Below are 131,788 nucleotides of genomic sequence, written 5' to 3'. Positions count from 1 at the left end.
TGTTTTATTAATAGTCTACATTTAATATTTATAATTAGTGTCCAAACATCCGATGTGATAGAGACTTAAAAGTTTTAGTCCCATCTAAACAAGGTCATAATGTGTGTAGGAAAGTCTTGATGTGATGGAAAAGTTGGAAGTTTGAAGAAAAGTTTGGAACTAAACAAGGCCAATGTTACATACTCTATTAATACCTGATTCTACCTATCATACACACACTATTTTTTTTGAAGTCCGTGTTATAGCTGGCTACAAATCTGTACCCTACTGTTCTTCTCTCTTCTCTTTTATCTCCTTAAAATATGTTTATATCCGACTTATAGTTATTGTACCTTCTCTAATGGAATGGTGGTAGACCGGGTAGGAGTACTTCTTAGAGTAAATTTGGTAAAACTATAGGTACTAAATTACATAAATACTTATTTTGGTCCTCTTCGTTTCCACTACAAGGAGTGGATTAAATTTTGGATTTTCATGGCACGCTTTTCAAACTGCTAAACGATGTGTTTCGTGCAAAAACGTTTTATGTGAAAGTTGTTCTAAAATATCATATTAATCCATTTTTTAAGTTTATAATAATTAAAACTCAATTAATCACACGTTATTACCACCTCATTTTTGCGTGAAACACTTAATCTTTATCTTTATCTTCAGGAGATTCAAACACCAACTTAAAGTGATGTACCACAAAACTGTAGATTTAACAATAAATTTATCACAAAACTACATGCTTCAAACTAAGTACCGCAAAACTACAGATTTAATCACAAAATTATCCTAAAACTACATATTTTAATGTTTGAATATGTAGTACTAATGTTATGTTTGATTTATAAACATCCCAATTTTGTGACTAATTTAACATTAGACTTGTAGTTCGGTGATACGATGCTTATTTGTACTTATGTGATAAATTCAGTACTAAATATATAATTTGTGATAAATCATTTTAAATATGTAGTTTTGAGATAATTTAATTAAAGTACTTGTAGGCCCTCTTTGTTTAGACTTATAAGTCAAAAAGTCTAAGCCTAAACAAACATGCAGCTTTTCCGTTTGTCTTTTTTGAAGCCATAAGCCACTCTAACACTATTAAGCCAAAAGCTAAGTTGGAGAAGCTTTTTTTGGCTTATGTGAGGTAGATGTATGGCTCAACCACTAAACTTAGGACATTAAATCCACCGGCTTATAAATTATATAAGCCAATAAGCTGACTTAAAAGTCTAGGCCAATAAGCCTAAGCCTAAACAAAGAGGGCCGTAGTCTTGTGAAATTTACTCTACCTGTTATACTAAAAATATAAAAGGGTTAGGTAAGGTTACGAAAGTATTGAGTTGCATGCACCGATCAACCAAAAGATTAAGTTAACGAGATGCACCAAACATAATTTAAACTCTAAAACTTCTGGCTCTGATACCATATATTGAAGGAAAAAGTACGAATTACACCCGAACTATCGCAGTCGACCGAATTACCCCCCTCCTAAACTAAAAAACCAGACATCGTTCATCCTGAACTTTCAATGCCAGACAAATTACCTCCCTCGATCCAATCCAGAGCGGTTTTATCCTACATGGCGTACGCGTGGCAATCTAATCAGCATTTACTTTTTTTAAATGGTGGGCCCACCTGTCACTCTCTCTCACCTCCTATTTCCCCTCCTCCTCCTCTCTCTCTCACTCTTCCTCTCTCTCTCTTGCGCGGCAGCATGCGGGCGATGGGCGGCAGCAAGCAGTGGCGCGGGACGCGGAGGCAGCGGTGACACGGAGGCGGCGGTCTCTCCGTGAGAGAGAGTGAGTCAGTGAAGAGGGAGAGGAAGGGGATGTATGATAGGTGGGTCCCATAATTTTCTTAAAAAAGAAAATGCTAACTGGATTGCCCGCGTACGCCATGAAGAACAAAACCACTCTGGATTGGGTCGAGGGGGGTAATTCGTCTGGTATTGAAAGTTCAGGGTGAGCAATGTTTGGTTTTTGGGTTAGGGGGGTAATTCGGTCGACCGCGACAGTTTAGGGGTAATTCGTCCTTTTCCTATATTAAATTATATGAACTGGTCAATTCAAACATAAAAGCCTAAAGTGATATAAAATGATGGACAATTCATTTTATATTCTAACATATTAGTGTCCCTGTGGCTTGCTAGGAAATGATAGTCAAACAAACGATAAAGAACAATAAATCAATCACAGAAGACACGAGATTTAACTGGAAAACCTTCCTAAAGCAGGAGAGAAAAACCACGGGCGCCAGTCAGCAAAATATCTTCACTATATCGGGGTGAGGTTACAATATATATATATATATATATATATATATATATATATATATATATATATATATATATATATATAGGGGTAAATTAACTGGTGCTACATGGAGTATGGGCTCCAAGATTCAAATTGAGTATATACCCAATTTGAATGAGTATGAAATTTTTTTAAATGTTTAGATATGAACATTAACTTCTTTACTAACAAGTTCAAACAAGTTTGAACTTCTTTTTTTGTTAGATTTTGGTTCTAGGTATATAACATTCAAACATATAATTCGTTAGGTACGTAATAATGAATTGTGAAATAAAGTTGAGTTTAAGTTGTTTTGTTGTTAGGTATATGTATGAATCAAATTCATATACCTAGGTATATACTCACAATTTGAAAATTTTAAAAATTTAAGAGAATTTGTGTGTTTTATACCTTGGAGCCCGGGCACCATGGAGTCCCATATGGGTGTATGTATATGTATGTGTGTGTGTATGCGCGCGCGTGTGTGTATATATATATATATATATATATGGTGGAACCTAAAAGAGATGATGATCCGCTACGCTCCGGCCCAAGCCTACCGGCGACGGGCCTCCGCTCCACTATGGTAGAAGTTGGCCTTTATTAAGTGTAAATGAATTTGGATCACAACTCAATATGGCTGACACATACTCTACGTCTATTTTCTAACTCTGAATTATCTGATCCAAAACCATACTCCCTCCGTCCTAAAATAAGGGCAGTTTTTACACTATTTATGTTCAACGTTTGACTATTCGTCTTATTTGAATAAAGATTATGATTAGTATTTTTATTGTTATTAGATGATAAAACATGAATAATACTTTATGTGTGACTAATTTTTTAAATATTTTTCATAAATATTTTAAATAAGATAAATGGTTAAAGCGCTAAACACGGATATTTATGGCTGCGCTTGTTTTGGGACGGAGATAGTACATATTAGTACTGTTAATTTTCATGACAGAACATCGATCGTCGAAACATAATTATTTGACAGCTTAATTTAACATGACCCTTGCGCATGGACAGCTAGCGTAGCAGTACTTAAGCCAGTAGTACTAACCCCTTCACATTCGTTGCCACTGTACGCCTGCCCCAAAATATGTGCGTGCGTGCGTGCGTGCGTACGTGCGTTGTTCCAATCAATACGCGATGTACTACGCTGGTATACACAGGACCACTACGATCTGGCTAGCTAGATAAACCTCAGTTGGATCGATCTGTTGTTTCGATTTATAATTAGGACCACTCTCTGCTACCTACTGTGTGTCTACGCGTACGGCCATGCAGGCACAACAAGCAGTATATACCTGATCCAAATGCATTTTGGCATACATGTATGGTCGAGTGCACATCCAACACCAATATACCTTCTCTATCCAAAAAAAAATAAACTAACTTCAGAATTTAAATTTGAACATACCGTAGGTTTAGATTCAAACTTAAACACGTCTTTTTAGGACGGACAAAGTACATGCTAGAACGACCAATCCAGGCTCGTCTCGAGACAATTCTTTTTTTTCTTTTCATTCCCTTGCTCTCTCAATTCCAAAGATGTGGCTAGAGTAGAGTTTGGTGTCAGGTGCAAGGGTTAGGTTTTGGGCCATCTTGGTTGTATTTCATTTGTGTGCCTAGCTGTGACTAAGTCACGCTTAGCGGCAGCTGGTTTGGTGCTAGCTTTTTCTTGGGTCGGTGTGTGGGAAGTGGTTATTTTTTCTTCGTTTTCCTGGTTATGACCTCCCACCCTTGGAATCTTGTAATTTTTTTATGCTCTATCAATATGAACTTCGCACTGTTTGTTGTGAGTCAAAAAAAAAGTACTTTGATAGTGTTCGGCTTGTTACTAAAATAATATTAACATAATACATAAGTTGTCCAAATAAAAGGCACTACCAAATTAAACTTGTCGAGATTTTGGCATTGCTAGCATTTTGAAAGGCAGTAAACCAAACAAAGCTATTAACCGATTTTTTTTTCTAATATCAATCATCTTTATAAATTTGATTGCTCCAAGATTCGTGCAAAGTTATATAACCCTAACACCACTCTCTCCCTCATTTCCAACGCCTGAGCTATTGCCATCTTTGCCCCTCCATCTCGCATTTCCAACCTAGCGTATCGTCACTGTTGATGTGACACTTTGACTTTAGCTTTGAATAGTGCATGATTTACTAAATTTGATCGTCAACAGTCGCCCTCTAACGCACCAGCACCGGCGTGATCAACCGGCCAGCCACACCCTCACCTCCACTTCCTCGTCCCTAAATCTACCATCGTGTCATCGTACGTCTTCCCGACTTCCATGGCCCCATGGTCCACGCGTTGTATCCACGTCACGCCCCTCCTTATCCTCCTGAAGTCGAGAGGTGGCGAGATGCCCTCACCCTGCCATATAAACCACCATGGCTAGGGCTAGATGACTAAAAATTCCTTAAATTCGAATCACCTGACCATGAATGTTAAAGGTTGTATATATTCATTCAGGCACCGGGTTTAGTTCCCAAACAAAAACTTTTCATCCTGTCACATCGAATGTTTGAACACATGTATAGAGTATTAAATATAGATAAAAAAACTAATTACACAGATTGCGTGTAAATTACGAGACGAATCTTTTAAGCATAATTGCTCAATTAGACAATATGGCGCTACAATAAATATTTATTAATGGCTGATTAATTAGGCTTAATAAATTCGTCTTGTAGTTTATAGGCAGAATCTGTAATTTATTTTGTTATTAGTTATTTATTTTGTTATTAGTTTACGTTTAATACTTTAAATGTGTAGGAGTATATGTATATACTAAACAGGGCCTCAACCAATCAATCAATCAACCACCCATTCAAATGCAAATCCCATTGACTGTGCACAACAATAACAAAGGGTACACTTCACTATGCGTTGTGCAAGTCCATCGGCACAAAAGCAAAAGGAGCAAAGCACTGTTGCAGATGAGATCAACAGACACACACACACTGACTCCCATGGCTGATCAATGGCTGTTCCATCACCGGCCACACAGAGGCTACTCACTCCCATGGTCTATGGTCTATGGGCAACCTTTCAACAAGCCATGTCTATCGATCGATCGATCGATTGACTAACCTCATTCTTTTCATCTTCAGTTTCGTCAGTGACGACAGGAATGGTCGTCGCAATGCTGGTGCTGTTCTTTTCTCCAATAAAAACTGGATAAACTTTTAGAAGAGTGGCACGCTTTTCTAATTGCTAAACAGAGCGTGAAAATTTTTTATATGAAAGTTGTTTTCTATATGAAAGTTGTTTTAAATATAAGATTAACCTTTTTTTATATTTATAATAATTAAAACTCAATTAATCACAGTTATTACCATAATAATCTTCATCTTCAAACATCACGCGCTGTGTACACTGTACACACGCACACCACACAACGTCCATCGTCGGTCTAGTCTCGATCAAACTTCTCTTTCTCATCGCATCTCATCAAGGTGCTCTATGCTGATCCATCAGTCGTTGATCTGATTGCTCGATGGAGGCATAGTGAGAAATGCTTGACTTTAGGTGGTCTGTACTTTGCCTAATCTTTCCTGGATTTCTCCTGCTTTTATGACCAAGCTCTAGCTAGCTACCAGTACAGCTGGTTTGGTGCTGGAGGTCAATGCATGCAGTGGCAAGTACTACCTTCCTTCTAAAATAAGTGCAGCCGTAAATATCCGTGCCCAACGTTTGACCGTTCGTCTTATTAAAAAAATTTGTAAAAAATTTAAAAACTACTATTCATATTTTATCATCTAATAGCAATAAAAATATTAATCATAATTTTTTTTTAAATAAGACGAACAGTCAAACGTTGAACGTGAATAGTACAAAACTGCACTTATTTTGGGACGGAGAGAGTACTGAAAATGAAGCTCACTTGGATGGGATAAGTAAAATACATGCACTACTAATGTTTTTCATGGTAATTAATTATGGATGTGTTTGATATGAGAAGAAACAAGAAAATTGAGTAAATTTTGATTTATATAATTTTTAAAGTGATTTTCTTATAGATTTTTTTTAAAAAAATATTGTTTAGTAGCTTGTGAAGCTTGCACGTGAAGAACGAGAGATTTCTTCTCTCTATCTGTTTGCAACGATCACATCCTAATTAAGAAAATTTATGAAATTAAATGAAGGATTGATTGTTGCGTGATTGGTTGAGCTAGTAGTAAATTATGCAAGCCAAATCGTTATATTTTGAGACAGTGACGGAGGTATACAGCAGTACTTCTCTGTTCCCAAGAACTTGTCACCATATAGAGAATTTTAAAATAAATGAGTAACATGGGATAATTTTTGGTATTTATAATGTTTGCAAGAAAGTATAATAGGTCTAAATTTAAATATCAATTGTGTTGAGGGAAAAGAGGGAGTAAAATTGTGTAACGGAAAAAAATGAGTAAGGTTATTAATGATGCAACACCCATCAATTTAAGTTGAAGACAACTAGTAAAAGTTACGAAATTGCAGTTCTTGAAATGCATACAATACATACAAACTTGTACGTGTGGGATCAACGCTGGATATATAAGATTTAATTGATTAATTTACATTGGCATTTCGTTGACCAGTCCTTAATTAATTAAAAGTCACTTCAAAGCCATGAAGATAATTAACATGCGCCCCAACAGCTGACCATCTTGCCGCTAGCTTAGTGACAGTTTATAACTAAATTAACCTAAAATTTTACTACAAACATTTCGTACAAAAAAAAAACCATGCAAATTACGTGCGTGTGCATGCACTAGCTAATTATATATGAAACCTCCGAATTAATCCCAAAGCAAATGCAAATCACCACGCATCCATGCAAATTTGCATTTGCGAGCAATTTGATATGATCAAATGGCGATGAGGGTAGCCCATCGCCATAATGCATTTGCAAAAGCTGCGTAAGCTTAAGGATTAATGGAGATCGATGGAGGAGCTAGTTGAACACCGACAGTGGCATCATGCAGCCGGCGGCGTGCGCCTCGGCGGCCGCCGCCGCCGCCGCCATGGCCAGCACCAGGTCCTCCCCGCCGCCGCCGCTGGGAGCACCGGCCGCGCCGCCCGTCGACGCCGCGACGTCGCCGCCGCCGGGCTGCTCGCCGGCCGGTGCCAGGAAGTAGTGGCCGTGGAGGAAGTGCGCCGGGAACAAGAAGTGCGGCACCGTGGTCGTCGTCGTCGTCGTCTCCATGTCCGGCAGCGCCGCGGCGGCGGCGGGCGGCGCCACCGCCTGTTCCACCAGCTGCTGCTGCTGCTTCTGCTTGGTGTGGGAGGCGGCGGCGCGCTTGCGGCGCTTCTTCTCGTAGGCGATGCCGCGGGCCTTGGACTGCGTGTCGCGGATGTCGCGGAGGTAGAGGCGGACGGCGCGGGCGCCGAAGGGGTTGGACTCGGGGCGGCCGCCGTGCTCCTCGAAGGCGGCGCGGAGGCGGCCGACGAGGGCGTCGAGGCTGCCCCACGCCTGGCGGAGCGGGCAGGGGCACGGCGCCGGCGGCGAGGGGTGGCCGAAGAAGGGGCAGCCATGGGCGTGCACCTTCGTCTTCCCGAACTGGTCCAGGTACCGGAGGAACTCCAGCACGTGCGCGCCGCTGCACCGGGAGAGCTCCAGCGGCGGCCGGTGGTTGCGCAGATACTGCCCGAACGTCTGCCAGTCCCGCCGCTTCTGCGACTCGTACCTGCTCGGCCTCGCCGCGCCGCCGCCGCCGCCGCCGCCGGGGCTTTCCGCCGGCGACGCCATGCCGATCATGTCCATCTCCTCAATCTCTCACCTGCCAAACATGAACCATTAATTGCTGCGTGTCAGTTCGTCAACCCCATGACCAATGGTCAAACCAAGCAGCTAATGCTATTGAGAATTTGACATACTGTGGATGATTCAGAATGAGAAAGAACTAGGGTTTCAGCTAATCTGGAAGTTATCTCAATGCTTCTTCTAATATGTTTGACGTGCAAAGCTTTGTGAGTTTTGGAAAAAAATTAAAAAAAGGCAGATAACTGGGTGGTCCAAGAAAAACAAAACACAGTAGCAAGATTGGGGTTTTGAAGATCTGGCGTGAACTTAGCTCAGCCAAGCAAGAACTGACACAAATTAACTGTAATACATGCAGGGACAGAGAGAGCAGATCAGCAGAAGGGGAAGCATAGTACTGTATCACTCAAAGAGCAAATGATGCTTATTTGAAGATGCACTGTGCCGGCCGGTGATCTAACCCTAATTAACGAGATCGATCGATGCAGAAAGTAGAGCTAGATCATCAGCTTTAGAGATATCTGGAGTTGTTCTAATACTATAATTCTTGCTTGGTTCAGGCTGCAGAGATCGAAGTGTGTGGTACAGTGAGAAGAAAGAAAGAGGATGTTATAATAATGGTGATCAATCAATCAAGGGGAACACTGTTCATCAACTACTCGATCGAGAAGGCGAATTGTATATTTGATCTGCAGATCGAGAGAGAGAGAGAGTTAGGCATTGATTGAAAGGAACTCATGGTAGGTGTGGTGTGCAACAGGAAAAGCTTTGATACGCTGCAGATAGCCGTGTCTACCGAATCAAAACACAAGCTATATTAATTAATTAATCAGTGCAACTGATACTACTAGAAAAGAACCAAAACAAGAACAACAACACACTCTCGATCGATCGCATGGTGCAAAACTGAAAATCAAATCAAACTCAGATCAACACAAGAAACACACTCTAGTAGCAACTAAACTAGCTAATCCCCCAGCAATTAAGCAGCAACAATACACAAGATCATCAATCGTTGCAGGGTGCAGGCAGGCAAGCTGGCTGATCTACAGACAAATCAAGTGGCAGATCGATCGAGAGAGCTTACCAAGAAGCCAAGAAGAAGAAGATACAGGAGCCAGCAGAAGGGAGGAATGAGGAGGAAGACGATGAAGAAGAGAAGGGAGAGGAGAAGAGAAGAGAAGATATGGAGGGAGGGATCGCGCTCCTCTGACCGACGTGGGTCACTGACGTGTGGATCTAATCTTTGTGGATCTTACATGTTACTGACAAAGTCTCTCTGATTTTACGTTAGAGGAGATTCATGCTGGAGGAAGATCGCGCTCCTCTGACTTTTAAGTCAGAGGGACGTGGGTCACTGACGTGTGGGCCTAATCTTTATGGGTTCTAAGTCCATCTGACTTTACGTCAGAGGAGATTCATCCTAGAGGGAGATCGCGCTCCTCTGACTAAGTCAGAGGAGCGTGGGTCACTGACGTGTGGACCTAATCTTTATGGGTTCTATATGTAAGTGACAATGTCCCTCTGACTTTCCTTCAAAGGTAGGAGAAGGGGGGAGACAAGGTGAGGGACCCAGTGGCGCAGATATCGTCAAGGCTTTCCACATTACTATACGCAAAAAGGTTGTCACCTCACTAGTCACCTCACTCTCTCTCAGCTGCTGCTGTCCTTTCTCTCTCTGAATTGCCATTGCTGGCTGCTCTCTCAACGACGACGACGACGACGAGAGGAAGCTGGCGCGCATTGAATGTGGAGGAGGGGGAGTGGGGGAGGTATGGAGCTGTCACCTCAGCTCAACAATGGATGATCATGGACGGATCATTTGGGATTTTTCTCACAAGAGAACAAAGGTCACAGACACTTGCAGGAGTACTCCTACTACTTCGTGTGTGTGTGCGTGGATGGTGGTGCGACTCCGATCGATCGATCCATATTTGTCTCAAGGCTCGACTCGAGAGGTCATCGCATTGTACGTCTCGGGTTGCCTACACTCCTACTCCCCGTTTTTTTTATAGATTGATACTTTTCAAAAACTTATTTTGAAACTAGTCCCTGCAAAAAACTTTAACCAAAAATAGGTAAGGGACTCAGCGCCATCGACATTGGCGCTAAACTATAATCTGAGATGGCATGAATTCGCTGAGTCATCAGATCTTAGCGTCAAAGGTATTTGGTGCTGAGATCTAGACATTTAAATAGCCGCGCAAGCAACATATAGAACCAAGACTGCGATAGCGTGGTGGTTGGTGGCTTGGGCTGTCATCCATAGGGTGCTAGGGTTCGAATCCTGGTTTCTCTCGTGTATTTTACAAAATAAGTTTTGTTCTCTTCACTACTCACTCTCTTTACAAAATGACTGTTCCGTTTGTAAATTTGTTTTATTTTGAATTTGATTTGAAATTTCAGTTTAAGTTCTCATTTGCCATATAATATAGCACTTTAATATTTTTTTAAATTAAAAAAGGTTCCATATTAAACATATATTTTGAAGATAGTATTACAAGAAAAAAAAAGAAAATAAATAAAGATAGAAAAAGAAAACGAGATAAAAAAAGAAAAAACATATTAATACTCACTCTTATTCTTTACAAAATGACTGTTCCGTTTGTAAATTTGTTTTATTTTGAATTTGATTTGAAATTTCAGTTTAAGTTCTCATTTGCCATATAATATAGCACTTTAATATTTTTTTAAATTAAAAAAGGTTCCATATTAAACATATATTTTGAAGATAGTATTACAAGACAAAAAAAAAAGAAAATAAATAAATAAAGATAGAAAAATAAAACGAGGTAAAAAAGGAAAAAAATAATAAAGAGTGAGGGAGAGAAGAAAATTATTTTGAATTAGAAAAACATATTAATAAAGAGTGAGGGAGAGAAGAAAAAGGGAAAACTAAAAGGAAAAAAAGAAAAAGAAAACGAGATAAAAAAAGGAAAAAATATTAATAAAGAGTGAGGGAGAGAAGAAAAATATTTTGAATTTGCTTTGAAATTTCAGTTTAAATTCTCATTTGCCATATAATATAGCACTTTAATATTTTTTTCAAATTCAAAAAAAGTTGCATATTAAACATATATTTTGAAGATAGTATTACAAGAAAAAAAAGAAAATAAATAAATAAAGATAGAAAAATAAAACGAGATAAAAAAAAGAAAAAACATATTAATAAAGAGTGAGGGAGAGAAGAAAAAGGGAAAGCTAAAAGGAAAAAAAAGAAAAAGAAAACGAGATAAAAAAAGAAAAAAATATTAATAATGAGTGAGGGAGAGAAGAAAAAAGGGAAACTAAAAGGAAAGAGTGAGGGAGAGAAGAAAAAGGGAAAACTAAAAGGAAAAAAAAGAAAAAGCAAACGAGATAAAAAAAGAAAAATATATTAATAATGAGTGAGGGAGAGAAGAAAAAGGGAAAGCTAAAAGGAAAAAAAAGAAAAAGAAAACGAGATAAAAAAAAGAAAAAAAATATTAATAATGAGTGAGGGAGAGAAGAAAAAAGGGAAACTAAAAGGAAAGAGTGAGGGAGAGAAGAAAAAGGGAAAACTAAAAGGAAAAAAAAAGAAAAAGCAAACGAGATAAAAAAAGAAAGAAATATTAATAATGAGTGAGGGAGAGAAGAAAAAGGGAAACTAAAAGGAAAGAAAAAAAAGGGAAAAAAAGAAAAAGAAAACGAGATAAAAAAAGAAAAAATATATTAATAATGAGTGAGGGAGAGAAGAAAAAAGGGAAACTAAAAGGAAAGAGTGAGGGAGAGAAGAAAAGGGGGAAACTAAAAGGAAAAAAAAGAAAAAGAAAACGAGATAAAAAAAGAAAAAATATATATTAATAATGAGTGAGGGAGAGAAGAAAAAGGGAAACTAAAAGGAAAGAAAAAAAAGGAGAGATGGGAGTCAAACCCTGCTCTTCAAGGATAGAGTAGAACTCTACCACCATTATGCTATCAATGGGGTGTTGCTAAAAATGCCTTTGCATTTATTTAAATCGTCTGAACCTTAGCGCCAAATACTTTGGCGCTGAGATCTGATGACTCAGCGAATTCATGCCACCTCGGATTAGAGTCGTTGGCGCTGATTCGTTATAGCTTAGTGCCAATGTCCATGGCGCTGAGTCCGCAGCCTATTTTTGGTTGAAGTTTTTTGCAGGGACTAGTTTCGAAATAAGTTTTCGAAAAGGATCAATTTGTTAAAAAAAGGCCTACTCCCTCCGTCCAAAAAAAAAACCTGATTTCCGTGTCCAACGTTTGACCGTCCGTCTTATTTGAAAAAATTATAAAAAAAATTAAAAAGATAAGTCACGCATAAAGTATTAATCATGTTTTATCATCTAACAACAATGCAAATACTAATTATAAAAAAATTTCATATAAGACGGACAGTTAAACGTTGGCACGGAAACCCAGGGTTTGCCTTTTTTTTTTTGGACGGAGGGAGTATGCTGCTGTCGTAGCGATGGCTGATGTGAGGTGTGTGTACCGTGTACCACCACGCGCTTTTAGAGCAGTATGTCTGTCGGTTTAGATTATGTGCTTTAAATAATCCTCCCTTTATAACTCGTTTTGACTTTTTTCTTAATCAGACTTATCTGTATTTGGGCTGTGTTTAGTTTTTTTCAAACTTTCAACTTTTCCGTCACATCAAATGTTTGGACACATGCAAAGAGCATTAAATGTGGACGAAAAAAAATAATTACACAGTTTGCATGTCAAATGCGAGACGAATCTTTTGAGCCTAATTACGCCATGATTTGATAATGCGGTGCTACAGTAAACATTGCTAATGAAGGATTAATTAGGCTTAATAGATTCGTCTCGCTGTTTACATGCAGAATCTGTAATTTGTTTTGTTATTAGTCTACGTTTAATATTTCAAATGTGTGTCCGTATACATCAATTTCTTTTTTTTTTTTGCTAAAACAACTAAACACGGCCTTGATCGAATTTGTAGAAAAATATACTAATATTTTCAATGCGAAGCAAGCCAAGATGTATGCAATGTTAAAATTTAATTAAACAAATTTGGTATTATAGATCTTTCTTTTTTTTTTATAAATTTGGTCAAACCTATAAAAGTTTGACTAAGAGGAAATTAAATGACTTATAATATGAAACGGATTGAGTGGTATATTTTTGGAAAAAAAAAACCTTTATTACTAACTCCCTTAGGAGTTAGGAGTGCTCGTAGTAGACCATTTGTACGATAGAAGTGCTGCACCAAGTTACTCGGAGTAGTACTGTATTTGTTAAGTTTAATTTTATAAAATATTAAATTTATCATATAATCAAGTAGATAAATCTGCACCAGTAATTCTCTAAATAGTTTAAGGATGGGTTCGATTGTGGGGTTGCGGTTGAGCTGATTTTGGCACGTGAAACCCAACGGATCATTAGCGTGTGATTAATCGAGTCTTAACTATTATAAGCTTAAAAACATATTCATGTGACCCTTTTGAAGAAACTTCTATACATAGAAAGTTTTTATATGAAGCATGTTGTTTAGCAGTTCAGAAAGCGAGCTTATGAAAAACGAGAGAGTAGTTCAACTAATAATAAAGATAGCTAATAATTTCAATTTTCACAATCTTATTTGTCCCTAAATAATTTTATCTTTCAATAAGCAATCATTTTATTGGAGCTTGTCAAAATAGCAGGTAAATGTATTAGGATTAGATAAAGTGGAGAACAATGACATATACTAGTATGTCAAGGGTATTCTAGTACTCTTTTGGCCTTTCTATAATTCTATTGGTAGCTGTGACATAGGTGAAAACTAAAATTATTTTGTGACGGTTCTGAATTATGTAACCACTAGTCACAAAATTTAGGGTAAGAATTTAAATTGTTTGGAGGGGCTGGATATTCATAGAATAGCTATATTATGAGCAACATTTAGGCCCTTTGAAATAGAGGATTTGTGAAAGAATTTAATTGGTAAGATTCAAATCACACATAAACTTTTCCTATTTGGCCTTTTGAAATAAAGGATAGGAGCTTTTCAAATCTAGAAAAGATGACTAGATAATGGCTCAAGTCTATCCGTCTTGTTCAATTCATACTTTTTTCTACGGTTTATTAAAATAGACGTTGCTACGTTTTTTCTATGTTTGCAATAATCTGTTTTACGCTTGTTTTCTGGTCAAATCCTGTGTTTCTTATATTAATTCCTTCTCAACCCCACGTTTTAAAGGAGCAACTATCCATAAATATAGGGGATTTTGTAAGCACTACTTGTTCTATCAATCACCCGTCCACTCTCTAACCATTGAGTAGAAGTATATAAACGTATTCTCCATTTATATCCTTAATATCTCTAAAAAATATATAATCTTTTCTCTTTATAGGCCAAGGGAGAACATCTGAACATGTGTGAGGGACGAAAAACAAGCAGGCAAACTTCTGGTGAGATGGTATTGATCACCTGTTAGTTTGTTCTAGATATGACCCTACAGTAGAATCGATCTGATTATGCATACAAGAGTACTTTGAAATGACATCACTGTATCCCTGCTACGTACAGACTCTAAATTCGATCGTTTGGTAAAATAGTAGTGGTAATACATTTTCCAGCCTAGCAAGCCATAATATACTGTAAAGTAAATCAGGGCTAGTTTTAAAAAATTGAAAAAAGAGAGGGATAATAAAAACATATTATTTTAACAAGAATAGTAAGTGCAAAATAAATGACTGTAAAGCATTGGAAAAAAAATAGGACTAATCGTTTCATTAGGCCGCATGAAAAACATCGAAATTGGATGAGAGAGGTAGTGTCGGAATTTTTTTTCCAAGAGATTTGAGCTTTTACTAACTTTTCTCCAAAATATATATAAGATTGCCCATTGCATAGAAATTTCAAAGAAAATAATAGGATACAATCCTTTGTTTCATGCCTTCCTAGGGATTTTTTATATTATTAAAATCCTCCAAATTTTCTATATTTCTCCTATACAAATCATAGTGGGCCTTATTGAATAAGGAAGACTCATTTTTTGGGGAAAAAAAGAATCAGTCACGGGTAAATTTTGAATTTAATTTTAGAGTTAACTTTAAGATATTTTTAACATTGTTTTTTTAATATTAGGTTTTTAAGTACTACTCCCTCCGTCCCACAGTATAAGAGATTTTCAGTTTTTGCTTACAATGTTTGACCACTCGTCTTATTTAAATTTTTCTGTAAATATAAAAAACAAAAAGTTGTGCTTAAAGTACTGTAGATAATAAATTAAGTCACAAATAAAATAATTAAGAATTTCAAAATTTTTTGAATAAGACGAGTGATCAAACGTTGCAAATAAAAACTCAAAATCCCTTATATTATGGGACGGAGAGAGTAGCTAAACACGCACACAATCATCTGTTGGCAATTCGACAATGCAAATCTGTGTGCTGGAGTGGACGGGGGTTTTGGTGCACACGTGTGAGTAGTAGTATTCGTGTGCATGCAAATGCAGATCGAGATGCAAGGAAAGGAAATCAGGCACACGTGAGCATGCGGCAGTAGGAGCAGTGGTACATGAGGTGATGGGACAATGGCATGGCGAAGCTGCAGGCAGAGGAGAAGAGCAGCAGCAGCAGCAGCAAAGACAATCTGATCAGCTCATCGCAGCATTGCATGCATACAAAGATTTCAGGGTGACAGGACGTACCCATGCTACCCTGCCCTGCAATGCAAGCAGATCAGACTACTACAGACTTTTCTCTTCGCCACTTGATCAGAATTCAGAACTTGAGATCAGATCAGACACCTTGGGGATTGTGCGTCTGTCTGACCGCTGTTTTGTCGTTGCTTCCGGCTCGAAACTTTTGTTCTACTCCCAGTATCGATCAGCGGCAAGTCGTCGATGTAGGATTTGGATTTCCTATATTATTTCCTATATTAAGATGCGTATTTGCAGTGCTGTAGAGTCTTGTTTGGTTTATATCAGCATGCTTTTTAAACATACTAAATAGTGTATTCCTTAAAGAACTTTCTATATAAAATTACATTAAGGAAATCTAAATTTTAAATTTATAATAATAGAAACTTAATCAATTATGTGCTAATATTTTTTTTACACATCTTGCCTTCATTTTTATTTGAATCTATCTCAAAGAGCACCTAAGACTTTTCCGAAGAAGATGAAAAATTATTAGTGCACGTGACCAGCTATGATACACACTGATATTTTTAATTTTAGTAAGAATCTATATAAACTGAAAATATCACTGAAAGTAAAAATGTTTTTTTTTGGTATTTGCGCAATGCATGGAGTAGTGTTGACAAACGATATTTTAAAACAAAATTAGCACGGCAGTAAGAATGATTAATTGTTTCTATCACAAAGATGGAACACTTAAGACTTACTCCCTCCATATTTTAATGTATGACGCCATTGACTTTTTATCTAATGTTTGACCATTCGTCTTATTTAAAAAAATTATGTAATTATCATTTATTTTATTGTGACTTGATTCATTATCAAATGTTCATTAAGCATAATGTAAATATTTTTATATTTGTATAAAAAATTTGAATAAACAAATGGTCAAACGTTGATTAAAAAGTCAACGGCGTCATACATTAAAATACGGAGGGAGTACTTTATATGAATTCACCTTGCCCATTCTGTCTCTATCTCTATCACGTAATATGTGTCACGCATGTTTGGAGCTGGCTGGGTAGTGTACTAAGGCTGTGTTTACTTTCTGAAAAGTTGAAAGTTTAGGGAAAGTTGAAAGTTTGAAAAAAAGTTAGAAATTTGGAAAAAAAAGTTGAAAGTTTACGTGTGTGTAGAAAAGTTTTGAATGTGATGTGATGGAAAGTTGAAAGTTGGGGGTGAACTAAACACGACCTAATTAGGTGTAGCTACTGGTTGCTGGTCCATTTAGCTACGAATGAATTATATGATATAGAGAAGTGGAGTTAGGTTTATACCGCTCCACAAATCCACTCTACATCTAACTTATAGAGTTAAATTTAAAAGGGATACCTCTAGATTCTCCATCAGTTTATCGGCTAGTGCCTGGTTTATGTGGAGAAGGGGTGTGTGTGTATATAATCTAGGAAACTAATCCAAATATATTACGTACAAAAGATTCAAATCACAAACTCAACAAGAGACACAAAACAGAACATGTGATTTACTTCCTGTGTCTTCTAACAGAAGAGATTTTGACTATGCAGAGGGAATAATACACTAGGTGTCAAGTAATGTAATTACAAATTAAGCCATGCGAAGTGGTATGCATGGTGCCAATTAGTGGTATAATTTAACTTACTTTCTCTGTTTCTAAATATATGTATATATAAGTATATTTAACAATGAATTAAATGATAGGAAAAGAATCAATAATTACTTATTTTCTTAAATAAGACGAATGGTAAAACATATTTATAAAAAGTTAACGGTGCCAAATATTTAGAAACGAAAATATTTAGAAACGAAAAGAGTACTAGGTAACCAGTACCTATCTGGCTATCACACAGCATAAGAATTGATCAATACTAGTACAGAAAGTATTTTTACAAACGAATCAAAAGGCATCTTCTTCGTGCGGAAGGAGAAGGAGATGCAACAGGTCGGTTAGCGCGATGCGAGCTGCTGGGACAGTCGCGAGGCACCTGCGTCCAGCGGCGGCGGTCCAAGACGATGGTGACCGGGCCGCAGGTGTAACCGGGCCCCGGCCCAGCGAGCGTGAAGTTGATGGCCACTCCACAAACAAACACATACATGCATGATTAGTTAACACACAATAATTAATCAGCAGCAGATTAACTGACCAACGCAAGAACAATCTGGAAAGCAATGGAACAAACCTTCAACGTACGCAAGGTGAGTTCTAGCTCTGGAGAGAGTAATGCGCACTGGCTGGCCGAGAAGAGGGAGAAGGTAGAAGAAGAAGAAGAAGCCATGGAGCTGCGAGATGGCCGGCGCGTCACACCGCCAACTTACGGGCGGTGCACTTCCAGCGGCCCAACCGCCATTGCGTCCCGACGCGGCACCGGCAGGGCCATGCCGTCAAATTTGTAGGCCCCGTATAAGGCTCTAAGTGAGGCCTAAATCAAGTACCAAATATAGCCAAAATAATGTATATACTGCAGAGCAAATGCGATATAACAAGAATAGTATATTTTTTAACTCTTGTTTTGCATAATCAGAAACTGTCAAACTGAAAACAGAGAATGTTCGTTGTTGTTGCTAGATTGCTGCCTAGTGCCTTGCTTGTTGGTTGCTTGCTAAGTTGCTATTCGTTGGTTGAATGAAAATGTGAAATTGGATGAGCCGGCTGGTGGCCTGGTGCTCGGAGGAGACGAGACGTCGAGACTCAAGACGAATTGAATAAGTCACAGATACGAAAACGAAAGAGAATACAAAACGCCGTGGGGCCTCGGGGTTCGGAGTTGAGAATACGAAGTGCCACGCACGCGAAGTCGCCACGCGGAGATACGCGCGGACTTGAACGGGGTTTTGGCGCTCTGGCCTCACACGAATACATGGGCCTTCTTCGGTTGGACTGATTTTTTGAGGCCCTAGAAATTTGGAGGCTCTGTACGGTCGCACGGGCCGCACGCCCTTGTGCACGGCCCTGGGCACCGGTGGCATGCTATACCAGGTATGCATGACAGAGGGAGGTGAGGGAGAGGGAGAGGGAGAACAGGGGGAGGAGGGAGAAGAGCTGCCCGCTGGCCGCTGACATGTGAGGCTCATATAGGTTTCACTCGTTGCATCAGCTAAAACGGGATGCTATACTGTCAAGCTAGGGATATCTAAGTTGACACGGTATTATAAGTTGGGGGATGCGTTATATCTGATATTTCGGTTTAGGGATGAATTTCAAACCTGGCGACAGAGGGACGTAAAGTGAACTTATTCTGCCATATGTAAGGCACGGCCCAAACAGGAAGAAGGCAAAATAGACTTATTTCGAGGATGAGCTCAATAGGCTGGTCGTGCCTTCGGACCGGGCCGACTCGTATTGGGCCGTTCCTGGGCATAGGCTGGCCCAACCGTTTGACGGGTCGTGCCTTGACTGTGCCCAGGCCAAACCGAGCCAGGCAACCCATTTGACCATCCATAGTTGAGCCCGACCACCTTGAGTTTTTCCAGGCATGCATTAAACTCTTAAGCTTATACTGAGTATTACTCTAATCATTTGCCTAATTATGCTAGCTAGGTTCTAATAAAGATTAATTAATTATGACAGTCCCAACCCATAGTGTCTATAAGTAGTGTCTATAGTGCCATGTCAATAAAACATCACAATAAAAACTACGCTCTACAACCTATAGTTTCTTAAAGTAGGCCATTAATAAATGAATCATCTCTCTTATCTACCAATCATATTTATTCTTCATCTATTATGAAGACACTATTCTCTCCCAATGCAAAACTTGATAGTGTCTAGTGCATAGGTTCTCGTGTTGAAGCTGTGTCTTGCATGAGACCCAATTTCTTCCTCTATTCACTCTCTCTCTTAATTAATATTGTGCCACATAAACTAAAAGTCCTACATGGCAATGTAGTTAATGTCTTAAATATCATCCTAAGTGGATAGTTGGGACTGCCCTTACATGATCGGTTAGCAAACGAGCAAAGCAAGGGCCAAACCTACCGTATTGCGCTGTGGCCATAAGGGCCAATACAGTAACAAGTCGCTAGCATTCATTTCAAGATTATATTATACCCTTATAATCTAACCTATTGACGATAATATAAGGCTTGCCTAGGCTTAAAAAAAATTCCTTTGCTATAATTGTTCGTGTTATGTTTTATAATGTTAGCACTATTTCATTTTATTTTTTGTTGTTGTTTTAGGTAAACTCTCGAAAGGTGTTGTTTAAATTGGTGCTAACAGCTGTGGTTGACTCTCGAAAAAATGTATACTATGTATTGACTCTAAAATTTTTAAAAGATTGACTTTGTGCTCACATTTCTGTAAGCTAGTGAGGTTGGTTAGTCCTAATTGTTCTCCTTTCCTTGAGTTGTTCAAGGGAATCAAGTACAATAAACTCTTCCATTCTTTAACCTCATCATGTCGACATGATTTCCCATGTTAATTTCAGAGGCAACTTCTTCAACTTTGTGAGCAGGTGACAATGCAGGTGAGCAATGCGAGATGGGCATAAGCTGTAGACACACACACACACTGGCATGTGGGGCCAGTACTCAAACCGACCATTGGCCATTTGGCCGGTCGCTCTGTGTTTGTCTCCAAAAAACAAGCGGATGAGATCGAGATTGGACCTCCACGACGGAGGCAAAATTGGCTTTTGTTTGCTGCTCTCCTGCCAATAGACTTTTGGGTTTGACAAATTTGGTGAACATTCTAGTGCGGTCTTTGCTTCGTTGATACGGCAAGCCGGTGATCTGATAGGATACGAGTAAGGTTCCTTTTTCCCTGCACTTTTATTCTACTCCCACGCGTTGCTCAACCGATTAATTCATTCAAACTCCGCTGGATTGGATTCTTCTTTTACTTATATTAAAATTAATTTATAAGTAAAACTTTTGTAGATTTGTTCGTAGCGACTTAAAAGCCAACATTAAAAAAATTACGTTAAAAGCATTTCAAAATTAACTTCAAAATTAAGTTCAAAAATTCAAATTTTGGTTTATTCTTTGGCTGTTTAGGCCGTTGGCGCTATTAGTAAATTATCCATGCTATATCATTTCATAACAAAATAAAACCTCTTTACAGTGTTATTGGTACATCGTGTTTGGACCCCCTATATTTTGGTTATTTTTCCTAATTGACGGTTTTGTGGAGGAACTGTTTGTTTGGTTTTTTCTAGATGGTGGGACGCATGATCGGCTAGGTGAATAGGAGGAGGACGACTCCTCTTTTACTGCAGTAAGTTTCTTTCGTATTTCACGATATCTCATATATATGGCTTCTTTGAAAAGGCATATCGTGGAGTACGAGTATTTCTACGCAGCACTTTGGAACATATTCATAGAATTTATATGCTAGCGATTTAGTTACGTCTCAATACAAATCCTACTATCAAATTTGTACTTTCGTGTGAATGGCTGGCTAAGGGCTAAGGCAGACATTTGTTTTGTGTTTAGCTGCTTAATTAATTTTCTCTTTTACCATTGCCATCCGTTCATTCGTCCAACTTTCTACAACAACCTTTCATTATTGCGTTATCATATACTCTCTCTGTTTCACAATATAAGACTTTCTAGCATTTCCTATATAGATATAGATGTTAATAAATTTAAACACAAACATATGTGTAGATTCATTAACATCTAAATAAATGTGGACAATGCTAGAAACTTTTACATTGTGAAATGGAGGAATATGACTTCTGGTATATTTTTGGGATTGAACATACTAACTTAACCACATCACGGCCGCCTTTGCATAGGGATTATGAGTGGAAGATGATGCTGGGTCAATCTTTTTTTTTCTTAGATCAACTGAACTAATTTGTTTGGTTCAATTAAATAGCTGATCGAACAAACATACCAGCACAAGGCAACAAACGTACAGAAAGCAACAACTTTATTAGTATCTAAGATACCTGTGCTAGCTCTGCCCTATTAATACAAAAGTGACAAACCTTCAGCCCTTTCTTAAAAAAAGAATAAAAAGATGCATGTGCCATATTTCTTAAAAAAAACCACAATAGCCAATTAACTCAAAAACAATACAACAATTTCTATTGAAAAAAAACATTAACCGCAAGCAATCATAATTCATCAATCCACAAATAATTAACCATGCCAAATGTACTGTACATAAATATTTTTTTATCCACTCTTATAAGATGCCGAGATAATCACAACAACCAAATTTACATACATATAACATTCTAAGATAATAAATCTCCCCTTTTCGATTTTTCAGGCAGTCATGCATGCAGACGTATGAATTTAACTATGATCCACCAGCACCTCCACTTTGATCGAAAAGACGAGACGACCGTCGATCTCCTGACGAAGAACTCGCAATATTTTCACCACATATAACACATCATCTTAATATATATTGACCTGCAGCATTAGTAATCATGCCAAATGAATATATATAATGGTTATCGATCGATCGACCGGCCGGCTGCCGCGCGCCGCTTTTGGTGGATCCCTTTGCCTGCATCAGGAGAGATTTATGAGGTAATATATATAACCATCTGCAAGCAGTAACGCATCATTTGCAGGATGATTATTATTATGTATATGTGCCTAGGTACGTAGGAGAAATTTCCTCGGGGAAATTTGGCAGCAGATCGATCCATTGATCTATCGACTGAACGCCTATGAAATCGAAGAAATCAATTTCGTTAAAGAATAAAATAAAATCAATTTTCAGAGAGAGAGAGAAGAGGAGTTCCCTTCCCTTGGAGCCATTCAGGCGAACGCCGAGATCGAGCGATCAAGGCGGCGGATGGAGCTAGCAGATTGAGATATTAGTAGCTGGGTACATCTCCGTCCAAAAAAAAAATCCGATTCTAACTATATGTTCAGGTACGTAGTTAGAATTTGATTTTTTTTTTTGAACGGAGCAGTAGGTAGGAAGCGAAGGGCAAGAATAACTGACTGGATATCGAACCGAGTTGAGTTGGCCGGCCGGAGTTGGTGAGGGTGTGTGTTCACGCGGCGGGGCGGCGGACGAACAGGGCGACGGCGGCGGAGGCGACGACCCAGAAGAGGTAGGCGGCGAAGGCCGCCGCTGGCCATGGCGGCGCCGGCGCCGTCGTCGCGGCCGTGCCGATCACGAAGGAGAAGGCCGCGACGAGGACGAACACCAGCAGCGTCAGCTCCATGGCTTGCCGGGCCGGTGTGCTGCTTTGACCGATCCGATCGAGCAGCAAAACTCGGCGGAGGCGACGATCGAACAGGTTGGGATGAGATCGATCGAAATAAGCAACAAAATACACTGATAACTACTCGAGATGATTTGGGAGAGGAAATTGGAGGATCGAGCGAAGAACAGGAGAGAGCGGAGGACGGTTGGTGGATTTGGGAGAGGAAATCACGTGGTGTGTAGTGGATTAGTCGACGCTGGGTTGTTCTTTTATATTGACGAAGTGCTGATGATTAAGGATCTGTTTAGCTCCCAAATAAAATTTTTCGCACTGTCATATTGAATATTTAGACACATGCATAAAGTATTAAATATAGAAAAAAAATAATTATATAGTTCACCAGTAAATTGCAAGACGAATCTTTTAAGCCTAATTGCGTCATTATTTGACAAAAAAAAATATGGTGCTACAGTAAACATTTACTAATGACAAATTAATTAGGCTTAATAAATTCGTCTCGTAGTTTATATGCGAAATTTTATTATTACACTACGTTTAATATTTTAAATGTGTGTTTATATATCCGATACGATATGTAGGGGTAATTTTTGTTTGCCATCTAAACATGCCCTAAGACTTGCTGATTACGTATTAATAACGCGTTGATTCATATGGTGCAGCTTCCTCGAACGTATTGGAAAGTGTGTGCAAGGTTACATATATCTAGGTCACAGATCCCCTGGCAAAAATTTTCACCTTGCACATCGAATGTTTGGATACATGCATGAATATTAAATATAAACGAAAAAATAACTAATTACACAGATTGTGTGTAAATTGCGAGACAAATCTTTTAAGTCTAATTGCTCCATGATCTGACAATGTGGTGCTACAGTAACATTTGCTAATGATTGATTATTTAGGCTTAATAAATTCGTCTCATAGTTTACAGGCGGATTCTACAATTTGTTTTATTATTAGTCTATGTTCCAAAGTTTTTCTTCAAACTTCCAACTTTTCAATCACATCAAAATTTTTCTACACACATAAACTTCCAACTTTTCCGTCATATCATTCCAATTTCAACCAAACTTCTAATTTTGGTGTGAACTAAACACAGCCTTTACAAACTTTACACCCTTAGATCTAAACACAACTTTATTATTTTTCTTTTACATGTCCAAGGCCATAAAACGAGAACGAATGGTTTTTCTTTCTTAAAAGAACACAACACAAACGATACACCCATGAGGCCATGACAAGTTATTACTCTCTTCGTTTCATTTTATAGATCATCTTAACTTTGGTAAAAACTTTAAGTTTAACTAAGTTTATAGGTAAATATAATAACATTTACAATACCAAATTAGTTTCATTAACTCAATAATTGAATATATTTTCATAATAACTGTCTTGGATTGAAAATGTTACTATTTTTTCTATAAATTTGATCAAATTTGAAGCAGTTTGATTTAGATAAAAGTCAAAATGTATTGTAACCTGGAACAGAGGGAGTAAGTTTCATTTCAATATATAGTAACTTGGGATCGAATTTAATATATCCTAATACTACAAATTCAAACATGCTTCTATCTAGATTTGTGGGACTTAGATATGTCAAATTCAGTCCAATGCTTCTATATATTCATCCAATGATAAAAACCAACTTTCTGGCTAACATAGCCTATGTATGCATGCAACATCCACTTTACAAAAGCACGCATGCGATGGATATAGGAGTATATGTCACATACCAGTGGAAATACAGACGTCTTACATCCATCGTGTATTCGTGTCGAGTTTATAGCTTGAACATCTCAGCTTGTAAAATGAACGATACTATACTATCACAGTAGCATTTGCTACATATAGAAAATGTATAAGCATATGGTGTAAATGTATACAAAATGTGTATAAGTTTAGAGATTGCCTGTTAAATTGATTTAATTTTGTTGGTAGATGACGACCAAAACATTGGATATCGGAATGTCACATGGGTGACGTACGTGTACAGAAAAAAGGACTCGATCGGCCGCCGGTGGGTATCAGACATTTCCATCTGTTCACATTGCTAGTGGGCCGGCTAGTGACCACCTGTTCATCCCTCTCGTTTTTCTGTTCGACTTGTTTACTCGATCGCATCCATTGATGCGAAATTTTGTCAAACTCGTTATTCGCCGTGTTTAGTTCCAAAATATTTCTTTAAATTTTTAACTTTTCCATCACATCAAAACTTTTCTATACACGTAAATTTTCAACTTTTCCGTTACATCGTTCCAATTTCAATTAAACTTTTAATTTTAGCGTGATCTAAACACAGCCATTATTTTAGGAATTTGCGTTTGGTGAAGTTATTATGTATCAGTTCCCCTTTGGGGTGTTGCAGAATAGGCTAATAATGGACACCGTTGAAGTTTATTCATATTATTCATATTAATAATGGACACCTGTAGCCTACCGACTTTCTCCATTTTCATTAACTTTTAAGACCCCAAGAATTTAAAGCGTGTCAGGATATACTTTGAAAATGATGATTAATTGGATTTTAATTCTATTATCTAAAAAAATATCACTATAAATTCTCCTGTTTATAATGTGCCATTATCATATATTTGTAACAACCCAATTACAATTTTATAGCTATTCGAGATATGCCACTACTTAGATACAATAACAAAATTCTCTGACTAAATCGCACCTTTATTCTCCCTCTTCTTTGAACAAAATTTTATACTTTGGCGTTTATGTTTGGAATAAGTTCATCTGAGGTCTCTTAACTTGTCAACGAATCCGATTTTTGTCCCTCAACTGAAAAACCAGACACAACAGGTCCCTCAACTATCAAAACCGGTACAGATAAGGTCCCTCGGCGGTTTTGAGGGCGGTTTTGGCTGACGTGGCGCCTACGTGTCTAATTTGACTCGGTCTTCATCTGACGTGGCAATTCGAGCTGAAAAAATAATAAAACCCGTGGGACCCACATGTCAGTTCCACACACAAAATAATAAAAAAAATGGTGGGACCCGCGTGGCCCCACATGTCATCCTCACTCCTCCTCCCTCTCTCTATCCTCTCTCTCCCCTCTCCTCGGCGCCGACGCTTCCCATCCACGCATTACTCAACGCGGTGGCCGCCGACGCCGACCCACCTCGCGTCGTCCTCGTCTTCGGCGGCGGGCCCATCCACGTCGGCGCCGAGCTCCTCGACGCCGTCCCGACACTCCGCTGCATCATCACCATCAGCGCGAGGATCAACCACATCGACCTCCGCGAGTGCGCGCGTCGCGGCGTACACGTCATCAACACCGGCGGGGTCTACTCCACCGATGTCGCCGACTATACTGTCGGCCCTGTTCGACGTGCTCATCGTGGCGTGCGCGCTGACGGCGGAGACACAGCACATCGTGGACTGGGGCGTGCTGGACACGCCGTGTGCGTGGTCGTGAACGTGGTGCGCGGCGCCAACATCGATGAGGCGGAGCTGGTGCATGCGCTGGCGGAGGGAAGGGTCGCCGACGCGGGGTTGGAAGTGTTCAAGGACGAGCCCAACGTGCCACCGGAGCTGAGGGCCATGGACAACGTGGTGCTCCGCCGGCTAGCCGCTCCGCTCCGCCCCGCCCGTCGCCTACTCTGCCGGCTGCGACTCGCCCCGCTCCATCGGCCGGAGAGAGGAAAGGGATAGAGAGAAGAGGGGAGAGAGAGGATAGACAGAGGGAGGGAGGAGTGAGGATGACAGGTGGGGCCCACGTGGGTCCCACCATTTTTTTTATTATTTTGTGCGTGGAACTGACATGTGGGTCCCACAGGTTTTATTATTTTTCCGGATGGATTGCCACGTAAGCGCCACGTCAGATGAAGACCGAGTCAAATTAGCCATATAGGCGCCACGTCAGCCAAAACCACCCTCAAAACTGCCGAGGGACCTTATCTGCACCGGTTTTGATAGTTGAGGGACCCATTATGTCTGGTTTTCCGGTTGAGGGACGAAAATCAGATTTATTGACAAGTTAAGGGACCTCAGATGAACTTATTCCTTTATGTTTTCATGGGTTGAGTAGGGGCGAAACATGGTTGTGTGTAGGTTCGCATGTGAACCTATAATGGGCCACGGCCCACGAGGGGATTCCATCATGACCTTATTGGCCCAGTACGACTCGTTGGCCCACGCTGCAATTCGAAATGTGCAAATAAGAGGGCCCGGTGCGACTTGTTTGGTCTACACTGCGATCAGAATGTGCAAACTTGAAGACCAACCTGACTTTACTAATGGTACAAAATGTACGTAGCTTGTGACTTCCTAAAGGAACGATAACGATAATATCTTTATATACGATTTGAGGGTCAAGAATCAAGCCTCCAATTGGGCCACGTGGCGCCATAAAAATTTAAGTTAGACACCTCCAAAATTCTGCCACGTGTCCATCTAGCTCCTTCCATCTGAAGCCCAGGTTGCTGGCAGTGCTTCCCAGATGAGTATGCATCAGACCATCAGTGCTTCCACAACATTGCTAATACTACCTGAGATTTCTCTTCGACGCCTCGAGATTTCAAAATTTGTTGTCGCCGGCAGCGACGACATCAGATGACGACGTCCCCTCTCCCCTCAAGCTCGGTGGCGGCATGGCCACGGGGCTCCTTGAGCAGAAGCGGCGCAGATCCAGCTCGCCGCCGCCCCCTCCTCGTCGCTGTGGATGGGGATGATAAGCTCGATGGCGGCGCATGGGGATGGGGAAGGAGGGCAGCAGTGAGGAGCTCCGACGACGGCGAGGCCCTCTCCTCCCACGCGCGGGCGTCGGGGCCGGGCGTGACGCCATCTCCGTAGCCGTCCCTTCACTTGCCTGATATCGGCGGACGAGATCAGCGCGAGCACGAATCCCCTCGGTTCACCGCCCATGCGCGTGGCGACAATGGCGCCTGCAGCTGCTTGGCGACTGAACCAGCTGCCGCGGTGACGGACAGCGTCGTTGTCAGGCGGCCTGTTGCCGGCCCGCGAGCTGATGAATATTCTCCTCCAAGCTTCAGCAGCGTCGGGCAGTCTCTCTGTATTGATGAATGCCTTCTGTAATGAACTGGTAATAGAGGAGGGCGTGGTTGTGTATTTGTGAAGGGAGATCGACTGATCGACATGGGGAGAATCGAGAGGAAGACAAGCCAAGCCGTCAGGTGACATCCGGCAAGCATAGGAACGGTCTGCTGAATAAGGCCTAAGAGCTCGCCATACTCTGCGAAGCTGAGATCGGACTGATCATCTTCTGAACTGGTATGTACATGCATCTGCATGAATACACCACTTCATTTAATTTGCTAACAGCTTGGAAATTAATAACTGGCACCATATTTGACTCAATTGATTAAGTTGTTACTGATCATCATGTGTGATCGAGCTATTGTAGTTTGTCACAGTTAGCAGATGCTTAATTACAAGGTTAATTTCTTCCTCAGAACATATGCCTGCTATGAAAATGAACTCAGTAGGAGTTTAATCCTTCAGTGATAATAAAAGTTTTGGTTTTAGGAAATTCAATATTTAAAAACTCTAACTAATAATTGAACTAAAATTTAATGTTGGATGTAGTATCATTATACTTCCTTCCCTTCGAGCTGGTAATACTTGTTCTTTTGGATAAAGCTAGGGTCAAATTTTAAAAACTTTATCTATAAATAGCATCTAAAATATTTATCTTAGAAAGTATGGAGAGCATACGTATGGATTAGTCTTAAAAGGAGTTTAATAAAATCATATATTTATTGATATTTCTATATATATTATATTGTAATAAAAATTAGTAGTTAAAGTTATTTTTTGGATAGTGTCATTGTCCAAAACGACAAGTATTACCAACCCAAAAGGAATATTTATATTTAAATATATTTTCAAATGACATTAACTTTATAGTTGTTGATAATGTATTATGAAAAGAAAATCAAAGGTCTAAAATAATTATTATGAATGAAATCAATGGAAAAAAAATCAATAGTACTACAACCACAACAACTAAAATATCATAAAGATGCTCTACAGAAGTACGAATTTTACATATGCTATACGGGCTAATTGACGGGCGTGCCAATTGGCACGCCGATTTTCTAGTTTGACCTAGTACTGGGCTGGTTAATAGACTAACTTAGCGTTATGGTATTACGAAAAATTCCTAGATCCAGAAACCATGTACTGATACTTTAATTTACAACAGGATACTAATATGGAATGCCTTCGAAGTGTACAGATCGCAACTTATGATGAGACGTGTCCAAGTCGCACTCACTCCAAATGGCGATAGTAGTATGAAATAAGATATTACCTCCATCCCAAAATAAGTACAGTCATAGATATCTTAGCGCTTTAACCATCCGTTTTATTTGAAAAATTTATGAAAAATATTAAAAAAATTAGTCACATAAAGTATTATTCATGTTTTATCATTTAATAACAATAAAAATACTAATCATAATCTTTTTTCAAATAAGACGAACAATCAAATATTGAACATGAATAGTGCTAAAACTACACTTATTTTGGGACGGAGGGAGTAAGCAATAAGGTAGTATTTCCTTCGTAGCACTTATTTTGGGACGGAGGGAGAAAGGAATAAGGTAGTATTTCCTTCGTCCTAAGATTGTTCTAGCTGGTGTCCCATCTCCATCTAGATTGTTTTTTTTTTTTTTTGAACGGAGGCATCTCGACCTAGATTGGTTTTTTTTTGAAAAGGAGGGAGTATATTTTAGTACTAGGACATATTCATAGCACTAGAATATAGCACTAGAATATGTCGCAGGCTCTTGCATATTCCGGTGTTAGGTTGGTTTTTTATGGTACCGAGGGAGTAGGCTCTTGCTATCAAAGGAGGAAATCAAGTTTTATCAATACTTAATATGCTGCTGAAGTGAGAGAAAAAAGAAAAATATGGATCGCCGATACGCATCAGATTGACCAATACACGGATCGGGACGCGTAATCTTAACGCGAGCATGAGAGGATCTGTCGCCGATCGAGGCAGAGATGCTTCCCTCCCCCACGACACAGACGGCCTTCGCCGGAGCGCGGCGAACGTACAACCCCCCGAGCTCGGCACCTTCTGAGGCCGGCGGGTGGACACGGAGGCGAGGCTTAGGGCTCGACGGCTCGCAGCGGCGGTGAGGCAACGCGACGCTAGGGTTCGCGGCGGTGGCGAGGCTAGGGTTCGCCGCGGCGGCGGCGGCTTGAGCGATTGAGGAATTGGGGATTTGCGAGGAGAAAAGCGCGTGCACCTTGGTTTGATTCCTCCTCTCCATCTCGTGGCTGAGGAGGCTGCCACTGCACATGGGCCAGACTGGGCCCAGCCCATCCGAAGTCAAAAGTCCAAACGCCCAAGACAAATTTGACATGTTGCCAATGCATTTTATAATTTGACATATCATTATATACCCTTACAAAAATGGCAATGGTGAAAAAAAAAATTACATTACCAAGAAGACTATTCAACGCTACTAGTAGTGATCAATGATACTCCTAATAAGCAAGTCGTATTATTACAAGAGTAGTGCCGTTAATCTTCAGGTTTCCAACATAAATTCAGGTAACCCGATTACACTTCTTGTTTCCCAAACTAAAATCGGAAACAGGCACGCACAAATTAACTCCAAAAAAAAAATAACTCAAAAAAAAGAGAGGAAGAAACCAAACAAACATACTCCATTGTAGTAGTATACGTGACGTAGTCAAGGCCTCCTTTGAAACAGCGGAATTTCGTGAGAATCTTTCCAAAACTAAATTCTCTCAAAATTCGCGCGTTTCAAAGAAGATTTCACCCCAACGATCTCTCTTCTTCTACCCCAGGAATGCGAAGAAGATGGCGCATCCCAGCAGCCACATGGCGTGGTAAAAACCCATGATGGCCAGCACGTGAGAGTTCATCACCGGCGCGGTGGAGTTCAGGATGAGGATCCCGCCGGCGGCGTACAGCATCAGCAGCACGCCGGAAGGTCGACGGCCGCCGCCGCCGCCGGCGACTCGCGCACCTGCTGGCTCCATCCTAAGGTACACCTGCCGGCCACCTTTTGCAGTAATTAACAACTTGATTAATTACAGAGCAACAGAAGTAATTAAGATTCAGAAGAACAGATGAGAGAATGATCTATGGATTCTTTTGAAGAAAATAATTAAGCGAATTAATGAAGTGTTTACCTAGTGCTGAGATGAAGTGATGAGGGTCTGAATAGTTTGAGCACAGGGTGAGTAGTGAGTGAGGAGGAAAATTAACCATGCATGCACATTATTTTATAGGCGATGGAGGTCAACACGTACCAGTGTCGCTATTACGTGGTGCCATGTTGGTCGGGTCCCAGCTGGATTGATGTGAATTCTACCATTCATACTTCGTCTTCGTTGCAAGTTAGTGATAACCTGTACGTCAGGTAAGTTTGGAATTGGAATTCATACTTAACTCTGATTAATTAGTACCCGTAATCAGATCATATATTTACCATCCATGTGAGATTTACGGGGTCATCGACTTAATTAGTTAATTAATCTAGTTAGTTAGCCTTGTGAAATGCATGCGACGTGCCCTGCTCGTCGTCGTCGTCCACGGTCGTCGCCGGCGCCGGAATCCAACTCCAACCTGCAGTGACCTGGTCGTGATTAAGCATAATTAACTATGAGTGACCTGAACGGGGAGAGCTTAGAGCAAGGATAATAGTGGGCTATAGCAAGCTATATACTTATGTCAAAGAGAGAGATAAACAAAAGTAGGGAGTGTTAGCTTTCATTTAAGAGCTAACTACACACAAGCTTTAAGAAATATGTATTAAATTCACAGTGAGAGAAAGAGAGAGGATGAAGAAAATAAAGATAATCTTATAGCCAACCTACTATACATGTTAGCTTTAACATTGACTAATACTCCGTAGTAAGTAGTGAGCTCTACTATTAAACTTGCTCTTAGAGCAGATACAATAGCAGGCTATAAGTCAGCTATAAATATATTTTAAAGAGATAAAGGAAGAGAGAGAAGAGCAGCGGGCTATTGATCTGTAGCTAGCTGTAGCACGAACTCCAAGACGTAATGTGTATATGACAGGTGGGACTAGGTATAATAGTACAGTAAGCAACTATTGTATGAATTAGCTATTATATTGGCTGTAGATGATTTAGAGCTAGTAGTGGGATATACTATTAAACTTGCTCTTAGAGCAGGTACAATAGCAAACTATAAGCCAGCTATAAACACATTTCGAGAAGATAAAATAGGAGAGAGAAAAGCAACGGGCTATAGATTTGTAGCCAGTTGCAGTACGGACTCCAAGATGTCATAGCCAATGTCATAGCCAATGTATACCATAGTTGCTTACTATACTATTAATACCTGGTCCTACCTGTCATACACACAGTATGTCTTGGAGTCCGTGCTGCAGCTGGCTATAGATCTGTAGCCCGCTGTTCTTCTCTCTCTTCATTTATCTCTTTAAAATATGTTTATAGCTGGCTTATAGCCTGTTATTGTACCTGTTCTTATAGGCAACTATTGTATGAATCGGCTATTAAGTTGACTATAGATGATTTGAAGCCGGTAGTTGGGTGTACTATTAAACTTGCTCTTAGCGAGAAGGCGTTTATATGTCGTTTTCGAGGCGTGCAGTGCCGTGCCGACCAGCGCCACCTTGGGCGGCGGACTCCGGCGAAGTCCACGCCGGGACACGCACTTCGCCGTTATCTCCAGTGGAAAAGTGCGCCCCCCTGAGCTTTCCCTTTTTCCAACTCGCTCTTGTTCTTGTCGCAACGTCATTGTATGGATTACACTACTACTGATGTCCTCTTGACTTGATGGTAACAAAAAAGGGTTGTTTGTTTGCAAGGAAATTGCATACTACAAAACAAACAACAACATAATGTGTGCCCAGGTCTTAGTTCGACATCAACACACAAAAGCAATATGTTGGTTGGAAAGATTACACAATTAAATGGGCCGTGTAGACATGCAATCGTTTTTAACCAATTTTGTCGGGCCTTAATTAGGAGCTTGTTTATGAAACGGTGATGCACATATTGCTTCTTTGCTAATTGTGTTTGTACCATCATGGTGACAGCAAAATCTTAGGGTTTTCATATTTGTTGCAAATTGGTGGTATAAAGCTTACTCCTATCAATACTGCTTCAAAAAACTTTAGTGATGATGGTAATACTACCACCGTTACACTAACTTACCACTTTAACACCAGCATGTCTTTTTTTTTTTCCTTTTTAAGATGAAGAATCTTGTTCGAACCAGATTGAGATTTCTTTTCTCAACTAGGGCTAGGAAAATATTTTTTTTCTATTTTATATAATCCGTTGTAACGTATGGGTATTTGGTTAGTATGAAAAATGAGCATAGGTCAATTGCCTAGTAATTTGCACATGTTAAAACATTTGCACTTTTCGAGTCCAAAGCCTCCAGCCACAATACATGCAAGTTAAGGGGACATTTTAAAATGGGAGCGACATTTTTAGTATAGTTTGCACGAGTTTTATGCATTTCTGTTGCTCCCTTCTTCCTGCCCGCTGTAAACATTTTTTTTGAAAAAAGAAAATCCTCCTCTAATGCAATTGAGAGCTCCTACCATTCATGTAGAAAACAATGTGTTGACTGTTTCCCTGAGAAAAATATGTTGACTGACCAGTGACCACTACAGTATTAAGGATGAGTTAATCATTCTCCCCCAAAAAGGTTGAATTAATTATGGTAAATTTCCTTGGCTGGCATTTAATAAAATGGGTTCTGGGCTTGTTTTGTGTAACTGCGGCCTGCAATTTGGCCCTTGGATAGGTGGGCTCTTGTTGGGTTCGACAGGTGAAATGTGAAATTGAGTGCAGCGTGTGCCCAGATTCCATTTTTTGTTTTCTAGAGATCAAATAATAGGTGAAATATTTTTTGTTTAATTCTAATTGGCCTCTCCAATTAGTAGACACCCACGTGCTAGTACTTTAGAAGTTTTGAATGCTATTAGTATATCCAATAGTGCATATCTTGTTTTCTTCTTATAGAATTTTCTCTTAAATTAGTTATCTAATCTACAATCTGATTACACCATTACGTTCGTTGCAATTAAATCTTTACAACAAGATCTTACATTATTATATTACGATGAAAAAAATATTTATATTTATAAATTACTTTTATTATATACGTAAGTTACTTTTATCATATATATATATATATATATATATATATATATATATATATATATATATATATATATATATATATATATATATATATATATATAAGTTACTTTTATATTTGACTAAATTACTTCTATACATTCATAATGCTCTAAGTTGATTAATTTTATTATTGTTTTTAGTTAATTTTATATTTTGTGGACTTTATAAATTTTCTCTACACTTTACTTGTGAATTTGCTCTACATAGTATCTTACTTCAGCTCACTCACAATATAATTATTTCTACTAAAGAGAGTTACTCCCTCTGTTTTATAACGTAAGTCATTTTAGCATTACACACGTTCATATAAATGTTAACGAATCTAGACATAGTTCTAAATTAAAGTTACTTTTTTTTTGTTATAAGTTACTTCTATAATATATGTAAATTACTTTTAAGCTTTACTGAATTTACTTTTATATATCTAAGAAGTAACTTAGTGAAATCTAAAAATAATTTAGACATATCATAAAAGTAATTTATGATTTTTCATCAAAATATAATCATGTGAGATCTTGTTGTAAAGATTTAATTGTTACGAACACGACGGTGTAATCGGATTATAAATCGGATGAGTAATTTAAGAGAAACTTCGCTAAGAAGAAAAAAATACATAGATATTGAGTGTACTAGTAGCTTTTCTTAGAAAGAAGGGTGTTTCTCTTAATCACTATCCAGCTAGTATTTTTGGTGTAGTTGTGTCCTTCATAGAAACTATAACAAATTATTACTTAGGTAATAGGTCAAATAACCGTGAATTACAAAATCATACCTTAATTAAGAAAAAAATATTTAGAATATCCCCTTAAGACAAAGATAACACTTACCGCTAAACTTCTATATATAACTAGCGAGAATCTCATAGCCATTGTTTTCCACAGCAGCTTATAAGTTCTATATAGTTTTTTTTTTTTGAACGACTCGTATGAGACGGTGCGAAGTTCTATTGATAGAGCAGGAAAAAATTACAAGATTACAACCCTGGAGGGTCGTAACCAGGAAAAATGAAAAAATATACCACCATCCATACATCGACAGCGTCAATACACAAGCCACACGTGTTCTATATAGTTATATAGTTATAGTCTTACTCAAATGAGAAAACTTCATCTTCGAAATCAGTGGCAGATCATTGTGCTTATTGAATTTCGCTCACGCCATCATCTGCGACTTACGTCGATCCAAAACGAAAGATAAACATCAGAGAGTAACTAAGCTCTAAATCAGGGATCTTGTCACCACGCACCAAAGCCGCTGAAGCCGATCCGATGAGGACGTCGTTGCCACAGACTCCACACCCTGTTGTCGTTCCCGTCGTCGCTATCGACGCCTACACGCACGAATTAAGGTCACCACCAAATGTGCCGTGCGACCTCCCTCTCAAGCAAACACCACTCCATGCATGCTTCGTTCACCTTTAATTGGTGGCCACGAACCGATCGACAGGTCTTCGTATCTGCTTTCCCAACAAATTTCACCAAATCCATCTTGTAAAAAGACAACTCCGAGGTGAGTGAATTTTGTAGGCTATTAATAACATCATTGTTGCTCATGTACAGCGGTAATAGATGAGATGCATTTACTAGTGCAGTGGTAATTGGGCGTATGGTATCAACCCTAAGCTCACGTGTTCAATCTCTAACACGATAATAATTTCCGCTTAAAAAAAATATTTGGAGAGACGTTAATTTGTTAATTTCTCTCTCTTCATTAATAACATCATTGTTGTTCATGTACAATGGCAATAGATGAGATGCACTTACTAGTGCAGTGGTAATTGGGTGTGTGGTATCAAATCTGAGCTCACGTGTTTAATCTCTAACACGATCGTAATTTCTGCTTAAAAAATGTTTGGAGAGACATTAATTTGTTAATTTCTCCCTCCAAATCTTTTTTTTAGCGGCAACAGATTAGTACATGACAGTTTGATAATCGTTCAGCAGCAAGACGACGGTGCCGAGCGACGCGAGGAAGAGCGCCGCCGTGGAAGCAACCAGGACGGCCGTGCTGCACGCCGGAGAGACGATCCGGTGGTGCCCACCAAGATCACCGGCCGCGTGCCGGAGGAGCAGGAGGCCGGCGGCCGAAAGGAAGGCGGCGAGAGCCAAGATCACGGTGGCCGCCTCAACAAGCTCCACAGGAGCGACGCCCATCTCGCAGCACCGCCGCCGCCCTCGCCGCCGCGGTGCCACTGCCCGGCCGTCGCCGGCGCCGTGGAGGAAGAAGAAGAGGTTGGTCAGCTCGACGGCCGCCGCGGCGGCGACGGCGAGCGCTGCCGTCGACGACGTCGTCCCCACGGCACCCTCCTTCTTCTCCTCCTCTTCGGCCGGCGGCGGCGGTGGCGCCACCGCGACGCAACTCCGGCCGACCTCCACGTCGTCGACCTCGACTCCATGGCCATCACCAGCCAAGGCAGCCATGGCGGTCGACATTGCCATAGGAAACTGAATCGAATCGAAGGCAGTAAAGCTCACGAGCTGAGATCCACCAGCTCGATCGATCACATTGCCATTTTAATCTAAAGGAAGCAAGCTGAAGCAAACTGAACAAATATAGGAGATGACTGACTTAGCTTAGGCAGTGAGTCGATTTAATGGTTGACGAACACGTGCGTCAACTCGGTGGTCAATGGTCAACGCTGTAGGCCTAGCTTATTTTGTGCTTCTTTCACCACCTCAGTCATCCCAGTGGTGTTCTTCAAATCATTTTGTCTGTTGCCCTTGTAGACACGGTAATGATTATCTGGGAAAACTACTCTATCCGTCCCATAATATAGCAATCTAGGATTGGACGAGATATTTCATCGTTGTCCTATGAAATGTCTCGTCCGGTCCTAGATTGCTATATTATGGGACGGAGGGAGTAGACCAGTAGCTATTTTACATTTTTATTAAGAAACACAGTACGGACGTAAATGTTCACAACGTACGATGCTATCCCTATGAACACACGTATATGTTATCCTTATGAACACATTCAAAAGACTAAACCGATATATCTTAAAATTAACAAAGTCACTACGGGTATCTCGCTATTGATGGATACGTCGCATATCACTAAAATAATAATTAATCATAAATGTGAGCACCCATATCTTAAAACTCATGTGGGCTAGTTTTACTACAAGAAACCTAATCGGTCGAGTTACGGTTACTTTGCAACTATTTTACATTTAGGGTTACGACACCTTACAGCTCGCAATTTCGCAACTTAGCTTTTGTATACACACCGCATCTAAAATCTACACCATCAGTTCTAGAATAAATTTATTTTTAGCCTCTTTCGTTTGCCCAAAATAAGTTCATTTATGAGTAATTATTGTATTGGACTTTATGAAAATAAGGAATGATTTTATTGAGAATAGATAAAGTGAGAAATAGTCGTATTGAGATTTAATAAAATGAGGATATTATAGTCTTATTGATTTCGTATTGCTATGTTTGGAATGGGTGAAACATGAACTTATTTGGACCGAGGGAGTATGATGCACGTGCGGGCCGCACGTATTGGGCCGGAATGGGATCGTGACAGACGTGCGGCCCAACTAGTTGGGCTGGAACGTGATGGCGACAGGCAGTGGGCTGTGTGGCCCAGTTAGTACGTAGGCTGGGCCTGGGCAGGAAATGTCGTACTTCATACCTTAAGTAATGCAAAATTAATCTATTGCCAATTTTACCTCGAGCTGTCCGTTTCTAACCACCGTTTACATTCTATATCTTCGGTAACAACCGCCGCCGTTGGATCAAGATCCAACGCCCAGGAACAACAGCAGAATTTATCTCCCCATATCTGTAATAAGAAATTTTAAACCGAGAGATAATTACCCTAAACCCTTCTATAAAATCTCACCAGAAACAAAGTAAAAAAAATACAAACCATTGGAGAAGCGTGCGAAGCTAGCGATGGCCGAGGCCCAGAACGGCGCCGCGGCGGCGCCGCCGCCCGCCGACCACGCCATCGCCGCCGCCGTTCCTGCGCCGCCGCCGACTGATCCGCGAGACCAGATGGTGATCATGCTGCAGCAGCTGGGCATGGGGAACCTCGTGTGCAAGCTCCGGAAGCAGGTGGACGCGTCGGACGCGAAGCCGAACCAGTCGCGGCTGCAGCTGACGTACCAGCTCGCGCGCGGCCTCCTCGAGAGCGGCGACCTCACCGACGGCGAGAAGCGGCTCATCCACGGCGGCGGCGGCGACAACGACCTCTCCAAGAAGAAGAAGAAGAGCTCCGGCCTGAAGCTCGACGGGTACGACCGCCATGGCCGGAGGTACGGGCCGATGAGGTTCGGCAGGGTGGGCAGCGTGGACGGCAAGAACGGCAACGGCCTGTACCGGCTCAAGAGCTTCGGCAGGTTCGTCGCCGCCAATGGCCTCAGGGCCGGCCACACGGTGGTCGCCTGGGTGTTCCGGCTGCCGCCGCCGCCGCCGCCGGAGGAGGAGGAGGAGGAGGAGGAGGATGCTCCGGCGAGGTTGGCGGTGATGCTGCTCGACTACCCTTCGTGCGATCCGGAGATGGTGGAGGCGATGGTGGAGTGGGAAGACGAGGCGAGCAAGAAGTTTGGCGCCGCGAGTGGTATTGTCAAGATATCTAATGCAGGCAACTAACATACACACACAACAACAAAAGTGTGTTAGATTATTATTGTTAGAGATTTTGAAATTTTCCAAGCGAAATAGTAATTAGGAGTATAAAATAGATTTTCGATCTGTTTGTTCCCGAATTTTCGTTGCGTCATATTGATTGCTACAACCTACAATATATCCCATCTTCTTTGTGTACATGATAGCTCGAAATTAAAGAAAACCAGTATATCCATCTTCTAGAAGATGTTATCACAATAATTGAAGAAAACGAATAAAATCTAGATTGTTTGATCAAGATATGCAATCAAATTTATATTAACTAATAGTTGTTGTACTATAAAAGTTATTATTATATTTGTACTATCTATAGGAACAAAAGTTATGAGCTATATATCAAATCAATCATACTCTCCAAAATGCGTATATATAGGAAAAAATATACATAGAAATAGGAGACAATAGTTGTCTATAAAAAAATCTATGTCAACAAGCCCTGTGCAAAATTGTACGGGAAAATTGTCTACTTGTTACAAAGTAGTGCTACAATTATAAATATATTTTCGCCTCTGCATCATCGATCGCTGCCAGCCCAACGTACACCTTTGTGTTGGAACCCCTCATGGATGATGCTGGCATATAGGTCCAACCTCTAAGAGATTAGATGTAGGTTCTATAGATTTTTAACACTATTTATTTTATTATTGTAATGTCACGTAAGCGTTAGTATTCTCCATGTTATATGAGTGCCACAAAAAATTATAAATTATTTGGAGGGAGTAACCTATAGATGATTAGTATCTGTATCCCTCTTTGTTGGATAAACGCTCAACCACAACACCATTCTGCTGCTCAGCCTAATTGTTCCTCGCTTCACCGTCTTGAAGCTGTTTCTTTATTAAGACAAACGTTGGGTATGAGAGGATGGCTCTCACATCGAATTTTATTAGGAAGGATGGAACCTAGGCCGGCTAGCCAACTACTCATGTGGTGCTAGTCGGAAGACTCCTGAACGTTTCTTGAAGCTGTTTATTTATAGACTCTAGCTCATTGTTCTTATGAGAAAATTTCCAAGAACCACCTTTTTGATGGTTTGGTCCTATATAACACGTCGACCAGGAGAGAAAATTTATCATAAGAACGATGAGAGAGAGGACCAAACCACCATTGTCCAAATCGGTTAGAGAGGCAAGGTGATTTCATAGATAAGGAAGTCTTTATACTCCCTCATTCCTTAAATGTTTGACGCCGTTGACTTTATTAAACATATTTGACCGTTAGTCTTATTCAAAAACTTTTGTGAAATATGTAAAACTATATGTATACATAAAAATATATTTAACAATAAATCAAATGATAGGAAAAGAATTAATAATTACTTAAATTTTTTGAATAAGACGAACGGTCAAATATTTTTAAAAAAGTTAACGGTGTTAAACATTTTGGGATGGAGGGAGTATTTTGTTTTGTTCATGAGGATTACGAATCAGGCATTACTGGAGGGACTCAAAGTGAACTTTTCCATTAAAAGGCCAAATAGAATCTCACCGTTTTTACTGGCCGGCCCAACTAAACTACCCAGATCGAGCCCGCTAGATTGGAGAAAAATTGGAGATCACTGTCCAAAAAGGAAAACGGAAAGGCTCGATCAGATCGATCTATATATGCCCAAAGAAATATTTGCAGGAAACTAACGCGGCAAATTAGCGCTCCTATTGTATTTTTACCGGTCCAAAGACTCCAAGGTAACTATAATAAGTTGTTCTCCAATAAAATGGTGAAAGTAACAGCAACGGAGTCGACGATATAACCTAAGAATGTTTTTAATTTGTGGTTTTCAATAAATATTTACATTTCATGCATCGGTATATCTTGCTACGTTTGTTATTAGGAACAACCTTCTCACATTCCAGATAGGCAACGGAGCTGAGGCACACTAGCTACTTCTGCCATTCATAATTAAAACGTCGACAGATTAGTTAACAACACCGAATACATTGGCGCCTAAAATGCATATATACATACATAGGCAAACAATCTTTTCCTATGCTCATTTGCAGGTTCCGTGTATCAGCAGTAACAACAACAACGTACAGTACAGCCGATTTAACACACTCATCCGATCCAAAATCCACAGCAACAATTACTGATTAATTATATGCATGGTCTGATTTGGCAATAATAGGTAGGAGTACCAAAATTTATTCATAAACACGGTGGTAGATCCATGAAAAAATAACAAGGAATCTGAACAAACTAATTAAATAAAATTATAACCCTCTTCTCATATACGTATGGCAAAATAAAAAATTTAGTGGAGGTTTCGTAGAACTCTCATAGTCCTGGTACTAACAGTAGAGGCTTGAGCCCCCGCCACCCCCAAAGTAGATCTGCCCCTGCATACATATACACGGTAATTCTTCACAGTACATATGTATAAGCAGCCATTCAATCCATAGTACATACTTGAAAAAAACTTCCTGAAAGTTGTTAAGCAGATTAGCGAAGAGTAGCTTAGTATAGCTAGACGGATCGTAGGTTAATTAATGATCATAAGCTTCAAGCTAGCCTTATTAATTGTTTTAAGAGGGAGATCATGAATGACTCCCTTCCGGTCTTCCGGATCATGGCTCGGTCCGACTGACCAGCAGTATAGTGGCAGGACTCTCGCCGTGAGAAGGAAGTAGAGCATAAGACAATACAATTAATATGTAAATTTATACTGTTCAATTGCAAATGAATCCATTTTAAGATGGCTGGTTAGCAAAAACCATCTTTTCATGCGCTAAAATGGTATCGGAGTAATTTGTTCCATCGTAATTAATAACATGCATGAAGCCCTCTGGCTGTGTGTGTCATGCGCGCTTTGCTTGCAACGTTTGCACCTAACAGTTAACAATATCAACTTCTGGGGAATGGGAATGACATGCATAGCGGCCGCAGAAACCATTTTGCACCAGCTAGCTTATTTGAAAATTTTCTACTATCACTAGGATTGAAATCTGTCATGCATTTCATAAAGTGTAAAACTCTAAAATGATGGTTTTCATGCATTCAGTAAGAAACTAATTAAGAACGTGGTCATGAAATAAGTTGTGTGCTAGCTGTTGTTCCTCAATTGATGTGTGTATTGCCTGATGATCTATTTGTTTCAGATAGAAAAACAATAATATTAATCCGTAGCATCATTTTAGCTGTTGCTAGACCATCCATAAACTGAGCATTTGCAACACACACACACAAGCATTCCATAAACTGTAAAACTCTAAAATGATAATTTTCGTGCATCTAGTAAGAACGTGGTCACACACATAAAAACCATAAAAGAGAGATGGATTATTGTACACATAAACGTTCTGTGTTAGCTAGTGAAAATTGAGGCATGAATGACAAATCTTCAAGTGAAGCACGGGCTATATATCTGCCTATGCGTTCGTCCTTTTTTTAATGTGGTTTCATAAATGTTGCTAAGAAATCTTAATGATCAGGGAGTATCATGCAAAATAAACTTGATGAAAAAAATCACCTCAAAAGACAACATTGTGCTACAGCCACTGGACTAAACTGACACCTCCCAACTGTGTAACCAAAGTAATTAATGTCCTAGTATAAGCATAGCAGTTCAGTACTATTGCAAAGGAATAGTGGGATATATAGTGGATACCCTATATATGTTACAAAAACTAGCCTTATACTTCTTACTCCCTCCGTCTAAATGTTTAACGCCGTTGACTTTTTAAAACATATTTGACCGTTCGTCTTATTCAAAAACTTTTATGAAATATGTAAAACTATATGTATACATAAAAGTATATTTAACAATAAATCAAATGATAGAAAAGAAATTAATAATTACTTAAATTTTTTGAATAAGATGAAAGGTCAAATATGTTTAAAAAAGTCAACGGCGTCAAATATTTAGGGACGGAGGGAGTATCTTATTAATGGTAAGATAGACACACTACAACAATATAGTAATAACCGGGTGCAAATTATATAGTGAAACAATTAAAGTAGGGTACTGATCAGGCAAAACTGGATAAAATTAAGTAGAAATTAATTAACCAAAGTAACAAATAAGGGGCATTAAAACATTACTCACCAGCATCGTGCATTTTACATACCATATGCTGCATTTTCTTGCATTCCCTGCTCTTGATCTGCATGGTGCACAATTAAGCAAGCCAGCTTTTCATACTCCCTCCTTCATCCCATGAAAAACAAACTGCTCATGTTCAGATTCGTAGTATTATGATGTATATCTCATAATAGGTTTGTTTTTTATAAGCCAATGGAGAGAGTATATATCTCTGATGAGTATGCATGTAGGAACCATGCTTCTGTTTACATATATACTCCCTCCTTCCCTAAATGTTTGACACCGTTGACTTTTTTAAACATGTTTGACCGTTCATTTTATTCAAAAACTTTTGTGATATGTGTAAAACTATATGTATACATAAAAGTATATTTAACAATAAATCAAATGATAGAAAAAGAATTAACAATTACTTAAATTTTTTGAATAAGACAAATGGTCAAACATTTTTAAAAAAGTCAACGGCGTCAAATATTTTGGGATGGAGGTAGTATATCCAGACGGCCGGTACACGACCGGACATATGCTCCTATATGTTTGCTTTTGCATATTCTCATCGATCTCATAGAAAATTCAATTGCAAATATCAGCTCATGCTTGTTTCATGTTGTTTGTACTATATCTGATAACCATATATAATAGGCTTGGCATAGTATCTTCGTTTCCCCCATGAAATTAATGTGGCATATATGCCTGAACAATGCCTGTTTCCACTGCAAATAATTGAATCGATATCAATAATTCTTAAAAAAAATACTGAAAATAAGTTGACATGAGGTATAGACAGTACTCATCAAGCTTAATTTATACACCACAAAATGGTACATACATTTCAAAACAGATGCATTAAGCAGCGGCATAGCACATTTAGAACAGAAAGTTTTTTTAAAAAATGCATGCATCTCTCTAATTACAATTAGATAACACATATAACAACAACAATAATAATTTACCACTACACACAGTACAGAAAAACGCAAGACTCATATAGGCTATTCGAATTGGTCGACGACGAGCGAGCGAGATGCATGGCCAGTAGGCTAGCTGCTGATCAGATCTGATTGGATCGGATCCAAGTACGAGCCCATCCGATCCGTACGTAGAGGGGCTAGATAATCGCCGTGATCCAGGTCTCCAGCGTCGCCGCCGCCGGGCTTCCCGGCGCCGCCATGGCTAGGGTAAGCATGGCGACACCGGCGATGAGGAAAGCGAAGGATAGCATCACGTGGGCGGTGGGGATGGAGAGGTCGGGAACGGCGCCGACAATGAAGGAGGCGGCTCCCCACGTGAGGAGGATGACGGCGGCGCGGATGCTGCGGCTGCGGGAGATGGGGATCGGATCCACGGCCGCCGCGGCGGCGTATTCGGCGGCCGCATCGCCGCCGCGCTCCAGTTCGACCAGGGGTGCGCCGCCGTAGGCGTTGCCGCGGCCGTCCATGGCAGCGCTAGATAGCTTCTGAGGCTTGGTGTGGGCAGACGGCGGCGGCGGCGGCGACTGGCAGTGTGCTAGGGTTTGCAAGGGCTTTTGGTTATTTGACGAATTTTGTGCTCGTATATTATTCTTTCCCGCGATTAAATAAGGGAAAACTAAATTAAATACTACCTCCGTCCCATAATAAGTGCAGCCGTGGATATCCGTGTCCAACGTTTGACTGTCCGTCTTATTTGAAAAATTTATGAAAAAAATTAAAAAATTTAGTCATACATAAAGCACTATTCATATTTTATCATCTAATAGCAATAAAAATACTAATCATAAAAAATTCAAATAAGACGAATGGTCAAACGTTAAACGTAAATAGTGTAAAACTACACTTATTTTGGGACGGAGGGAGTAAGGTAAAGGAGCAACGAAAGCACGACGAAATTTCTCAAATTATTACAGCTGATTATGATGCGTTGTTATTATGTAACGGTAAGTAGTAAAATTAAATGGATGAAAGGGTGAAGAATTAAAAGGCTCCCCATATCCTAATGCACACGCTGTCGTACTGTAGCATAAGGCCCATTTGCAACTTTGGGTCCATATTTTGCTGGACCAGGCTCCGGCCCTACAAAAGCCCACACTCAAAACATGACCATATGGGCTGAAATATGGGCCTCTATTTACAAGAGGCTTTCTAATATCATGGGCCATTTTAGAGGGGACACTGCAGTTTGCAATGGCCTCTATTAGATTTGAGTAGGTGGGAGCAGTGGTCAGAACTCAAATACAGTAAATAACAGCAATCTTAGATCGTGGGAGATCAAATAATCATCCATCAAGAACAAAAAAAAAATAAATAAAAAGCGTCGAAAAGAGAGAGCCAAAAGAAGGTCAGGAGGGGCTTATATTAACTAATTAACCACTCACCAATTAAGCACCTACTGTGATGAGGATCAAACTGAGCGAAATCCCATTCAGTTGGCTCTCTAATCAACCATGCACCGATCGATCTTCACCAAAGTATATATACCCTTTGAGAATTAAGCTGAAATAAATATAGCTGGCCGCCTGCTGTTCTTCATGCCCAGCTCTCGCTAGCTATCTGGGAGAAGCAAGAAAATCAAACAAAGTACTTCAGATTAAAACAAGAACCATATTAGTTATCTCCTGTAAGCTCTAGATCAGCTCATCCTAATGAAGAAGGCATAGTCCTACACACATAGAGCTTACAGAGAATGAATTAATTGAGCAAATTAAGCTCTGCTATAGCTGTCGATCTGATAGGCGAACGAGAAGATAAATACCTACAGTACGTAGCTGCTCTGCCTGCAGCAAGCTCTGCTAGCTGCTCACCGTAGCATATGCCATATATACGGACATCATCGCAGATTCGCCGGCGGCAAGTCGGCCGGCGCCGGACGACCACCGGACGACAGTTGCAGGGTATAGATCCCGGTAGCTAAGACCATATAGGAGATTAGCTCTCTTGCAGGTTAGACACGTTGACCCGGATAGAGGCCAGTATATATAGCACAAACTGTAGGCAAACTGTAGTAACATGTCTGCCTCAAGCAAGGTCCTACTCCCTCCCTCCGTTTCATAATGCAAGTCATTCTAACATTTCTTATATTCATATTGATGTTAAGAATATAGACATATATATCTATTTAGATTCATTGACATTAATATAAATGTGAAAAATGTTAGAATGACTTATATTATGAAACGGAGGAAGTAGCATATAAGGATTGGAAAAACTAGCTTGAAACCAATATAAACAGACGACTTGGTTTTGTTTTACAACACGGATTTCTAGCTAGACCGTTCAATCAGATCATCGATCGTGCTCCAGCTGGAGCATCAAACATTATTTAATAGGTGGTTGCTTTTATTTAATTGATACTATTACTAGTACATGAGAGGTACAGATTATTTTTTTTCTTAGAGTTATATATCGAAGAGAACGTAGTGACGGGTGAACGCTCCAACACCACCCAGGTCTGTATATTGAATGGCTCGTCGCGATGACGCGATCTGAAACGACCAATAGGGTGAGGGAGCGCGACGACGAAGAACAGGACAGTTTTAATTTGGTGAATGCAAGGTAGACTACGGCAACTTCAAATCGAAGACAAATTGTTTGAACGGTACGGGTGAAAATGTTGGTTTTTATACTGTGATTTTTGTCCTGAGACTAGAGGACAATGACATGTTCCTAATTTAATTTGTACTGATCTTGGCTGGCCCGGCCAGCTAGCTACACTGATCTACGGGGCAGCTAAGAGGCCGGCCCAACGTACTTCGGATGGTCCGTATTTTAATCTTGAAAATTCTAGCCTAAAACAGTTTATTTTGGTACTCCCTCCTTCCCTAAATATTTGATGCCGTTGACTTTTTTAAACATGTTTGACCGTTCGTCTTATTCAAAAACTTTTATGAAATATGTAAAACTATATGTATATATAAAATTATATTTAACAAAAAATCAAATGATAGAAAAAGAATTAATAATTACTTAAATTTTTTGAATAAGACAAGCGGTCAAACATTTAAAAAAAGTCAACGGCGTCAAACGTTTTGGGATGGAGGGAGTATATCACTGACAAATTATTTTGGAGTTTCCTTTGTACATTTAGCAAATAAAGTAAAATTTCAAATGGTCATATAGCAATTTGGCGGTCTCGCCATGTATTTAATTTGCGGTGTCACGATCACTAATTACTGCACTAAGATCAACCCTTTCCTCAACGAACAACAACTAACCGAGACCACGCAAACAACACAACCACGAGACCGGCCGGAACACTGGTAGTAGCTATGTTGATTGCATTCATGCATGCATGCGTCGATCGATATGATCCGTCACATGATCACACAAACTTCACAAGTCTCCTGCCAAAACCATCGACACTACTTCCTGTCTGCAACTGCAAACTGTGGTGGTGTGTGTATCTATATAATACGTTCAGACTATCAGAGAGATCCAAGCAAACCAAATCTTGCAACACAATACCGACGACGTTCAGTATATACACAGATGGCGCGCAAGGGCACGGCGCCGGCAGCAGCAGCAGCAACGTTGCTGCTCCTCTCATGCGCCGTCGCGGCGAGCCACACCGCCGCTGCTGCAGCGGCCGAGGGATCGTCATCGCCGCCGGCCGCGCCGCAGCCGGGGATGCCGAGGACGGCGACGGCCGGTGGTGGGATGGGGACGGTTAGAGTACATGATAGTTAGAGTCATATTAGAATAGGATTGATTTATGTGGACTCCTTTCATATCTGTAATCCTTCCTTATCTCCTCTCCATGTATTCCTATATATACCGGCCCCCGAGGCTCAATACAATGTGTCCCACGTTACGTAGTATACATCTCTTATACTATCCAATATGGTATCAGAGCGGACGACCTAGGGCCGCCGCCGCTCACGCTTCCGCTCGTCGCCCCCGGGAGGGGATCGATCTCCCGGGGGCGGCCACCGTTTTCGGTTTTTCGTTTCGTTGTTTCACCGTTGCTGTGGAGAATTCAATCTCCTAGCGTCGGGTCGTCGTTCATCTGCGTCGTCGTTTGTCGCCGAGACGGATCGATCTCGGTCTCCTCGGCGGCCGCGTTCTTCATCGTGTCGTCGTCATCGACAAGGGTCAAGCAGCAGCAGTCAGCACTCGCCGCTGATCTGGTCGCGCCGTTCCTCGTCGTCCTCTACCACCGCCGGCGCCATCCCCGGGTCCCCAGGTCGTCGCCAACACGCCGCCGTCCCCGACCTCCACTACGCCGCCAGCCACCGTCGACGCCGCCGCCGCCGACGTCGACCATGGTCGTTGCGGCGTCATCGGCGCGGCACAGGGTACGGGGGACCCGTCCCTGCCGGCTCCTCCTGCCTACGCCCGCAGGCCGCTGGTTCACCATCGGCGCCCCCTCCATCATCCACGATGCCGCTGTGTCTCCTCACGGGATTTGGAGGTCGTCGTCGTTGCGGTCGATCCCATCTAGCCGAGCGCCGGCCTCGCCTTTGTCGCCTCCACCGCCCCTGACGCCGGGCTTCCTCGACTCCGGATCGGCACCGGCATCGGCATCCTGCTACCTCTGCTTCACGACAACAGGAGGCTGGACTCTGTTCTCTGCTCAGTTTGTTTCCCTCTCCTGTCAACTTGTGCCTCTGCTGCTTTGCATCTACACGGGAGGAGGGGGACAGAAAGGTGCAGAGAAACTATGCCTGTTGACTTGGTCATGGATGCATGCGATGAAGGCATGTGGCGATCTTGTGCTACTGTGCAGTTGCTGCATGTAGCGATCACGTGCGACTGTGGTGCGGAGTGCTAGTGCATTGCTTGCTGCTGCTGTATTTTTTTTCCCGTTTAGAAAATGGGTTTGCGTCGCCCACCGCCTCGTCGACATTCGCACGTCTCCAACATCGGCATCTACTCTGCTTCGACTTCATCATTCTACCTCGTGCATATTTGGCTTGATCACCCGTTCCAGTGCCAGGCTACAACGACTTCTACAACCAATCATCATCGAGCATGCGTCTATGCCATCAAGCTTCAGGTTGCCGTTGCGTCGCCGTCCTCGGGCCGTAGTGCCGCTGCCCGTGGTCCACCTGCACTGGTTGTTGGAACGCTTAGAGATTCCCTCCTCAGCGTGGCCTTACTACCGGTGGAGTTCTTGCCGCTGCATCGACATGGAGTTGCAATTGTGTTCTCCTCTCGGACCGCAGTTTCGCCGCTTTCATTGTCTTCCTCACCGTTCGTGCATCGACAACCTCGTCGTCCGCACTGGTCATCGTTAGCCGCTCAGAGTCTTCTTCCTCTACTTCGAGCATCGCCGCCGCGTCTCCAAGTTGCCACCGTCGCTGCTCTAGGCCGGTGGTCCAGCTATCTCTACATGGCTACTGGCGTTGCCGTCCAGGCCGTTGGTCCCGCTAATTCACCTTCTTCTTCGTCCAACATGGTTCATCGCCAGCGTCGTCGTATCTTCCTCAATTACACTTCACTCTTCTCCGGCAACTGCGTGCTGCTCCGGCAATTCTCCCTTTACATCGTTCTCACGCCACGACCCTCTCGGAAGCCTTCTCTGCTAGTCTTCTCCGACATTGGTGTATGATTAATGGTGGTCCCCTATCTCGCCCGCGCGGTATTGGCAACACAGTTGCGCGCGTTCGTCCTGAGTTGTCCCCGGGTCTGGCAAACCCGGCGTGACGTCTCGTCCTTCACGGTTCGACTACATCGGCTCTTTGGTGTCATCTACCTCAACAACTGCCGCGATCGCGTCACCGTCATCGTCCTGCGTGTTCTCGCGTACCTTGGTCCACGACACCCTCCCGTGCATCCACGACCACTCTACGGCGCCCCCTGCGCAACTCAGCGGCTCAGCTACCTCGACATCGACTCCCGACTACGGCTACATCGACCACGGCTACTCTACGCACGGCTATCTCGACCACGGCTCCCTCGTACCCTTCGCTTTGGCTACATCGACTACGGCATAAAGGGCTATCATCCGTATTGAGTACTCTTGTCGGTTTCTTCTCCAATCCAAGTGTCCGTGCTGCTCACGCTTGGACTGCGGGGGGATGTTAGAGTATATAGTAGTTAAAGTCATATTAGGATAGGATTGATTTATGTGGACTCTTTCCATATCTGTAATCCTTCCTTATCTCCTCTCCATGTACTCCTATATATACCGGCCCCCGAGGCTCAATACAATTTGTCCCACGTTACGTAGTATACATCTCTTACACTACCTCCATCCCAAAATGTTTGACGCCGTTGACTTTTTAAAAAATGTTTGACCGTTCGTCTTATAAAAAATTTAAGTAATTGTTAATTCTTTTCTATCATTTGATTTATTGTTAAATATACTTTTATGTATACATATAGTTTTACACATATCACAAAAGTTTTTGAATAAAACGAACGGTCAAACATGTTTAAAAAAATCAACGGTGTCAAACATTTAGGGAAGGAGGGAGTACTATCCAACAGGGACGCTACCGAGCTTCCAGCTGCCGCCGATCCCGGTACAGTTCCCGACTCTGCCGGTGCCGGTGCCGGGGATGGCCGCCGGCTGGAACTTCCCCAACCTGCCGCTGCTGCAGCCGCCCAACCCGCCGTCGCCGCCGTCCGGCCGGGACTAATTAATTACCCATGAAACCGGATCAATTCGCCGTCTCTATGATTCTATGCTGCTAACTACTCCGATTACGAACAGAGTTTAGTACTCTAGTTAATTTGGTTTGCGTTAATTCGATGGTTTGAGCTAACTTCTCAGTGTAATCCTGTGTAATTAGGCCTAGCGCTAAGCTTCAATAAACGCCAATTGGACCCGGTCCAACTAAAGACCAATTGGGCCCGGCCCAACTAAAAACCAATTGGGCCCTCTAGCTGAGGAGGTCTAGATGTACGTGGGCCTCCGTTGCTGGGCTGGATCAGATCGAAGTCAATTGTATGCATGATTATTAATTGTATGCATGGTCTGATCTGGCCATATATACTAGGTAGGAGCACCAAAATGTATTCATGCACACGGTGGTAGATACATGAAAAAATAACACGGATATCTAAACAAGCTGGAGAAAACTATAACCCCTCTTCTCATATATGTATGGCAAAAAAAAAGTTTTAGTGAAGCCTTCGTGTGGTACTTCTCATGATCCTAGCGCTAACAGTAGAGGCTCGAGCCCCGCCATCTCATGGTAGATCCGCACCTGCATACACATTGTCACATCCTGATTTTCGTCTTAGAATTTATAAATTATTTAATAAATTATTATTGGAATTTATATTAAATGTTTATTAATTTACAAGTGAAGTTAAATGTGGGAAATAAAATTTCCTAAATATAAAGTATGGATGGATTTAATTTTTATTAAATTCTCCATGGTTAATTATACTCTCTGGAATTTTCTCGGATTTTTCGGAGCTCAATTCCTAATTTTAATCATACAAAGAGCAGTTCAGCAATTATTTAAATAATAAATTAATCCTTAAATGGTCTGATTATAATCTTGTTAAGTACTTTGAGTGTCCAATTAGTTTCAGGATTTTTTCCTGAAATTATTTGAGCATTGGAAGTAATTTTAACAATTCAAAGATCATTTTGGTGATTGATTTATTTGGAAAAGTAATAAAAATCCTCCTCCTCAGCTTGGGCCCTTTTCGGCCCATTCCTTCCTCCTTCTCTCTATTCCTCAGCCCAGCGTAAAGTCTAATCCTTCTCCCTCTCACTACAGTGCTTCTCCTACCTCCAGCTGGCTGGACGGAGGCCGTGTTCATCCCGATACCGGCGCCAATCTCCGCCGAATCCGGTCGCTTCGTTGCTTCCCTTCCAACATTGATTGCAAAAACGGAGTCCTCTCTATCTCCTCTATCTTATCCACAAGAAACCCCCATCAAATTCGTTATCTATCTCACGAATTTTGGCCTTTTTATTCGGGTGAACTCGAGATAAATCCTAATTTCCTTCACCAAATCCATCTGTTCCCGAGGCGATCTCTCCCTCTTCCGGCTATAAATAGCATCCCCTCGGCCTCCTCTTCGGTTTCCCCCTATTTCCCGAAGTTTTCCCTAACCCTAGCCGCCTCCCCACGCTCGTCTTCTCTCTCCGTCGCCGGCAGTCGCTCCAACCGCCGTTTGCCGTCGCCTCGGCCATCGCCCTCCTGCGCCACCACCTCCCTTGGCTCCGAAAGGTCGAGCTATACCCCGTCCACTTGTTCCCCTCCGCCAAATCCCGCCGGAAGCCGTTGTCACCGTGAAGGCCGAGTTCGCCACCCCTGTTTGATCTCCAGCCGCGCCGTTCGTCGTCGTCTATGGTCGCCTTCGGTCGCCGTCGCCTCCATTGGATTCGAAGCACCGAGGAGAAGCCCGTCCACCCCTCCGTTGCCGCCGCTCGTCGCTGGAAAGCCATCGCCATCGTCAACCCAAGGTCGCCGCCCTGCGGAGCTCGTCGCCGGCCATCTCCCTCGCCGTCTGTCGTCGTGGAAGTGGTGGTAAGGGTCGCCTTGATCTCCTCTCTCTCCCGGTGCCCTCCGTTTGCATCATTGTACCGTGGTTCGCTGGTAACCACCGTTACTGTGCTCGCCGGCGTCGATCCCGCGTGGCAGCCATGTCATCGCTGACATCAGCGCCATCTCGGCCATCAAAATCAATATAAATCCTGTTATCCCTTTTCAATGGCGTATTAGTTCTTTTTACTATATGTCGTCTACTAAATTCATTGCAATAATTTCCGGAGGATGCTTTAGTCTTTTATCTCAGATATAAATTATTTATAAATTATTTAATTAATTTGGAATAGTCTTTTCTTTAATAGGTTGTAATTGGAATTAATCTTCTAAAATTCATAACTAATTCATATGAAATCGGAATTAAGTGGTTCAAGTCTCTAAATTCATCTAAAATCATGATCTACATGTTTGTCTACTTTTTATGTACTATTTATTTGGTTTTTATTAGTCTTTTTCTTTGTTTTGCGTGTTAGCTTGTCGTATCCGTTGTTGCGAAGGTTCGTGAGTGCGTCGGAAGTGTTCAAGAAGACTAATTGAAGACCGATTATTGCAAGGCAAGTCACACATATCCCAAACAACCATTTGAGCATGTTGAACACGTTTAAAGCTAATGTTTTATTTCAACTTATGCATTATTTTTGAATGTCATCGGGTGGTGAGCCTTTCTCAATTAATTAATGGCCGAAGATGACTTTATTTTCCTATGGGTTATAATTTGATTAGCTAGAACCTTATATATTGGTTTGGTTCAGCTAAATGCTACATATGTAATTGCTTAGCCATGCTTAGAAAGATAAGCTCATTAATGGGATGAATCATATATACTACATTATTATTTATGGTTATATTTAATGGTAGCTCACGATGGTTAATCATGTTATGATAATTAATTGATAATTAAAACTTGTCAATGGTGAGTTGTGAGCACATGGTTTTGAAGGTCGTGCTCATGACAATTAAGGACCGGTTCACGAGCTACTGTTGTGAGACATTAACCGTGTCAACCACAAGCCAGCGTGGGCAACGGCTTTACCTTTTGTATAGCATGGTTCATTACGGGGTGCCAGAATGAGAAGCGGCGAGAAGTCCGTGGGGGTCGCTGGGGAGTCCATGCCTCTGGTTTTTGAGGGGGTGATTATGATCCAGGAATGGTGCACTGTGGTGAGTTGTGTTGTGCGAAGGGTATTGTCACGATTTTCCCCTTTGCAGTGCCGTGGTGGTACTTCGGGGCATGGTAACATGTGTGGAATCGTGTCTTGTGGGTACAGTGGTACATTTCTGGCCAGTGTAAAACTATTCGAATAGCCGTGCCCGCAGTCATGGGCGGGTTGAGCAATGTTTTTCGTGATTAGTCTCACACCTCTCACAATAATTTTTGATGCTATAATTAGTAATAATTTGCTTAGCTCCTGGTTTAGAATTAGATCTGTGCAGCCAGGTTTGGTTGTTCAGGATGGTTGGGCCTGAGCAGCATGGGTGTGTTGTTCAGTGTTGATTAAAATTGATGATTACTCTACTGTTTTACTATTCTTAAGTGTTTGCGGCTGCTTTTGCAAATGAGAATATGTTATGCTATCCTTTGGTATCCTTGTACACTTGCATATTTGTTGTGTAGCTTGTTGAGTATGTCATATGCTCACCTTGCAATAATCAATCAACCTCAGTTGAAGAAAAAGGATCCAGAAGGAGAAGTCGTTTGGCTTATACCCCAGTTGAGCTGCCTGTGGGAGTGGAGCTGAAGCCATCGCTAGACCGTTATTCCGCTGCTGTTTTTCTTTTGGTTCGTAAGTATGTAACGTTATTATTACGATGGATTTGTATATTAAATTGTCAGTTTGTGTACCTCGGCTGATTCCTGGATGAAGATTTTATGCACAAATTAGTTCGGAAATTACTAGTGAATTTCTGGGCGTGACACACATACACAATAATTCTTCACAATACACATATGTAGTATAAGGAGAAACCATTAAATCCATGGTACGTGCTAAAAAAACTTCCTAAAAATTGTTGAGCAAATTAGCGAAGAATAGCTTAGGCTGTGTTCGCATGCCCTAGATGGCAACTTGTACTCTCTGCACGGAAAACGAAGCGGTCCATTAGTGTGTGATTAATTAAGTATTAGATTTTTTTCAAAAATAGATTAATTTGATTTTTTAAACAACTTTTATATAGAAACTTTTTTAAAAAAAACACACCATTTAGCAGTTTGAAAAGCGTGCACGTGGAAAACGAATGAGAGGGGTTGGGAAGAAGGGGTTGCAAACACAGCCTTAGTATAGGTAGACAGATTGTAGGTTGATGATCAGAAACTTCAAAGCTAGCATTATTGTTTTAAGAGGGAGATCAATGAATGACACCCTTCCAGTCCTCCGGTCGGGAGCTCCGGCGACGACGCTGGTGACTCCCGCAATGAGGAAGTAGAGCATAAACAATACAATTAATGTATGACACACAAGCGAAATAGATTCTAAACTCGTGAGAAGATATCCTTTGTTATTTGCATGTCATCTAAATGGCTATGAAAAAAAATTAAAAAAACAAGATAGATTAGTATACATGATAAATCATTCCACAAACATACAAGTTAAGATTTAACTTCTACAAGTTACAACAGAAAAAACAAATTAAACTATGGTTAGTTAACGTATATTTATAGCTAAATTTATTTTTTTTTTCGTTGCAACTTGTAGAAGTTATATTTGACATTGCATATTTATACGTGGAGTATATATATAGACGCCTAAATAGCTAAATGTTTCCCCACACATATATAAACATCATAAAACAATTAATGTATTAGGACTCCTCGATTGATGTGTGTATTGCCTGATCTATTTGTTTCAGATAGGAAAGCAATATTAATCCGTAGTATCATTTTAGCTGTTGCTAGATCATCCATAAACTGAGCACGTGCAACACACACATATATAAACACCATGAAAGAGGGCTGATGAGAAATGGATGATTGTACACCTAAACGTTCTGTATTAGTTAGTGAATTGAGGCAGCTGGGGCTATGAATTTATGCCTATGCATAATGCATCCTTCATTTTATCACTTCAACTGTAAAATCTCCAAAGATAATCAGAATACATATTCACCCCCAAAGGACAATATTGTGCTAATTAAAGCCATTATTGGACTAAACAGACACTTCCCAATTGTTCCGCCAAATATAATGTCCTACAAGCTAGCATAGCATATAGTTCAGTATTGCATACAGAATTACAGATAGTGGGATGCCCTATCTGTTACAGAAACTAGCTAGCCATTGATATATATCAACATGTTGCAGCCTAATCAACTGCATGTCCTCATAGTACTGCCTCTGTTAATGGTAAGATGCTCACACTACAACTGTGGTAATAACCGGGTGCAAAGTGAAATTCTATGCTAATTAAATAACCGGGTGCAATTTACTCTTAAAACTTACACCGTGCATTGGCAAAACTGGCTAAAACTAGGACTTAAGCAATGCAACAAATAAGGGGCATTAAAATGTACATTTGCATACTCACCAGCATCGTGTGCTTTCCACCATGCTGCGTTCTCATGCATTTGTTAATTCCCTGCTCTTTTTTTTAACGAAGTTCTATTGATAGAGTATAAGATTACAACCCTAAAAGGTCGTGACCAGGAAAAAAACGAAAAATTCCCTGCTCTTGATCTGTAGTGTACTTATGCAAGCCAGCTTCATCTCTCTCTGATCATTATGCATGTAATCAACTGATCATGCTTCTATATATTTACATATCCACAGTACCCAGCCGGACATTCAAGACATATGTTTGCTTTTGAAGATTCATCTCATGGCAATTGTATCAGGTAGTCCAATTGCAAATATCAGTCATACTTGTTTGTACTATCTGATAACCGTATAAATACCCGGATTGTTATACCTCGCAATCTTCGTTTGTCCCATGAAACTAATGTGGCCGGCATACCTAAACAATTCATGCATGTTTTCACTGCAAAGAATTGAAACTATATCAATATAATAAAAAATACTACTGAAAATTTAAGAAGTTGACATGAAGTATATATAGACAGTACTAAATGTTATGACAATGCAACCAATATTGAAGATTGGCAACTCACTCTCAAGCTTAATATATATATTTATACACCACAAAACAATACATATAGTATAAATTATACATCTATCAAGCAGCTGCATGCACAGTACATTAACAACAGAAAATTAAAAAAAAAAACATGCATCTCTTTAATTACAAATTTACAATTAGATCATCACACATCAAGCTATAGCTAGTTGCATAACAACACAAACAGTTTATACTTAATTAATTAACTGCTACACTCCATAATAAGCTACTCGAATCGATCGAGGAGCGAGAGATGCATATATGGCTTAATTAGTTGGGCTAGCTACTCATCAACGCGATCTGATCTAATCGGATCGAGCCAACCCTAGATCAACGCCGTGAGCCAGTTCTCCAGGGTCGCCGCCGCCCTCGCCGCCATGGCGCAGCGGGGGGCAGCGACGGAGAGGGTGAGCAGCGCGACGCCCGCCATGAGGAAGGCGAAGGAGAGCAGCATGTGGGCGATGGGGATGGCGGGCTCGGGGACGGCCCCGAGGACGATGGCGGAGGCCCCCCACATGAGGAAGATGGCGCCCACCCCGATGGTGCGGCTGCGGAACAAGAACGGCGCGCCGCCGCCGAGCTCCGGCAGGTGCCCGCCGTCGTAGTGGTCGCCGCCGCCTTCCATGGCGTCGTAGTGGTGGCGCGCGCGCGTTTTGCGGGTTCGATCCGGCGATCCGCTTGGTCAGCTAGGGTTTCGATCGATCTTGATCTCGCGCGATTAAAATGAAGGGGAAAAGCGATCGGAGCTCGAAAGCACTTGGAAATTGCTAAATTTACCGCTGCTCATGCAGTTCTTACGCACAAACGGTAAATTTGATCCTCGTAAAATGTGACGACGATCTTTTTATTTACCCTCATGGCTTTCGGCTAGATGAAATGAACTTGGTGATTATTATGCTCGCCGTACTATAGCACACGTCATGCGGGCCCATTGAAACTGGACTACGGCCCAACATCAGCCCAAATAACAAACTCGGTTCAAATGGGCTCAAATATGGGCTTTCACCATCTCTATTAGGATGGGCCCGAACTGGGAAGAAAATCCAATGAGAGTCACAAGTCAAAGAAACAACATCGACACACAAGTCTCAGCTCCGAGGAGATCAAACTACCAAACCATTCAGGGAGTGTTTGGTAAATGTCCAGGGAAATGATTTCCCACCCATCTTTAAATCCTAACTATTCATTCTCCCTCATCCATTTAATCCTAACCCTTCATTCATTTTTCAATCCTAATCCTACCTCTCATTTCCCATTATCCAAACACATCCTCAGAAAAAGACGAATAGCAAAAACAGCGAAAAGATAGAGCAAAAGGGAGAGTACTGTATTAGTAATAACTAAAATAATTAACCACTCACCAATCAATCCCATGTTGTGACGAGATGACGACCGACGTCGCTGATCGAGCGAGAGATCCACAAAATTAAGGCATGCAGAGGGGTATGTACTGAATTTAGCAAGTGCTTGGACCATTCACTTGGCTCTAATCATTCATCTCCATGTACCAAAATATCAACTGCCTTTTCCGAAGCTCAAATAAAGGTAGCTTCCTTGATCCTGATGTTCTTCTTCATGCATATATACGGCGTCATATCATTCGAGCTATCTACAAGCTGTCTCTGCACCTGAGCCTAATCAACCTGAGAGAAGGAAATCACAATTAGCACATGAATTAATTAAAGATAGCAATCAATACCATCAACCTTTGTTACCTGATCTCTGTCTTAGCCTAATCAACAACTATATATTCACACATACATATATAGATCGTGGTAGCTAGCTAGGAACATAGTATATACTGCATGCAGAGAGAGAACAAACGAAGAGAGCTCTGCTACCTGAGGCTAAAAAGATGAGCTCTCCCAGCTCGATCTGTCTGTGCATATTGCCATAGATCATAGTGCCGGCGGCGGCGGCGGCGGCGAAGCCATGGGACGGCGGCCGGAGCTAGGATATGGCTCTTCACTTGCAGATTTGGGCGTGTACGTTGACCTGGTGGATTGGAGGGCGCAGATAGCTAAGCTTAGCATGTTATACACGAACACGACCGTGAAACCAGTGCTAGAAAACTAGTCAGAAACCAAACATGTGACTTGTTGATCAGTTTTATGCTATTATATTACACGAAATTCCTTGCTAATACTACTGGTGAGGTTTCCTCGGACATTGATAATTGGTGAGGTTTCCTTTTCTTATAATTATTTTTTTCTTAATTAGATGGCAGGTACAATTAATATCTTCACTGTGAAGAGAAGATGACAGAGGAACGCTCCTCTACATACGTACAACTGGCAGGTCGTATATTTCGATTAGTTCACCGCGATGACGCCGATCTACAAGAACCAATGGGAGAAAGCCGCGAGAGGACCAAGAACATGACAGATTTTTAGATGCATCCGGCAACTTGGAATTTTTAGACTGATTCTTTGAACGCGACCGAGAAGAAAATGTTGGCCTCGTACTGTAACTTGTATGATTAGTTTTCCTGAGGCGAGATGATGACATATTATGCTCCTAATTTTTACTTCTGATCATGGCTGGCCCTCGGCCTGCTAGACTGATCAGTAGCACACGGCTGCAGGCCGGCCCAATTTCGAACTAATGGCCTGGTCCGCGTTTTAATTAATCTTGAGTATTTTGTAACCTAAAATTTTCACGAATAATAAGAGAAATGGAATCTGACAAATGGTTTTCTTTTTCTTTAGATAATGGATTTGAAAAAAAAAAGACCTCTACTTCCCACAAGATATACGCAGCCCCAAAGTTACATAGTCTGAGCATTTAAGCTCGCAATACATGTTCCAAACAGCAAAACATAAAGCTAGGCACTAGGCCTCCAAACAGTATCCAGCAGCAACAAAAGAGACAAAACAAAGTCCTAAACTTCCAACCTTTCTCTCCAATTCCACCCTGCCTTAATTAGTAGGTTTTCTTGTTTCCTTTGAACTCTAGTAGAGTATTTAGTAAATAAATAAATTAAGTAAAATTTCACGGGTAGTATACTACTCCTAGTAGCTGATTAATTACTCTACTAGAGATCAACCCATTTCTCAACGATCAACAACTAACTGAGACCAATTGGGCATGGCCCAACTAAAAACTAATTGGGCCCTCTAGCTGAGGAGGCCTAGATATGTAGGAAAAAGTACACCCAAGGTCCCTTAACTTGTCATCGAGTTACAAAATCGTCCCTCAACCACAAAACCAGATATATTACATCGCTCAACTTATAAAACTGTTCGCTTTAGATCCTTGAGTGGTTTTGATCCCGGTTGTATCCAACGTGGCGGCTGACTCAGCGTGGGACCCACATGTCAGGATGCCACATCATCAACCCTCTCTCTCTCTCCCTTTCTCATCTCTTTCTGGCTTTTCTCCTTTGGGCAAGCCGGCGACGGGTGGGGTGGGGAGGAGGTCGCCCGGGACGAGGCGGGAGAGGAGGAGAACCGGCGGCGGCGGCTGCGACGGGAGGAGGCCACCACGCCTGGGTCAGGCAGCAAAAGGGCAGAGGAGGGGCGCCTCCTCTCCGCCGGATGTGGCTTGTGGGCGACCTCGACGGCGGCGGGACGTGGACCCGGCTCCAGCGGCAGCGACGCCGGCGGCGTGTAGCGGCTTCACACGGGCGAGGCGACGGCGGGAGCAGAGCAGAACGTCGGGGGAGGGCGTCAGTTAGAGCAGACATGGCTGCTCCAAAACCTCGGCCACCAAGTAAAACAGTATCAGGTTCCTGCCCAGAAGCAGCACCTCGCTCCCACGAAGATGTATGTCGTAAATCGCAATGTATCAAGGGCAGCAGCAATTCGATCTTTGCATGTGTCGATCTGCTTGTAAATTTATCTTGTCCGTATTACATGTTCAAATTGACTAAACAAACTGTAACACTTCTTACATAGAGGGGCCAAAAATGAAATTAGAGGCATGGCATCTTCAAGGGCAGCAGGCAGCCCATCTTCTTCTGTGTCTGGAGGGATAAAAACATCTTTTACAACTGGAATTGGACCTTGTACATCATACTGTCTAAACAGGGAGCCTGGAATCAGAGCTGTTGCACAGAGAAAAAGACAACTGAGGAGCAACATAAATTATACTCGCTCACAATTCGCAGTTCAAGCAACCAATAATTCAGTAAGTTTCAAGCGTTCAAAACAGTAACCTTCTAGTGCTGCCAGAAGCGCACTCTTAATAAGCTCCAAGAACTCTGCAGAACCTGAATACATTCAAACACTACAATATCAATTCTGTAAATAAATCATATAAGCACGAACTGAGGGGACTGTTTGAAGATGCAATGCAACTAAAATTTCATCATCGAATGCTCATCAACTTCGAGACTCATACCTGCAGATACTATCAAATAACAGCATACAAATTCGAGCTACACGATTTCATTTTCTCTCTCCTTTCTCTAACAGCATACAAGCTCGACAACAACCTCCTCCCTCGCCTAGCCGCGCCCCCAAGTCCCAACCATGATGCCGCCCGCGGCCGCCCGCTCGAGCAAGCTCAGCAACAACCTCTTCTCCCTATCAGCCGCCCGCGGGCTGCTCACCCTAAGCCGCCTCGTCGCTAGAAGACCCTAGCCCCGCCACATAGAGGCAGAGCTCGCTCCGTCTTTACTCGCCACCAAATCACACCGGAGCCGCCTCCACTGGTCTCAATCAGAGCGGTAGTCGCGCCGGGCCAATCTGGGAATGCCCGAGCGTCGTCGCCCCTATCACAAGTGGCCACTCGTCACAGGACTCGCATCGTTGAGCTTCGCTCCGACCGTCCTCCTCCATCCTCCGTCGCCCCTGCGCCTACCGCCGCAGCGCCTGCCTGCTCCCGGCCCGCCGCCGCCGCGTCGCCCCTTCTCCCGCATCGCCGGCCGGCCGTCGGACCTCCTCCCCACCACCGGACGGCCTGCCCAGAGAGAAGAGTGAGATAGAGATTAGAGAGAGGAGGAAGGGAGAGGGAAGACAGACCTTGCTGACGTGGCAGGGGAGAGAGACCTTGCTGATGTTGCATTCTGACATGTGGGGCCCATGTGGGTCCCACGCTGATTCAGCCACCACATCATACAAAACCGGGGTCAAAACCGCCGAGGGACCTAGTTTGTAGTGGTTTTGTAAGTTGGAGGATGCGTTGTATCGGTTTTGCGGTTAGGGGACGATCCTGTAACTCGATGACAAGTTGAGGGACCTTCGGTGTACTTTTTCCCCTAGATGTACGTGGGCCTCCATTCCTGGGCTGGATCAGATCGAAGTCAAAAGAGAAATTTGCACGCATATTAGGCGCCAAATTAGAGCGTGTCATGGAGAAAAACTAACCGGTATTTGGCGCCAAAAAATAATGTTGGAGTAGGGAGTATTTTGCGGCAGAGGCGCAGGGGGCTGTGCCTCCCGGGAGAGGGGCAGGAATTCACTCGCACGAGAATCCTAGCCGTCAGATCAGAATCCTGCGCTGCCCATCACATCACATCATATCTCTCTCTTCTCAGGATCCTTGTCTTCTTTTTTTTTTTTTTACTGCGGTCAAATGTTCACTGCTGCTCGAGGCAGTGAAAATCCTACTCCTACTATTAGTCTAGTACCCCTACCGTTGGCTAGGGTCGTGTCAAGTTGGAGTCTACACGTAACACTCGGACCAAACTTGTACAAAAACCAAGAAGGTAAAGGGACCTTTAGAGCTTTAATAGTATAGCCAACTAATGGCTCTAATTCATCTATAGCTAATCTAATAGCTCATTCATACAATAGGAACATACTACACTATTAATACATGGTCTCATATGTCATACACACACTGCGTCTTGGAGTCCGTGCTACAGCTGGCTATAAATCTGTAGTCCGCTACCCTTCTCTCTCCTTATTTATCTTTTTAAAATATGTTTGCAGCTGGCTTATAGTCTGCTATTGTACCTGCTCTTAGTAAAGCTATACTAGAACGAGTCAAAAAAAAGGGAAAACAAAAACAACCAGGCAAAGTCCAATGGTGGCTGCAGCACTTATAACTGTAGCAGTAGAAAAGATAACACGAAAAGAAAATCCTAGTAAAAAAAAAAAGAAGCTGCTTTGCCACTGCAAAGCCAAAGAAAGAGACGAGCAAAAAAAAAAAAAAAAAAAAAAAACTCAAACACACACACACAGAGACCACATGGGCACCCAACTTTGGCAGCGCCTCCGTCGCTGCAGGCAGCAGCAATGCAGCAAAACAGCAAAGCCAGACCAGCAATAGCAATCCACCGCTCTCTCCAAAATGGGCCCTTTTCCTTCACAAAAGTTTCGCTGTTCGCAGCAGCCCTGCACTCACTCATCATCCGTTCCATTTCTTCCTTTTTTTTTACTGCCACAGTGAGCAATTTACACGAGAATTCAGATGGCCGCACATGGCGCAGCACTGTGCCCGATCACCGGCACACATGGTGGACGAGCTGGCGCCCAGCTCTCCGATCTGCCCCCTGTTTAAACCGGCATCGATCTCCATCAATTTGCATCAGTAAAACTAATGCCCACGAGGCCGGGTAAAAAAGGTGAAAAGTTACCATGGTTTATAAAGGATCAGTCTTTTTTGTCAAACGCACATGAAACCATCATTTGGGGTTTTACTGCAAGAATAGAGCGTGTGCAATAGTTTTATGTTTTTCTCTTCGTTCGAGCTCAGATCAAATGAAGTAGTACAAAGCAGAAACAGAATGCAAAATGTAGTTGCAAAGAAGATTAGATTGGATTTACATGAGATGAGAATGAGCAAAATGGATGGGCCAATTAGCTTGGTCTGATATATCTAGGATCCTCTCCCAAAACATCAAGCAAAATGACTTCACAAAACAATCTATCCTCTCCTCCAAATTTGAAATTTCTCCACTCCAAATCCCAAACTAAATTTCTCCTCTCACCCTGTTCTTTTTTTGTTGTTTCCTTTTCTTTGGAAAGGAAATGCTACGACTACTTGGCTGGCTAATTGAGGTTACATTGCTAATGCTTCTAGCTTAGTTAAAACGGAGGTCAGTTGCTAGTACCAAGATCTCTGGATGCGCCGCCGCCATTGCCGCCGTGGGGCGCCGTCTTCCGGCCAAGCGCCGACCGAGGCCGCGACGCCGACGAGTCCTTCGCCGCCGCGTCCTTCCTGTCCTTGAAGAACCCGAACACCGGGCGCGAGCAGACCGGCACGTTGAGCACGACGGGGGTGGCGGCGCGGACGCCAGCGGAGTAGGACCTGTCCATGACGCGCGACCGCGACCGGAGGCTCGAGTGGACGCTCCCCGCCGGCGAGCTCGAGCTGCGTTCCAGGCCCTGGAACACGATCTTGCCGGACGAGTTCATGCGCGGCGAGTCCACGGAGACCACCTGCGGCGGAGGCGGCGGCGGTGGCGAGGGGCGGCGCCGGGCGGGGCTCTGGATCGCCGCCCGTGGCTTGGCAACGGCGGCGGCGGCGGCGGCAGGAGGGTGCGGCTGTGGTTGAGACCGGACGAGGCGGAGGCGGGGCCGTGGTGTGGGGTCGACGGAGTCGAGGGAGTGGCGGGGGAAGTCGTCGTGCTCGTGGCAGGACGACGACGACGACGACGAGAGCGAGAAGCGGGAGGACGCGAGGGAGAGGGACGCCTCGGAGTCGGAGCTGTCGCGGAGGAGCGGCGCCACGGAGAGGTCCGACGCGGCGGCGCCAGACGCGCGCCCGCCGTTCCGCTGGAGCAGCAGCAGCTTGAGCGACCTGGCCGCCGAGGAGTTCGAGGATCTCGACGGCGTCGCCGCCGTCGCCGTCGACGGCGATGCGGACGTCGACGCCGACGGCTTCGTCGGCGTCTGGACCTTCTTCAGCCGGAGCAGCTCCCTCCACCTGCTCGAGCACGTCGGCGCCTTGGGTGAGAACACGTACGGGTCGAACACCTCCGCCGCCACCGCCACCGCAGGCCGCACCGCCTTCACGAGCTCCGGCACCGCCTTCTCCGCCTCCATCGCCACCGCCTTCTCCGCCGCCACCGGATGCGGCCGGAGCGGGAGCAGCTTCCCGTCGGCGAACAGCTCATCCGCCGGCAACATGGTCGCAGATCCACCAAGGCTGAACTCAAAATCAATGAACTCCTTCGACACAGCCTGCTCCGCCGCCACCGCCACCGCCGGCAATGCCGGTGGCGGCGACACGCGCGTGGGGGCGAGCCAGCCGAACGAGACGGCGGGCGGCGGCGGCGAGGGCATGGTGCTAGCGACGGCGGATGCCATTGCCGGCGGCGAGGCGCATCAAACGGTGAAGTACACTGGTGGTACTGTACTTTTGGCTAGTGAAGTGGAGAGATTCGATGAGAAAAATCCGAGAAAGAGACAGGAGAGGCAAGAGAGCAAAGCACACCGTGGTAAACAAAACCTCCCCTATATATAACCCCGCACGGTAAATAATCTGACAAACGGGGCCCATCACGTCGAGCCAACCAATCACAGGCCGCCACGCCGGCATGTGGATTTTCTGGGATGCAAGGTGAAACTGGGGAGTTAATCCGTGGTTAATTTTTTTGACAGGGGGTAGGTGGTTCCACTGCCACTGTGTGGTGGTACACTACTCCCATCTCTGTTTCAGAAAAAATTTTGGCGTGGTTGTTGTCTTTGCAGGCAAATTGATTAAATTAAACAATATATTTGCTGCGACATGCTGCAGCAGCAGCAGGGGGTAAAGAGTAACGTTACGCTGCACGGTATCAACACGACACGACAAACCAGAATCAGTTTGCTGAATTCAACAGCGGTTAATAATAAGGATCAAAGGAATAGAAAGAAACACCTATTTTAACAGTAATAGAAATATAAGATAAAGAATGGTAAAACACACAAAAAAAACACAGTAACAATTGTTTGATTGAATAGCATAAATTGAATGAGAAATATAGACTCGAAGCAAACTTTCTAACAGGTTGAAGCTTTTACTAATTTTTTTTAAAGTCTTTATAGAATTGTTTCATCCAAAGAATATTATAGGATTCAATTTTTTGTTCTAAAAGTCTTCATAGGAATTTTTTTAGAAGATTGAAATCCTCTCAAAATTCATATGGTTTTTTTAAAATGAAAGGGCCCTTAAGAAAGATAATTACTATTACTAGTGTGTGATGTGTTTTTTAACCAGCATTTACCCTGTCAGGGGTGAAGTGGTTAGCCGGTGGGAAAAATGTGTCACAGTCTGGTGAGACCCCACACCACACAGTTTTAACACCATGATGGATGCCGAGCCAAAACAGTGCCGACATCGGCGACGAGATGGGCGATCCGTGAAAGGATGCCACATTTGGCCGGACGGATGCGACCGCCGACGGCGACAACCACGACGGCTACGTCCGCCGTGATGGATGGATGGGATCGCATGCAAAGTTAAGTACAGCACGTGTGAGCGTGTGAGTGACTACTGCCTCCCGTTTGATGCTCAAAAGCCACCTTTGTACACTAGCCCCTCTCTGACTCGTGTAGTAAAAAAAAGCCTATGCACATTTCTATCTGTACTACATCTTTTTTACACTTTCTTGTAGTTAGCGCAGTAATTGCATTTTTAATTACGTTTTTTTACTGGTTAACGGCTCTCTAAGAGGCTGTTTGGTTTACAGGAACTTATTCCAAGTCCCTGTCACATCAGATGTTTGACACTAATTTGTAGTATTAAACATACACTAATTATAAAACTCATTTCATAACATTGGACTAATTCGTGAGACGAATCTTTTAAGTCTAATTACGTCATAATTTTGACAATATGATACTACATTGAACTTTTGATAATTATGGATTAATTAGGCTTAAAAAATTCGTCTCGCGGATTAGCTCTCATTTATAAAATTAGTTTTTCTATTAGTCTATGTTTAATACTCTAAATTAGTGTCCAAACATCCGATGTGACATAGGCTGAAAAATTTTAGCCCTATCTAACCACCCCTAATCTGGGCGTAAAGAATTTACTTGATCGGCTCCCCCCACGTTGACCACGCCGAGACTCGAGGGTGGGGAGGGGCACGTGACGGCCCACCACCACACCACCCAGGCTTTCCCTTATCCGCTTGCGTGGGGCCGCATCCGGGCCGTCGGCGACGATCCGACGGTGCAGAGAGATCGGCGCCAAGGGGGAGCTGCACGTGAGATCCAGCTGTCGATGATCACCGGCGGCCGCTCCACGTGGCGGCCGGAGTTAACACCGACAAGCGCGGCCCGCGAGGCGCTGCCGCCCCCCCTCGTGGATATCCGTGCAGCTCCATTTTACGCTTCGCCCCCTCCTTTTCCAAAATAATACTACAATCACTAAATATTTGAAGTGATGTCCTGTGTAGATTTCAACTTTTTTTTTTCTTCGAACTTTTAACTTTTCTGTCACGTTGAATTTTTCTACACGCAAATTTTTAACTTTTTCGTTGCATCGTTCCAATTTGTTCAAACTTCTAATTTTAGCGTAGAATCGGTATTTGAATATGGATATGGTTGAAATTGTGCACGAGATGAAGGGTGAGGATGTAAAGGATCCCAAATCGGGAGGAGGAGGAGGGAAAACCTTGGCGCCAAACAAACAATTTGGCGGTCGCGAACCCGGGCAATCGACGGTCGAGACACTGCGAAGAAAAACCGCCATCGGATCCGACCGTCCATCCGTCCTGGGAAGAAGATGAATCTCGCCACGGTGGCCGACAGAGGACGGGGACGTCAATCATTTGGGCCGACTTGAAAAGACGACGCTACCCCTGACGTTTTGTCGTCTTCTGCGGTTAACCCTAGCGGTCAAACCTGTCAGTGCGGAGGGTATGACCGGGATTTTGCACCCGCGGTCGCGAGTGGAGTACGAGTAGGTGTACGAATCGTAACGAGGAGCGAGAAGTGGATGGTGGCCGTACGATGGTAAGGACGGACGTGGCGAAACATTGCGCCCTCTTCGATCTCCCGTTGCTGCTGCACGTATAATCTTGTCGTCTTGCGGGAGGAGTACTAGTACGGAGTACGACGCGGCATGTCTTATGGTCCCATGGCTTATTATAAGCCGTAATGGCTTATTAACGATTAAAAAATGATATACGAATAAAACTTTTGCATATATGTTTGTAATGATTGAAAAGTCAAAGCTAAAAAAAACTATGTTGAAAAAGCATCAAAATCAAATTCAGAATCAAGTTTTAAAATTCAAATTTGAGCTTTGTCTTATAAGCCATAGCGCAAACGATGAGGCTCTTACACGGCCGATAAACAACCCATTTTCTTCCGTGTACCATTTGCGGCTGCTTCATTTCTTTATAATCCATCCTCAAAATATAAAAGATCTTAATTAGAGTAATATAGGGGCTATTTAGATTGATGCCATTTTTAACCATACTATTTTTTAAAGGTGCTAAAAAAATGACCACATTTAATTTGTTGCTAAATTTAGTAAATAAATAAGAAATCCTGTCAAAATTTTGACAATATTACCATCTATATCAAAATTTGATAAAATTTATTTTGGCTACGATGTAAATAGGCCTCTAGATAGACTCTATTCGGGTTGATAGCAATACATCTAATCAAAGTTATTTATATTTTATGATAAAAATAGTTCTAGTACGTACTATTCCATCCCAAAAGTAATGAATAGCATACTCCCCTGTTCTAAAAAAACCAATCTAATATCTAATATCGAATGTAACATATCCTATTATTATAAAACTAAACATACATATGTCCAGATTCCTCGTATTAGAATATATCATATCTGGTACTATTTTTTTTTTTTTTTTTACGGACGGAGTAGGCGTGGACGACGAATGGGTTGGCAATTTCGGCATGATGGTGTAACGAACGACACGACGAGCTTGTCAAATGATGGTTGGTGTATCTAACGGAAGAACGGACGGTACAGTGCCGTGGACTGTGCAGGCATGGGTTCTACAGGTGGGTGTGGGACCCACCGGTCAGGGTTGAGGGGGAGGGTCGTGGTAGACGGTCAAGTCAAGGAGGCGCGCGGCGCTCGAGGGCCCAGCCCATCATCGGTGGAGCTGTCAGCCAGCCAGCCGTCCATCCATCACCTGATCTGCCAACGCCGCAGGAGCATCGCAGTCGCAGCAACCAGAGCCAGGCAGAAGGCGCATCGATCGCCAGCGATGGTGCCCTGGATTTTTCACCTTTTACTATTCCATTGTGAAAACTTATTTATTAGAAAAAAAAGAACTTATTTTGAAAATAGATCTTTTCACGACACCAATATCATTGAAGCCATGGTTCAATATGATGGTATAGTAACATTGATGATGTCCCCTTAGGCTGTGTTCACATATGCTGGATGGGAACTTATTCTCTCCACACGGAAAATAGAGCGGTCTATTAGTGCGTGATTAATTAAGTATTAGCTATTTTTTTAAAAAAAATAGATTAATTTGATTTTTTTAAGCAACTTTCATATAGAAACTTTTTACAAAAAATACACCGTTTTAATAATTTAAAAAACGTACGTGCGGAAAACGAGGGAGAGGGGTTGGGAATGGGTTGCAAATACAGCCTTAGCCTCTCCATAAATAGGTTTATTTTTTACTCCTTGAGCTTGAATAACTTATTGCATTGTAGAGTATTTCCTCTTCCTCAACCTCTTATTAAGTTTATTTATAGCTCCTTTTATTTATCCCAAAGTAAGTTCATGAAAATAGAGAATAATTGTACTAAAAGATAAAGTAAGAAGTAGTTACATTTGGATTTAATAAAGTAGAAGTATACTAGTTTTTTATATATATATATTGATACGTGTGGAACGGATGGAAAATAAACTTAATTATGAGACGGGATAGTGATAGTTTGTAAAAAAAAAGAAAAATTATACATTGGAAACAAATAAAGCGATACAATTGTATTGGAATTTAATAAGGTGAGGATAATTTAGTATTTCTACATACAGGATAAGTGAAAAATAAGTTTATTTTAGAACGAAAAGAGTAAGCACGTCAATGAGAATAGAGCGACGTGTGGATGATATACGGAGTACTTCTTTCGTCCAATAAAAAAATAATCTAGTATTGGACGTCAAATATCATAGTACTACGAATCTAGATACTTATAACTTTGGGTGTGTTTAGTTCACGTCAAAATTGGAAGTTTTGATTGAAATTGAAACGATGTGACGGAAAAGTTGGAAGTTTATGTGTGTAGGAAAGTTTCGATATGATGGAAAAGTTGGAAGCTCGGAGAAAAGTTTGGAATTAATTCCAAAACTTTCCTACACACACAAACTTCTAACTTTTTCGTCACATCGTTTTAATTTTAACTAAATTTTTAATTTTAACGTGAACTAAACACACCCACTGTCCAAATATGTTTTACTATAATATGTCACGTATAGTCCTATTTATTTTTTAACGGATGGAGTACTGATATAGGTCTAGCTAGTATAACTGGCTCGGTGGCCCCCACGTGTCAGTCACACAGTAGCGAAGGAATCGTGCCCGTGACTGTTTCGTCGGTCGGGAGCGCCGGGGAGGGGTTGTGTCGGCAGTTTGCCCTCCCGTGTGCGGACGCAATCGTCTGGTCTGCCACCATTGCGCAAATCTTTTATCCACAATAAAGTATACTATCTCTTTTTTTTAAGGAACAGAATACTCTCTCCATTATAATATATAAGATATAACCACTATTAACCTAAAGACCAGTAAATAATTATTATCACATCATAGTTAGGATTACCCTAATAAATAGAATGCATACAACTAATAAAATTAGAGATCTTGATAGTGAAATATTTAAATAAAAAAATTTAGTCAAAAAGATGTGCTAGTTAATAACATGCATGCACGCCACATATTATGATGAAACAAATTTGAAAAGTAGTTATGTCTTATATTATGGAAGGGAGTATTATTTTTTAGAAAGTTACTAAGGGCCCATTTAAATCGCAGGATTGAGAAAATGTAGGAATAAGAAAAAACATGATTTTGATAGGAATGTAAGTGTAAAATAGATAATTGCAAAATACAGGAAAAACACAAGAATGACCGTTTGATTGAACCGCAGGAAAAACACAGGAATTGAATGAGAGAGATAGACTTTAAGGAAAGTTACCAAGAGGTTGAAGCTCTTGCTATATTTTCTCTAAAATCTACATAGGAATGTCCATTCCATAGGAATTTTAAATGATTGAATAGGATTCAATCATTTGTTTCAAAGTGCTTCATAGGATTTTTTTTATAGGATTAAAATTCTCTAAAATTCTAATTCTTTTCTCCAAATCAATGGGACGCTAAGATGTTACTCCATCTCTCACCTATCTCACCCATCGTTTTTCATCGGAAAGTTTGCTTCCTCCATCAGAATTATACCGCCGACGGAGAAAACAATATTTCCGATGAATTATCTAAACGAACGATCTCAACTGCACAAATAACACTAATTCCAAATACTCAGAAATCTAAATCATTTCGAACCAATCGTATGCTTACAAGAGGTATCCAAACAATTTAAAACTTCTAAATTTTCACAAATGCGATGACTGAAGTAAAATCTCCGCTTAGGGGTGTGTTTAATGCACATCAAAATTAGAAGTTTTGTTGTAATTGGAACAATGTGACGGAAAAGTTAAAAGTTTGTGTATAGATTTTGATGTGATAAAAAAATAGAAGTTTGAGGAAAAAGTTAGTAACTAAGGCTGTGTTTAGATCCAAACTTCTAACTTTTTTCATCACATCAACCTGTCATATACACAACTTTTCAGTCACATCGTACCAATTTCAACCCAAACTTACACCTTTGAAATAAACTAAACACAACCACCAAGCCTTGGATGCAATTGGTACGATGCAACGGAAAAAATTGAATGAAGCACGTAGCCGACATGACATGACACGATGGGGCGGGATGGATCCATCTCCGTTTAGACATAGGGGGTGTTTGGGAACTAGGGACTAAAGTGTCCCTCTCATAGAAGCATAAGTCACTTCTCTATAGACTTATGTTTTTGAGACAGGGGCTAAAGTTTAACCGATTCGTTATGAGAAGCAGCAGTAGCCCAGCCTAGCCTACGGCCTAGGTTAGGCTTTCTCGTTTAGCGGCGAATATTTTTGCTGCGCGCGCACATCCACGCACATGTGATCAGCTGTGTGGCTCGCTAAACGAGACGATTTTACTCCTGTTTCGCTGCAACCACGGCCGCTGCGTTTCAGTGCATTGCATTGCATCCTGGTGATACTGATGCCAGTGCTACTGTTCGAATTGCGGTGAAATGGCAAGCGATGTTTGGATCATCTGCGCGTTTCCAGAGTCGTTCAAACAAATGCAGTAGTACAATTCATTTTTATGTTAAAATTAGCCGCACCAAAATTTGATCATATGACAAATTTTGCATACTTCTACTCTACTACTGAATAGGGTAGAGATAATTAAGTATTAGTTGTATACTCCCTCTGTAAAAAAAACCAATATAGTACCATAATATATGTCTTGATTAGTACGATATTTATATTTTTTGGAACAGGAGGAGTATGTGTGATGTTGAGTTTGATAACTGAAAGGAGTAGTAGTAATAATACTCTCTCCATCCTAAATTATAAGGCATACTATATTTTTTTACACGGTTTTTAATGATATGTTTTGATAATTAATTTATTTCATGTTATGTTCCAACCAAGTATAAAATTTGCATCATGTGAAACTATTTTAAAATATGAATCCAGTGATATAACATACATAATATTTAGCATATATATATATAATTAGTATAGTTATTAGTCAAATGTTACTGGATTTAATTTTTCTTAAGAAAATAACGCTGGACGGAGGGAGGAACAAATACTATGGGGTTCTGTTCGGTTCCCTTAGCTATGGCTGCACATCCATCGTGGCATCAAACTAGGCGTACTTTTGCAAATACCGTCCATGGGGAGGTTATCAACCATCCATGGTAACCGACAAAACCACGTAAATTTCATCTCCGAAAAATGAAATTTCAAAATTTTAAATATCACAAAAAAGTCACAGTAACTACGTAGGAGTACATGGTAAGGCACAATAATTGTGGTCTTTGACTTACATTTGACAAACAATAAAATACTAATACTACAATAATTATACTCATTCATTCATATTTTAAGTGCAGCCATAAGTTTCCGTGTCCAATATTTGACCGTCCGTTTTATTTAAAAAATTTATAAAAAAATTTAAAAATTTAGTCATGCATAAAGTACTATTCATATTTTATCATCTAATAACAATAAAAATACTAATTATAAAAAGAATTCAAATAAGACGGATAGCCAAATGTTGGACACTGGAACCCACAACTGTGCTTATTATGGGACAGAGGGAGTACCTTATTGTAGTAAAATTTAGCAATATCAAAGTTTAGTACTACCTCCATCACAAAATAAATTCATTTTCCATCCATCCCACGTATACCAATAAAAAACAAAAAGATTAGAATATCCACGTACTATCTCTCACTTTATCTACTCCCAATACGGTTATTTCATACTTTTATAAATTTCGATACAAATAATTATTTTAAAAGTAAATTTATTTTAAGATAAATAGAAATAGCTAAAATTGAATTTAATACGAGTCGGAGGAGGTATTGTTGATAAGAGGAGGATGCATTGATCCGTCACAGTTTGGATCATTTCTCTGTTTCTCCAAATGGATCGGTGCAGATTTTCTAAAAAGAAATGGCACTAGGGCGTGGAGACACACTAGACTAGGTATCCAGTCCCTTGTAGCTAGCCACAAAACTCATGTGACGGCTCATCTCCTACTGGCACCATCCATCCAGACAAAATAAGATATGTGTGTCCATTCATTACTACGAGCCTGTTCACATTGTAGTTGAAATAAACCTTATCAAAATTTTAGTAATTTAGTAATATTTTCAAATTCTAGCAGGATTTCTTATGTATTTTTTAGAGTTTGGTAAAAGACTAAATGCATATATATATTTAGCAACTTTACCAAAATTTGATAAGGTTATTTTTGCTACAATCTGAGCAGGCCCTACTTCTCCTGCCACCTGCTGCTCTGAGTCACACTGACACGTTGCTACGCTTTGTCTAAACGTTTCCTTCCCTAATTAACCGTATCGATCGATCTCCCTCGACGACGGATCGATCTACGCTAATCAAGCTGCTAATCCGTGTTGATCAGTCATAAGCCAAGAGCTGATTGTTTATAGCTCTACACATCGCGAGATAGATGGCCGGTCGGTCGATAGAGATGTAGCTAGCCATGTTGGCATGTGAATGATGTTATAGTCTCCTAGATAATCTATATATAGCTGTATATTTTTTACATGCAGCTACTGCTAGGAAGGAACAATTTTTGTTGTTAATCTTTGGCTTGGCTTTGTCGCCTGTGCTTTTGCTTAAACAAAACGTACCGTGTCGGGGGTTGAACCTGCAGGATGCCAAAATTGACGCAGGAATTAACGGATTGATGGATGGATAGATTGCTTTGTCAAATTTCTTCCAGCTCATAATCATGTCTGGGCTAGCTAGAGATTAAAGAGACAGTGCTAATAATAATGAACTGTAAGCTTCAGTTAGGACGAAGATGATCATTTCTGCAGGCCGTGTTGGGCTTACAGTCGGAGTAGGAGCCCAAATTCATGGGCCGTCCGATGCACAATCCAAGCCCACGCTTCACGTTTGGGCAAGCCCAAATATGGTTCGCTACCAATTAATGGTATCAGCTCTCAGGCTGTTTCTGTTCAGATCTTACCTGATACTTCCTCCGTTTCAGAATATGTAAGTCATTCTAACATTTTCCATATTTATATTAATATTAATGAATCTAAATAGATATATATGTCTAGATTCATTAATATTAATATAAATGTGAGAAATACTAGAATAACTTACATTGTGAAACGAAGAGAGTAATACTGAAACTGAGCTAAACGTCTATAAGGCCATCAGATTTCTCTCCAGTTTCCTTCTAGAATATTAGAAAATATGCATCCTGACTTTGGATTCTCTGAGTTGATAGTTTCCTTTTTTTATTGTTTATACTTCACCTCGGCAAGAATAGACTGAAATGCGGGTATTTTTGAAGGACGTCTATGTCGGGGCAAGAATAGACTGAAATGCAGGTATTTTTGAAGCACGTCTATGTCGGTTTCAGGTATATGTCGTTGTTTTGACGAATGATCTGCTGAAGTCAGCAAAACTCAAACCATTGGATGCTAATTAATCATCATTAGAAGAAATTCGAAGAAGCTGATCAACTTTGAACGAGTGCAACCAACTTATACCAAAACGGTAGATATCGCTACGTTAGAGTATCTGAAGCTTTTTAGAGAATGCACTGCGTCGGGCAACGTGGAGACTGATGAACTCGAATTGTTCAGTGATCGCGACGAGTGGTCCTCCTGCAAATTGTTCTCAAATTCACTCTAGGAAGAATTATCAGTAACACTGAAACTGCTTGTTTGTTTGTCAGATATAGCATGCCGTGTGCTTTGCGGCGGAGGTGCTCTGGCCTGTTCAGCTTGCAGGTTTTCAGATTATTCAGTTTCAGGTATATATGCTTCCAACATCTTAATTATTCAGTGATCATGGTTTGGTGTCTTCCACAGGCTGTTAATATTCTTCATCAACCATTCTGATTTGTTAGAAAGGTGCAACAAATTATAGACTTTTCTCTCGCTCCCGTGCATGGATAGTAGTATCATGGTAGTGCCGATACAAGTGTCAATATCAGCGTAGAACTTGCAGGTTAAAGATGGTAAGGCCCCAAATTAAGCATGCCACGTTAGCCGCCTGACAGTGTTGCGTCATGGACAGTTGGACAACATTTTGTTTCCCGACCCTAACACTGCTACATCTACAAAACTCTCAACCGTTTGATTTAGTCAAAATATAATATTAATGGTAGTTACAGGAAATATAGATTTATTTACACACCATGCCATATCAGTGTTTGTAAAAGTTAATGTAAGAAAGTTTTGTAGTATAGACTTTTCCTATATATTCCCTCCGTATTTTAATATATGATGCCGTTAACTTTTTATCAACGTTTGACCATTCGTTTTATTCAAAATTTTTATGAAAATATGAAAAATATTTATGTCATGCTTAAAGAACATTTGATGATGAATTAAGTTACAATAAAATAAATAATAATTATATAAATTTTTGAATAAAACGAATGGTCAAATATTAGAAAAAAGCCAACATCGTCATACATTAAAATACGGAGATAGTATTACACAACCTCCATCTCTTCAATTCCATGATTAGTCACGAATAGAAGTTTCTGACTTGGGCTTCAACTAATTAATCTATCTTTGATACTAGGCTGTCTTAATTAGCTTGCTACCCCAACTTTGATCATTTCTCTTGATATATATATAATCACACAGTGCTAGCTAGCTTAGGCTGCTAGCTAGCTAAGCTATATCCTGTCTCTCTCCTTCTTCTCTCTCTGCATGTTTGGTTGTCAGCATGAGTTGGTCGTTGAGTTTGAGCATGGTGGAGGCGAGGCTGCCTCCCGGGTTCAGATTCCATCCTCGAGACGACGAACTCGTGGTCGACTACCTCTCCGGCAAGCTCCGCTCCGGCGACGGTGGCGCGGCGAGCGGCGGCGGCGGCGCCGGCGCCGGCTGCCCGACGCCGACACTGATCGACGTCGATCTCAACAAGTGCGAGCCATGGGACCTCCCAGGTATACATCCTGCATGATTTTGCTAGCTAGTAAATTGTCTTGATTTCTACCACATCACAAGCACTTGTAAAGCTGTGTAATTATTGGTGGTTTAATTTAGCAGGGTAAAAACGTTTGTTTTCTGATATAGTTTATAGATAGTTGTGTTGATTCTCGTTAACGTCTGATTCTATAGGAGTTAAGACATTTTTTGGAGTTAATTACATGTTTTTGTTGATTCTCGTTAACGTTTGATTCTATAGGATGCATATTTCCTTGATTTTGTATTGGGCGTTTGTAGCCTTTTTCTGTATTACATTTTCTACTAAATGCAACGTGATGATAATGGTGGTGTGTCCATGCAAGATGCACGTTATTTTTTTCTGATTACACGTAAGCTGCACTACACGACCACTACACACGTAGCACCACACTTGCACCTCGCGAATGCACCTCGTAATACACATTTAAAGAGATAAAAACCAGCGTCACATCCTCGATCTTATTAAAATCTTGTTGAAAGCGTATCTCCATACACATATGGCCTAATATTTTCGCTTATACTTATGATTATCAGGTAAAATTTGAATTTTCAATCTTGAATTCGAAGCTGATTTTAGGTTTTTTTTATTGAAGTTTATTTTTCAATTCTTACTTTTAGGTTGCTAAGAACATGTATATAAAAGTTTTATTCACAAATTACTTTTTGTTTGCAAATATGATGTTTGGCTTATTCGTGGAATAAGCCAAACGATGGGGCCGATAATATTCGTGAGCATCATAATTTAAATTTTTCAATTTTTCTATGTGTAAGATGAACATTAAGGTTTTCTTTTTAGATAATGCATGTGATGCAAGTTTAGTAGTATTAGTTCCTCATGCATCTCGAAGCATGGTTGTTGAGGTGACCTATTCAACTCATCTCTAGCTCCATGAGCTGACCTAAATTCGATTTCAAACTTTATGTAGTATAAGTTGTTTCTTTTCCTTATCGTGACTAGACAAAGCATGATCGACAAAAGGTATTTTGGAATTTATTTTCGATAATGCATTTTGGAATTTGATTAACTCGATCGATCCATGAAATTTCAGAAGCTAGCTAGCTAGATCACTAATTAATTTCTCATTTCTTTCCACTGATAAATTAATCCACCTGAATTTAATTCTTCCACAATTAAGAAACTACCTGAACCTTTTCTGTTCATAAGGAGAAACGTCCAAGGGTCTTCCGGCTAGCTCCACAGGGTGGTGGGCTAGATGATCTGGGATCTAATTATTTGATATTAGGTCATTTCCTAATATTTACAATTTTTTTTTCTGTTCATGAGGCTATATGCAATCTAATTATCGAAAAATGTATCTATAATGAGAACAAAATTTACACGTCTCGCCTGCCTGCTTGTTGACTCGTCGCCGTCTTCCTCATCACATCATATAACAGACTGAATATTATTCCTTTTGCCGAGAGAGTTTGTTTGGCAGCTTCCTCTCTACCCATAGCATATCCTCCCGTTTTGCCTGAACCTAAATAGAAACTGAAGATAGAGACTGTTGCAGAAAGCAAAGCCGCCGGTTTGCTTGTTAAAACATCCCTAGTGTGTGAGGTACCCAAAAAACATTGACCTATATATAGCTAGAAACTTCTTCATATATCCTAGCTAATTACTCTCACCATTCCAAAATACAAGCATTTTTCAAGGATTTTCGAAAATTTATACCACAATGTAAACATTTCTGACATTGATTCCAATGTATGGAAAATCCATACGCTTCCAGCCAATCAGACACGCTTCGAAGGGGATTCTAATAAGCAATCCATATTTTTTTTAAAATTGACCACCAAAGTGATTTCTAAACCTTAATATTTGCTAACCAATCTAGAAATACTTATATTTTCGAAACAGGGAAGTAGGTGCTAATAAACTCTGAATTAAATTACTGTCCATTTTTTTTAGCTTCTCTTGCCTCTCTAACTAAAAATGACAATACATTAAATTATCAAATAATTATTATTACAAACGAAATACATGTGGAGTAACAAACTTGCATTGGCTGTACATACATAATTCATGTAGAGATTGCTTGCATTGGAGGGAAGGAATGGTACTTCTACAACCTCAAGGACAGGAAATACGCAAGAGGGCAACGAACAAACAGAGCGACTGAATCAGGGTACTGGAAGGCCACCGGAAAAGACCGGGAGATCACCCGGAAAGGGTCCCTGGTTGGCATGCGTAAGACGCTCGTTTTCTACAGAGGGAGAGCCCCCAAGGGTGAGAGGACTGATTGGGTCATGCATGAGTTCCGTCAAGAATTAGACCATGCCAATCACCATCATCATCTCAAGGTAATAATCAATTAGTGCTCAAATCATTGTACCCTCGTAAAGTATAAGCGTTTCTAGATTGTTTAGCAAATACTAATGTTGGGGAAATATTCCCTTTTCCGATAACCACAGTGGTTACCTTTTTAAATTTTGAATTACTTAGATTTCCCTCCCAGACACCTGTTAGGATGAAAAATATATTACTTTTCGTGTATTGGCATCAGAGCTTTTAAATATTTATATCGTTGAATAAATTTTAAATATATAAATTCTTATATTTTTAGACAGATGTAGTATACATGCAAGATTTGGTTATAATAATTGGTCGTCTTGGTTGGTGCCAGCATCACAATCAAGTGATCATGCAAGTGTGTTATAATTAGTAAGTTTGTGTAGACGCAAAAGCATGTGGTTTTAGAATTCAAAGGGTATAATGAAGATTCATGATGATTAAATAATTTGATCGATTCACCAGGTTCTTGCCCATAGATTTCGTTTTCAGTTTGCACTTGACTGCATTATCAGTCACTCTCATGCCAGCTGGCAGCTAGACGTACGCATCAGACATCTACTATTACTAGCAAGTCACTTTCAGATACATTCTACGACTAACTAGCTAGATGCATGCACAACTCTTCCTTCGTATACAAGATCTTTTTCTCTCCATATACAAGAATAACACAGATTAATTATTCAGTACATTGTATGTGCAATAATTCAGAGAACTGAACCTGTACTGATTGTTTGCCATTAATTCTTTCAGCATCTTCTCTTGCTCGGGTTGATTAACTTCTCATTTATTACTACCTGACATCATCTTGCACACGCTGCATGTGAATTTTTTTTTTGTGATTGATCAATAGTTCAGTACATGCAGGAGGGTTGGGTGCTGTGTAGGGTTTTCTACAAGAGCAGGACAGAAGCTGTTGCAGCACCAACAATGGAGTCTACTCTTCCTCCTCGTTACATCAATGGCGGCACATCAAGATCTCCATTGCCACCCCTCGTTGACAGCTCGATCTCCTTCAATCATGGAGGTTATGAGGAAGTTCTTCCCTGCTTCTCTAGCTCTCATCACCAGCAGCCATCGCCGGCGTCGATGAACGCGTCGGCTGCTGCTGCTGATGATCAAGATTATCACCACCTGTCTGAAGGGCAGCGGCATTATTCAGGCAAGAAGATGATGAGAGATGTGCAGAATGATCAGGTGACTACTAGGTTTGATGGCCACCTTGCAGTGAAGAGGGAGATGTCTCTGAAGAAGAAGGATTTGTCTGAAGACGAACAGGTCGAGGATTACTACTGTCTAACTGACAATGGATCTTCAGAAACATGGAACTTATTCCAGCAGTAGATTTACTCAACCATCGTCATTGAAAAAAAAAATCATTTGGTAGTACTTGGAGTAGTAATTTTTTAGTTGGAAATGTAACAAGTAGTATAGACAGAAAATGCCTTTGAGAAATGGTTAGGTGTGAGATCGATGATCAGTAATTCAGTATGTGTGTACAAGCAATCTGGAGTAGATTTTAGTTATACTCGAACTGTCAAACATCTCATGATATTTCTTTTGGGCATCGCTAATGGGCGGGTTATCGCCCCATCCCTCCCCTAACACACTCCTCTCCCCCCTTCATCCTCCCCTTCTTCTCTTTCTACTACACCATAAATTTTTAAAAATAAAAAAACAAAGTTAGGAAAAAAAATAAAAAATAGAAAAAAAATAATTTATTTATGTGCATATACTCTATACTTATGTATAGACTTTATACCGTAAACTTCGCACGTATAAACTTTATGTATAGAAATACTATATATAAAAATGTTTAAATTCAAATTTAAATTTGAATCGGGTATATAAACTTTTGACTTATAAACTTTGTGTCTATAAATTTTAGGTGTATAAACTTTATATGTATAGAAATACTCCTATATATAAAAAATATTTGAATTCAAATTCAAATTTGAATCAGTTATATAAACTTTTGACTTATAAACTTTAGGTGTATAAACTTTAGATGTGTACACTTGAGGTGTACAAACTTTAATTGCATAAATCTACTAAAATAGAAAAGTAATGCGGTAAAAAAAAAAAACCACGTTGAGGAGGAGGCTGACCGCGCGGGGCGAACGATCGCCCATTAGGATTTTCGAATTCTTTTCTCTTTTTTTTTAATCCTCTTCTCCCTTTCTTTCTCTCGTTATAGATGGGATCATATATTCTACCAAACACGCAATTAAAAGTGAGCAAGGTGGCAAAAGGCCTGGAATTGCATAAGCGCATTTTTTCCCGCCCGGCCCAAAAGATGTGCCTTGGGCCTGTGTACCGGGTTGGGCCTTAGGCCAGCTCGTTTCGTCGAGAGGAAAGCGCCACGCAACGAGCCCACGATCTGATGGGCCCTCACGCGCTTAGGCCTTTCGTTGCGGAAACGGCGGCCCACGTGAAAGCGAATGTGCTGCCGTGCCGTGCAGTGTCACTGGATTAAAAGCATGCAAACTCCCATTGGACACTTCTATCTGCTGCACCCAGGGACGTAGCTTGATTTTTTTTTTCAGACCTAGAACTATATACTAGTGTAATTTACATAATTTTATCTTTATATTCCTCTATATTTTAAGGTTTTGAAATGTAATTTGTAATGGACTTTAGGCTCAGGAGTAGAGCTGCAATCCGCTCATTGTCTGCACCCCTAAACAAGGCAGTAGCTACTACACCTCCGTACCAAAATAAAGTTATTCTAGTATAATATCTTATCTTAAATAAAGCTATTTATCTACTTACCATCTCCTTACAACTAATCATTTTTACCTATTTTCTTAATAATCGTGTCCGCTAAAAAAATTCTTACATCTTGGGAAAGCAGTAGTAGTTAGTTGAGGTTGATAAGAGGCTTTATCAGCATATGATTTCACCCATCAAAATTTAAATCCTGGTACCTACGTACATGACATAGGGGCATTTGCAATTGAATATCAGTGAGCTTAAGCGAACTGAGCGTAGCTCAACTGGATGGGTTTCTTGTGGTGAAATCTGTGATAACTTCATCAATCTTAAAATATATCGATGCTGCTGAAGCTAAAGCGATAATTTCGAGGAAATGATCTCGCATTAGGTTCTAGGTGAATTATGACCATTTAAAAGAAGGGGATTTGAGCCTAGCATTCAAAATATGCAATGAAAAAACAATGTCAGTAACTCAGTATGCTAGATAGGCTATATTCAAAAGGTCTAGCCCTGTGCATTGTCCTGCTTTGATTGCTAACAACAAAAATTTCTCTGTTTTAGGCTGCACCCAATGCTGACGCAGGTGGTTTCTCAATTCTTCTTAAATATTCTGTGTCCAAGATGACCAGTCTGATGAAACCCATGCAGAGAAAGTCAGAAAACATAAGACTGACATAGAAAGTGGAACTTGGTTTCCTTAATGCCAAACAAGTAGGTAATTGTTTTTTTAAGAAGGCCTTTTAAATAAACATTGAATGTAGTTATTCATATTGTCATGATTTATTTGCTTGTGTTGTTATTATTTGTAGTATTTCAACACTTCAAGAGTCTCTGAATCAGAAGAAGGAGGCGATCTTGGAAAAGGTCGAGATCTTCACCAAGATAGAGCTTTTGCTTCCTAGCAGACTGGGAAGCACTGTGTTTCAGTTATGCCTAGAGCACTTCATCAAAAACCACAAAGTAGGGATCTCATGGGATGGAATCTGGGAGCTAAGTAACTGGGAGGTAGCAGACAATGAGGTTGTGCTGAAAATGGTTGGCCAGTGTTCTGCTCCTGCCGATTCAAAATCAAAGGATCTTAAAAGGTTATTTGACCTCTTGCGTCCATATTATGAGCAAGAAGGAAAAGACCCCCATCTATTCTTTGAGCATTTGAAGTTTGATTTCACTGATGTGTTAAAAACTATTGTGACTTGCGCTAAGTGGGAATGGTTTTGGAAATACTTACTGAATCATGTGTTTGTCATGCCACCCACTGGAAATACTTACTGACCTTTAAACGAATTTTTAATTTAAAATGTAACTTGTAGTGAACCGTATTTGTCTAAAAATCCTTATTTTTTCTCCTTTGTTTCTGTGAGACCCTAATTGAACTGCCTATGGAATGACAAATAGGTGATGATATTTCTTAATGTAATCGTTATATTTTAAATTTGGGCTAAACTAATATCGTGATCTATCTTTAGCATTTTATTGAATTTTCTAGCGCTAAAGGTAAAGAGTTAGTCACTAGTAACAATATCTACTACTCCATCCATTTTAGGTTATAAAACGTTTTGATTTTGGTCAAAGTCAAACTGATTTAAGTTTGACAAAGTTTATAGAAAAAAGAAGTAATATTTTCAACCCAAGACAATTTTATTATGAAAATATATTCAGTTATTGATTTGATGACACTAATTTAGTATTATAAATTGTTGTCGAATGGACAACTGCGTCACGTCGAAAGGCGTGGTTCTCTCAACAGTAGTTGCAAAAGAAAATAATTGTATTGCTTTGTAAAAATTTTTTGGATCCCCCCATTACATGGCCTTAGGGGGCTACTTCTAGCCCTATTATAGGTTCCCTCCTTTTAGGGTTTAGGCTTTACAGGGGAATTTACATGGTTACCCTTGTGATAGGGACATTATTGAGGGCACACAGTGTCCTTTACATGTATGGGTCCCTATTGGGCCAAATGGCTTGGACCATTTATTTGCCGAAGTCCCCCAAAGGTTCAACGGCCCACTAGGCCTCCTCCTAGTGAAGTTCGGTACTTGGTGAAACCCATGCCTTCATGCCAGGGCTTTCGCCCCATCGTCCTCGCCCGTGCGGCCTTTTGACGAGGTCTTTGCCTAGCGAAGTCCACGTATTCCGAGTTACGGATTTCGCCATGTGGCTTTCGCCCATATGGTTGCCTTTTCAACCTTCGCCGCTCACCTCCGGTCTGAGTTTATCGCCTGAGCTCTTGGTTTCGGTAGACTCGGCCGTAGGCCCTCATGGTGTACCTCCAACATAAATATTACTATATTTGTCTATAAACTTAGTTAAATTTAAAACAGTTTGACTTTGACCAAAGTCAAAACGTTTTGTAACCTGAAACGGAGGGAGTATTAGATAATACCAGAAATACCAATGAATGTTAAGTGTATCATTGGAATCCACCAACCTTGAAACTCCCTGCCATCGATAAGTAATTTTTTGAGATTTCATAGCTTAGTAGTAATGGAGGAAGTTGTAAAATGACTATGACTTTCCAGCAGAAGTTAGTACATTTTGCTTGCGTTCAGTTTTGGTTTACTGTGCATACTCAAATACATTTGTAACTAAATTGCATGTTTTCTTTTGCACTTCACTGCAATTTGTACTTCACCATGGGAGCACCTTACTTCACAGCAGTTGGTGGTCGGTCATCCATGTCAAATATTCTAGGAATAGAGCATGTCAATGATTCAGATGCAGCATTATTAAACCTGCCTTCAGACCTGAGAAGATTGCGATAGTAGGACGAGGGTACATTGGTTGGAGTTTGCTGGCATTTTCAATGGCTTAAAAAGTGATCTTCAGTTTTTTTTTTCCCTTGGCAGAAGAATTTGCTAAGAGGCTTTGATGAGGTGAGCTATCCACTATAAAAATAATTTTGTTTCTTTTTTATACTGAAAGTGCCTCATTCCTTGTGTTTTCTCATTTCATGTGGATCTGTAGGTCAGGGAATTTGTTGCAGATCAAATATCTTTGAGGGTATCACATTTCATACCGACCGACTGCACGATCAGTAAATAAATTTTCAGATACAGTGCCACTCTACATATATATTTTTTACTATTGGTTATGACACTCGTAGGCTTTTGTTTCTATAGAAGTTGATGAGTGTGAAATTCTTCTGACGTGGCAGGAAAAAGTGCAATTTGTTGGCCATGTAGTTATTGCTTAAGGCAACATATCCTATGCACACAGGCCCTCACGTGTACACACGTGCACACCAACTAAAAAATGTCACAAAAAAATCTAGAAAAAATCATACACATACTTTCAATTGTATTACACCTAGGGTTAAAATCTTAACGTCAAATTCATTATATTTTAGCCGTAACAAAAAAAACAAAAAATCTGACAGTTTTAAGGTTGCAATTTTGTCAGAATTTTATCTTTTTTGTTATTTTCTATGTAGAATGAATTTGAAGATGCGACTTTGCACGTAGATGTAATACAATTGAAAGTACATGTATGAATTTTCCTAGAATTTTTTGTGATAATTTTTAGTTGGTGTACACGGTGTGTACACGCGAGGGCCTGTGTGCATAGGATATGCTCCCATTGCTTAAGTACTTACTAAACAACTTCTGCAAAGACGTCTTTTTTTATGGCAGACTAGGAGATTTTTCTATTCCCGATCAATCATTTATGCAATTTGATATGCTAAATGAATTTACTACTAATACATTACATCAATCTTCTGGTTGTAACTGGTTCAATGGACCATTAGAGCTTTATGTTGACAAATTAAATGAGCTTTGTTCATTTATCTAACAAGTTGTTTTCTTTTTCTGAATCTTGCTCCAAATTTTGTGTCATATATAATTGACTATTATTATTTTTATTTAAACCATACAAATAATTTGGTAGATTTTTTTCCTTTTCGTTTGACAACCAGAACAGCATTCAATTGTATGATTTGTATCTTAGTCCTTTGCATGTAAGGTATTGAGAAAATGTCATAATGGAAACAGAGGAAGTGATGTAATTCTAGACCTTAGTTGTGTACATAATATTTATTTCAGGAAGACGGACTGAATACATATTTCTTAAATGTTTATTAAAGATCATTACTGTTGTTTTTAGGAAACATATTACATCGGCGTTGTCACGGTTATGAGCTGACATATTACATCGCATGGACAGCTTTACTGTGCTTTATCAAGGAGCCGACCTTACCGAAAATATTATGTATAAAGATTGCTTGGAATATTATAAAAATACAATGATACCATAGCGTTAGCACGGGCATATTACTAGTAGTAACAAACTAACAATAGTGACCTTCTAGTAGTTTCTTTTTTTTAAAAAAAAAACTTCATCCCCACCTGAATTATAATTAGATAATTAAAAGTATTTAAAGAACAATTACACTTAAGGAAATAAATATTACAACATGCAGAAAGAGGGGTGGAGGGATTACATAGAAACGAGTTACATTGAAGTTTGGGTATTGAAGATAACCTTCCAGCCTTGGGTAGAGCTTCTTTCTGAAACTTTTAAGCGATTTCCCATAGGATCGCGTCTTCATAGCAGACTTTAATCAGCCTTGGGCAGGATGGAGGCAAGTTTTCGAAGACCACGTGATTCCAAATTTTCCAAAAACAGAGGTAGAAGCATCGAAAATGGTCATTTGGAACGCGGTGCAGAGGTTGGATTGTACCCGGCTGCTTTTACAGAAAGAATGTGAGGGTTTGTCTGTGTTAGTAAAAGATCTGAGGGCAACTACTTCCTGTAGCTGATAACAGAAACAACATGCTCCTCAACTCCTCAAGCAAATACTACCTCATATTTTAATGTATGATGCCATTGACTTTTTATCCAACGTTTGACCATTCGTCTTATTCAAAAAATTTATATAATTATCATTTATTTTATTATGGCTTGATTCGTCATAAGATGTTCTTTAAGCATGACATGAATATTTTCATATTTGCACAAATTTTTTTTGAATGAAACGAATGGTCAAACGTTAGTCGAAAAGTCAACGGCGTCGTATATTAAAATATGGAGGGAGTACTGTACTGAGGATAGATGGCGAAGATACAGCGGCCAAGTAGATACCCCTAGCAAGCTGAAGCAGCTAGTACAATGTTTAAAAAACAATCGAGCACCCAGAATAGACTGACTATCTACCAAAAAGTGTCAAACTACATAGAGCTTCTTGCTGTTTAACTTGTAGGAGATCCATCCAACATCTAGAGCTCCTGTCAAATTCATGCCTTGTAAAGCTATCTTTTCCTGCGCTTGGAAGACTTCACCATCAACGTCCTCGGCGCTTCATCAGCCATCTTAAATTCAACATATTGCTCCTGCACAACCGACAGAAGAGGAGCAGGATTCGTGTTCCTACATACTTACTAGGACTTGGGGCGCGCGTTGCGGCGCCTCACCGTCTGAAGAGGAGTGTGAACTTTGCATAATTTGAACCGAACATCCAGTAGCACTTAAAAGCGAAAGAGTGATAAAATAGACGAAAGGTAGCCTATATGGTCCACCTGATTGAATTACTTATTAGGAATAACAAAACCACACTGTTCTTTGATATTGCTGCAAAATATAGTCGCGCAGGAGCAGGAGAAGCAGCTAGTTAGATAAGTAGTCATTTTTTCTGGTTCCTATCAGGATATATAAAAGGAACCTTGTTGTTATGCAGGTTGATTAGATTAGTGGTGCCTACCTAGCTCAGAAGGCAGACGACGTGGTGGCATTGCTGGCGATCCACCCTCAAGAGGTCCAGTATCAGTGTCTATCTGGCGAGATACCCACTGGAATGTCTTTACAATTGGCAAGCGAGGGTTGTTTCTCTCATATTGTTTTAGAATCTCTCCATCGGTCTCACTTTCACTGTCTTCATCAGTGTAGTCAAAGAGTTTCTCAATGTGAATTAATATGGTTGATAAATCTGCATTGTGTTTCCAAGCATACTCCGATGATTGCTGATCCTTCTCAACTGCCTCAATATTCCAATCCATTAGCTTGGGGATAAGATTGCAATCTGTTGTCCATGCAGCCAATTTGAAAACAGAAAGATCTTCTATATGGTGCTCTGCATATAGCTCCTCAACCATACAACTGCCATCGAGTAATTCTTTCATAGCTGATTTGTTCCATGATTCTGGTGGTACTCCTTCTAATGCAAGTATGACTCTTTGACGCAATGGGTTTGGAACACTATGTAGATTCCTCTTGAAAGGTTCAAATGCTAGGCGAGTTGTTTGGAATGTGAAGCTTTTCTGGCTAAATGCCTTTTGAGATCTTTCGTATTGTTTATCAGAGTCCATGAATATGACGATGTACATTCTATGTCTGAATGGCAGTAACGCAAAATCATCGACTTGGCAGTCACAGACGAAGCCTACCATAGCTGATACCTTGGTTGTGTTCGGATTGCTAGCCCCAAGCACCTTGACAACTACAGCATCTTGGTAAATAACATCGGCAAGCAGCTGTGAAATCTCTCCATGGCTTGAGAACTTTGTCGCTAACAGCGGATGTTTAGTTCCATAGGATGATGGCTCTGGTTGTGTTCTGTTAGGGCGTCTACCTTGCTGGGCTTCCATTCTTTTCTAAAAAACAAATAAGATAGATGGAAGTGAATATCTACAGATTTCCAGATGTAATAGGTGTGTTGTTTTTTTGTTCTAGTAAGTTCATAGTTGCCCTGTTCAGTAATGTGGGATATCGTGTATTTCTATCTATGAAGAGTAGCGAGACAACAGATAGAAGGAAATCGGTGAAGAAAATATGCCGTGGTTGTTACCTGGAGAGGGAGACGAAGAAGGCTGTAGAACTTGTTCTTGCTCACAGGAAGAGGAGGAGGGGAATATGAGTTGGGGAGAAATAGAAGGCGTTGTTCTCCACGACGTGTAAGCCGAAGCCTGTCTTGTCTCTTCAAAGGCAGCAGGTAAGGGTATGGGTCGATGTCAGTATATGGAGTAAAACAACGTGTACGATGTGGTTCCAGTATGGAGTAGTTAGGTGTGTGAATTTTGTTGGTCTTTAATTCAATAGCATATTTTGGTGATGGATAGTATAAAACCCTGGACTATCGTGTATATACATGCTGTGCTATTGTGGTTAAGCGCCGGTGTTGACTAAATACAGAAGCTGCTGAAGAGGTAGTAGTAACGTTCAATTTTTTTTTTTAGGATTCGTGACGCCTGGTAAGCAAAACAGATAACGTATATGCGTTCTACCTTGAGGGACGGTGATTAAACTGGATGTATGAATGCGACTAATAATTCGGAGGTAAATTAATCACCGTGAAATAACAACCAGTATTCAGGATTATCATAGTATAACTATGATAATGCAGAATCCTAGTTACATGATCAGTGCCAGTTCACATTAAGTCTTTTTGCAAAAGAATAAGTCTAGTGGAAACGGTGTCAAACACAGGACACCAGTATAATAATAGGACAGTTTGCAAAGGCACTACAGAACGGCTGATTTTCTTCTCCTCTCACTGAAGAGCCGTCTGGTGTAGGCAGCAACTGTGGCATCCAAAAGTAAGCTTGTTTGGTCCATAACATATCAGGCCTGGTTGATGGCACTGCAACGATGTAAAGAGGATAAGCGAAGGTTGCATAAAAGACATAGACTGTAAACCTATAGCTCCTGATCAGTATATAACAAAAACATCAAAACTCATAATACCTGCCACCAGCATCGTTGCCAGGATTGTCTTTGAACAGCTTCTTCGCAGCACCTGTGCCAGGAGATGGCCTAGGCCTTTTTGTGGGTAGGTTGTAATAAGAACAGTTAGCATTTGTGTACTGCGGAATATTAATACTTGGGAAAAAAGCATTTACCTTTTTTTGTAGCTCTTAGAAGTGCTTTGTTTAGTGCTAGAAGAAGGAGCTTTCTATGTGAGGCTGAGGTGATCGACATCCTACTCCATAGTAAAAAACCTCAGTTTTTAGAAATTCGAATATGTGTGTTTAAAAGGAATTTATGGAAAAGCCTAACCTCATCTTCTATTTCCTCTTCATCCTGAACCTCTGTAGCGGTCTTTGAAGCAGACTCTATTTCCAGCAGACTCTATTTCCAGGTCATTGTGTTTTGATATAGCAGTGGATGGGCTAGCTGGTCCAGTCTGTGCATCACTAAGCCCAACTGATGGAGTTGGTGATAGAGCCATGGAAGCTGGGAGAGAAGATGCTTGAGATGCAGATGGGGATTGTAACAGGGCAAGGGTGTGATTGTTAGCACCTCCAAGAATCCTATTCACCTGGAATGCAACAGTACCAATAGAAGCAGCGTTCTCAGTGATGCTGACATTCCAGGTAAATTCTTTCTCAAGTAGGTCAGTGATCTCCTTTGGTATGCAAGCAGTATTACTTGGATTCTGCTGCAACAGTGTCTCAACTGAACGACCAATGAGGCGTTGTGCCAAACGCCCAAAGATAATGAATGAAGAATCAGCTGTGTCATCGCCTGCTATCACATTGAGCTTGAATCTGGAAAATGCATTATAATGGTAATTTTAGTATAGCTACATGTATTCATTAGCTTGAACAGTGGAGTTTATGTCAACTGACCTAGGCGAAGCCGAAACAACTGGTGGGCATGTTGGATCTGCACACCTGTATCCATTTCCAAAACGTTTTGCTGTTTTGTTGCATGTGTCACAAGCAGTGTACCACCAGGAGCTATCCACGTTAACCTTTTTTATGATGACAGTAACTAAGAACTGATGCTTTTGTTCATAAAAATAGGATCCTAATTAGCACTGTGTATAACATAAATTGAAATGTTAGAATGAGCATTTATAGTACCGAGGATTTACCTTGAACTTAAAAGGGTGTAGGTCTTTAATCTCAATGACCATCTTCTGTTCTGCATTGTTTGCAGCCTGAGATGGGGCGGGTAGATCAGTATATTTTATTGGCTCATAGTTTCCTTGGATGCTGCATAGAACAAAAAAGTTCATGTCTCAATTGGAAATAGAAAAGAAAGGTCAGAGGATATGATTTGCTAAGATAGTATATGTAACAAACCTGTTTTTCAAGGCAGTCACCTCTGGTTTGTCAAGGTTTATGTACCATTTGCAGGCAGAGTTACCTGACAAAGAAACATTCCCTGCATCCAGAGCATATGTAAGCACCCTAGAACATTTTCCAAGAGCCATTATAGAACACATGTATGGTGTTTAATGGACTTACTACCAAAGCCCCTCACAAGCGTGCCAACAAAGATCACTATCTGTGGATTTTTTTTGCCAGCTTCAATCACCTCATCTGCAGGGAATGTTGTGGCTCGATCTCCCCATAGCGCAACATTTATTGTCACATTGCTATGCATCAGTCATAGTATCATTACATAAAGAGTTTATGGCATCGTGAGCGGTTGTTGGGTGATGTTAGCAAAAAAACAAATGTGGAAAGCATGTATATTGAAAGGGGGAGTAATATTTGGTGGTAGTTAGTTGGTGTTGCTGATACACTGTTAATAGAAATGTTAGAGAACTGAAGTAAATATCTTTTTGCATATTAAAAAACAGAGAAGAAGGGCTAACTCGGCATCGCGAATGTAGATGCTCCTCTTCAGACTTTCACCATCCTTGGTGCACGTTTGGATAGGTGTCACTGATGTTATCTCAGTAATGATTCCAATGGCATCTATTATTTAAGAGATCATAATAAAACACACATTAAGAATGCAATAAAAAGAATGGTAATCTATGAGGATATGACTGAATCACAGTACCTGTGAAAGAGTCCTTCCTGTTCACTCGTCCCCTTAGCTGGTCATATGGCGTTAGAGAGTAAACATAGTTAGGGAAATCCTCTGGCACATCAGTACACTCTTCCAGTGTAGACCACTTTGTGAGGGCAATCGACTACATATTGCCAACTGGCCTATACTGGCTGGTACACTGCCTTACACGATAGAACGTGAGGTCATACACTTTGCCTTCAGTGATTGCAGGGGCAAAGAGCTCATCCAATGGAGGCATAATCTGAGCTGCAATGCTGCCCCCCTGTTTAGAAAATGGTACTGAGTAAGAAAGCGAAATGTGATGACAGATTACAAAGCAAGGATTCTAAAGAACTAACCGTGCCATCAACCAGAACCAGGCCAAGATGATACAGAATATTTTCATCATTTTGGTCACGGAATTCCCAAAACCTTGATACACGAAGACGAATAGTTGGTTGCCAAGACCAGGCTCAAGCTTACTGATTAGCGTGGTTACCATCTGCCAATACCGTAAGCAATTGTTAGCTTGCCATACAGTTATTTAGGATGTTATAAAAATTGGAAGCAGTGAACAGACAGACAAAAATAAATGCAAGAAAAGGCAGCACTACATACACAAAAGCTGCATAGTACAGCAAAAGGGAAAAAGGATAGTATACAACAGCAGGGCAAAAAATAGTGCTATAGTTGGTACTTAGGTGCCAAGGTCCTGCAATTAGAACAGAGAACATATTAAGGTTTGTCCTAATATATCTTTCGGTTTGTAGTATGATGCACATAAAGCCAAATTGTTTAATAATACCATCAATCTAACTGCATCCAACACTTCTTGATAAACCACATTCCTAGTCTTTGAACTACAGACCTCATCCTCATCCTCTATAAGGATTCTAAGGCCTGCTCTTGAAGTTGATCTAGAAGTAGCAACATATAGTTGCCCATGTGTGAAGACAGGTTTTTTCAAATAAACCCCAACACGCGAAAGAGTTTGTCCCTGGCTTTTGTTAATTGTCATTGCATAGCATATACGGACAGGAAATTGTCTTCTCTAAAGTGTAAAAGGCCACTTAGAACTCGTGGTTGTAAGCGCAATCCGAGGTATGAAAGCTGTCTCACCAATATTAGATCCAGTTAATATCACACATTGTAACAATCGATGGCCAAGAGAAACAATCAATAGTCGTGTGCCATTGCAAAGACCCATAGATTGATTCAAATTTCGCAACAACATAACGGTGACACCTTTTTTCAAAATAAGTTTATGTGACGGGAAATTGTTGACATTAATAGAGTTTAAGAATTCAGTTGGGTATAGTATATCAAAGTCAGGCATATGGTCACATGATTTTGAAATTGTATCACAACTAAGATATTCTTTTGGCTTAGTGGGTATCATACGAACGACAGAATCATTTATTTCATCAACCGTTGAGTTGTTGGGGCAAACAATAGCACGGCATGCTAGATAGGAATGGTCTGTGTACTTGTTGGGGAAATCTGGGAAAACCTCATCTATTATTGCCTTTATTTTGTCGCCGGATGTTTTTATTAGTAAATCTTCAGGAATATCGACCCATGTTGCTTCAGTTTCATCAATTTTTTTTGTTGCAGGTAGCTTACCATCACTAAGACATAGGATCCAATTAGCAAAAGTTTCAAGGTCTTGTCGGTTCTGTTCACAAAGGTCACTTTGAAGGAGTCTCATATTAATGTTCAACTTCAGAAGAGTAACATGGTGCCAGAGAGGCGAATTTGTTATGGACGCATCAACTATGGAAGCACGCGAGCCTTTTCTTATCACTGGTAGTATTTGGCGAAAATCACCTCCAAGTACAACCACCTTACCACCGAATGGTAGTCTGCTGTTAGAAGGTGTGTGCTCGGAAAGCAGATCACGCAAACTTCGATCTAAAGCCTCAAAACATTTTCTATGAGTCATTGGAGCCTCGTCCCATATAATAAGTGATGTTTTTTGAATGAGCTCAGCAAGCATGGTACCTCTTTTAATAGTGCAAATACTGTTCTCATCAATGTCAATTGGTATTTTAAACCTCGAATGAGCAGTGCGTCCCCGAGGAAGGAGAAGGGAAGCAACCCCCGAGGAGGCAACAGCAAGAACAATCTTTTTTTCAGACCTTATTTTTGAAATCAATGCATTCCACAAAAATGTTTTCCCTGTGCCACCATGCCCATAGACAAAGAAAAAACCAGGTTTCAAGCTATTCACATGCTTCATAACTGTATCGAAAATAGTTCTCTGATCAGCGTTCAGTTTTGGAATTATTGAATTAGCTTCAGTGGCCAGTATGGCGCTGTCAAGAGCAAGCTCTTCCTCAATCATTCTATTCCGTACTATGTCATCTGAGTAAATCGCTGGGCGCGGTAAATCATAGTCATCTATGTTACCGCCGCTGTTTGAAAAAGTGGTTTGCATTTCTTTCATCAATAGCGACAGTAGCCTATCATGAGGAACCAAATAAGAAGGGTTTGACAAAGCTGTTCTAAGACGTCGCTGGATATCATCACCCAATATTTGTCAAAGAGGGATCGAACGTTTCCAACAGAGCAAAACATTACAACAGTAACAAATAGTTGTCTTAGCTAGGTGGATGATGCGGATATTATGGCCTCATCAAAGAGCAAATACCACTCGTTATCACTCTCGAGTAAACCTCTTGCTTCACACGCTTCTCTAAATGTCGCATAAACAATGCCTTCGTATGTCCTAACATCAACATATGACTGAGCACCTTTCACAATCATCAACAGCATTCATAAATAGTAAAGCTCTCCACTGACTAGGCTCACATAGTACATTCTACCTATCTTTTCACATGGTGTTCTAGGACGCCAACTACGTGAGCTGGTGTCCCATGTCCATTCCTTTGGGAAATCACAGTATGTCAGTGTTCGTGCGTTGCTATGTTTTTTATTAGCTTCAAACCATTCCGTTAACATTGTTTTTTGGGCCGCAGGGCTTGTTAGGAGTGAATTGAGTTCAGCACCCTTTTTGTATCGAACAAAGTTTTGATTTGGAAGATGCACAGTTAGTCGCTCTACTGAAGGAACTCTATAGTGGATATCGAATTCAAAAGCACGCCAAAGAGACTCGCAGGTAGATAGAAACCGTGCATCAATGTACTCCTGTATTTCATTTCGAGATGTGTGATTAGAATTAGTTGTTTTGTTTAACGTATCATCTTTGGCTGCACCATTACTATCAGATAATTGACCAGTTGGCTTATTATTGACCTCAAAGTATGCTTTAGATCTATCAGCTCCTTTTGTGACATACTTGAAAAGGTATTTAATCATGTTAGACTTGTTGCACCATTCAACATTAATATGGGCCTGGTATTTTTTAAGGAGTTCCATATTATAAGGCACAACCCATCGATTATCAAGTTTCACTCCATTTTTAAGAACATATCGACCATTGTTTCTGCGTTTGTAGATAGTAAAACCAAAATCATCCATTATTGTCTCATCCTGAAAAGACTTGGGGAAATGTTTAGAACACTCCCCTTTCTTCATGCACGGGCATGATTTGTTCTGGTTGCCACAAGGGCCATGGATCATAAACTCATCGACCAAAGCATAACCCAATGGATCAGTAAAAACATCAGGTATTTCAGCGGATATAAAGCCATCAACAATAGGAGCGCTAAATTCAGTGCTGCCTGCAGCAAGCCAGATAAGGCAATGTATATGAGGGAGTCCACGCTTCTGAAATTCTACTGTGTAGAGCACTACATGGCAAGTATAAAATGTTAGAACTAACTAACTGAATGTACAACAAACTAAACACAGGAAGAAAGTATCTCACCAGCAAGGACTGGGCCAAATGTTTTTCCTTCCCTAATGTCTGAGATAAACTCATTTACTTTCATGTTAAAAACCCTCACAATCATATCAGAACGGTCACTTGGTACTTGGCCTGGTTCAAACAGCAAAGCATCGTATATTTCTTGCCACTTTGAATTGCAAGTGAAAGTCACAAACAAATCAGGCGCTCCAAACACACGACATATTGCCATCGCATCTTGGTAATTTTGTACCATGTATCGCCTGTCTCCAGTAAAACTGGTAGGCAAGACATACTTCTTCCCTATAGAATCCCTAGTTTCAAGACCATGATCAATGGCATCAGATATCGCTTGGACAGACTCTGAGCGAAGTTCAGGCTGGTTGTCAGCAATATACTTCAACCTTAACCCTTCAACAGTCGAGTATGAGTCAACACATATGGAATCACTAAGACGTCCACAACAGGTAAAGGGATTTGGTTTATTCAATCGATAATGGAGACGGTAACGGTAGTATTCGAGCATTGTAACATAGCGTCGTGAATTACCAGAAATGCTAGGGAAGTCAGTGTACTTGATACCTAAATGGAATCCGGCCTCCCCATATGGGAAAAGCAGCGGATACTGAAGAGCCATATAGGATGGATGTAGAGCTGAGACACGTCGTAACCTGGCATCGGAAGATTGGACCATTACATCGTATGTATACTCACCGTTTGAATAGTCACCTACAACTATTCCTGCGATCTCACCACTCTTTGGAAGATTGTACTGAATTTCATCCCTTGCATCACACCCCAGCAATCTAAGGGAAATTTTCTCATCACCATGGTCTTTTAACTGATCTCTAGCAAAGCGAAATGCTTTGACCAGATCATTATGGCTGTCAAGCATAGAAGTCAGCTCGGTAACAATTTCTAGGTCTGGATCATCCACGGCATTAGAATCTCTCTCAAATATATTCATTCTATTTGATGTCTCATTTTCAGGGTCATATATATACAACTGAGCAAATTTAGGTGCAGCACCATGTCGTGGCAAGAGGCTGCCAATACGGTGGTGTACAACCCCATTGATTTTAAACACACAAGGTGCAGACCCATTATTTATCGTCTTATCAACATTAGCTCCTAGCGAAGTAAAAGCAAACATAGAGTTGTATGATCGGATCTGCCTTATAAATCGCTTCGATCGTGCATCACCATCAAATTTTAATAGTCTGGCTAGGAAATCAGGTGGTTTTTTCAGCTCTGGAAGGCTAATCTTACCACTTCTACAACACAGGTTGTAAATGATCTTTCGCTGTGATAGCACGGTCCCTTTTTTGACCCTCTCTTAGAACCAAAATACAGCTCCACAGTATGGGCATTCATGGGATGGCCCGCCATAGTAGGATCGTTTAGGGTATAGCGCTGTAGAATTAAAGCATAAGGAAAGACTGGAATATAGATTAAAGGAACGTTGGCTAAAGGATGAACAAAAACAAACCTTTTAAGGATGCAATATAATCCTTAGGCAAAGGTAAGATGTCCTCAAGAGTAGGTTTTGGGCCTATACAACGAATAGAAATGAGGCTATAAGCAGTAGGAAACAAATTTTTTCTTTGTATTTTTTTGGATCTGAAAATACCATCAAGAACATTCATCAGAGAGTAGTTTGTTCGGTGGGCAGATCTCTTCATACGTCGTCTCTCCCTATTGCTCGCAACAGCACTTCGCGGTATGTCCAGTAATGTCCTCTTCCCTAAGGGAAAGTAGTTATACTAAGAAATGAATCGAAACAATGGTTCGTTCTTTTCTCGAATGAAGCAACCAAGTCAGCTTATAAGCTATATTAGTGATGTACTTACTTTTCACATCGCCTATTGGGTTTCCACTGATTGTGTTGATTTCAATGGGCAGTTGCCTATTGGCATTAGAACGATGGGATGTGGCTTGCTGGGAAGGACCTGATGGAACGCTTCCCTGCGCGACATCTGCATGTATGCTACTTGGTCCAGTGTGCACAGCATCTGAGCTTGAGGCGCAAAGGAACAGAACCTACTGAACCAAATACTGGAGCTTGCAGAAATCCTAAGGAAGCCAATTTGCTGTCTTAGTTAGCTGAGCTAAATAATAAAACCAACATGTACAAATGTGTGGCGCGAATAACACACCCTGGCCTAATGAAGCATGACGCCTTAATCGACTCTCACGCGCCCGTTGGACACGCGATTTTGCTTTACCAGACATTGCAAAGAAAATGGGGACACATACAGGGAGCCACTCTGCACAGCGCATCACAAAATAGAACACAATTGAACATGCACAGTGAGTAACATAGATAATAGCAGGTTTTAAAAAAGGCGAAAACAATAAGCAGCTGCAAATATGGGAACAAAAATTGAACAAAACCAAATCAATAGATCAAGTTGGTAGTTTACATATAGGACCAGAAACAGAGGGCAATAATTAAAGTACGAAAAAACAACGATCACCATTAAGAATACTTTTTAACTACCCCGATACAACAGAGGAACAATCCTACGACCTATGCGCACTGCAGAAAAAATGGTCCTCCCTAACAAAGGTGAACCATAGAGAGTTACACTGCTTTAGTACATTCTCACAAGGCAGATCTGTAGGACCATAGCGCGCCTCTAACCTAGCAAGGTGTGCAGCCGCTGTTATAGCTACGTCAACCGCAGACGCGGCTATCTTTCTGTATGAAAGCAACATGTGGAAGTTATAATCGTGCACAGCGAAACCATACTTGACTTGGAGAAACCTAACAGCCTGCTGTGCAACCATTTCATGGGAAACGGCCGACGGCTGTACTGCAGCAACCCAAAAGAACTTGCTTACTGTACCGCAGCCTAACTGCTCGTCAGGAAGACTAAGTTCAACACCTGCTAACAGCACTCCGTCACCATCTACCTCCCAAAGGTATGACACCCAAGGTAAAAGGCAATGGGAAGCAACAGCGTTCAACAAAGAGACGTAGGAAACGCCAACTGCCACCATCCCGCCGAGAGCACTGCGAATCGCAGAGACAGCTTTCAAATAGGGGGAAAAGAGGGCTTAAAATGTAGAGGAGACAGGGGCTGAGGGAAGGTAAGATATATACTAAGATAGCAAGAACAGGAAGATGTTATAAAGTAGCTACACTGCCGCGTGGGGCCAAACACAGATATATATTCTGGAACCAACGTTCACATGTCCTGTACAGAGCACCTCACACTCGAGAATCCTCTATGAAAAAGGGAAAAAAACAAAGGTTGACATATAAAACATTGACCAGACAGCAATGGTCCCCTCCCAAACAAACCAAACGCAATAAAGGTGGCAATAAAAGCACAAAGAACAACACACATCAATCTGGGCGATATAAAGAGAAGAACACTACCTTGGTGGTACCGGAGACCCAACACCGAAAGAAGCTACGCAGCCGTCAAGAACCAGGGACCAAGCACGAAGAGAGAGAGCAGCAGGCCAACGTGCGGTGGCCGTTCTCCTACAGAATGGAACAAAATTAGAGCCGGCATGAAACCTCACCGATGAACAGAAGCAGCCAACGGGGCTGTACCTCCTCCGCAACAGCCGATCCGGAGCTGGCGTCAAACTCTACTATCCCTAGACGGAGATGCCCCTGGATCCTGAAAGGGATTCGCTGGAAAGAACACACCGAATATGAGGAACACCGCCAATCCTAGAAAAACAATGCAACACCATGATGAGCAAGGGCAATCACCTTGCCATCGCCATCAGAGCGGAAGGTCGCAAACAGCCACTGGGCAGACTGAAGGAAAGGGAAGAACCGAGGAAAGGGGAAAACGGGATGGAAGGTAAAAAGGAGGACATCACGGGGAAACGTGTGAGCCGCTGTCGATTTCCTATTGGCCATGCAGAACACACATGGTAAACCCACCCACCAGCCAAAGGCACGCACCAACTGATATGTGGGACCATAAAGGCGTCGACGCCCACGCCTGAACAGCAACGACCCCTACGTCAACAAAAGGGCCCTCAATCAGATCCATCAGAGGAGCAAGCAGCAGCATGGACCAAGCCCATAGGCAACACGTGGCAACAAGTATGTATGTTCTCTCCTTCCCTACCCACAGTAAAAAAAAGCCCGCTTCCGTGCTCTCCCGTGCCCCACCGAGACAGGCCAAACCCACGATACAAAAACCGACGACGTGGATAGTGGCGGAAGCGAACACATCACCCCTAAAGCCGCGTAAAACGCTCTGGTGCGAGCACATTGCCCCTCTCTTTAACTACCCCGATATATGTTCCGTTTCACAACAATGGGAGGAATACAAATCACAGGATTATCTTCCATTTTGGAGAAGGACAGATACAGACCTCCTCCCACTTTCTCTGGAGCTGCAGAAGCTCTTCACAGCATGCCACACACTCAGCATGGTAAGCAGCAGCCAGTTCTTTAATCAAGGCCTTCCTTTTGATTATTCCTATCACTTCAAAACATCATGGCATTATGCACAAGCACAAGAATGCTGGCAACTATTTTACATATGGAAAATGTTTTGTAGATTTTGCAAGCAATGCATCAATAAAACTCAAAATATCTCTAAGTACTATAAAGAGGCCAGTGTACTATGTGAAAGTCATGGAGAGGTAAAGCTTTGACATTTCATAACTCACTCATGACAATATACTAGTAGCATGGTAGCTACAAGCATAACATTGTAGTATTCAGTATCTAGTAGCATAGGATACCTGCTCCAATCATTTATACAGAGTCAATTTTTTTTTGCAATATACTGGACTTCATCCCGAATAAACTGTGATGTTGGTTCAAGAACTACCATCCTATATATGCACATCTCTCAGAAAACTTTATTAGTGAACTGAATTATGGACCAGGGGGCTACGAAAATTGAGGCCATGGCCATGGCATTTGATAGGATCTTTGTGCATTCCTAGTTGTGCAGGAGATGTTTATTTCCTGCAATTGTGAGATTTCGAATTTGATTCGTGGCGAATAGTTAGTTAGCCAATACTAGTTTACAAACTCTGAACCCTCTAAAGCGATCAATATGAGTCGTGTTTTGTTGTACTCTAGTACTGAATAGGAGTAACCAAACCTAGTGCATGAACGCAAAAGGTAACAAAAATTAATGGTGCGTGAGAGAGAGACCCTTACTTCGGCTGGGATCGAAGTGTTGCTTGTCGGGCTTCTTCTCCCCATTGGCCGTTGGCTCCCCGCTACCACTCGCGCCGTCCATGGGATGGGAGGCGGAAGATCACCGCGGGTTAGGCCTTTGCTTAGATCCAACCAAACAAGCCAACTCCCAGAAAAGGGGAAGGCAACCGAGCCGAGCCGAGCAGGTTCTCTGGCTGTCTATTTGTTGGGATTTCTCGCTTCTAGATCGCCAGCGATAAGGGGCTATCTGGCCAGAGATGGAGACGGAGACGGAGAAGAGTGACAATGGCAGCGGACGCAACGCAAGTGGAGAAAGCAACCCTCCCTCGACCTCGACTAGGAAAGGAAAGGAAACAAACACGAAAGGGGAAGTATATGGGCCTCAGCTTGGCCCATGTAAAGTTTTTGCATAGGCCTCCTGAGCGGCCCAACTACTACACTTGGACTCTTTCTCTCTCATTCCACTCCGAGCGGAACTCTTCTTGCTCGGGGGATCGATCGGATGGGAACGTCGGTGCAGGTGACTCCGTTGAGTGGGGCGTACGGTGAGGGACCCCTCTGCTACCTGTTTGCCGTCGATGGCTTCTGCTTCCTCCTCGACTGCGGCTGGACCGACCTCCCACCTCCAACCCCTCGCCAAGTATGCTCCACGCTCACTCCTACCTCCAACCCCTCGCCTGGTCGGGCCTCTTCCATCTCCGACCACTTTGGATTGCAGGTAAATGTTGTGAATACATCAGGCGCACCATACACACAGCATATAGCTACTGCATCTTGATAGTTCTAATACATGTACTTTCTTTCACCAGTAAAGCTTGTAGGCAATATTCGTTGTTTACCAACACCACCATCTAAGTATCCTCTGCCAACGGCATCCGCAAGCCCCTGAATGTTTTCGCATCTAAAATCACCCTGATGGTCTCTTATGTACGTTAGCCTACCTTCCTCAACACAAGGAAAGTAGTCAACCTGGCCTTGAGAGGACAACCGACCACAATATAAATATGTATTGAACTGATCACGACGGTAATGACAAGAATAACAATGGAATTCCTGCATTGATGCTTTTGTACGTATAGCGGTTCGAGTAAGATCAACCCCCCTTAAATTTATACCTACCTGAAAACTGTGTTCACTGTAGGGGAAATTAAAGTAGTGGGTGCTGTAAAGCCATGTAAGCAGGGTGTAGGCTAGACACATGGTGCAATGGGCCAGGTATATTCAGAACAATGATATCACGCTTCAGGTTTTCTAACGAAAAATCACCAACAATCAAACCGGCAAGCTCATCAGCTGTCGGCAACTCGTACTGGACAGGACCATCCTCATCAGAGCCAACAATCCTAATTGATATTTCCTCATCACCTTCTCAGCCAAATGATCTCTTGCTAACCTAAATTGTTTTACCAAAGGATTGCATTCATCTAGCATCTGCATTAGCTCAGCAGCTATAACAGGATCTAAAGCAGAAGGATCGCCACCTTCACTAAGGATAGCACACATCCTATTCTGAATTTCATTTTGGGTATCATAAATATAGAGCTGAGCAAACTTGGTAGGAGTATTTTCATTGGGCAACAATGCACCAATACGGTGATGAACCTGGCCATTTATTTTAAAAACATAAGGACCACCACCATGGTTTAAACTATCATCGACATCTGCACCCATCGAAGTAAAAGCATCCAACAAGAATGACATGCACTGTTCAATAGTAGACCCTAAGTACTGTTTTGGACTTTTGGTTGGACATATATCATGTGTCCAGGTGAGAAGTAGTGAAGTATATGTATAGGTATAACAATAGAAGTGAATGTGGCACAATATTATTAAAGCTCAAATAATTGGGCACATCACACCGGTATCAGTTTCTTTGTTTATCAATGTGTCTCAATCCTTAAGGTCACTAACTTTGTTTAAAAACAATACTACAAAAGACGCTCACAACGCACGCACATTCAGCCCTGTAAACATATACTCTATTTCTATAAGTACCTTTAGAAGATTGAGTCGATATATTTTAAGATTAACGAAGTTACCACAGATGTCTTACTGTCGACAGGTACATCACCTACCATTGAAAAAAAATGTAAATATGAGCACTCGTTCCAAGTTTAGAACTTGAACCCGAGCGGATAGGTTTCACCACAAGAAACCCATCCAGTTGATACTATGCTGTCTTAATTAGCTTGCTACCCCAACTTTGATTATTTCTCTTGGTATATATATAATCACACAGTGCTAGCTAGGCTGCTAGCTAGCTAAGCTATATCCTGTCTGTCTCTCCTTCGCTGTGCATGTTTGGTTGTCAGCATGAGTTGGTCGGTGAGCTTGAGCATGGTAGTTAGATTAGTGAGCTTAAGCGAAGTGAGCGTAGCTTAACTGGATATGGGTTTTTTTTAATCCTGTCTGCTCGGGTTCATGTTCTAAACATGCATATGCATATGCGTGGTAGTTAGATTAGACAATCAGAATGGGAATCGTGCTAGCTGCATGCTGCCGGGGCCGGCCAGCCCTTTCAACGAACGGTGGTGGGCGGTTGTACGTCCTACAAAAAGCATGGAATGAACAAGGCAGAGAGATTCAGTACTGTCCTATAGCTAGCTTTTATATATCTTCGTTTGAAAAGAAAGATTTGGGGCTTTTCGTTTTGCCTCTACAGAATTGTTCATGTATATAGTCTGAATATACAGCTAGCTAGAAAGACTATTGGCTGCCTGTCAATATTTTGTAGGCGGCAACAAAAGTCTTATGAATCAACTGATCATATATGATTTTTTCCTCTTGCAATTAATTATGTCATAAGTTTGGGATCATTGACCAAGATATACATGAAAAACCTCTAGAATAACACAATTATTAAATCAATTTGAACTACTCATAGAGGTTAGAATTTTCTGTTATAACTTTAGAAGCTTAATTTTCATGTTTGTAAAGTGGTATATAAAAGTATATTAATCTACCCTATTAATTTCTTTATAACTATTTAGGTGACATAAAAAAGAGAAGATATAGGATAAAAATATATTCCACATGGTCATGGAAAGAAGGCACCACTTGCTACAAGCCATCTGCAAGGGTTTGCCTCCATGACCATCAACCCACCCACCACAAGTCCACAATATATACGACCGATGCATCTTTTCATGCGTGCGTGCGTGTAGTTAGCTTTTTGCAGTATATAATATTGTCCCAGTTATTTACATCTTGGTAGCTAGCTAGCTTTTGCATTGGCAGGTGTACATGCATGACTCTATTACTAATTCTTTTCTTCCCATCCAATGCAAAGCTTTGATCAAATTTCAAAAATGAAAAAATAAAAATGCAAGCCTTGATGATCAGCTGGCAATTTTGAACATTGGACTTATATATCTGGGTTCTACCAGTCAAAAGAATGAGTGGTGACTGATGAGACCTGCAAGAAGCTAGCTAGGCAAGAACTGGGCATTAGTTGCAAATGGTTTATTAGGTAGAATGACTACTGCATGAGTGACTTATAATTATTAAAAATGGTCATGATGCATGCATGTGATGGTATTTTGAGCAGACAGGGCCTAGTGTTAGGTCAAAGATGTTGGGCATGCTTATAGTGAAAGAAAGATTTTGTATCTTTGTTGATAGCTGTCTGATAAACTAATCAATTGTTTAACAATGTTTTCTGGTAAATGGTGGTCATATGTGATCTGTAAAGTGGGTGCTTTGGCCGCTCTTCCTGCAGGTTAATTTTGAAGTCTCAAACCCCTCGAGATTAACAGTATATAGACAGATTAATTAATTAATAGACGTACGCGATGGAACAGTTCATGCCATTCAACAAGAAGCTAGCCAGTGTCAGTGTCAGTGTGTACAACACTATAGTAGTACTTCCATTCTTGAATCCGTCTCACTTGAACTATAAATTACTTTGAAATTAATGATTATATTATGACGAATGAAGACTGTAACATTATATTTAGGATGCCACATATAGTACTCGAATGATATATAATACATTTTTAAGTATTCACTATCAATTTTCTAAGGAAAGAAAAAAAAAACTGTCAAAGTTTAAACTTAAATAGTGTTAATGTCAATTATTCGAGAACAAAAGGAACATGTATAAGGCCATGTTTAAATCCCACTCTAAAATTTTTCAACCTGTCACATCGAACGTTTGAACGTCTGCATGAAGTATTAAATATATGCTAAAAAATAATTAATTGCACAGATTGCGATTAATTTGCGAGACGAATCTTTTAAGTCTAATTGCTCCATAATCTGACAATGCGGTGCTACATTAAACATTTGCTAATGACGGATTAATTAGGCTTATTAATAAATTTGTCTCGCGGTTTACTGACGGATTCTGTAATTAGTTTTTTTATTAGTACCCGAACACCCCATACAACACCCTATATAATACCCAATGTGACATGCCAAAACTTTATACTCTTGGATCTAAACAGCCCCTAATTAAGCTGGAGTGAACAGTAACATGAACACATGCATGGTCCAAAGCCATGATCATCAACAGTGTTGTACTCCGTACCTACCAATTGCTCATGGGACATCGCTTTGGGGAGCTATCTACAGACTACAGCCCTAGCTAGATCATCATAATACACCATTCTTTTCCTTTTTTTTATAACTATAATACATCACTCAGACAACACATATGTAGTCACTCACCTCTCTCTGACAGTGGGGTGCTATACATAACCCGGACCCACCAGTCAGCCGCTCATGGCAGTCATAAACATATACATTGCAGATATAGCTGCACCCTGCAGCTAGGGAGACATGGATCTTATGCCTGAGACTGACTGGTATAAGCCAAACCGAAATATTTGCAAACGAAAAATAATTTATGAATAAAATTTTTATATACGTTTTCTTAGCGATCCAAAAGTAAAGGCTGAAAAATAAATTTCGATGAAAAAACTCTAAATTTAAGATTAAAAATTTAAATTTTGGCTGATAAGTATAAGCATAAACGAAAAGATGGGCATATAGTATATATGCATGGTGAGGTTTGGTATAAAAGAATCTGGAGCTCGGCCAAGTGCTTCAGACAAAATCCACTTCACTGCAGGTCAGAGCCATCAACTTTTACAGTAGTCTTCACCATCTCTCTCTCTCTTTTTTCTCTCTTCTCTGTGACTCTGAGTTTGTTGTGTATGGGAGGAATTGAAGGTGCACGCATGCGTGCAAGGCTAATTCGTTTTCTTTTTGCTCCATGTAGTCGCCATCGATCGCCATAGCCATGGCTGATCACCAGTGCCCTATACCAGCGTAGCAGCTGGATGCTTAATTAATTAGCTCATAGCTGCTAATTAACTCATCAAAGCTAGCTATAGCCTAGCTAACACGAGTAAGTAGTGCATATTAGCTAGCTCTCTCATCGTCATCATTCACCGGCCAAGCACGATATATCGAGATAAGAAAAAGATTATATAGAGATGCATGAGCTATATATATATAGCCCAATATAGATGGATAGATATAGCCATTAGCTATATATAGAGAGAACTGGAGCTTAATTAAGAAATTCTTTCGCATGTCAATATGCCATTGGTTGCCAGGGGTGGTGCTACTATATAATGTGGTATTACCTCCGTTTTCTTGATATATGACGCCATTAACTTTTTGATAAATGTTTAATCTTTTATCTTATATAATTTTTTTGTGCAAATATAAAAAAAAATTAAGTCGTGATTAAAGAACATTTGATGATAAATCAAGTCACAATAAAATAAATGATAATTACATATTTTTTTAGAATAAGACAAATGGCTAAACATATCTCAAAAAGTTAACTACGTCATATATTAAAAATAGAGGGAGTATGTTTTATTGAAAGTGTGAAACTTTTTTTTGGAAAGACAGTGGAGTATATAGTATAGTAAAATTGCAGTGTGTAGGGCTGCTAGTACTGCTGAGCTAGCTTAGCTATGTGTAGTGTGGCATGGCATCAAAAGCTTCATCCTTTAACCCCCTTGGGAAGTATCCTAGTGTCTTGTGCTCCATGTCCCTTTGCACTTGCTTTCACTTTATGCCAAACAGCTAGTAGGAGGAGGTAGAGCAAGTATAAGCTGCTGAGCTAGCAGCCATGGAGAGGAGTTGTTGTATCTTCCCTGGTCTTGCTTGCTCCATCTATAAATCCACCTTCACCTCCTTTCTTCTACCTCAATCCTTCACACCTTTGCACTGTTCTTCATTTCTTCTACTCCCTGAACATTTACATATAGCTGTATATATGTATCTCTATCTCTCTAGTAGCCTTCTTGTCCTTTGCTTCAACTGTGTGTATATGCCTAGTAGCTAGCTAGCTTGTGTATGCATCAATATCTGGTTAAGTCATCACTAGTTCACTATATTTATCTACATGGAGCATATGGAAGGAAAGAGAGAAACATGTGTTGTCCCTATATCTCCCTTTCTGTTCTCTTGGTTATTACTATCTTGCACTGTGATGTTTGCATGTGTGTTTATTTACACTGGATGAGATGATGAGGTTGAGAGGTTTGTTCAGAAGCTGTGTAGTGTGTGCCTGGCTCCCTGTATGCCACACATGTAGACCAACCCATGGTGTCTGGTTGCCTACTGGGTGGCGTGCAAGGAGCCAAGCATGCATGCCTGCCTGCATATGGTTGCTTGACATATCCATTAATTCCAGCTTCTTTTTTAAGTGTCATTTGATGTAGTATACATATATTTGTGTATGTATGTGTTCATGTGTAAGTTTTTCGTGCCTTTACATCTTTGATCTTAATTTGGTGTGGTTCTAATTAATTGCAGGTGCAAGAAGGATGTGTTTCATCTTCATTCCTCACTGACCAAGTTTGATTATTTTGGAATACTTGTGAGCGAGGTTATATATAATATTTGAATGTTTATTTTTTAAGTAATGGTTATGCATGTTTTTGTTCTGGGTTTTATATATGGCATGATTACTGATGCTATAATTCTGAAGAACATTTCCTGACTTCTGTTAATTTCATTGAAACGGCTTAACTTATACATTTATTCCGGCTAGCTAAATAGATGTTCCATGTAATAATGAAAGTTGAAGGCAACCATGCATGATGTTATGTAGACAAGTAATTTGTCCTGTTAATTTTTAATCAATTATTCATTTGCTTGGATGTATCTGTTGAGGAATCTTGCTATATATTCCACATATTTGATTTGATCCAGCTGTGTGCTTGCTTTTTCTTAGAGAAGGGTATTTTTTTTACCCGGCCTCTACATCCAACTGAATATATGCAACATTTTTAACTTAGCCCTTAAATAACATAATCTGAAATTCGCTTCTATGGAGATTTAAACCTAGGACCTTAAGATGCTACTTAGGTCACTGTAATCACTAAGCTATATGCCTTTTCACAACAGTGCAGTGTGTTTACTGATATATTCCTCATCACAAACGGCTCGCTATATATTTGTTCGGCCTAAATTAATGCTTGAATTAATGCAAGTATGCAACCATGATGCATAGAGGTTTCTTCCTTTAGGCAGCTGAAACTATATAATTAAGATGTATTATTTTATGTTTTAATTTAATTTGTGCAGTTCTGCTACAAATTATGATCAAGCTATACAGCTAGCTAGTTGCACAAGCAAGGCTCTCATCTGGTCAATATTTTCTTGACAAAGAAATTTAGGGCCTGACGTTTGTTCGTTCCGATTATTTTAATTTCTTGTTTTAGAACAATGTACTTCGTATATACGGGTACATCACTTTTGGGGACAGAATCCATTAATTGTGTGATTATCATCATATGCTCATTCTTGTCTAGTTGAGCAATGCCTAGTAAATTGATCAGCTGCATCGGATTTTGCTAAAATATTTGTAAGACAGACCGTAAACTTTCTACAAACTCTTTCATTTGTGTGCTTTCTGGGTGTAAGTGTAATGATTTTTTTTTTGAAGAAATGAGTGTAATGATGTACTACTATACGCCTCTCTACGGTTGTGATTAGTTAATTTGTCATTGTACTGATCAATACAAAATTCTTATGATTCTCTGATTGAAAAAATGTTGTTTGTAGAACTAGCTAGCTAGACAATAATTCTTTCACTTCAGTATGAACCAAAACTCCTGCTGCTATTAATTAATTTCTGCTGAATAATACCGTCATAATTAACATGAATGTAGTCCTCATGAGCTGGATGCATATAAACTAGCAGCTGGCATTCAGTTCTTCTGTAATTAATTTCCTTCTAAATTGGTTGAATTTTTTAGATAATAAAAATATGTTACATCTCCGATTTCTGTTCGTTAGGCACGCAACCATTGATTTTTGTTGGATATATTACATGCTTATCTCGAATTGGTCAATTGTCAGTATCGATTAACAAGTTATCCTTGTCAACGGCGAAGCTCCTTAGACTTGACTGGATGCTATTTTCTTTCTACCCTTTTTTTCTCAGATGCTAGTATTTTCTAGTCAGGTACTTGTACTGCAGTTTGCACGTGTGCTATACATGAAGAACGTTGTACAAGATATTCACAGTTTGTTTAGTAATTCTCATTGAATCAGACAAAGTAAATCAATTTTGTAGTGCATTTCAGGCCTCATCGTTTGGCTTTTTTCGTAATAAGCCAAAACGGCTTATTAGAGAATACAAATGAATTTGTAGATAAAACTTTTATATATGTGTTCTCGGTGACTTAAAAGCCAATGCTGAAAAAAAACTACGTTGAAAATATCTCAAAATCAATGTCAAAATTAAGTTTGAAAATTTAAATTTTGGCTTTTTCTTTGGCCGAATAGGCCATCCAATGGGAGCCGAAGCTTGACCCCTTTTATTAATCAAAGTTTCATATTGATTATTGAACCCCATCTAGACCATTTTGTCTGCTGAAGGGCAATATATATTTTATTTTCTATATAACTCTTTTCCTGAAAATAATATTGTGCTTCACATTGAACAACCAATCTACACTGTTGTACAATTAGTTGGTGATGACCTCCAGCTCACTCATGTGTTGGTCTCTGATGGACCAGCCATTGTTGCATGCTTGCATTTGCATGCATTCATGGACCACTTCACTAGCTGTAGTTAGTACAAACATACAAGAATGCATTCAGGAGCTGTGTCACTGTGCCTATGTGGCCACAAAGCAGGAAAGGTTAAGCTACAGTGATGCTGATGGTGAGTGCTGAGAGTAAGTAGGACACTGCCATTATATGCTGATCTGCAGCCAAAGTCAAGAATGTCCCCAGTGATTGGGAGAAACACCTGGGTCCCCTCTTGCACAACAGAGCTTTGCATTATGACTTTTTTTTTTCCTGCAGACAGCATGGCAGTGGCTGCACTTGCATATTGGTGATGAACAGTATCTGAACTATCCAGATCCCAGTGAATCTGAAATCAGTTTACAGTTTTCAGTGTGCAGGAAGCAGAGCAAGAGATTCTTCACAACATCACGCGTTACAGAGATAGATGATCATCATGGAAGACAATAATATGATCTGTCATTTTACAAGTTGAAAGTGGAAAAAACATTTTGGCAATTTATCTCAGAACACAAGCAGCAGACAAGGTGTCGTGTACAATTAAGAACTGAAGAAGTGTCCATTGCACATTCAAAAACAGGAGACATTCCATGAACAAACAAGATATACTATCATGTACTTTCTTCACTCTAGACTGCTTTTCAGGCTATAAATGAAGTAAATCTATACATCGAAAAAAAAAATCAAACCAGCAAAAAGATTTCTGGAAAACATTTCTCCTACACTACCTTTTGTCGATGCAATCTTCGTATCTGCATTCAACCTCGGGTCACTCACGATCTGATATCGCGGTGAATGTCATGGAGGCTTCTGTTGTCTCTTGCGACAACAAAGGAGAAGAGTGTGCCATGATGGAAGATAGCAATGTGGATGTTGAGGATGAAACTATGTCCACTTCTTTCCTCATGCTCCTGACCTTAAGATCCATAAAGTCACTGATTATTGCGGGCTTGCTGATCTTCGCCAGCTCAACATCCATTTCACCTGTTAGCATGCGGACAACCATCGACATTGTGGGTCGATGTTTCGTGACATCTTGTGTACACAAAAGCCCAATTTTCAGGAACATACAGGCTTGTGCAACATCCAAGTCATCACCCAAAGAAGCGTCTATGATTTTCTCCAAATCACCCTCTTCATAGTGCACCCATGTCTGCAAGAGGAGAACCCCATTTGTGATCTCTGGGAACTGTAGCAGTAAAAGAACAAAAGCCCCAATTCAGAACATTTGCTCCCTAGCTGAGACACGAATAACTTTTACATCATGATGATGATGCTTTCATGTAGAAGAAAAAGTTGGCAACTGATGTGTTTGGCAGCATGCAACTCGCATTTCATTATGACAATTTTACTCCCTCTATTTTTTAATGATTTGACTTTTACCAAACTTTTGTTCACGAACGCTTTCATGTTTGCGACTCCCAATATGTAATTTCCATTGTGCCCATGTAAATAATTATATTAACCAGCACATTCAGCAGTACCCATAAAACTAAGGCATTGCTAATGTGCCCTGCACAGCTACTGAGAGGACTAGGCTGTCAAGTGAAATTTGATCACATTCTATAAAAAGCACAAATAATCACCTAGTAAATTATGCGGTGATCAAGAGTGTTAACTATTAAAACCAGAATATGATTTTACAAATATAATAGCTGAAAACTTGAAATGTCATGGCTAAGATTCTAAAAGCAATAATTGCATGTATCTCCATTAGTCCTCTTATGGGAAACCAAGACTTCCACTTGAAGGCACCAACATTAGTTCATGGAACAAATACAACACTCATATTAGATATAACTTCAGCCTAAATAAATAATTTAGTGATGATGGTAAAAAAAGATAGTAACTTCTGATATACAAGGAACAACAAAAAAAAGTATTGTATTTTATCTTACCCTTTCAAGAAGTATCTGATCTTCATAGGGTAATCTTGTATTGGTGTTGGATCTCCCACTAACTATTTCTAGTAACAGAACACCAAAACTATAAACATCTGACTTCCGTGTCACTTGTCCTCGAATGGCATACTCTGGAGCCAAGTAACCTCTGTCATGTAAAACTGAGTAAGTAAAGCTGCAGATGTATTGATATTTGATGGGTCATAAATATAATCCATAAATTACTAAATAATCATTTGATATTTGCAATTTTAATTGCCTTAGCTTTTCCACTGACAATCATTTCATAAAATGTAAAAGAAATTGTTGGGGTGTACTGTCATATGGGTCAACCATTTAAACTGAAAGGAATGCTATAGGCACTACCATAGATACCCAAGAAAAAGATAAGGTACTTGAAAAATGCATCGTACTTGTTAACTCATTATAAAAAGAACTTATGACAAAGTTTACTTACAATGTTCCAGCAACCCTTGTGCTAACATGTGATGCATCTGGAGGCAAAAGCTTTGCTAAACCGAAATCAGATATTTTCGGCGTAAGATCTTTATCTAGAAGTATATTGCTTGCTTTGATATCCCGGTGAACAATGTGGGGATTTACAACTTCATGGAGGTATGTTAGTCCACGGGCGATGCCAACACAAATATTTACTCGAGTTGCCCAGTTGAACTGGATGTTGCTGTGGCCATAACCTGAAAAAACAAAAGAGGAAAAACAAAGGAAACTGTTTGAATATCTAGGTCTTTTCTTAGCACTGTATGTAAAAATTTGAGAGGATAAAGCAATAGAAACGATTCAAGTAACCATACCCAAAAGTGTTTGTGCAAGGCTATTATTTTCAAGATAATTGTAGACAAGGATTCTTTGGTTTCCTTCCACACAATAGCCATAAAGCTTGACAAGATTTTCATGAGATACGTTTGAAATTGCCATGAGTTCGTTCAGAAATTCCTTGGCTCCCTGTCTTGACTCTAAAGATAGCACCTTGACGGCAACAAGCTTTCCATTCCTTAGCTTTCCCTGCACCATTAATCCATCATGATGAACACGTGAGAATTCATTTTTTTTTTGGAATTTTTCTTCACTTATTTGTTTGAACTTTGAAGGCTACTTATATTACCTTATACACAGATCCAAAACCTCCCTCACCAATCTTATTAGACGGGCTAAAATTTTCAGTAACCCTTGAAAGCTCCTTGTAAGTGAATTTTGTTATATTCATATCACCAGAGGGGTCTGTACAAATCATGTTAAATATTCAGCAAGAAACATATCAAGGATGAATATGGACAAATCATGTTCAACAAATAGGGTATAATGCAGTCTGTTTTAGAGATCTCTACCATCATTATGCTGAGAACTTTGCTGTCGGGTTGCCCTTCTCTTGCCAAATATACAAAAACAACCCATTACCGAAATCTAAAACTACTATGATGGCCTTAATTCTGCAGTTCAACAAATACAGTTTCACTTGTGAATATCCACATAAGCATGTCATCAATTTTCAACAGCTGCCATCATGTCCTGAAAAGAAAGAATGCAGGTAATGGTTAGCTAAGAAGAAAGGTATATTGAGCACTTAGCCACTTATCATTTCAAACATTAAGTTCATGATTAACATTATACAGAAATGTTACATTCCAGGAGTGCTGCAAATTGTCATGGTGGCACAGAATGAATGCAGCCTTTTCATTTGTCCATAAGGTCCAGAATTACAGCTAAACCACAATAATCTTAGGCCTACCACGACGTCTCGATGTCAGACTGACCTTGCTTCAACTGTTTTACTAGATGCAGCAGTTATGTGGGTTTCGTGATAAAAAAATTACAATAAGCAGCCAAAATAGGCCATTGATTGGTTACAGCTCAACCAACATCAGTAAAGATGATCTAGTTATACAACTTAAAGTGGGAGTAACATGTTTAAAGCTCGGGGAATGCAAGCAGGAAGCAGGTGAGATGAACTAACATAGTATTAGACTATTAGAGCCAGCCAGCAGCAGTACGGATTGCTCTATATTTCTAGAATTTATCTACATTTCATAATTTCTACCCACAGAAACGCTATCATTGGGCAGGCACCATCCGATCAATTGCTCGTCAACAGGACCAACTAATTTCAAGAAAATGGAAAAAAAAAAGATTTTCTAGTCTAACTAACTCTGCTAGTGATAGAAACAATCTATGATTAGACCTACTGCATCCCACACGCAACATACAATAAGTAATGCGTGATTAGGCCTGGTCTCCAAAGCGAAAACGAAAGTTCCATCCCACCATTGTTGTTGACATCCTAATCCTAGCACATTCTCCACTCACCCAAAAAAAAAAAAATCAGAATATGTAAACTGATTTCCATACAGATTGGCGATCACACACGACAAGGTACAAAATCGAAGATCCATTCATGAGCATGTAAAATTGAGAGACAACCTAAGAAAAGAACTCAATTTAGCCCCCCATCGAATTCGGGGCTCTCATCTATCTCACGAATCATTCCCAAATCTTTAACCAATCAACACCGGGAAGCAGTCTACTACTACTACTATCAACGAACAAGCAATCCCTAATTCCATACTCAACGAACAAACAATCCCCAACCTTTGTATCCGCAGAATCCAGAGAAATCAACCAAGAAGACGACTCACCTGATAATCCCAACCAAGCAAGAATCCGAGCAGAGCTAGTCCAAGAAGCTCAAAGCTCCGGGAAAGCAGCCTCTCCGGCGAGCTGTTCGTCGGCGAATGGCAGCTTCGCAGCGGCGGTGGGCTTGGGTTGTAGCGAACCAGGTGGCCGTATTTGACTTCTCCGCAGTGGGAATCGGGAAACGGGAGCAAGAAGAAGAAGAAGAAAAACAAGAAGAAGAGGAGCAGGAGGATAGGCTGGCCGGTCAAACCGTTGACCACGTGGTGGCCGCGTTGGCCGCGTGGCCCACCTGTCAGAGAGACGGACGCGTGGCGCGGCTCGGGCTCGACGCGGCGGCGGCGGCTCGGCGGGTCGGACTCGGGACGCGATCGCGCATTGTGGCATGTGGTGGTGGTTGTGGGTCGGGTCCAAGTTGAAAACGAGTCGATTGACTCGATCGCTCGCCAGGTCAGTGTTACGATGGCTTTGGCTTTGGTGGCTTGGTTGGTCCATTTGCAGGATCGTCGAGCTCGATTAGCACTTGCGTGAAACTGCTGGCACTCGTGTTGATTGATTTGTGATTGGTACCGTGACATGTTTGTTTTTTTTCTTCCCGGATAATTACACGGTAGACGTGCACGTATATACTCCCTTCGAGTTTTGATAATACTTATCGTTTTGGACAATGGCACGATCTAAAAAAAACAACCACTATTATTTTTCATTATAAGTACTTTTTAAGACTAATTTATACATGTAGTAATCACAATGTATAAACAACAAATATTTTAAAAATAATTTATAATCAAAGATTCTAAAGTTTAATCTCGCCCTTATCTAAAACAATATTATCAGTTCGGAGGGAGTACATGTAGTTGATTGTAGTGTCGATATAATGTTGGTTTGTCATGCTAACCGCAAAACAGTTAAAAAAAATATTCTTTTCTTTTTCACATAGTTGAAAAGTGAGAATTGCAATTCAGCTAGTATATTTAAGTATATGCTATCGTGATTTATTTGGTTAAAATTTTAAAGCTACTAGCTCTTCAACTATTTTTACAGCTTATAATTTTGTTAGATATTTGTTTTCTAAAAGAAAAATGACGGTCATAGTTGCACACTGAATAAAGTTTGTAGTGTTAAGTATTTAAATGCGAAGGTAGTAGGCCGGTCGTCTTGGAAAAGAAGTGCGATTTAAAACGTGTTCTTTTGAGTTAGGATAACATAATAAAGTACTACTAGCAATCAAACTGCAATAGGTTATGATGAATACTATATTTCATATAGGGCAATTTGCAATACTCAATTACTCATGGACTGGACTTTTGGTTGGAGGAGGCACCTAAATTACTCTCTATAGTATGAACAAATCAGAAAAGCTCTAATTTCAAATTTAAAATGAAAGTATGACCAGAACAAGAGGTACTCTATTCGTTCTAAAATATAGCAATTTTTTAATAGGTAAAAACAAAGATCTGTTTAAATTCATAATATTAAAATTAATGTCATATCCGTTTAAAAGTTGTTATATTTTAGAACGGATGTGGTACGGTAGTACTCGTCAAAAATACAGTTGCGTACTTGTAAAAAGCATGCGATCTCACCTGTCCCAACTATCGCCTACGGTCTACGGTGAGCCAGCACTGTGCTGTCACCGACGGGTGGGGCCCGCGGGAACGAACGGCTAATGATTTGGCCAACTAAAAATGCTAATCTCAGAGTGCTCGGGGACTAATCCTCCACTCATGAGACAGCTTTTGGTTACTGCACAATAAGCCTGCACTTTCAGTTCAGTGTGCTCGCTCTGCAGCTGGTGGACATTTGGATTTTGGAACAAGCTGCAATTTTCAGTAAACACCTTGTGATAATCTTCAATTGATTATTTCTGATTTTCATTAGCCGATCAGCCAGCTTGCAAATGATCCAATATTGAATTTTCCAATGGGACAAATTTATATTTAAGTTCCTCGTACCATTCAAACAAGTGACCGTTATGTTTATACCCTAGCTTTGAGTCGTAATTATAATCTTACCTCTTCTTTTTAGTGTGTGTGATTTTGTTTTTTTTTCTTTTTTCAAAGGAAGCTATGCCCCTATTCCATTAAGTTTGCTTGCATATTTGCTCATGTTTCTGTTACACCAATTATGTTTTTCTCTGTTTTGATAACAAGCATTTTAGACAAATACCAGATGTTCCAATGCATCTGTCTGTTAAATTGGTCAGAAAAATGAAAAAGATTCAAAGCTCGTCGGGGCAGCTTGCTGCTTACTCCCTCCGTCCAAAAAAAATATATTAATATAAGATTGGATGTGACACATTCTAGTACGATGAATCTAGATAGATATATGTTCGGATTCATAGTATTATGATGTGTCACATCTATTACTGGGTTAGTTTTTTAATGAGACGGAGGGAGTAGGAGTGTACACTAGTACTCCATCCGTATCAGGTCATAAGACATTTTGATTTTAGTTAAAGTTAAACTACTTTAAGTTTGACTTAGTTTGAAGAAAAAAATAAAAACATTTTTAACCCAAGACAAATTTATTATAAAAATATATTCAATTATTGATTTAATGAAACTAATTTGATATTATAAATATTACTATATTTATCTATAGGCTTAGTCAAACTTGAAGTAGTTTGACTTTGATCAAAGTCAAAACGTCTTATAACTTAAAATAGAGAGAGTTGTAACAAATTTTCAGCGATCATAGCCTTGTTTCAATCTAAAGAAAGGACTAAATGATACAAATGGAATTTTTTTATGTAAAAGTTACTCTAAAATATCAAATAAGTCTATTTTTGCAATTTATAGTTATTAACTTAATTAAATCATACGTTAGTTACTTTCTCGTTTTACATGCCATTATTTAATCCTCACTTCATCACGTTTAAATATGATATTTTGCTTACTCCCTCCATTCAAAATATAGCAGCCTATGATCAGATGAGACTCAATCTATACTACTATCTCCGTTTTAGGTTATAAGACTTTCCAGCATTGCCCACATTTATATAGATGTTAATGAATCTAGACACACATATATATGTCTAGATTCATTAACATATATATGAACTAGCATGGTGGCCCGCGTAAATTGCGCGGCTAGCATCATTATATTTTCTCTCATATAATAGCATATATGTTTTCTCATTATATTATTCAAATATATTAAAATGACAACATAATTTTAAATTTCGCAATAACTTTACAAAACTACTAATGTGTAATATTCATATTGTATTTTATATACGTGTTAGTTATTAATTATTTTTAATATCAAATTTTAGTTATTTGTAAATTATATATATTCCTATATGGACTCTAGACTCATCTTTTAATATTTTTTTTCTAATTCTAAATTTTTTGTAAATTGTATTTCTATATAGACTATATGCTCTTCTATTATTTATTTTTATTTCTGAATTTTTATTATTTCTAATTGTATTTATATGTGGACTCTAAACTCATCTTTTAATATTCTTTAATTTTTAATTTTGAATTTCAGTTACTTCTAAATTGTATTCCTATATTGACTTTAATAAATTTATTATGTTTATTCTAAATTTTAGTTAGTTATAAATTCCTATATGGACTCTATACTCTACTTCTAATATTCCTTATTTTTTTAATTCCGAATTTCTATTTTTTTTCTTAATTGTATTTCTATATGTACTCTATACTCTACCTCTAATATTCCTTATTTTTAATTTCAAATTTCTATTATTTCCTAATTGTATTTTTATATGGACTCCATACTCTACTTCTAATATTCCTTATTTTTAATTCTGAATTTCAGTTATTTCCTAATTGTATTTCTATATGGATTCTATACTCTACTTCTAATATTCCTTATTTTTAATTCTAGATTTCAGTTATTTCCTAATTGCATTCCTATATGGACTCTATACTCTACTTCTAATATTCTTTATTTTTAATTCCAAATTTCAGTCATTTCCTAATTGTATTTCTATATGGACTCTAGTCTCCTCTTCTAATATTCCTTATTTTTAATTCCGAATTTCAACTATTTCTAAATTGTATTTCTATATGGACTCTGCTTTTTCTTTTTCTCCGATTAATGTGAGAATTTCTAGACCATGAGAGCGAACATGGAGGCTCCTTTTTCTATTCCTTTAATAATACAATAGATATGAGCAATGCTAAAAAGTCTTATAATATGAAACGGAGGAAGTACGGATTTAGACATGAGGCTTGCTCAGATTCATAATACTAGGTTGAGTCACATACTCAAGAGTCATGTATAACCCAAGATTGCTACTCCTTCCATCCTGATATGTAGCAACTCATGATGAAATTAGACCCTATATTCAGATTCGTAGTCGACCGTTGTTACATATTGGGATGGAGGGAGTATACTATGAGACGGAGGCAGGCAGTAAAAATTAGCAAGGACAAAGTGTTGAGAGTACGAGGTCAAGAAAAAAATACCAGAAAAGTGGTGGAGCAAACTGCAAAAGCGGACGTCATCATTCATCCTCGAGCCCCTCAACTGGGCACCGCCCCCCGTCGCGAGTCCACCTCCCTTGACTTCGGCTCCACACAGCAGCGACGCCACCTACTCTCTCTCTCTCTGTCTCTCGCTCTCGCCGTCGCCGAGCTAGTTGAGCCGCGGATGGATAGCCCCGGTGGTGCGGCGGCGGCGGCGGCGGCGGCGGAGTCCAGCAATCGCGCGGTGAGATTCTGCACCCCGGGGATCCAATTCTTGATATTTTTTTGTTCTTCTTTAGCTTGCTGTGTGGGATTCTTTGTCAGCTTCAGGCTTGGATGTTTCCAATAGGTCATGGGAGCTAGTATAGTGTCTGTATTTCGTTAGAAAGATTTGGATCTCTGGGGGTGTTCTGTTTTGGAAATGGGTTGTCGTTTTTGGCTGTTTTGGTGGGGAATCTTGTGGATTCTTCGCCATCTGTTGTTTGTTGTTGCCATACACATGCGAGCTAGAAATACATAGTTTATTTACTCTTTTAGTGTTTTACTCTTTCGATTTTGCTTTGCTTTAGCGGTTTGAGCAGGCGTTGTTAACATGATACTGCTGTTTAATTCCAGTTGCTTGACTGAATAACTGTCACTGATATTCTGATCAAACTGTTTCACTGAAACCTTCATAACAAAGCGCATTGTAATTTGTAAAGACGTTTGCATGGCCATATTAGCTACTGAATTCAATATTAGTTTTTTTCTGTCCTCAAAGATTAACCCAGCAAGGCTCAAATTAGGACCTAGTGCTGAATGCTGTGACTGTCAGTCACACAGAATAAACCAAACTACTCCTATTTGAGAATTAAGAAAGGCAGTATACGCACTCACTATTAGTCTTGGAGAGTGCACTCGTCTCTGTTCATACTTGAAGATTTCTGATAAACTATCCAGACAGGCGTTTGTCCTACTCTTACTTGCACCTATCTCGAAATAAAAGCTTCCATTATCTAAAAAGATCTCTTCTTTGCACCATGGTAGGAGCACCACTGCAGTTCATGCAGAAATTTAGTAAAGGCCCTCTTAGTTTCTTGTTCCATGTCTGAATGTGAACACATGCTTGATAATCCCTCCGTCTCATAATATAAGGGATTTTGGAGGGATGTGACACTTCCTAGGACTACGAATCTGGACAGGACAGAGGGAGTAGAAGAGTGAAGAAACAAACAGCAGTGATGTGGTGATGCCAAATGAGTATCTATTCCTCGTGTTAGTATTTAGTACTATGAATATATGATGCAATAGGCAATGGCTAGTAGCCTAGTACATGGTTGATTCTTGGCGTTTCCTTGTCTTTTGTTACATTGCCACTCTTTCTTTTTAATTTGCTTCAAACCAATCATATAATTATTTAATGTAAGTGATTGACATTGTTGTTCGATTGAATTGTTACTAGGGAGAAGATGCTAAAAGTGATGGTGTATCTTGTCAGAATTCGCGACGGCCAAACCTTTCATTACAAATACCAAACAGGGCATTTGATGACACTCTGCCAACGTCAACTAGAATCAAAATATCACCCAGCCCAAATTCTGCAAGAAGTGGTTTACCACCAAGGCCGAATTCAACTAGAACAAAATCATCCATCAGGGGCATCATTCCACAAAGGAGCTTCAAAGCAAAGAGTTCATTGCAGGATGGTGACCAGACAATTCTTCTAATTCCTGACACACCATCATCATCAGGACAGCAGGTGAAGGCAACTACATCAAGATCATTTTCTTTCACAAAGGTCATCAACTCCTTATCAGCGAAGCGAACCCACTCTCTTCCAGTTACTCCTGTTGCAGCTTCAGGACCTTCTTCTCATGAAGGTCATGCAGACAACCTGCCAAGTACAGTTGTAAGTATTTAACTAGGACTGCATTGTTTGCATGCTGGTCTATTTTGGTATAACACAATTCCATGGCAAGGGTTGTGGGATTTAATAATACTTGACGTAATATGACATAATCTCTACTAAAAATTGAAGATGTTTTTGCCGGTATTTTGGTATGTCATCCGTATTTGAGTCGGTTTTATGTTCGCTCGCTTTTGGTAATACAGATCCGTTTATGAATCGGATTTTAAGTTCGTTTGCTTTTAGAAAAACAAAATGAGTCGTATAAGAAATCTCTTTGAGAAAACTCGCATACTAACTTGAGATAAAAATCAGACTCCTAATTGCAGCTCATGATTTTCTAAAAAAATATATATATCCAAGCGAATTTCCATAGTGAATTTTATCCTAGCTAAACCATATAACAATAATAAGATTATAATAATCTTCACCCGTTGCAGCGTACGGGCATTTTTTTCTAGTACATGTATACAGTGGAAATTAAATGGACTATTATCAAACAACCAAACTGGTGCATTTACACCTTAAAGTATGAGACGCGCCCAGTTCACTGAGGATCATCTCGTATTAATGTGGTTCACAATGGTTGCAGAAGAATGAGGTTGAAACACAAATTAGGCGCTCACTCTCAGCACCAGGAAATCATGATAGTAAGGATCTGAGGAGGACGGCTTCATCAGGCCTTATACGTGTGATTCCCACAACCCCACGACCTGTTCCTGTTGAAACTGTTGCATCAAATGATGGCATTGAAGAAGCAGTAGATGGTACTAACCTTGGATTTTTACTCTTTTGCATGTCAGTGTACAGTACATTAGGCACAAAACGTTTTGTAGCGCAATCAAAGTTCGCGTGAACCAAAATGTTCTCTTCAAATAGCAAAGCTGCAGGAAAGAAACACTGAATTTTGTGTTGTTCATCCTTGGTAGCTCCTGAAGATGGAGGTGAAGACATTCCTGAAGAAGATGCTGTCTGCAGAATTTGCCTAGTTGAACTCAATGAAGGAGGTGAAACACTTAAATTGGAGTGCAGCTGCAAGGGAGAACTTGCTCTTGCACACCAGGAGTGTGCAATAAAATGGTTTAGCATCAAGGGAAACAAGACATGCGATGTTTGCAGGCAGGAAGTTCAGAATCTACCTGTGACTTTATTGAGAATACAGATTCGAACTGTTAACAGACAACCGCGGAATGGTGTTCAGCAAAGAGCAGCACATCCACACAGGTATTTCAAAACACACTTTTTTAGTGTGAAGATATTTTGACCCTTATAAAATGTGCACACTGGATGAGTGTTGTTTTCTTCACGTTTTATGAATGACAATTGTCTTGTTCTTTTTTCTGTCTATACCATGAGAAATATCATTAATACATTAATGTATTTGTCTTCTTGTTACTAAATTCTCCTTTTCTGACAGATTTTGGAAGGAGACTCCAGTTCTAGTCATGGTCAGCACGCTTGCGTACTTCTGTTTCTTGGAGCAACTCTTGGTTTGTGACTTTGTGCTACGCTTCTTTTAGCTTTCCATTATGTGAATTTTGTGTGTATATGTCAAATTAACCCAACCACTGTCCCACTTGTTGGAACTTTTAACAGGTTGCTGATATGAAGTCACGTGCACTAGCTATTTCTTTGCCTTTCTCCTGTCTCCTGGGCATATTTTCTTCCATCCTCGCATCCACAATGGGTAATGAAATACTACTTGCTTTTCTCTGGCTCTACGCAATTGCAAAATCATGAGTTCAGTACATTGTGTAGGGAACCAAAAAGCCTTTTGGTACCTAAGCTCACTGTTTTCCAAATTCAGATTTATTTATTGACCACCCTACCCTCATAGTTAGAAATATATATATATATCTTGATTGTGTAACAACTTTACCAGGGAAAACAATTATTATATAATATGATTTCAGCTTTTCAACAGAATGTAAAACATAACTCCTTACCGCTCTTTCCATGATCTCATTTTTAAACCAAATATTAGATGTTATGTAGTAACTTGATCATTTGGTGTAAATAAACTCAGGTTATCTTGTTCCAGCATTTCTGCTGAACAGCTACCGCAATTCCACATTTAACCTTTTTTTTTTTTATCTCTGTGAAACAGCAACCGATAATTACCTATGGGCTTTCGCTACGTTCCAGTTTGCTTTCCTTATCCTATTTGCTCATATTTTCTACAACTTGGTATGGAGCTTTTGCCCTCAATAAGTTTTTTTTTTTTGACGTAAGCTCAATAAGTTTTCTAGATAATATCTTCAGCACATTGCTTATTACAATTACTAAACATGCAGTTAAAAATGGGGGCAGTCCTTGCAATCCTACTTGCATCGTTCACTGGTTTCGGCATCGCTATTAGTCTAAATGCAATGCTAATAGAATACCTGAGGTGGAGACTCCTGCGGAATCGACGGTTAACTCAACGTAGAAATCACAGACATGGTCAATCTGGAAACAATGCTTCAAACGAGAACACTGCAAGTAATGCTAGGCAGCAAGGCAGCGGAAGCGATCAACAGCCTGCAGAACATGGCTGAAGATGATCCATCTGTGGTTTTGCAGGTATCATGGTGATGATAAAGTAAGTCTTGTTTGAACTTTCAAGTAGAGTGAAAGATAGCAGCTCATATTTTTTCATCATGAATACTCACCTTCGTGTAGTTGCTGAATTCTGCAGATTCAAAATCAAAAGTGTTAATGAATGAATGGAATAAAGGCGCCACTGGTAAAACCGCAAATCTGCAATTCCAAGAATGCCATGGCCGGTTGCCACCTAAGTTGATCGTGAAACAAAGTTATTATTCAGAAAAAGGGGGCTCTCAAGTCTCTCAACTCTGAACCAAAAAGGTCCAGCAGTCTCCATTTACTCCCGGTTATAGTTTAGTAGTCCAGTGTGATATGTGTGTTTATGAAATGTATAAATTGCGAAAGCAAATACTACACACCGACCTTGTATCACAACCATGAACAAACTGTATATAGCTCATCGTTGTCGATTTTACTTTGCTGCAAACTGTGAGATGGAGATGCTACAATTCTCTGAATTTTCTTTCTGCAGTCAGGTTCCCTGAACTGTATATCCAACTTCGACGAAATCCGAGACATGGTGAAGATGTTTGTGAATTTACAGTCACATCATGATCATTTTCATTACAACTTTGTAAGTTTGTAACATATACTACATCCTGATACCCAATGCCATAACAGGCATGTAAAGGTTCATTCAACTGGTCAAAACCAGTTGGAAACCTGACGAGGCGTGGCTGGCTCCCAGGGTCATCTCGTCGTGGTGGTCACCGGCGGCAGCCGTCTTGCTGTGGCGTCGCCTCCGTGGAACGGCGAACTCCGGTGATCCTTCCTTCCTCCGCTCAGGTGAAGTAACTCATCCAAGATCTCTCAACCCCTAACCGCCTTCCGAGCTGGACATCGAGGATCCAGAGTGGTATTTTATCGAAACTTATCGAATAGAGCAGTATATTCTTAATTTTCTCCTTGTCCAAGCAGATCGACGGGGAGGGAAGAAGAGCAATACTAGGCTATGAAATCGATGTTGCAATGTAGAATTCAGGTTTGCAGTAAGTCCAAGTTTGTGCAAAATAGAAGAAAAAAAAAAGTTCTTTTCGCCGGTTTGACATGATCATTGGGCAAAAAATTGTTTTTTTTTCAATTAGATAACTGGATTATGAATCAAATTCACCAGAAGTTTTCAACTCCTAAAAATAGATTTTTTTTAATATATATTATTAAATTTCAATTGTTCCGGTTCATGCCCTCACAATCTCACATGATACATGCCAGGAAGTTGTACAAAGCAATAGTTTTTTTTTATATTTTTGGTGTTGCTACAAATTTTCTCAACCTAAGGCTCCACAAGATTGAAAAAAAATTGGATTGTAAAACATAGAAAAAATACATAAATAATCTTTTGAATAGACCATAAGAAAAACACATAAAGCGGATAAGAGAGGAACTCAAAAGTAAATCTTCCAAGGGTTTGGAGCACTTGCTAACTTTCCTCCAAAATATCTATAGGATTATTCATTCAGTAGAAATTTCGAAGAAAAGGATAGGATTCAATCATTTGTTTCAAAAGTCCTTGAAGAATTTGTTTCCGATGTTTTTTTTTCTATAAATCAAAGGGGGGCATAAATTAACTGATTTTGTTTTAGATTTACTACTTAAAAATATGGGTACATACTTTCTTTCTAAAATTGAGGTCTGAAGCAAGGCCCTACTTCAAAAGCTTAAAATTGACAGTAAAAGGCAACATCAATATGGTACCACCAGTGCTTCAAACATTCTTGCTGACAGAGTCAGCAGCAAGCTTATGCATCTCAAGCAGACAGAACCATTACAAGCAGACAAGCTTATCCAACTTACACACTACCACATGCTTCTGAAGCAGACAACACTATTCAACCACACAATATCCACAGCCAGAAAGCAGGTAAGAGAATCTGCCTCCTTAAACCAATGCAACAGCAGGAGATAATTCTCTTGCACATGATGATGCTACCTACATACTATTAGCCTAGTGGGCTAGGGAGAAAGTTCAGAAGTTGACAGTTTTGGCACATTGCTAATTGTTCATAGACATCAGGGGTGAAGAAAAAAACAAGCATGAAAAATGTGTGGCAATTCTCCACCTCCTTCCATTTTCATTGCCAGGTTTCCTCTTCTTTTTTTTTCCGTTGTGAAAAGTCAGTCAAGATTAGGAAATGATATGATCTGGGATCCAAATTAGGGTCCCAGCCAAAGATCTGAAAGAGATGGAGGAATCAGAAAAGAAATTGATTGGGTTCAGAAAAGATGCCCCATATCTTTGAAAAGAGTGGATGGTGGTGGTGTATGTCATTGGACTCCACATCCCCCCCCCCCCCCTCCACTTTAAATTTGTCACAATCCACAACCACCAAAAACTAAACCAAAACCAAATCAAACCAAATTCTAACACGTCGGCGCGACCGGAAGGTCGACGAAGGGGGATCAGAACAGGGATAGGCATTACCAGTAGGCATTAGGACCCTGAAGAAATGGATATGTGATGGGGAGAGAAGGCATCACATTCACCTCATCATCCACCACTGACCTTCAAGAAAGGGAGGCTATCTTTTTTCCAACCATTGGTTCAATTGGGTGTGCACTTGTCAAGGGTTCTTCAGTCAGATGGGGACCTTGAAGAAGAGGCACATGGATGGCTGGTCCATTTCTTTGCCTGTCATTGTCCCCAAGAACTGGTGCCAAATTATGTAAGCATAAAGGTTCAGGTGAATTCCCTCATGGATCTATCTATGAGCTTTCCAGGATCACATAAAAACTACTTTTTTTACTGAAAACAGCAATGCTAATCAACATGTCAGTAATTTTGGAACACTTCTAGAACAAAGCTGCTTACTACTGATTTGGTAGTAGTACATATATAAGCTCAATAGTTCTTGAACTGAATTTTCACAGTTGCATGGAAAACCTTACTTGCTGTCATTAACAGTACATTGCAGGACGAAAACATCATCAATATACAGAATATGGCCAAAGCTAGCGCCTGCGGCACTACAGCACTACTCAACATGAACCTAATAATTAGATGCCCTAAGTTAACATGATCAGTATTCCAGGAAACAAAGTGTCGGCATGTATACCAAAATGTAATAGGTACCACTAAAAGTCAATGTAATATGACATAATTACCAGACAGCGCATAACTTAGAGCTACACTTGACCTATGTGCTTGGGTTCCAGGTCACAGAACTAAGAGCTACAGAGACGTACAGAACTGGACGCCTAACGCCGGGTGCTATGAGCTCCCTATTTCTCAGAACTCAACTGAGCCCACCGACGCGATTCCAGTGCTTAGGCTTCTTGATTCCTGCCTGCTCATGTAGTTGTCACAGCTGTTGCCAAGTCTCCTTGCAGAAGTCGAGAAGAGTTCAATGCCCGGCTTGCCCATCTGCTGAACCTCCTGCGGTGAAAGTATCTTTATGCAAGACACACTGTTCACAAATTCCCTGCAGATTCCGAACCTCACGGATGTAAGAAGATGGCATAAACAGTAAAGAAAGATGCTAAGGAACTCGTGATGATTGTTAAATCTTACTGCCACGGATCATCGCCAACTAGAAGAACGTCGTCCTCTCGGTCAACAAATACAAGCTGCCAGCCTGATCTCAAAGGGTCTTCCAACTGGCCCTCAAGGCCAAAAAGGCGCCCTACCTCACTACGAAGTTCATGATAACTGCTAAATCTAGTGATGTCGAGCAACCTTCCAACGGTTCCAGATTTGTAAACCTATAGGACACAAGTTTGTCAATTCAAAGTGAATTGAGGAAAAAGGAAAAAAAAAACATGCAACTTTGCAACTGATGGTGCATCAAGCATGCAAGCCATTCACTCACCTTCACAAAGGTTGCAGGCGGTCGCTTCACTTGATCAGCATTATCTGAACATGGAACATATCCTGATTCATCTAAGCAGCCCGGAGTAGTTAGTGTTTGACTCAATGGATAATCATCTTGAGAAGGGCTAAGGAAGTTGGATGTGGAATATGGAATTGTGCTTGAACTGTTTTCATTGTGAAGGCTTGGAATGCCATCTTGCATCAAAAGTGACTGTGAGTCTATATTTACACCAAACAAGAAGTGATTTTGAGGATCAGAGCTCCCATCTTGATCCACCAGGCATTCCCTTCCAGGCAGTGGTGCTAACGTGGAGTTTTGAGGAATACTAGAAGGTGTCAAGTCGAAGTTCTCTATCTGTGATGAAATGTCATGTGGGCGAGAAGTGATCGTAGATTCCACTGCAACTCGCTTAGATGACCATGGGTCAGAGACAGGTACAGGGGTGATTCTTGGCACACCTGGGAGGTCTGAAGCAGCTTCTGAAGGGAATGATCTCAGTGTATCGTGCATGGATGAGACATTGGATGGAGAGAGACAACTGATATTTGTGTCAGGGAAATTATGTTGCTGTGAGAATGGTGAAACTGTCTGCAATGTGGAGGGTGTAGACTGAGGGGTGGAGGAAAGCTGTGAAAAAACCGACAATGCATTTGGTACAGTCTGAAAGTTGGACAAGTGTTTCTGTTGTTGCATTTGTTGATGCTGAGGTTGCTGCTGGTGTGATTCTTGCTGCTGTTGCTGCGGCTGCAACTGAGGCTTCTGTTCGTTAAATGATTGGCAATGTTGAAGCGGTTGCTGGAGGTACTCAGGCTGACTATGGCCTTGGATTGAGTTGCCATTGATGTTTTGGTGGTACATCTGCTGAAATTGAGGCTGTGCTTGCTGCAGAATCTGACTGGATAGAAGAGAAGATCTACCGACAATGTTTTGCGGCTGCTGGAACTGCAGCATGGCAGGTGATACTTGCTTAGTGGTGTTCTGTAAAGCCGCCGCCGCCGCTATCGTTTGGTACATGTCAGGTTGCAGACCAAGTAGGGAACTATCCAGCCTTGGCTGCATCCACGGACTCATACCAAGTCCTCCAAAATTCAGAGATTGGAAACCTGTGTTTTGACTATCTCGAAGCCACATAAGAGAAGAAGCCAAGTCATCCTCCTTTCCGCCTGCCAAAACCATCAGAGGTGAATATGATTATCATAACATCAGAGCAATGCACTAATAATACATACGAGACATCATTGATCATTGTGCACTGCTATAGTTTAAAGGGCTGACTAAGATGCTAATGTCACTCGTACCATATAAAGAAGGTAAGCCTGTTGGCCATGGACGCTTTAGTCTGAGAGGAAAAGGAGATGGATACATCGGGAAAGTTGTCAGAGGCTCGATCTCCCAAAGAGACACCCTTGGCTGTCTCTCTCCAGCAGTCGACTCATCCCATCCAACCTGCATGATTCAAAGAAAACCTTGTTCACATGCTTAATTTTGAAGCAAGCTCATAGTGAAGGTAGAAAATGACTAAAGCACACTATCTGAAAATATGATAAGACTAAAAATGAGGTAATAAAAGCATATGAGTGGTCTATAAACAAACAGATGTTTCAAGATCTACCTTGACAGAGCGCCAGTGTGAGTTCGTCCAACGAACAGGATCAAGATCACTTATTCCTGTTATTGTCCCCATGTATCTGCAAATAAGAGCAATTGTGCAATTTAGGCCACTTAATATTAGGTAGAGACTGCAAAAGCTCTACACATCACAACAGAGGATAAAACCATAAAGGTATAAACAGACAATGCATAAACACGTAGAGAAAAGGAAATAGCATTACGTGATGCTCACAGAATGAATTAAATGATATATAACAAACAAATATTTGGCATACCTCCTAACACTGGATTCTTCTGTTTCAAAAAGCATCCGGAAACGCATGCCCACCGATATGCGGGTATGGTAGACAGCCTTTACATATTTAGCCAGTGGTATAACAAACTCCGAAGGGCTTGCTCTGCAAAATGAATGCGAATTGAGTACTTGTACGAAATGATCAGATATGTGCAAAATATGGTTTACCTTGGATTATAGAAAATAGTAAACCGGCTATTTGTTGATGCGGCGTGAGCAGCTGCAGCAAGCAGACCAATATGCATGCTGTCACTAGACAATACTGATGATGGCATGACCGTTTGTGGCCTATTTGCCCGACGAATTCCCAGAAGCAGCTGATTACTGTCATTCCTGATCAACCAGAGACATACATCATACGACAGGATAAAAAATCTCTGCTGGGAATGACAAGGTTAAGGTGGAGAAATTTAGTGACTTTTGAGAATTTCAAAGAATGAACATACCAGATAAAAAGGACAGAGTCTCCAGCAACCAGTCTCTTTGCACTTACAAAGACGCTCCAACCCGTAGTCAGAAGATGCCGCTTCGGTTGGCCTGCACAAGTTTAATTTTACATGTTTATCATACTTGTTCAAGATTCTTATTTGAAAATAGAATGTCACTGATAGATATTTGACTCTCACATAAGTTGTACGTGAAAACAAGGCAGCAAGCATTATGAGGAAAATAACAATATTAAGGAATGGATGTAAACGGAAAATAGCTAACCACGAAAGATATGACGGAATTTCCATTCATTTCCATGGAGGTCTTTCGCCATCAACTCTTGAGCTGGAGGCTGCTGAGTGAAATCCTACAGAATCATCAAAGGAACCCTTAAGAAACACTAATAACTTGGTGTCTTCTCTGAATAAGTACAGATAATCTGTTCAAAGGATGCCACATACAATAGCCAACCAAGAACACATACCAGCGGAGGAAATACTTTCTCTGCTGCTCGACGGGGAACAGAGAATCCACCATGTGTACTTGTGTCACTAGCAGTTAACGTTTTGCAGAAATAATTTGTTGGCTGCTTGCTGGCAGTGCCTAGCTCGGCGGGTAGGAATGGATCCTTGAGCTCTTGCTGCAAACAAAACAAAACAAAAAATAAGGAGAAAGTGTAAGCTTCTTAGATACAAACAAGAGTACACAAATATAGGGTAGAAGGTAGAAAATTCTGTTTTACCGGGCTGAGTGGCTGCAGCGTCATTTGCGCATAGACTTCATCCGTCTCTGCATCGGCCTAAAGGAAGAAACACAGAAAAAGTTGATGAGACACAAAAGTAACAACAGTATTACATAGTTTTCAATAAGATGTCTTGTGTTGCTCCAGACTTACGTGCATGGTCACATTATGTAGCTGGCATATAAGCTGCGGCGGCAGGTTAGGATAGTTGGGGATCTGAGACTCCATTTCCTTATTTGTTGATGCAGCTACCTACGTACGAAATGTACATAAGCTCATTAACATCTCAAAACAAATCTTTGGCCTTTGCAATTTAAGATCTGACAATGAGATGTTGCAATATAAGAAAAACCGTAAAATTTACGGTACTAATTTTGCTGATACTTCAAGTACTGCAGCAGGTTAATCTAGTACTTATGAGGATAAAATCTGTACTAAGATGAAGAAGACTACCTGCTCACTGTGGCCTTGAGGAAAATAAACCACCCGACTACCGACCGCAGGCAGCGAAACGAGAGGGCCGGCGCATGCATGCCACAACTCAGAATTTAGGCACTTCTGCTCCTCTGCAACTGAAAGAGGGGAAAATCATTTCAGAAGAACACACAGCAACATAAATTTTAGTTGTCAGCAGTAATTCTTGAACCATCCCATAATTAAATCCTAGTTCAAAACGTATTTCAAGAAGATAATTTTAAGGCTAACAAAGATGTTTAAAATCAAAGATTTTTCAAAAAAAAAATGAAGGGGAAGGGGATAGAGTTCTCAAGAATTAAGAATACGAATTGTTTGCATGTTTCCAGAAGCAGATGACTTTTACAGGGAAAAAAGTTACTGCATAAATAAAAATCACACTAATTTGCTTGTAGACAAGTATAACTAAGCAGTCTAATGAAAAAAAAAATGCATCATGTGTATGTATCATTACTGTAACAGGAGTAACTCGGTTATTCAAAGCACAAATCACCCAAAAGATGAAGAAATCGACAGGCTGCATCATTGAATTGATTTGGAGCACATAATTACCAAACGAAATTTAAAGACTTCCAAGCCAACAACCTAACTAACTTGTCCTAAGAACATAAACTACCCAATGGATGAGAAGAGCATTAATGAGCAAAAAGAAAAGAAAAAATAATAATAACAAAAGAGATGCAACTGGTCAACTCAATGCCCAATAGAAAGAAGATGCTAGAGTAGCTAGTACTATTCTCTATACCTTCCGGCGGCGACGGCGGCTGGTCGGAGACGCCGCCGGCCGACGGCGAGAGCTTCATTCTTCTTCTTCTCTTCTTCTTCTTCCCCCAACCGATCTAGAATGCAAAGTGGAGAGTGCAAGAAATGGAGCAGAGAAGGAATCCTTTCTGCACCGAGATCACGAGGCGTTCCCAAACGCGCTGTCGTGTCATGGAGCAAGCAACCCAGCCACCACCACCACCACCACCATCGCTTTCTCTCCTTCCCCAAACCGGCCAAACCTTCTTGCCTCTCCAACCCGCAACCTTTTCGATCCCAAGGGAGCGAGCTCGAATTCCTTCACATCACGGGCGCCGCTACACCGGCGCGAAGGTCGTCGTCGTCGTCGACTCGCCGGATAGAATGCGCGCGCCAAGACGCCGCCGCCGCCGCACGCCGCCGCCTTTGCAGCTAGCTCAAAGAGAAGGCAAATTAAGAAACGCGCCTCAGATCCCTCCCGCCTGCGGCGAGCTCCGGAGATGCGTGTCACCCTCACCGCTCGACAATCCAGCCGCCGCTCCACCGCAGATCCGCCGCCGGAGTTGACGACGAACTAGGATAGGACTAGGAGCATCAGCATCCTCCCCCTATCTCCACCTCCACCACCACCTCCTCCTCCTCTACCACTCCAAGAACAACAGTAGCTAGAGAGGGAGAGAGAGAGAGAGGAGTGTGTGTGCTCGCTTCTTGCGACTTTGCTCGGTTCTTGCTGCTGCTGCTGCTGCCGCCTTTGCCGCTGCTGCGCCGTGTGCTGCTGCTGCTGTGCAGTTCTCGGGGTTTTAACCCCACGAGTGGAGGTGAGCTGAGCTGAGCTCCTCTCTCTCTCTCTCTCTCGCTTTCTCTCTCTTCTCCTCGGTTCACCATTTCTCTATGCACTTTAAAAACACAACCTTTTCTCCTCCCTGCACCATGCTTCTACTTCCAGTTCTAACCCCGCAGTAAAAAAAAAACTCTTTTTGCAGAATTTTTTACTGCAAGTGCATCTAGTACTAGTTTACTGCAAAAGTACTTGATCCCTCTCCCAAAATATAAACGATCTTTAAGTGAATGGTATGGAGTATATCCATGCACTCAAAAAATTATTAATCCGTCCCAAAATATAAGCATTTTAACGTAATGTTAAGTTAAATATTTTTAACTTTAACTATTAATAAAAAAACAAGATCTATCATGTAAATTGACGTTACTAGTAGATTTATTAGTATTAAACAAACTATTATAATATGAAACTCTTTTTATTGAAAACATCTTGCTTTTATATTTTTGGATAAAGTAGTATCTTGAAGACCGTATCAAAATCTAAAAATGCTTATATTTTACGATGAAGGAAGCATATTTTAGGACAGAAATAGTATAATATAAACTGCAACAAATCTGGATAGAAGACATGTCCAGATTTATTATACCATATACAAGTATCTCATATATTATGATATGGAGATAGTTTGTTCTACTCTCTTTGTTCAAAAATAAATTTATCTTTTCTAACACATAATTTATATTTAGATTTATAGGAGTATTTCGTACTGAATGATTTATCTTAAGACAATGAGTACTCTACTACTAGTACTTGGGTATACTCCTTAAGTAGTACATCATAATTACGGCCAAGAATAAGATACTGAAAATGAGGAAAAGATGCAAGGAGAGAAAGGTGTGATCACTTTGCAGCGCACACACACACCGCCTTTTCTTTCCTTGGGCCACTGCTGGGTTTGACATCGTTTTGCTGCTGCTGTTCATGGATGG

The 131,788-nt window shown here is 40.5% G+C and overlaps 7 protein-coding genes, 5 long non-coding RNA genes and 2 pseudogenes across 18 annotated transcripts; 4 read left to right on the top strand and 10 right to left on the bottom strand.

Annotated features, from left to right (window-relative positions):
- Positions 1–6,768: 6,768 nt before the first annotated feature.
- LOC127764816 (protein G1-like1) lies at positions 6,769–9,299 on the bottom strand. Of its 5 annotated transcripts, none has more exons than XM_052289738.1 (3): positions 9,134–9,299; positions 8,163–8,735; positions 6,769–8,065 (listed from the first exon to the last, which is right to left on the bottom strand). In XM_052289738.1, exon 3 carries the CDS (start codon positions 8,047–8,049, stop codon positions 7,240–7,242), a length of 810 nt encoding a protein of 269 aa, XP_052145698.1. In that variant the 5' UTR covers positions 8,050–8,065; positions 8,163–8,735; positions 9,134–9,299; the 3' UTR covers positions 6,769–7,239. The 5 variants fall into 5 exon arrangements, with proteins under 5 accessions (XP_052145698.1, XP_052145702.1, XP_052145700.1 ...); XM_052289742.1 differs by having other exon boundaries at positions 8,508–8,735; XM_052289740.1 differs by having other exon boundaries at positions 8,445–8,735; positions 9,134–9,298.
- Positions 9,300–21,718: 12,419 nt separating this feature from the next.
- LOC127763611 (uncharacterized) lies at positions 21,719–23,009 on the bottom strand. Its single transcript, XR_008015728.1, has 2 exons — positions 22,561–23,009; positions 21,719–22,113 (listed from the first exon to the last, which is right to left on the bottom strand). It is a non-coding gene; the product is annotated as an uncharacterized LOC127763611 (long non-coding RNA).
- A 7,122-nt stretch (positions 23,010–30,131) lies between these two features.
- LOC127764342 (uncharacterized) lies at positions 30,132–30,988 on the bottom strand. Its single transcript, XR_008015859.1, has 2 exons — positions 30,932–30,988; positions 30,132–30,801 (listed from the first exon to the last, which is right to left on the bottom strand). It is a non-coding gene; the product is annotated as an uncharacterized LOC127764342 (long non-coding RNA).
- Positions 30,989–40,522: 9,534 nt separating this feature from the next.
- Positions 40,523–45,559, bottom strand: LOC127764752 (uncharacterized). Its single transcript, XR_008015941.1, has 4 exons — positions 45,356–45,559; positions 44,979–45,153; positions 42,629–43,338; positions 40,523–40,922 (listed from the first exon to the last, which is right to left on the bottom strand). It is a non-coding gene; the product is annotated as an uncharacterized LOC127764752 (long non-coding RNA).
- Positions 45,560–55,054: 9,495 nt separating this feature from the next.
- LOC127763817 (uncharacterized) lies at positions 55,055–58,318 on the bottom strand. Its single transcript, XR_008015760.1, has 3 exons — positions 58,003–58,318; positions 57,523–57,804; positions 55,055–56,023 (listed from the first exon to the last, which is right to left on the bottom strand). It is a non-coding gene; the product is annotated as an uncharacterized LOC127763817 (long non-coding RNA).
- A 3,953-nt stretch (positions 58,319–62,271) lies between these two features.
- LOC127761606 (uncharacterized) lies at positions 62,272–64,496 on the bottom strand. The gene has a single exon (XM_052285917.1). It carries the CDS (start codon positions 64,357–64,359, stop codon positions 63,148–63,150), a length of 1,212 nt encoding a protein of 403 aa, XP_052141877.1. The 5' UTR covers positions 64,360–64,496; the 3' UTR covers positions 62,272–63,147.
- An 11,037-nt stretch (positions 64,497–75,533) lies between these two features.
- Positions 75,534–79,559, top strand: LOC127764479 (NAC domain-containing protein 21/22-like). The gene is made up of 3 exons (XM_052289364.1): positions 75,534–75,753; positions 77,808–78,079; positions 78,927–79,559. Exons 1-3 carry the CDS (start codon positions 75,534–75,536, stop codon positions 79,410–79,412), a joined length of 978 nt encoding a protein of 325 aa, XP_052145324.1. The 3' UTR covers positions 79,413–79,559.
- A 1,685-nt stretch (positions 79,560–81,244) lies between these two features.
- Positions 81,245–82,055, top strand: LOC127761603 (uncharacterized; annotated as a pseudogene).
- Positions 82,056–86,268: 4,213 nt separating this feature from the next.
- LOC127763685 (uncharacterized) lies at positions 86,269–87,683 on the bottom strand. Its single transcript, XM_052288462.1, has 2 exons — positions 87,562–87,683; positions 86,269–87,367 (listed from the first exon to the last, which is right to left on the bottom strand). Exon 2 carries the CDS (start codon positions 87,359–87,361, stop codon positions 86,465–86,467), a length of 897 nt encoding a protein of 298 aa, XP_052144422.1. The 5' UTR covers positions 87,362–87,367; positions 87,562–87,683; the 3' UTR covers positions 86,269–86,464.
- Positions 87,684–88,334: 651 nt separating this feature from the next.
- Positions 88,335–92,844, bottom strand: LOC127761602 (replication protein A 70 kDa DNA-binding subunit B-like; annotated as a pseudogene).
- Positions 92,845–105,469: 12,625 nt separating this feature from the next.
- LOC127763938 (uncharacterized) lies at positions 105,470–109,143 on the top strand. The gene is made up of 2 exons (XR_008015778.1): positions 105,470–106,307; positions 107,009–109,143. It is a non-coding gene; the product is annotated as an uncharacterized LOC127763938 (long non-coding RNA).
- On the bottom strand, positions 108,939–113,191 carry LOC127763936 (cold-responsive protein kinase 1-like). Of its 2 annotated transcripts, none has more exons than XM_052288745.1 (7): positions 113,013–113,191; positions 111,708–111,888; positions 111,485–111,600; positions 111,174–111,384; positions 110,819–111,056; positions 110,359–110,509; positions 108,939–109,649 (listed from the first exon to the last, which is right to left on the bottom strand). In XM_052288745.1, the coding sequence occupies exons 2-7, from the start codon at positions 111,772–111,774 to the stop codon at positions 109,230–109,232; spliced, it is 1,203 nt and encodes a 400-aa protein (XP_052144705.1). In that variant the 5' UTR covers positions 111,775–111,888; positions 113,013–113,191; the 3' UTR covers positions 108,939–109,229. The 2 variants fall into 2 exon arrangements, with proteins under 2 accessions (XP_052144705.1, XP_052144706.1); XM_052288746.1 differs by having other exon boundaries at positions 108,939–109,613.
- Positions 113,192–117,510: 4,319 nt separating this feature from the next.
- Positions 117,511–122,332, top strand: LOC127764446 (uncharacterized). Of its 2 annotated transcripts, none has more exons than XM_052289329.1 (9): positions 117,511–117,690; positions 118,888–119,334; positions 119,924–120,098; positions 120,261–120,555; positions 120,749–120,821; positions 120,928–121,018; positions 121,439–121,518; positions 121,626–121,912; positions 121,993–122,332. In XM_052289329.1, the coding sequence occupies exons 1-8, from the start codon at positions 117,631–117,633 to the stop codon at positions 121,866–121,868; spliced, it is 1,464 nt and encodes a 487-aa protein (XP_052145289.1). In that variant the 5' UTR covers positions 117,511–117,630; the 3' UTR covers positions 121,869–121,912; positions 121,993–122,332. The 2 variants fall into 2 exon arrangements, with proteins under 2 accessions (XP_052145289.1, XP_052145288.1); XM_052289328.1 differs by having other exon boundaries at positions 117,512–117,690; positions 122,009–122,332.
- Positions 122,333–124,945: 2,613 nt separating this feature from the next.
- On the bottom strand, positions 124,946–130,885 carry LOC127764445 (auxin response factor 6). Its single transcript, XM_052289327.1, has 14 exons — positions 130,023–130,885; positions 129,257–129,375; positions 128,957–129,055; positions 128,804–128,860; positions 128,546–128,701; positions 128,344–128,428; positions 128,079–128,169; positions 127,801–127,965; positions 127,613–127,735; positions 127,339–127,414; positions 127,025–127,172; positions 125,724–126,889; positions 125,426–125,616; positions 124,946–125,336 (listed from the first exon to the last, which is right to left on the bottom strand). Exons 1-14 carry the CDS (start codon positions 130,078–130,080, stop codon positions 125,144–125,146), a joined length of 2,727 nt encoding a protein of 908 aa, XP_052145287.1. The 5' UTR covers positions 130,081–130,885; the 3' UTR covers positions 124,946–125,143.
- Positions 130,886–131,788: the final 903 nt, after the last annotated feature.

Source organism: Oryza glaberrima, chromosome 2 (assembly GCF_000147395.1).
Source record: "Oryza glaberrima chromosome 2, OglaRS2, whole genome shotgun sequence".
In the NCBI taxonomy this organism is placed as follows: Eukaryota; Viridiplantae; Streptophyta; class Magnoliopsida; order Poales; family Poaceae; genus Oryza; species Oryza glaberrima.
The sequence above is the reverse complement of the archived record's forward strand: the minus strand, read 5'-3'. Positions and strand labels throughout refer to the sequence as shown.

What these genes read in the sequence shown, in the direction of transcription:
- LOC127764479 (XM_052289364.1), top strand. Translation starts at nt 75,534, where the DNA reads ATGAGTTGGTCGTTGAGTTTGAGCATGGTGGAGGCGAGGCTGCCTCCC. An exon ending in CGAGCCATGGGACCTCCCAG is followed by an intron (nt 75,754 to 77,807) that starts GTATACATCCTG and finishes TAATTCATGTAG; the next exon opens with AGATTGCTTGCATTGGAGGG. An exon ending in ATCACCATCATCATCTCAAG is followed by an intron (nt 78,080 to 78,926) that starts GTAATAATCAAT and finishes TCAATAGTTCAG; the next exon opens with TACATGCAGGAGGGTTGGGT.
- LOC127763936 (XM_052288745.1), bottom strand. Translation starts at nt 111,774, where the DNA reads ATGGGTTGTTTTTGTATATTTGGCAAGAGAAGGGCAACCCGACAGCAA. An exon ending in CCTTGCACAAACACTTTTGG is followed by an intron (nt 111,057 to 111,173) that starts GTATGGTTACTT and finishes TTGTTTTTTCAG; the next exon opens with GTTATGGCCACAGCAACATC. An exon ending in ATCAGATACTTCTTGAAAGG is followed by an intron (nt 109,650 to 110,358) that starts GTAAGATAAAAT and finishes TTACTGCTACAG; the next exon opens with TTCCCAGAGATCACAAATGG.
- LOC127764816 (XM_052289738.1), bottom strand. Translation starts at nt 8,049, where the DNA reads ATGGACATGATCGGCATGGCGTCGCCGGCGGAAAGCCCCGGCGGCGGC.
- LOC127764446 (XM_052289329.1), top strand. Translation starts at nt 117,631, where the DNA reads ATGGATAGCCCCGGTGGTGCGGCGGCGGCGGCGGCGGCGGCGGAGTCC. An exon ending in ACAACCTGCCAAGTACAGTT is followed by an intron (nt 119,335 to 119,923) that starts GTAAGTATTTAA and finishes CAATGGTTGCAG; the next exon opens with AAGAATGAGGTTGAAACACA. An exon ending in AGAGCAGCACATCCACACAG is followed by an intron (nt 120,556 to 120,748) that starts GTATTTCAAAAC and finishes CTTTTCTGACAG; the next exon opens with ATTTTGGAAGGAGACTCCAG.
- LOC127761606 (XM_052285917.1), bottom strand. Translation starts at nt 64,359, where the DNA reads ATGGCATCCGCCGTCGCTAGCACCATGCCCTCGCCGCCGCCGCCCGCC.
- LOC127763685 (XM_052288462.1), bottom strand. Translation starts at nt 87,361, where the DNA reads ATGGAAGCCCAGCAAGGTAGACGCCCTAACAGAACACAACCAGAGCCA.
- LOC127764445 (XM_052289327.1), bottom strand. Translation starts at nt 130,080, where the DNA reads ATGAAGCTCTCGCCGTCGGCCGGCGGCGTCTCCGACCAGCCGCCGTCG. An exon ending in TACATAATGTGACCATGCAC is followed by an intron (nt 128,861 to 128,956) that starts GTAAGTCTGGAG and finishes TTCTTCCTTTAG; the next exon opens with GCCGATGCAGAGACGGATGA. An exon ending in GACTCTGTCCTTTTTATCTG is followed by an intron (nt 127,966 to 128,078) that starts GTATGTTCATTC and finishes CTGGTTGATCAG; the next exon opens with GAATGACAGTAATCAGCTGC.